This window comes from Pteropus medius, unplaced genomic scaffold, assembly GCF_902729225.1.
Source record: "Pteropus medius unplaced genomic scaffold, Ma_sr-lr_union100, whole genome shotgun sequence".
Taxonomy (NCBI): Eukaryota; Metazoa; Chordata; class Mammalia; order Chiroptera; family Pteropodidae; genus Pteropus; species Pteropus medius.
In genome coordinates this window covers 13,544,804-13,688,982 of record NW_024344240.1, presented here as the reverse complement: position 1 = coordinate 13,688,982, position 144,179 = coordinate 13,544,804, and the positions used below count along the sequence as shown (strand labels likewise).

Below are 144,179 nucleotides of genomic sequence, written 5' to 3'. Positions count from 1 at the left end.
AACAAAAGCGCTCACATTTGGAGAAAATAGATGTTTTTTTAATTCTCAAGATCCTCATTTTTTGGCATTAAATTAAAAAGCTGAATTAGGTTTTTCCACATGCAAATAAATGGGAATAGATAATAACTAAACTTTTCATTTTTAAAAAAGGTAAAAAAATTTACATACTTATAGTACAAATATAAAAATATGAAATAGAATTTTGTTGACATTTCATTATGGCAATTTAATGATTACAGTTTGCACAGAAAACAAACTTATTTAGAGAAAACAGCAAAAGAAATATTTATGCATAATGTAACAAACATATTTGAAAAGGCAATGTAAAAGTCTTCAAATAATTCTTCATTCAATTACTGATATTTATATGATAAAAAGATTAGAATGTATTGAAATGTTTTATTTGAGAAGTTGTATAATAAACATGTTAACACAAAATTGGAAATTACATATTCAGGAATATTATGTTCATTTTCTTCACCACCAAAAGATTATAGTGAAATATTGTTTAGCCATTATTCATATAAAATTTCAAATATGGAATCTCACTATCTAAAACTCAAATATGTTTTCAATGATGTAGTCTTACTGAGACATACAGGAATAGAACGATTAGGTCACAGGCTATAGAGTTAAACACATTTGAATTCAAATCCTGATTCTGTCACTTACACCCACTTCAAAACTGGGCAAGTCATTTATCTCCCCTGAGACTGAATTTTCTTATCTGTAAAATAGAATTAGTAATATCTACTTTTAAATAGTACTGTATATTTTCACATAACATTGTACTCTTTATATAATATTGTAAATATAAATTTACAATAACAACATACAAATAAAATCCCAGAAACATAATTGGACTTCTAATTTTGTAAAGTATAATGTAAACATTATTGATTTTAAAGTGGATATTTGAAACAGATATTTCATATGATATAACAATTCTCAATCTAATTTACAATAAAATCTATGCTTGAATAGAAACATTAAGAATCCAAATAAATGAAGGCTGAAGGTGTAAGGATTGGATTTACTATTATTTTCAGCTTTCTTGATCTAAAATTGACAAAATTAAAAGATAAAGTTACAAAATGATTTGATATGCATATACAATGTAAAAGGATTTTCCCCCATTGAGATAATTAACATGTCTATCACCTCACACATTCACATTTCTTTTCTTCCTTTTCCTTTCTTTTTTTTGTGTGTGTGAGACTTTTTAAGTTCCATCTTTTTAGCCAATTTTAATTATAAGGTACAGTGTTATAAACTATATTTACTATGTTACACATTAGCTCTTCAAACTTTATTCATCTTATAACTGAAAGTTTGTACCTTTTTCAGTGTCTCCCTATTTGCCCCATTCCCCATTCTCTGGCAACCACTCTTCTACTCTCTGTGTCTATGAGATCAAATTTTGCTTTTAGATTCCAAATATAGGTGATACTATTGTTGGGACCCAAGACAGGCCGCCCCGAAATATCCCATGATGGCATATAACTTAAGAAAGGCAGGAATGATTTATGCCCTGAAGTTTATGAATCTAATTATAATAGACTGAACTCTAGGTATGCACATGCACACTAGGCAAAGAGTTACGTAGCAGCCAAGTATCAATCCAAATGACCTCGCATGCCAATCATCTAGGAACGCATTTGAAACCACCCATCGTGTTCCCCAAATAAAACAGACTTTCCCACTTCTGCGTGGTTACAGCCCTCTTCATTGAGACCCTGATCTTCCCTTTTATCTTTTCACCTCCCAAATTCCACAGGACTGCAGCCTTCTTTAGCATGGCCCATCTCCTTCTAAAGTATACTTTAATAAATCTTACTTTTTATAAATCCCACTGACCTGTAACTCTTTGTTGCGTCAGCAAAGAAGAACCAAGGAAAAATACGAATTGCACTTCTGCATTGTTACCCTCTTCCCTCCCCGCCATGCTGCTGGGGCAACACTGGAGTTCAAATCTCACCTCACTAATAACAGTACTTTTTATTATAAGAGAGAAAGTTCTTCTGCTGTTAATTTATTTGTTTATGAAACAAATCCTTACCGACAATTACCAGGCCTCTTGTGCAACCTTGGGAATAAAACAATGAGTGAGAAAGATAAAATCCTTGTCCTTAAGAGCTAACACATTCTAGTGGAGGGTGATAGATTATAAACAATTAAACAAATAAATGTCTATGCAATTTCAGGTTATGCTCTGTGCTATGCTGATGCCCACCAGCCAAAGACCACCAGGAATATACTTACACAAAGTCAGGGTTAGTGGGACTGGAGATCTCATCTGTGGGAAGTCATGGGGCCTCTCAATAGTACAGTACAAGTAGAGGCTTAATACTGAATTTTGGCTTGTGTTAGATGATTTGGAGAATATTCCAGAAGTGTAGTTTTGCTCTGGCTTAGGTGTTTTAAGTCAGCGTGGGCAATTCTAAGATTGGATATTACAGTAAGTTTTTATCCAGGAGGTAGAAGAATGGATCAGAGTTAAAGCAATAGTTAGAAAAGAAGAAGCAGTCATTCAAGTTATGTGGGGAAGGAGTATGTTTGATCACCTTTCGTGTTTTGCAGTGTTCTTGCTTTTGTTTTGCTCAGAAATGGTTAAGTGATCTTATTTATTGTCTTTTGCCACCACGGTTAGAAAGACCCTGTCTGAAGTTTTAGGTCTATGAAATTGTTGATGTTTAACAGGAGAACATCATGGTTCAGCCATTGGTTCCAGGCCAGCTCCTAGATGATGGGTGTCAGTGACTGAATTTCTTTTTCAAATGTGAAGAAATATAAGTAAATTAAATAGAGATATAGATTCGGGAATAAATGTTATTTAAGATAGGATGTTAAGAAAAGTCCTCATTGTACATACATGTGCAGATACCTAAATGATGTGAAAAAATAAACCATGAAAAGGCCTAGAGAACATGGTAACAATTAAAATAATGGTTGAGATCTTATATCAATGAGACTGAAAAGTGCAGTGTCCTGAATAAGTTAGAAATGCATTTTTCTTTCAAGTAACAGTCTGGTTGGTCCAGGATGGTGAAGTGGCTTTGCTCCACAAAGTAGCTAAAAGCGTTAAGTTCCACTAATCACATCCTCAGAGAATGGTATCCATTTGTATGGTTAAAATAAATTCAAATTCAAGTCAAAAATTGAGGAAAAAGTCAAAATTCAGAGAATACGCTTTCTCTTTAGTTATAGAGGAGCCGCACATTGTACAGTTTTTCTCCTCAGTATCCTATTAGCTCCAACTTAGTCATTCCTAGTAACAGGAAAGGCTGGAAATGCAGTCTATAACTGGATGACCTGTATGCTGAGGAAAAAGGATTTTCTGCCAGAAGAGCTTTCCAGAAAAGAACTTTCAGCAACTGTAAAGCCTATGGAGCAAAAATAAGCTGCATATATGTTAAAGGAATATCAAAAAGCCCAGTGTAACTGGAGGAGAATGAGTAAAATTAAATTGAGAAATAGGCAAATGTCAGATCACCTTAAGGCCTTCTAAGACAGAATTTGGGTTTTATTTGAAGTGCAGTGGAAAAGACATTGTAGGATTTTGAGAAGGAATTTCTGGCATAATATAATTTAAAAAAATTTAAATTGTATTCTGCTATATGAATGTAGATGGATGAAAACAATATTACAAGGAACAGCTAGGAAGAAATTGCCATAGTTCCAGGAAGAGAACTTGTGGCTTAGGGAAATAGTGGTAGAAGTGGCAAGAAGTAGATGGACTTGAGGTGTATTTTGAATTTGAAGCCAGCAAGTGTTCTTAATTGATGAAATGGCAAATGAAAAGAGAGAAGTTAAGAATGACTATTGCATTTTTAGCCTGAGCAGGGTGTGGGACCATTTACTGAGATGGGGAAGTGAAGGAGTAAGCTTCAGAAGTGAAGAGACAATTTCTTTATTGAAACGAAAGAGTGGGGGATAACTGTAAGGGTGAGTGTTAGATTTGGAGGTAGGAAAAAGATATAATTTTCTTTTTATTTATTTATTTTTTAATTTTTAGTGAAGTAATTACAAAGTCACCTGATGGAAGTAAGGAGAATGACGAACATTGCAATTCAAAGAAGAGAAGGTATAAAACAGCCATTAGTGAAAATTAGAGGCAAATTTATTAGGCAAATGTAGTAAGAGTGCTGGACTATATGCTAAGAGCCCACTTGGGATTTCTGATAACAAATGTTAAGTGTGACTCTTCAGCAAGTTTGGGTGCTTTTCTCCAGCTATGTTGGCTTCTCAGCTGAGGTCAGAATCGGGAAGATTTCAGCTTAAAGATGTTTTCACGGGCTCACATAAGATAGGGCAGGGAGTTGAGGGTCACAAAGGAGTGATTTTATTTTTGAACCACAGACTCTAGGCCAAGTAAAAAGCAAAGCGAGGGCATGAGTAGAAAGTGAGGAGTAAAAAGAAGTGAGGACAATAGATTAGACAAGATGATAAATGTTGGAGTGAGAGTGCTAGATTATATGAACTGGAAAGAAAAGATAATGTTTAAAGAGTACCATGCTTAAAATTGAGATTTTTAAAGAGATTTAATTTATTGGTAGTGAAAAATTCTATGGTATGACCATGGAAGTGACTGGATGAGATGAAATAAATAAAATGTTCATAGTTGGAAGTGAAGCTTTCAGAAACTGAGAAGGAAGATTATCGAATGTATTTTGCACAGGTATGTGGAAGTCCTCAAGGATAATGAATGAAATAAGTAATTCGGAGATAAGTAGTTGTTCAAAACACAATGGGTTAATATGTGAAATCGTGTCACGCTCTGTAGTTTTTGAATGAGAAAGAAAAAATGGTATGAAAGTGTCCAGAACTATTAAATTTGTTATTAATATGTTCCAGACACCATTTTAAGCATTTTACATATTATTTTATTCTCCTCCAAACCTCATTATTTTCCACATTTTTGTGGTTGAGGAAATAGAGTTTACATAAGTTATCCAAGGTTACTAGTGATAGTGGAACTAAATCCGGGCATTCTGACCCTGGAGTATGTACTCCTAATCAATCCCTATAAAATAGTTTCCCTCATAGGATCACAGCTTTGGGCACTTTTTAATGTTGAAGTTCATGAGATACTGAAAGACAGTGGGGTGGTGGTTGTGGGAAGGGATAGTTTTACCAGAAAAACTCAGAGATCAGTGGGCCGCTCTTAAATGCTCCTGAGTGGGGTTTAGCCCAGGGGAGAACAATCTCATCAAAAGGACATGGAGTTCTGAAAGCTCCTTAATTCCAGAACAACTCATAACCTGATATTTTCTTTCACAGATGACTGTGGACTAGGCGGTAGCCCTGTGAGGAGAGGTCTTCTTAGACCCCTATAAGAATGAGAATCTAAGATGCCACTATTAACGGTGAGATGTACAGGCTGTGAGAGCTTATGAGACCACCCCACCATAAGTATGATCTTAAACAAAATATTTGAGGGATTATTTCAAGTATTCTTTTTGCTTCAAAAGTTTCCTCCCAATTGGGAAAAATATTAGTTGCACATATTCCTCAGTGAAGTTAAAACTAAAGTTATCATTTACTAAACAGAGTGTGAGGGGGACAAAAGTCAATAAAGGGTAACTCTTCTAATGGAAGTAAATTTGCAGAGAAACGTGGTTCTGATGGCTTGTCTTTTTATTAGCTATTAAGTTTATTTAACAGAAAAACAAATTCAGTCAAAAATCATTCATTAAGAGGCATTATTATCACTTGTTCATTAATCATTCTTTTAAGATAATTCTATTTTTACCTCCACATAGCTGAGATTAAGGAGTGAGTCTTGGAAAAGAGCATGCATTTCTTCCAATTAAAAAATGCCAGTCAAATAATAAAAGAAGTAATGTTACAGTGTTGCGTTAATGATATGCAGGCTAGATTTTGCCATAGGACTCTGTTATAGTCTCTTACAATTTAATTTAAAATGTCAAATATTTTGACTGTTTAAACAACCCATTAAGTTCCTTGTAAAATTACAAAACATTCTATATGTGACCTCATAAATATCTACTCCAATTATACACAACACATCATCCTCAAGATCTAGATTTATTTGAAAACATTTAGCCCAATTTATATTAATGCAGAAAAATCACATCCAATAAACCACAATGTAGCAGAGACAAAATAATTCTGTTTTGTCACATTTCCACACAAATATAATTTGATATTTAATTAAAGAATGATAAGTCACAATCACATGTAAACAAATATTCTCTCAGTAGTAGTAAGAACCTCTTTTGAGTATGTAAGGTCTTCTGGGTTTATTCTCATATAGCTGTCGTTTCAGAATGTAAGGAATTTTTCTCTTTATAACTTCTTCCTTTTCATTTTTGTCATTTCCATTTTCAAGAACATCTTCCTGAATTAACTGCAAGATAGACAGAATATGAATGAAATTTGCATGCATAAAGTCTTCCATTCCAGAGTATTTTTCTACATTTTATCTCATTTGCTATTTAGACAGTAAGACACGTGAATGAAATATATGAAGTTCAAAGCAATTAATTGTTTTGTCCTAGGACAGATGGCTATCAAGTGGCTGAGAAAGGATGAGAACATGGTTTTTCTGATTCTCTTTTCAGTGTTCTTCCTAGTTCATCAGTCTAGCCTTTTAAATTTTTTTCTTCATATGTCAAGACTGTAAACTAACGCCTCTAATTGAAGCAGCACACTTAATAGAACTGAGTATTTTTCAGGCTTTGATTTATGCTAGACTGAAATGTTGTAGAAATATAAATCACAACAAGTAAAAAGATTTGAATCTAATAATAATCTAATAAACCAAGTTTGTCCTCGAAGGTAAACAGGATTTTATACTAAATTAAGTTATTTACTGACTTGACTTGAAAGCCATTCCAGAGATCCATTCTCATTCACAGAGGGGTTGCCTGACTAATTTACTCAGTCATAGAAATAAACATATGTGAAAGCTCTGTTTTAATGGTAAAGATCTCTTTAGATTGTAGTGTTTAATAATTAAAAGCAAGTTCAGATTCAATAACTCAAGGGAGCTAATCTCCAGGTAGAATCTTGTCTAATATCCCATGGAGTATGCCCCATTCTAAAAGTAGTACCAAACACTTTTTCTGATAATACCATTCTTATTTAATAATTTCAGCTAGCATAAAACTCTTTCTTCAGTTTTATACATAATTTACATGAAATTTAAAACAAATAAATGCTTAAGATAAGAATAGTATTCTTATTTGTGATAGTCTTCTAAACATTGGGGCAACTGTAACTAATACTGATAGAAGACTTTTTAATTATAATTCGTATGCATTGAATCATGTCACAAACTATTATTTTATTTCAACCCACAGCTATTCAATTTCAGAGGAGAAAAAAAAAACTAATATCAGACAATCTAGCTTCTTAATCTTTTGTTTCTTTCTGTGTGCAGTCTGTAATTACTCGTACTATGCTCTGAATAATATTTTTATTTTAAATCATTCAGTAATATTTAAAACAGCAAAGTCTTAAGTACAACTGATTTAGTTGTGTAATACTTTATTGAGAGTTTTTCTTCTGAATAAATAGAATGTAATTGACATTTCCCTATGTTAAAGTTAGTATTTTTCAAGTGTTTATGACTTAAATAACATTTTAAAGACTAAATCATTTAGCTGAAATTGGAATTAAGGGATGAATAGCCAATCAAATAAAATTAAAACTAACTTTTTGATTTTTCATCTAGAAAACATCTTTTGTTTATGTTAGAATAAACTCTAGAAGTTGTTTTGCATTTGTTCTTTTCCATAAGGTATCTGTGATAGGCAGTTATAGGAATTGTTATTTAGAAGAGATGGTACCTTCAGATTTTTAATGTTGATGTAAGTCCAGAATATAAAATATTAGGCAAATTTCTCTTAGAGATTATCTGAAAAAGTTGTTTCCCTTCTCAGAATTTAAAAACTTTTTTTTTCATTTTTTTCTTTAAAGCATATTTCACTCTTCCAAAGGAATAAACGTTCCCAAACAAAAGGTGGCGAGTCATCAGCATAGTATTTAATACAACAGATTCATCCAGTACTTCATTATTGTTCAGTATAATGGAACTAGGATGTCTTGGCTGTGATGGCTCTGGTTTAGCTGCTAAGGATGCCTGAAATCCATGCATTCAATTGAAATAGAAATAAAATATATGCATATATGTATGGGGTATATATATATATATATAGCCAGCCATCGGCTTTTTAAATCTTGTGGCTATATATATATATATATAGAGAGAGAGAGAGAGAGAGAGAGAGAGAGAAAGATTCCTATTATTCTGGTTTTATTTGCCTACTATTTCAAATACAAATGGAACCTTTAGTGTTTTGTGTTTGTTTATAAACACACATAACTGTTTTTTTAAGAAGACATTTGAATTCTCTAAATTTCTTAGGCATGCTACTACCACTACCACCAAAAATTGCCTAAGCATGCCATCTATTTAAGCATAATAAAAGCATGTGGATCAAATCTGCCTCTTAAGATACATCCCCCTTTTAAGATTGAAGAAAAAATATTTTGCTAAACTCCAAATATTTGAAGGACACTTTGAAGATCTGAAGGAATGTTAACCTCAACACATGGCTTCTTCTTCTTGAATATTGTAAGTCTTCCTGTTATGATAATGATCAGGCTAAAAAATTCAGTACAAATGAGAGCTAACCATAATTATACTCATATTTTCTTTTTGTTTTACCTCCCAATGTTGAAAGGCCCTGCTGTGACAGATATTTCGGATCTGGTATACTGTCAACATTGCTTCCAAGCTAAAGCCATCTAAAGCAGTGGGGAATTTCTTTCTTGTAATAAGGTCCTCTTCACGAAACTCCTCTGTTTCCTCAGCTTGGCTGTTGAGGTTATTTATCAGACTGCAAATATTTAGCAGGGTCATTTTCCAAGATGGAACCCTTGCCTTACTGATCTGAAATATAAAAATAAATAAATAAATATTGCATTTTAATCTTATATTTATGAATAAAAAATAAGTAATAAGAGCAGAAAAGTCATGGAATCTCTCATCAAAGGAGAATTATGTAAAAGAAACATGTAGAATGATGTTCAGCTTGGCTACCATTAGATTGGAAGACTTTTAAAAATACAAGTACTCTCATTGGTGTACTCTTGGGGACATGAGACTCACACACCTTCCTAAATGTTCATCGCTCTGGATGTAGATCAGTGTAATTTCTTAAAGGGTGTTTTGGCAATATGTATTAAAATTGTAAAATGTACATTCCCTTTGATTTAAATTTTATCCAAAGGATAGGCAAAGCTGTGAGTATGAACATAGTCACTGAAATGTTTTCAACAGTCTGAAGATCCTATCGACTAGGTCCCTTGGATATGATTATTCAGCCATTGTTTCAATTTTTTTATTACGAAAACTTAGAGGAAACATGCTTCATTGTATGGCAGCAATATCGTACATCCTGCCGATTAATGAGATACTATAAGACATTTGAAAAGCTCTTTAGAGAGCTTTCTAATTGAGTATTTTCCAGTGTGTTCCTAAGAATACTAGTTCTGTACTTACTGGTTTTAAAAGAGGAGTTCCGCTATCAAATAAATTAAAAAACTTGAGTTTAAAAAAAAATTTAAAGGCTTCTTAAATTTAAGTAAGTATTCTCAGAACTTTTTACTTGCAAATCCACATTTTAACTTTTCATTGGTGCCAGTATAGTATCTGATCTTTCCCAAACTAATTTGACCACAGAAGGCTTTATTCATAAAGTATCTGACAAGCCTAGTATTGTCTGATTATTTTTTGGATGAGAAAACTAAGTTAATTACCTTGTTGCCTTCTGCCATGTAAAATAGGCACTATATCACTCAACACTACTATGTAATGTCACATATTAATCTCAGTCTTACCTAGGAAGCATAGCAGAGAAAGCACTCTTGACCAAAGGATGTCTAAGTGCTCATATATTTGAGAAATTTTGAATAAATTTTAAATTATTTCACTCAGGGGAATGACAGACTTTCTCCTTGACCAAATCTGAGTCAGGCTCCTCTGAGCCTTCTTCTTGACTATGTCTAGACCTTGGGTTCTGTCTTTGGTCCACTTATTCCAGTTTTAACAAAAAGCCAGCTGAGTCGGTGTAGCAAAAATGCCTCCCTCTTGGTATTTGATCACTTTAGATATATCTGATATTTGATCAAATTTCCACTCTCAACATGAGAATCCTATTGAGTCATCTAAAAAAATCTTCCTATCCTTAATGTTTCCTCTTAGGAATTTCCCATCCATTGACCCTCACCTTGCTCCACACTTGTCCTTGTTATATTTGGAGTTAAATCCAATTTCTGAAAAACCCCCATTGCGATAGCTCCTGTTGATTAAAGTTTTCCTTACTACCTTTAACAAGCATTACAAATAACTTTTCTTTAACAATAAGCAATCTTACTTATTAAATTATTTTATACAAATGTTTAGAATAGGCCTAAGCCTGTAGATAAGAAATTTAAAATATTATCTCATTGTTTTTTAAGATGAAGACAATAAGAATATCTGTGGTTCCTATTTACTATTATTTTTATTTTATTTTATTTTATTATTATTTTATTTCTTTTTATTATGGTGACATTGGTTAACAAAATCCAGTAAGTTTCAGATATACAATTCAACAGGAAAGCATATATATATATTGCATTGTTTGTTCACTGCTTATAAATTTCTTTCTGTCACCACATATTTGACTCCTTTCATCCTATCTAACTTCTCTTTTCTTCTCCTCCATACCATCTTCAGGGAATCCCAAAATATATAAAGCAATTACTAACAGAACTAAAGGGAGAAACAGACCAAAACACTATCATAGTAGGGGACCTAAATACCCCAATGTTGAATATGGAGGGATCATCCAAACAGAAAATCAATAAGGAAACAACAACCTTAAATGACACATTAGACCAATTGGATATTATTGACATATACAGAGTCTTCCATCCCAAAACAGCTGCTTATACATTCTTCTCTAGTGCACAAGGAACATTCTCAAGGATTGATAACATACTGGGACACAGAGATAGCCTACTTACCATTATTTGATTTAACTTCCTAATACTGAATAAGATCCTGGTCAAATTTCTGTTTTCTTCATTAAATGGACCTAATCGATATGACTAATACTCACCACCAAAGGTGAGGGTTAGTAATGAATCCTGGATTTCCATTAGTTCATAAATTAGTTAGTTCATTAATATTTATTAAACACTTATCATATACAAGGCATTGAGTCTGATCACAGAAAATTACAACATTCCAGCAGTTTTTTTTTTTGAGACTCTGAAGAAAACATACAGTACAAGGTTTTGTTTCTTAATAAAGCTATACCAGAATACTAGCAAACATAATTCTACTTATATAGTGAAGATAGTTGTACCTTAAACAATTAGGAAAGAGAAACCTGACACGATGAGACTTGATTAGGAGCATTGCTACAGAAATTAGCCAGGAGTTTGGAGAACTTACTTTCTTACCATAACATCTGTTGAGTCTTCAGCTTCAGTCTCCCAGTGTTGTAACAGTGATTGCACCAGGTGACTGCCTCATCTCAAAACTTGTTTTTTTCTTTGAGAAATATCTTTTGATTGGGAACCCTATTCTCTAACTCTACATTTAGATGCACACTGATTGATTCATTCGAGGTAAATCAATATTGTGTGGTAGCATGGTAATCAAGTATATCCTAATTTAATTTTTTGCCCTTAGGTACAGGTTGGGATCTAAGAACCTTGCTTTCAAAACCCAAAGAGAGGAATAATAAGGTTCGATATATCAAGTTTTACTTGATTCAATAAAAACAATGAGCAAGGACAGATAATACTTCTGTTATAGGAAGAATTTAAATCTAAGCATGGATTTAATGTAAATATCTAAGAGATTATGAACTCCAACCCGAGAATTTAAAAATAAGGAAATGAAGGCAAACAATGTCAATTGCCTGCTTGCTTAAGAGCAAAAGTTCTTAAGTTACAGCTGCTGGATTAGATCTCAAAGCTTCTGTTTGCTAGTCTACTACATTTATTCATGAATTGTCATGAACTTTCATTTTTAATTTAAGAATTTCATTTTACTTTCTTCACTATAATTAAAAAAGCAAAAATATCACTTATTTTTCATATATGTATTTAACTTGAGGTCAATATACCTTTCATCATACACAATGTGACAGGAATGGAAATGGGATTCTTTTAAATACATGTACATGTCCACATAAATAATATGTGACTATTTAATTAAAGTTACAATATATTGATTAAGAGTCACTATAATTTCTTTTCCTGTCACATCAACACCCTTAACTCCTTTGAACTCAAAGAAAAGTTTCAGAGAAAGGAAGTGCCTCCCAATGAACTTTTCTGTCTCGATGGGAAGTTATTACTATAGGAATAGGACATCATGTTTATAATGAGAGTTCAATCTTCGAGTGTTTTTCAATCCTTGGTTAAAGAAAAGAAAGTTACCTTTGATGTATGCATATTGGTCAATAAATCTGCTTCCAGTGCTTTCATTTCCTCTTCTGAATCTGAGTAAAATTAAAACCACATGTTTAATATATAATCACATATCATATAATTATATTGTAACCTATAGATTTTAGATTAATCTCAAAAAATTAGTCTTAGAGGTTTATTGTCTTTCTTCTGTTTTTATTCAACTTAAAATATTAATCAGAAAAAAGTATACGTATATATTTTTTGTTTGTTTGTTTGTTTTAGGTTAACAGACAGCTAGGATAACAGAAGCTCTTCTAAGAAAATAAACACCTGATTATATGCCAAGAGGGCTATTGATGATTAGAGTTGTTTAATCTCTAAATCTCAGAATTAAAAAAAAAAAAAAAGATTATATCTTATAATAGAAATGTCATCAAATATGCTGGTTAATTTCACCAGCAATAATTTACATATATAGACTACATGCATATTAATATTTAAAAACACAACATAATGAAAAGGTGTGCATAAAAGACTTTTTAAGACAACAACAAAAATACTAAAAAGCATTGCTTACTGATAATTTTAAAACAAGAAAGACATTCAAATTTAACTTGAGATGCTATTTTACAAAACACATTTTGAAAGATTTTTTTTTTTAATTTAAACAAGAATTTAGAATTATGTATACTTAGCAATCTTATCACAGTCTATTAAGGAAATTGTTTAAGCAGAAGGGAAGCTATCCATCAATACATGTACAACAGAGTTAAAAATGGATTTCTGATATTTTTTAAATATCCTTTCCAGTTTCCACTAATGAATACTCTACAGAGAAGAAAAATTAGGAACTATTATAAGGTAATAAAAATAAAGTTATAGGACACTGTAATAAGATGACTTAAATCAAACTCACTGATCTATAAGTCATAAAGCAGAAGTTAAAATTATTCTATCTTCCTTGCACTCTACACTATTATTAAGAAGTTTTGTCACACTTGGAGAAACTAAATTAAGAACTAAATTACACCAGAGATCTTTTTTTCCTCCTATTTTTAGGGGCCAAATCTGTTTTTCAAAAGGAGTGATTAATTCCTTTAGCCATTTATAAAAAAATGTATACCAAAATTCCCATAAAATTTGGCTTATTACAGCAAGAAGTTTCAAGATTTAATAAACAAAATATTTCATCAATAACCTAGTTTTTCTCACGTGCTCTAAGTACACTTCTAACCTCATGTAACTATTAGATAAAATCATAACTGTAAAAAAAATTAATATTTATCTCATAAAAAATTACAAAGTTAGAAGTTCCAAGTATTTTTTTGAAGATCAAAAGAAATTAAAATTTTTTCTAAATGACATTTATATTTTTTGATAGATTTAATTTTATAATTTAAATGAAATCATAGCAGGAGTTTGAATTAAACATTTCAATGTCATTTTTATAAGATAAAAATGTATAAAACAGGTTAAATAATTTTTCCTACATTTATTTCTTGTTTTTCTTTTAACTTTGATGTAGTTTTTTTAACATTAGTGAAGTATACTGTAATCATTATATTTCATGTCACTCTTCTAAATTTAAATCTTATTTTCAATAAGATTTAAATATTTAGATATTTAGTAATTATATTATATGCAAAACATCCTGCAGGTAAATAATTTTCCTTAACATAGGTACACCAATTTGCCAAATACATTTTGTATCTGCTTAAACAACATGTAAAAAAATAAAATAATTAAATTATAGGATGTCTATTTGTCACATAGAAAAACTATAAAATGTATTCACCAAAAGGACTTGGAATATTTTTGTATTTTTCTAGAAATAATTTTCTACAAATAATACTTTATTCATTTATTCATTAATCATCGATTTTCATATTGTTATCTTACCACACAGAGTCAGAGTTAAGAAAAATAATTTGGAAGTTGGAGAAGCCACTGCCTTTTAAGAGAATGACTGAGAACGAGATAGAGCATTTTGAATGAAATGGGCTTTAATTACGAGTTTGCACTTTGACAAAGCACCATCTCTGTACTTATTATTAAATAGTAACCAGCCTCATTTAGTTTCAGGTTTTTTGTTTGCTTTTTGTTTTCCCCTTCTGGTAATTACATTCAAAAGAAGGGCATAAAGTATTTCATTGAAATCCCTTTTATTGCCTTGCAGATTTAAAAACAGAAAAGAAAGTGTTCAGGTCTTATAATCATAAAGACAGAGAAAGAAAATATTCAGCTTCTATCACAAAAAAAAACAAAAAAAAACAAAAAAGAAATCCAGAATAAGGGAGAAACTCTTCTCCTTGGGTACATTAACATAAGAAGCAACAAACTGCAAAAAAGGGAAAAAGAAATCACTTCAAGGAGTTGTGAAATGCAGCTGAGCTTACCTGAGCACAGACTCCAGGAGCTGAAAGCCAGGAGTATCATGCATGCCAGCTGGATTTTCATTCCTGCCATCATCTCCTTGAGATTTCTAGCAAGCCAAGTCTATAAACCTCAGAGACCCGCTGAAGTAAGGGCTCTCTCTAGTGCTTCCTCTTGCCTTCAGCTGACTTGGAAAGTGACTGAACTGTGAGAGATGCTTTGGCCATTCCCTATATATATATAGGCAGGAGGATGATGTCATGAGACTACAGGGATTATCTTTTCAGGATGTGCCTTCCCTTCATCCCCATCCCACCCCACCTTTCCCCACTTTCTCCTCCCCTTTTCCTTTGTCCCTCTCTCTCCTCTTACACTTCTGAAGCACGACTGAAAGTGACATCCTCTCTAATTGTCGCTGCTACTCCAGACTTCTGACTCACAGAAGGAGTAATTCAAAAGCAATTCCATAGAGAGAGCATCCAGGACAAGAACTTCCAGTACCGTTCTCTATTTCCTCTCATTCACTGGCTCTAAGTTGTCATTCTGATTTTGTAAAGAATGAGATCTATTATTTCCAATGTAAGCAACATCTTCAGGATGAATGTATGAAATCAGTGATTCTTTAGGTTTGGAAGTTCTTAAAGAGTTAGGATTCTTTTCTGATAACGCACTTTTGAGTAAATATGTTGTGGTTTCGAGAGTAATATAGGTTTTAGATAATATATGCTTAAAGAAGGAAGTGAAAGATAATCAGATAATCAGTTATAATATTGGAGTTAAGCAAAATAAATTATATAAAGAGAAAAAGTCAATTAAAAATACTAGCAAGCACTAAGTCATAGGGCATTATTTTCTAAAAAATTAAAAGGCTTTTATTTTAAGTAACTCGGGGAATGATATACATATGCTTACTTTTGATTATATTTCTTAGGAAAACAATTTTATGTTTATAAAGTCCAACTATAAATTATTTATCTGTTACCAGGAGGAAAATGTATCACTGTATCACTGATTGCTGTTTTCTGATACTTTCCTCTTTTTCTGTCATTCTTGTTGATATTGATTGTACAATAAATAGGATATATTTATTGTACAATCCTCTTCTCACTGGTTATCACTATTTAATTATATTTCTTTCCCTGTTATAATCACAAAAATGAGGCAATTCTAAACAACTATCATTCACCGAAGTCACATTTCTAAGACAGTGTCTTTAAGTATTTTGTAACTTACAATGATGCTCATTCCCTCTGTAAATTCTCAAAAGAAAATTGCTTAAAACGCCTTATGGAGTGAAGCTTTTTCCTTGCATTAGCTATTTCAGGATAAATAGAGTGATCTGAAAGGGGTATGCTTTCAGGAATGTGACTGTTTAAAGATAAAATTGTCTGAGATTTGTACATTTCTTAAAGAATATCAATCATATAGTAACAATCAAGAAAAGATTTGGATTGAGTTCTATAGAGAGTTAATTTATATGGCATATAATCTATGAGATGAACTTCTCCATTTTGCCCTAAATTTAAGGAAAGGGATTAATTTAAAATATGTGATAATTATTTAAATTAGCAAAGAGTCATTTATATAATTTAATGTTCAGGAATTTAATAATAGATGATGTTTTATTACTTTTAGTTTGTTTTATAAACTAACATAAAAAATATTGAACTTGAATCATTTGAGGAACGTTTTGTATAAAGGATAAATTAACTGTCAAAGAAATGTGAAATACATGCATCTAAATTTTGCTTTCCTGCCACTAGGGGGCACAATAGAAGTTTAAAAGGCTTTATTTTCACTTAACTGATCACATTAGAATTCAGAGCACCTTTGTAAGAGAATCCTTTTAAAGCTACTTTTAAAGAAATTATATATTCTTTGCATGATATTTAAATTTGTTTTGTCTGTTTTTGAATTGCAAATATAATTAATCTTTTTAAATGTGTGATAGCCTAATAATGAAAAGGAAGTGTGATTCCTATTTTTTCAAGTTATTTATTATGAAGCTCAAAGAATTGTTGACAAAATTTTTTCCTAATTAATCATAAAAAAGTAGAATAAAGAAGAAAATGAATTTTGTTTAAAGAAATCACTTGGATATTAGCTGTCAATGTAAGTATTGTTTTAAATATGTGATAAATCTGAAAAAACTGGGGGAAATCGCAAATGATTCAAAATCAAATACATTCTATGCTCTATTTTCCTTTGAGGAAAAAGATGTGTAATTATTTGTGGTAAAATTATAATACATACAAATCTTATCTGTTCTCTAATTAGTATTTTTAAAAATCTGTTATTTCTTTTCGTTTTAGACCCAATGCCTTCAAGCTATAGAGGAAAAAACATTAAACAATTTGTTTTAAGAGGGTAGATTAGATGTGAATACTTGCCTTTAAAAAGTATTTTAAGAAGTACCCAAATGATGCCTTTAATGCAGGATTTTAGGACTTTCCTATGATGCATGGACTATTTTTACTCTAAAGTCTTTATGGCTAAAATCCTTCTAACTTTTACTTAGTTCTTGAAATAACTAATAAAGAGTATGAACATTATCTTTTAAAAATCTTCATGCGTTGGCCATCCAGTCTGAGGTCACCACGGAGTAGCTAATCTAGGTTTTACTTATTTATCTATCAAAATAGATTTATCTGGGTAATTGTAGATTGCAAGATCTCTACTGTATATAGATTTCTGAGCTCCTACTGTGACTTAATTAAGATAATTAATAGTTAATGACTTAAAATAATCAACAGAGATACCTAAACTATTGACAATTAGAAGGATTGGTCAGTGATTTCTTCAATTTGGAGATGGCAGAGCTCAAAAACTACTTGACGAATAGTGGTTCTTTAGTTCCACATTTCTCCCTTTACCTTCATAGGCTTCATCACTCTGTTAGGTAGTCAGGCGTGAGCAACAGAAGCCATGGCCCAGCTTTGTAACCACAGAAACTTTCCTTGAAGACCTTCCTTAAGGACCTCCCAGAAACACCTCCCTTTTAGGGTAATGAATTACCCCAAAACCTAGAGCACAAAGTCTATACAAGCTGCTGGCTAAACCAGCTACAGATGCATATGCAGAAACTACTACCTATAACTTTTGCCCCATTATACCATCATTTTAATCTCATGACTATGCCTGGAAGTTAATGAATCTAATTATAACAGACCGAATTCTGGATAAGCACATGCGTGATAGGCAAAACATTATATAGCAGCCAACTGTCAAGCAAGGTGACCTCCCAGATGGATCATCTAGGCCTTCCCATCAAGGCCCAAATATAAATAGATCTTCCCATCTCTGCATTGTTACTGGAAACCTGCTCCACTCTTTGAGACGTACTATCTTATCTCTTCACCTCCTAATTTCCACAGGGCTACAGCCTTCTTTAGTGTGGCTCATCTCCTTCTAAAATGTACTTTCAATACATTTTACTTTTTCTAAATCTCAGTGACCTGTAATTCTTTGCTGCATTGGCGGAGAAGAAACAAAGGACAACACAAAATGCCACTGTCCTCCTCCTTCTCCTCCCCCATGCCACCGGGGCGACATTGGATTTCACATCACCCCAGTGGTGACAATCCATTAACAGATACCTGGGCTCTCCAAGCTTTTTAAAATTTAATACCTAACACTGAACCTATTGTGTTTCTACTATCTGGAATCTGTCCTCGGTCTTCCCTTTGACTTTCCCGTCTCTTATTTTCTGACGTTCTCTCTCATTTTTTAAAAAATCGTATTATATGGCCTAATAAAAGTAAACTTTCTAAGTTTGAATTCTGAAGTAGTCTCATTTACTTCTGTTATTCCCAGTTTCTGCTAAATGCTCATTCGCTTGTGGTAATCTGTGAAGGAAAACAACTTGCCATCTCCAAATATGCCGCTTTGTCATATTGATTATCTTGAGCTGGTTATTTTTAAGAAACAGCAAACACAGGAAACCCTCTGAAAACCAAAGAGAAGTTATCTTTTTAAAAGAAACATTTACATCAATAAAGAAATCTCCATTCCTAAGGGTGTCCCTCTTTGTACTTGGAAGAGAAGAATGACTAGATCTTTAGAAACACTTATCAATGGAGAAGTGGGGGATTAAAATCTGCCTAATAACCATATCCCTGTTTACTGTCCTTTTCTTAGTAACCTTCTATAACTGGCTTCCCCCATCCCCTCAACATCTTCTTTTGTCTTTAGCTAGAGATGGTACTTAAGGTGGAGGCTTGAGCCATTTAGGAGAGTTACTCAGTTTTCCTGGGTATCTCTCATGTAAACAGGAGATACACATGGTATTAAACTTTCTATTTTATTTTCTCCTATTAATCTGTCTTTTTGTTACAGAGGGATCTCAGCCAAGAACCCAGAAAGGCAGAGGAAAAGCTGTTTTTCCTCCTCTACAACTAAATTTCTAGAAGGAAAGGACTCTCACTCATTATTGTATGACCTCTTGCAAGATTTATAATCCTTAAGTATTTAAAATGTGTTTACTAAATTAAATTGAAATCATAATTATTTTAAATTTTAACATGTTTTTCCGTGTTTCCATTTGTAACATTTCTTTCAGCCACATCTCTACTTTGATTTCAATTATTTAAAATTTCTTTTTTTTATTATTAATCTTAATATTTGTTGTGAGCCTTTATCTAAGTCAGTTTTCTCAGTCTTTTCTCTAGTCATTCTTTTCCTCCCTGACTGGGAAAGTCAGCCTTAAGAAGTTATTTAAGAACAAAGCCCTGGAATCATGTAAATTTGTCAGCTGAGTGCTAGGCAAACTCATTAGAAAAACTTACTGTCTAAATAAAACTTTTGATTCTGTTAGGTAGCTAGTCAGACATGAGCGATAGAAAGAAAAATGAATAGAGGCCCAGCCTAGAGACCTCCCAAACAACACTCCAATGGTAGTAGAATTCTAGGTATGCACATGAGCACTAGACAAAGAGTTATATAGCAGCCAAGTATCAATCAAAATGACCTCACTTCCATTCATCTAGGCATGACTTTGGAACCACCCATCAGGGCCCAGATATAATACAGACATTCTTATTTCTGGTTCCTTTTTGCCCTTTTTGCCCCTTTGTGGCCTTTTTGTGGTCCCTTTGTGTTGGTTATTGTGGTTATAGCGCTCTGTTTCAGGTCTTCACTGGGACCATGTGCTTCTTTGGGGTATGCTTTGTCTTTCTAAAATATACTTTTAATAAATCTTTTCTAAATCTCACTGACCAGTGATTCTTCACTGCCTCAATGAGGAAGAACTGAGGAAAAATGCTAACTACACTTCCTCGCTGTCATTATCCCTCTTCCTCCCCGCTGCCATTAGGGTGACACCGAACTCCCATCAGCCCCAATGGTGACATTTCCTCCAAATTTATGCTAGATAAATTGTGGGCTTACTCTGTTCATCTAAATGAGTCTCTGGTTTGGAACTGTAACTCTGATTCATCTGAACAAACAAGGATGTAAATCTCTTTGTAAACTCAATTGATTTTTCTGTTCAATTAAAGTCCATTTTCTAGACATACAGATAGTTATATGCACACACACATCCATACCCACATATACTTTCTTCCTCACAGAATGCCTATAACCCAGAACTTGGAGACTTAGGTAAATATATACCAAATATCCAATTTCCCAATCTATGTGTAATCATGATTTGCCCATAATATCTGTAAATTCCCTGATCATTTCCCTTTAGTTCTTCCTGACTCCGCTTGTGCATCTTTATAGGTAATTAACTTGAAAAAAAAAATGATGATAGATTTCTGTAATCAAAATATATTTTGCAACTTAAACTCCAATCATAACACAAGCTTTCCCTGGGATTTACATGGTAACTAGTTGCAATGTCTAAGGAAAGATGCTCCACTTTGTAGTTACTGCTAATCTTACTTATAATCTTATTTCTCGTATCTAAAAAAAAAAAATGAGATGTCCACAAGATTACTACATACTATGTGTAATGCTCAAGTAATTGTCTTTATAAGCCTCATTTTTGTAAGACCAAAATAAAAGCATTAAAGAGAGAAAAATGTCTGTTTCTTTTTATAAATTAGACTGTAATTATATAGAGTAAGAAATGAGATGAATTTTCAGAAAGAAATTTTCCTTTTTTTTTTTTATGTTACAAAATCTAAGAAAATTCTGTAGCACCTATAATACCTAAACAGAGCAAATACATTTGAGCTACTACTTACCAGGAGCAGATTCAGTGAAAAACTTTTTCTTTATCTTAAGAAGATATTTGATGTTGAATTTAGAATATCATAATTTATATTATTAGCTCTCCTAGGTCTTATTTTTTTGTTAACTTACATCCTTTCCCTATAGATTCTTATAATCTCAAGGCTTTGAACTTTATCTATTCCCTAATTACCTCCCAATTGGCATCTCCAGCTAACCAAACTATATAACCAATCACATCTTCAGCAGGTTTACTTGAAGGATCATCATTAGGCAAACTTATTGCCCAAAATAAAACTTTTGATTTCTCCTTTTCCAAAAATATTCTCTTCTTTTAGTGTTCTCCTTTTCAGTAATTAAAACCATCATTCTCTGAGTCGCATAAATCCAAAAACTAGAAGTCATTTCCGATTTTTTTTCTCTTCACCCACAGTTTCTAGTTTCTAAGCTCTGTCATGCAGATCTGCCACTAAAATATATTCCAAATCTAAGTACTTTTTCTCACTCCATTATCATTACCCAGGTCCAAGCCATCATTGCTCCCCTGAGCTGCATGCAGCAAGACTACTTTCATAGTGTCCCTACCAACAGTCTTGATCCATTTTGATACAGTTACTATGTAGCAGCTGGAGAAATTATTTTAAAATGTAATCTATTCTTGTTTCTTTCTGTTTAAAATCATCCAAGTTTTTCCTATCATACTTAGAACAAATTCCTGACCGTGGCCCTTATTATCTTGAGTAAATCTCTGCTTCTCTCTCCGCTGTCACATCCTGCCATTTTCCATTTCTGTCTCTATATTTTAAGCACTCTGGTCTTCGGGCTTTTTTTCCTCAAACATGTCAACCTTTTCCTCAGAGATCTTCAATAAACACTGAAAAATACTGTATATTCCACCTACTCTGCCTCAAAGAGTGGGAATACACCTTCTACTCTTTTGACAGTGACCTTGGCCACGAGGCTTGCCTTAGCCAATGGGATGATAGCAGACGTAAGGGAAACAAAGATGTGATATGTGTTTGCCACATGGGGCTTGCCTGCTTGCTCTTCTGCCACTGCCATAAGACCTTTTCTTGGATGGTCCCAAAATAAGGACAAACACAAATCAAGGCTGAACTAGCTGTCTCGCAAATCTGCAGTGTGAAGCAGAGCTTCCAGAGTTTAAATCAGGTTCACCCTGGCTCACTTACAGACATATAAAAATTAAATGATTTGCTTTAAGTAACTGAGTTTTAGAGTGGTATGTATTGCAGTATTTTTGTGGCAATAGTTGACTGGTAGAATCGACATTTTAAAACCCATCCTACTGCTAACGCATTCAAATTCTGTAGTCTTTATTTGTCCACTTATTTCTTTATCTTTTGCGAGTAAAAGCAACATTTTTTTTGTCTTGTTTCTTCTATCCTCAGAAAACACAAAATGATGCTTCTCTAAAGTAAGAATTCAGTAAATATTGTTAATTGGATAAATTAATGAACTAATGAAACTCTAAGCATCCTCTCTGATGGTTTTAGGGTAGCTATTTCTCCCTTACCTCTCACAAGGATATTTTTATTCTTCAGTCTGTGAACAATGAAATCCAGGAAGCAAATTTCTTTTGGAGAAATTCCTAGTCAAATGGTCCAAGAGAATGCTTTCCTTCAAAGGACTCTTGAATGTTATTTTAAATTGCATTTGACATTTTATAAGTTACCATTAAAGAGAAGTGGGAGTATGGTGGTCCTAAAAGCACATGTTGATGCTGCCAATTTGTGAGCCGATTTAGACAGAAAGTGTAGGTGGGGGCAAGTTGCTGGAGGCAGAGGGCTAAAATAAACATACAGCATTCTGAGTCCAGAAACAGCCACTGTAATTAATACCACAGTCCTCATAGTAATATAAAAATTAAACCTGAAATTTATTTATTGAAAACCTACTCTATGACAGGCACTGTGCCAGGTTAATTTGATTTCACATAACATAGTATACTGCAAAGTAGGGTTCACAGAACGATATTATTCCCATTGTGTAGACTAAAAAAATAGATAAAAAGAGCTGTAGAGAGTTTAAATAAGGGTAAAGTGACTTAATAAGTAGAGCTTGGATAGGACTAAACAATGCTCTCATTTCTAAAGCAACAGCTAATCTTTGTAATATTAATACCGGATCCAAGAACAAGTCCTAGAATATCTTGTATTAACAAGTTATAGAAAACATTATGGCAAATAATGGAGAGGTTAATACTTTTAACCTAAAAGTACATTTAGCAAAAGTCAGATTGGATTCTATTTTCAAATTGATTCTAATTCATCAGTTAACCTTGTTTTTTCTCCCTTTCCAAGCTTAAGTGTATTACATAATTAAAAAAATAAATAAGCTATTTATCTCAGAATCCTCCTTATTATAAAGATTGTGTAGAACTTAAATGGGCTCTACATGCATTGAATTCTTTTAGCTGTGGTGGAAGATTAGAAAATATGAGAGGAGAATCAGGAAGAAAGTGAGATTGTAGCCCAAGGAGAGTCAAGCCGAATGGCCTGGGAAAGAGATCATTTCCTACTTTGTACTCTAGGTAAAGGCACTAGTATGTGTAGAATGAAAATTCCAGACAGGCACTCTTGGGGGTAGTAGGCTACATTTTAATGTTATCCTGATTCATTAAGCCAAAGAATGCTGGCGCTGAAAGGGGTTGTATGGAACAACCCCATGGTCTTGTCCTTTAATTTTACAGAGAAGGAAACACAGACCTAGCTACTCTAAGTGTGTTTCAAATTTCCTCCACATTCCAACTCTTAATTGTATTGTTCTAATTGCTTTGAATTTAACCACACTTCTTATTCCAGAGAAAGGTTATTCTCTAACATCAGTCAAGCTATTTTGAGAAGTTGTCTTCTGTGAGTTTCTCGATTATTAGTACAGCATCCCCACAAGTTGGAATACATCCAAAGGGTATTAGTCACTATAAAAAGGACTTTCCTTTTAGACAGGTCTCTCTTTGTCTTTTTCTGTTACATAATATCTTGCTTTTGACATTATCAGTTTCCATCGTTGCCTTTTAATAAACACAAATCGTTTATAAACACAAATGAGTTATGGATTCTCTACTCATGATTTTTTATCCCCTTTCACTGTATAATATCATCACATTTTTTCTATGTCTTCTCTGGACCTGAACACAGTAGACGAACATGGTCATAAATCAGGAATATATACTCAAATGTCTACAAGGACCAGGCAGGTAACATGTCCTATTTAAGTCTCTTTTAAAGGGGCTACCTGCTTGCTACTGAGCTTCAGATGATTTTTCTCCATGTGGAAACACAGACACAAGATGGTAGATTTTCCAATTTTTTAGCATTTTCCAGAAATTCAGATTTTTATGGAAATGTTACTGTCTTTAAATACAAATATTAGTTCAATTTTTTTTTATTTTATCATGCTCAGCAGACAAATTGAAATGTTGAATTTAGCCTCAAAAGCCACCACTTGGCTAGTCCCTGGTTTAAATCCTATTCCTATAACTTTCTACCTTTGTGGCCTTAGATTTTAATTCTCTGGGCCTCTTTAATTATCTGTAAAAGAAAAATAATAATTACTGTCTAAACTATGGTAATGTGCATTATATTTGTTCCTATATGGTACGCATCTATCACAAGGTATCTGTATAACAGGCATTCAGTGTTAGCTTGTGCATCTGATTGTAAGCTGCTCATACTCCTATTTATTTTTCATTCATTTTTAATCTTTCAATTACAGTTGACATTTGTATAACTTACAAAGTGATCCCCCCAAATAAGTCTAATACCCCCTTGACACCATACATAGTTATTAAAATATTATTGACTATATCTCCTATGCTATACTTTACATTCTCATGACAATTTTATAACTGCCAATTTGTATTTCTTAATCTCTTCCAACCCCCCTTCCACCTGGCAACCATCAGTTTGTTCTCTGCACCTATGTCCTCCCATTCTTATTTCCCTTGTTTTCTAATTTACATTTATATTCCTTTCTTTTTAGTTTAAATACATTTTATTTTTAGACAAACTACACAAGTTTTCCTTAAAAACAATGCCTCTGCTCCAAATAAATCAAGGTAAAAATAAATGAAGAGTTCAAGATAACATTAGTCTCATTTGTCCAACTCCTGGTGTGTGGATGAAAAGCAACAGCCAGCTATGATGATGACAAGTGATAGATCCAAATGGCCAAATTTGTTAACATTTTTCCATTTCTAAATCTTCCTTAAAGAAAATTATATATGGGGTCACACCATCCTCACGGTAGTTCAGCAGAGCAACCTTGCCATCTGGATTCATGTTTTCACCAATAAAGAACTAGTAGTTTTTTGTTTTTTGGTTTTTTTAATTAGCAAGGATGTGCTTGATTTGTTCTGTAGCCCCACTCATAAAAGGTTTTACTCTTTCTGATTTCTGGTCTTCAAGTTGATTGACTTCATGTAATCTTTGGTGTAGATCTTGTAGGCTTCTTTTGTGAGGCTAGTTTCCCCCTTGATGGTTTCCGAAATGATGGTTCATGACAAAACAGACACCAGTGATTATCGTGCCTCGGTATCTTCGCCTTCCCAGCCTTCAGCGGAGGCATTTGCACAAATGAGCAAGTTATCAATGTTAACCTCTGTCCTGCTGACATCTTCCTCTCCAAATCTAGGCACAGCCGTCCAAGATCTCCCAGGTCTTGTAGATGTCGAGGAACATTTCATCATAGCTGATGAAGTTCCCGTGTTTGGTCGTGATTGCGATTGGAAGGAGACAGCGGTGGCGCTGGCTCAGCAGGAGCCTGGAGCTCAATGCAGCTGGAGTGGTGCTCAGGAATGTGGGCAGAAAAGCTATATTCCTTAATCTTTTTAAATCATTCCAGGATCTGTTCACAAAATCTTAAATTAGACTCCATCTCAGAGATGTATGTGAACGTTATTCGTCTCCCTTCTCTCCAAAGTTGAATGTTCTTTTGCTTCTTTGCTTTCCAATTTCAAGGTCTCTTAATGGTAGTACAACATATAAATTTTGTCCCTGCGTGGCTTGTTTTTTAATTGCGCTATAATTTACATGCAGTAAAGGGCATACACCCTAAATATAGATTGATGAGTTTCAACAAATGTTTAAATTTGTGTAATTCAAAACCCAATAAAGATAAAAATCATTTCCTTCACACTCCCAAATTTTCTCATTTTTTCAGGGGCACACTCCCTGTGAATTTCTCTGACATTACGAACAGTTAATTTTGCTATTATTGATCTTCATATAAATGGAATCAAACATTGGCTACTGTTTTGTGATGTCTGCAATTGTTTGACAGAATGTTTTGAGGATTTGACTTTTGTTATTACAGACATCAGCAGTTTGTATCTCTTCATTCTTATTATTCTAGTGTAGAAATATACTATAATTTGTTCATACGTTCTTCTGTGAAAACTCTTGTGAACATTTAGATATAAGTATTTTCCTGGGCATACATTTTCATTGTTTTTGTAAAAATACCTGGAATAAAAGTGCTGGATTATAGGGTAAGGTGTATGCTTAACATAAAAAGAAATTGCAGGTTTCCTATGTGATTGTATCATTTTAAAAATACCACCAGCAATATCCTTGCTAACATCAGGTACTGTCTTTCTTTTGAAGTTTAGTCAAGAAAACCAGGGTGAATGTGGAACTAGGCTCATGTGTTGTCCTTCTTTCAGGAATTATAGTTATATGCTGTGTTTTCCCCAAAGCCTGAAAAAAATCATTTCATATATTTTATCTTATTTTGTTGATTTCTATGGCAGGAAGATAAACCAGATATCCATTACTCTGCTGTGGCCAGAACTGGCAGTATATATATCATTATTGCAACTCCTCAAAAGCTAGTTGCTTTTCCTGTCTTCCAATTCTCATTTCCCACTCTTCAATTCCTGCAAAATGTTTAGTATTTGGAACTCAATCAAATGGAAATATCAATGAACCAGAAATAACTAAGCAATACTTTGATTGAAACGAGATAAATGGCAACAACCAATCTGATATAAAGGAATCCGTTTTTCAATTTTCATTCTTTTTTTATTAAACATTATTGGGGTGACACTAATACAATCAAATAAGTTTCAAGTGTACAATCCCATAGTATGTCATATATATTACATTGTGTATTCACCACCCAAAGTTAGATTTCCTTTCATCACCAAATATTTGACCTCTTTTACTCTTGTCTACCACATCCCGCTTCCTATGATAACCACTAATCCACTGTTCATGTCCACGATTCTGTTTGTCAGGTTTGTTTGTTGCTTTAAATTTTATATCCCACATATGAGTGACATCATATAGTTGTCAACTTTTTCTGTCTGACTTATTTTGCTTAGCATGGTTATCTCAAGATCTATCCATGTTGTAGCAAATGGCAGTATTTCATCTTTTCTTATGGCTGAGTAATATTCCATTGTGTGTGTGTGTATATATACACACACACACACACACACACACACATATATATATATACACACACACACACATAGATGATATATAGATGACATATATAGATGACATATATATAGAGAGATGATATATATATATATATAGATAGATAGAATATATATAGATGATATATATATCATCTTCTTTATCTAATCTGCTATCATAGGACACTTTGGTTGCTTCCATGTCCTGGCCACCATGAATAATGCTGCTATGAAACATTGGGGTGAATATATTTTTGTGGATAAAAGTTTTCAGATTTTTTGGGTAAATACCCAGAAGAGGGATTGCCGTAATTCTATTTTTATTTTTTTGAGGAAACTCCATACTGTTTTCCATAGTGGTTGTACCAATTTACATTCTCACCAGCAGATATAAAGGTTCCTTTTTGCCCACAATTTCTCCAACACTTGACATTACTTGCCCTCTTGACTATAGCCATTCTAACAGGTGTGAGATGGTATCTTATTGTGGTTTTGATTTGCATTTCTCTAATAGTTAGTGAAGTTGATTATCTTTTCATGTCTGTTGTCCACTCAAATGTCTTCTTGGGAGAAGTATCTGTTCAGGTCCTCTGCTCATTTTTTTAATTGGATTTTTTTTTACGAGTTATTTTTATATTTTGGATATTAGGCCCTTACCAAAAGCATTGTTTGCAAATATATTCTCCCATTTGAATGGTTGCCTCTTTGCCTTGTTGATGGTTTCTTTGCTGTGCAGAAGCTTTTTCGTTTGCTATAGTCTCATTTATTTATTTTTGCTTTTACTTCCCTTGACTTTGAGGTCAAATTCTTAAATCGTCTCTAAATCTAAAGTCCATGAATTTAGTACCCACATTTTCTATGCAATTTATTGTTTCAGGTCTTATATTCAGGTCCTAGATCCATTTTAAGTTAATCTTAGTGTGTGATGATAGACAACAGTTTAGTTTCATTCTTTTACACGTGGCTTTCCTGTTTTCCCAGCACCATTTATTAAAGAAGATTTCCTTTCTCTATTGTATGTTTTTGGCTCCTTTAAAAAAAATATTTGCCAATATATATGGGGTTTACTTCTGGACTCTCAATTCTGTTCCATTGGTCCGTGTGTCTGTTTTTCTGCCAATACCATTCTGGTTTGATTATTGTCACTTTGTAGTATAATTTGAAGTCAGGCAGAGTACTACCTCTGGCCTTGTTCTTTTTTCTTAAGATTGCTTTGGCTATTTAGGGTCTTTTGTGTTTCATTTATTTTTAATTCATCCATTCTATTTATATGTATTGAATACTTACTGTTTGTAAAACATAGAGATAAATATTGAGGGTTGCACAATGAATAAGAGAGACATAATTTTTTTATTATGATTTGTAGAGATAAATCCTGAAAAAAAGATCTCATTGTGAAAAAAAGAACATTACAATGGACTAGATGCCAAGACTTTTCTTTGGTTGACATCTATCTTGATGAATTCACCATGGTTTAGGATCCAGAAAACTGATCTTGTCTTAGTTCTAGATATAATCAAGTCCTCGGCAAGTAATTAATGGTAACTGAGCTCACTAGAGAGTAAAGTATCTTAATCAGATTAGCAATTTCTTAATTTATATGAAGCTCTCTACCATTGTGTCTGTTCTCACACCCTCAGGTCAAGGCATTCTTTTATTGTACACAAGACTACTATAATTAGAAAATGTTTCGTGAGAATGACATCAGCACAAAGACTGTTAAATGATAAGAATAGTTTCTGGCACCAGGCTCTGATAATCTAATGCTTCATCTCCACAGTGATAATAGCTAATATTTATTGAGCCATACTTTCTCACATTTCAATGTGGTACATAAGCTTATAATCCCTGTTTTACAAACTAAACATTGAGGCACAGAGAGTTTACGTAACTAGGAAGTGTCAGAGCTGGGATTCAAACACACAAAGTTTGGCTCGAGCCCAGTTCTCAACTGCTCTGAAAAATCCAGAACAGTAAGATCAGACATACTGATGCTTGGAATCAGTAGTATATGTGTTGAGTTTGCTTGAACATGCCACTTCTTTGTCTCTATTTTTCTGTTTCCGCGGCTGGTTAAAATATCTTTGACTAAGACATCATTTCTTTAGATATGATAATGAATTAAATCACCTTTCAGTGAAGTGTGTTAGGTGGCTTGGAATAACTTTTCTTAATTCATTATTATAAATCTATAGAGAGATACCAACCTGGAGCACTGTGGTTAGGGTTTGCATTTAGAAATATTACATTTGGCTTTAGCATTTTAAAAATTTTAATTTGTTGTTATACATTTAACATGGCGTGATTTCACATTTTAAACAATTCAGATTTTCATGGGTTCTCTTAAAAAAAAAATCAGGAAATTAGAAGTAATGGACTCACATTCCACATGGTGGCAATCTGCTGGAGTTCTGCAGGGGCTATATTCATGAGCAACACCTGCTTAATGACTTTAGGCATTTTCATTAGTAATCCTTGATATGCAATTTAACATGAAGGAAAATAATTACTAATACCATTTCATCAAATTGAATATGGATCTAACTTATTTTTAATATTCATAGAGGTGTCTATAATTAGAGTTCATTATTTGTTTAAATATTTTCCTATTAAAATACATTAAAAATTTATTTTTATGAGAAGCAGCCTATTGTAATTGTTAAGCGCATGGCTTTGAATTTCTGTTCTGCTGTTTAGTAGCTTTGGAACCTCAAGGAAGCTCTTTCACTTCTTTGCATCCCAGTTTCCCTTATCTATAAAATGCTGATTAAAAAATGGGCTTAGCTCATAGACTCTTATAAGGATTAAGGAAAGTGCCTGACATTTAGATCATTTATTTTTTAGATCATTTATTTTTTTAGATCATTTATTTTTCCCTATTGCACACAATGATATGAGGGTCATCTTTTTGAATATTTATAAATATTTCTTAGATTTTTTATTGAAGTAGAATCACTGTTTTAAAAATATATGTGCTTAAAATTGTATAAGTAGTATATTGAAAAATTACCCACCAAACAGAGTGTTTCAATTAAATACCTATCTGTGCTCTGATAAATACCAGGAATAACTATTTTAAAAAAATGGCAATATAATGTTTAAGAAGTGACTTGACTTTGTTATTTTATTTTCCATTTTTCTGAGTGAGTCTGATTGTAATATTTATTTAACTCTGTGTAATATTTTGGTTTATAATAAGAAATACATATTTAGTCTTTGTCACCATTTCTAGAACAGAGGTCCTAAAATTCTTGGAATTTCCTAAGTACAAGAGTAAGAAAAGTGTCTTTTGCTATATTAATGAGGTGGCTTTTGGACCCTACCTAAGGGTGAGGGACTGGTTGCTGGGAGAATCAACCACATGATTAGAGGGTTAGAATTTTCAGTCCCTGGGCCCACCCACCTCAGGGGTGGGGAGAGGAGCTGGAGATTGAGTTCACTTGCCAGTGGCTAATGACTGAATTAATTAGGCTTATGTAATAAAGCTTTCAGAAAACCACAAAACTTAGCATCTATAAACATTTATTAACTCATGCAGTTTGTAAGACTCAAAAATCTGGGAGCAACTTTGCTAGGTGGTTCTTTCTCAAGGTCTCTTAGGAGGTTTCAGTCAAGCTGTCAGCCAGGGCTACAATATCTGAAGAAACTGGGTGTCTGCTTCTAAACTCTTGTGGCCTCTGGCAGTAGGCTTCAGTTCCTCAGCATGTGGGACTCTCCATAGGACTGCTCATAACAGAGTGTTTCCCCCAGAGCATTATACAAGTTACAGTCTTTTTATAACCTAATATTTAAAAAACACAGTATCACTTCTGCCATTATTTGTTGAAAGCAAGTCACTAAGTATACTCTATTGTTATTCGTTGGAAGTGTGTCACTAAGACTTGTCTACACTCCAGGAGAGAGAAAATTAGCTTCACCTATAGAAGGGAGGAGCATCAAAGAATCTGTGGACATGGTTTGAACACCTCAGCACTGAACTTTTTGAATCCTTCATGAATTGCTTGTTCACAAGTGTAAACATTTTTTAAAGTACAGCTCATAGGGCACTAGTATATATGAAAATCTATAAGCTCCAAGCCATTATATTGGGGTAACAAAATAGTCGTTTTTAAAATATTTCTCCCATCAATCATAGAGTAAATGACTGAGTGGATGCCTGAAATGTGGATAGGACCAAATTCTACATATACTATGTTTATTTTTTTATATACACATACTTTTTCACTTAAAGGAAACACTTTATGGGTTCTATGGGGCATACATGAATTGCCAGCATTGCTGGTCTTGTGCTTTGGGCCATTATTAAATCAAATGAAAGTTAGCTGAACACAAGACTGTAATATCGCAATAGTCAATTTGTTAGCAGTGATGACTTCTAAGTGACTAAGTAGCAGGTAGTGTATACAGCATGGATACCATTGACAAAGGGAAGATTCAGACTCTGGGCAGGATGGAGAAGGACGGCATGAGATTTCATCAAACTTTTCAGAACAGTGCCAATTTGAAACATCCGAATTGTTTACTTCCAAAATTTTTTCATTAAATATTTTTAGACAATGGTTGACCGTGGTAAATGAAACTTGGGAAACAAAAACTATGAATAAGAGAGGCTACTATGTTCATCAGGAAATCTAATATGTCCTTTCCTTCTTTTCTTCATTCCCTTACTCCTTAACTATTAAACAAAGCAATCCTGCTTACAGAGAACATAGGGAAGAAAATTTTAAAAATATAAACAGCTTACTTGCAGTTGTAGCTTTTTAGCTGCCCTTTTTTCTATTGTTCTCACAAGGTTTTAGTCTCAAAAACTAGATCCACAAAGTCAGATCTGTGCCCACTGCTCTAAGAGCTCAAATCTCTGCGAGTGCAGAAGGCGGCAACTTTGAGGGTCATACATTTTTTCCTAACCTACGTTAACAAACTTCACTAAATTTTGAAAATCTATGGTGGCTATGTCTTGAAATTTTCCAGAGTGAATTCTTCCTCAGAAAGCTGTGGGTTTCTCTGTAGAATCCTACTGAGAAAGATACAACCTGCAAACTTCTTTTCAGTTTGATTTGAATCACCCTTACATCCGTGAAACCCTTTCAATTCAAAATGGCACTTATTCATTGAGAAATTCTATAACATTGAATCTCAAAGGAAATAGGTGGACTAAGATCTGTGAACTTCCCAAGAGGCTCCCAGATCCAGGTGTAAACTCACCCACCTCTTCTCCCAGAACACAAAGGGATAAAAGAGATAGCTTTTTCCCAAAGAGTAAAAGGTACTGTGTTGTTCCTCCCCACAGAAAATTAGCCCAAATTCATCAGCTTTATATTATTTACGTATCAGTTTGCTTGAGCTGTCATAACACAATATCACAGATTGGGTGGCTTAAGTGACAGAAATTTATTTTCTCAAAGTTCTGGGGCTAAAAGTCATTCATCAAGGTGCTGGCAAATTGTGTTTCTGATGAGGAGTCATTCTGGCTTGTAAACTGCTTCCTTTTCTCTGTGTTCATATTACCTTTCTTCTGCATGCCTGCAGTGAGAGAAGGCTCTGGTGTCCTCTCCTCTTCTTATAAGGATACCAGTCCTCCCAGATTAGGACCTTGCCCTTATGACCTCATTTAATCTCATCTAGATAACTCCCTAAATGCCTTATGTCCAAATACAGTAACATTGGTGTTTAGAGCTTCAACTTAGTAATTTTGGTGGGACACAATTCAGTTCATAACAATTGGTATTAGTGCTTCAATAGATATGAGGCTAATATGTTCTTTGAATTTTGAATTTTGGTGTTAATAATATTTAAAGTAAACCCAGCATCTTAAACAAATAAACAATTGTTCTTTGTAAACTTTGTAAATGCTCTGAATTAAAGAATAGTCTATTTATTTTCTGCTGTACAGACATTGACCTTTTTTAAATATTTACTGATTATATCTATAAACTAGTCAGGCATGAAGACTAACCAGCAACTTTAATTCTTTACAAGTAATAATTCTAGTAATTTCATGTGTGTGTAGTTGAGAAGATGGGAAAAGAAGAAGTGTTCTTAATTCTTCTAGGAACAATTCATTCCAGCATAATTTTTACCTGAATCATACATATCCTAAGAGGCAGGGACTGTTAGGACATGGAGCTAACATTTATTGACTATGTATTATGTATTTGGAACATTGTGTATCTTACCTATTGTACTTTTCAATCATATTAGGTATGGATCCTATCCATTTGAGTTTAGATAGGAAATTAAGGTTCAGAGAATTTAAAACACTCAATGTCTCCATGTCACAAAACTAGTAAATAACAGAGGCCAAATTCAAATTATATGTCTGATTCCAGAACTCATGGTCTAGGTCAGGAAGAATACATTATATAACAATGCTCCTCTAACTCTTTTAGAGAACTTGATCCTTTTCTAAGCAAAGGGAATATTGACTGGGATTTTTCTATCATCCCTATGAACCAAGTCCTGAACATTCGCTGTTAATTTTTTTTTTTTTTAATTTACATCAATCATAAGATAGGACATATTTAACAGCTTTGTCTTTGCTCAGCCTCTCTCCTTTGGCATTATGTGTAGTGTCAATGAATTCTAGCCTTCCCCTCCCACCCCAGATCCTGCCACTTAGGTTATACACAGAAGATATGTCTTTTGTCTCTATAATCTTCCAGGTAGCTATACATTGACAAACTACCTAGTATCAATTCGTGTATGATTTAATTGTTTTCAACTCCACATCCTTCTATATTTTCCACCATGCTGACAAGTTTAGAAGCCTGCAAACTGTATTTCTGAGACACTTTACCAAACTAGTAGCTTAAGTGCCAAGTTTCTCAAGTTCTGACATTGAGAAATATGGGCAGAAGTTTGGAAAGTGGGAGGAGTTGAAAGATTTGCAAATATTGACCCAGCATCCTTAGAGTACACACTTCAGGGTTTTTGTGAGGAGCAGCCCTGAAGTTCTAATAGGTGTGGTCAGTCAAAAATGTTTCTCCAGTAGCTGAGAAGCCATTGCTGGCTCATGGGTTCCAGCACAACTATGATAATAGCTTCCTAGTATTCTGCTTTTAAATCTCTGTTTTTTCCAGCACCTTTGTAACCAATTCTCTGTACCTTGCTTGGTTTGAACTACCTAAGTGTTGTTTAATATTAAGACTGGAAATATATGCCATCAGCTTTTCTTTCTCCATGCAGTATTTGTTAAAAACAGAGTTTTGAATTTTAAAAGTATTAGTCTCTGGCACATCAAAACTTGAAGACTAAATTTATAGTAAAAAGCACATAACATAGTCTGTAAGATTTACTATTGTTTCAAGAAAAAAATCTGCTAGTGCTTTATGAGTTTATAAAATTTCTTGTCACTAGATCTAAAGAATAAACTATAAAATAGATGTCACTTAGGCCTGTGAGATTTGAACCCAAATCACTTAAATGCATGTAAATAGATTGAGCATATACAGTTATGTAATTTAAAAAGAATACTGAATTTGGAGAATTGTGTTTAAAACCTACTACTCTGTAAAGTTTGGAAATTATCCTTTGCTGTCCTTACCGGTAAAATGAGTCCTTGCATGGATGAATCCGAAGGTCTGTTTCAGTCCCTAGATTTTCATTTTGTTCTATTGTAATTGAAAAGCTATATTTGAATCATTAATGTAGTCAATGAGGCCTGTTCTTGGCTCTATTTCATGCTAAGGGCATTTATCTCTGAGTCTCATATTCTTCATTTATATAATGAGAGATATGAAATAGAGGGTATCTATGTTTCTTACTTTCTCTAAAATTATCTTTGGTTCCACTTTGACTGTGTTTTGTTTTGAGTAATAGTTAAATCATCAGATGGCTCTAAACCTCAATTTTCTTATCCATAAAGTCGAAATAATATTGTCTTTTCTGCTGACCATATTGGAAATCAAATGAGATATCGGATATAAAAATGCCTTGTATAAAATTCTGCAATATAATATTACGATTCTATTATTTAGTATAACAGATGAATGTTTATTTGGGGGTGTTTATACATTCATATGCACACATTTAATTTTATTGAAGTATCTGTGTTTCACAACACTTTTCTTTGAAGCTGAGCGATTTATAGTAGTAGCCATCCTTACAGGGATTTGTCACTTTATCTCATTAGACTTAATTAAAGCCATGGCTACTTAGTGAAGAAATTGGCCTTTTATTTGGGACACAGGCATCTAGCCAGCACCCAACCAGTCAGCTCTTCAAATACTATTTAATTAATTAAAAGTCTATTGAAGCTGGATAAGTAGACATATGATTATATAAGTCCTACAAATTTTAGAAGTGCCATTCTCATTTTTTTTTTTGAAAATCTAAAGAACATTGCCACCATAGAATCCTAAAACTGAAATAGAATCTCTACTTTTGAGTTTTTTCTAATATTCAAGGTAGTTATTTCTTCCATGCTCAAACCTCTTAGAGAGGTTATTTTACAACCTCTGATACCTACATACATTTTTTAAAAGATCCTGTGAGCAAATTTTAGACAGGAAAAAAAAATTCAGAAGATAGATACTCACTGGAATAATAATAATAACAACAATAATAATTTAGTAATAATAATAGTAATATTAATTGCAATTCTGGAATTCAGTTTACCTTATATACTCCATTCACTTTTTTGAGGTTTATAATTCTATAAGCAGCTCTGTTCTGCCATTTCGCTATATATTGATTGTCCAAAGATTCTCATCTAAATTCTAATCCTATTCTTCTGGCCCATTCTATTTATTTCTGAGTTATTCTCTATTGTCCAAACAAAACAGATTCTGTATCTTGCTATTTTTCTCTTAATTGAGAATGGGATTTTGAGTAAATCAGATTGATTATAACAAGCTATGTAGTATGTTAATCCTTCACAGATTATAATTTAAGTAGTGACAGATTAGTTCAGAGTGAAGTAAGTGTGTGTAATCCAAAATCTAAAGTCTCAGATCTGCTGTTCTTTTCATTCAGGCCCTGGGGAAAACTGGCTCTTACCAGTATAGACAGGTATGATAATTATACCAGTAAGGCAATTTAATCATTAAAATATGAAGAGTAAATTTATAGTAATAAGAATATGATGTGTCTGTACAAAACAGCATTTTTTTCAAAAGGAAAAATCCTCAAGCTTACTTTTAATAGAAAATGAAAATGCATTATTATTATTTTCTTTATTTTGCAGATCAGAAAACCGAGGGTCTGACAGGTTAAGGAATTTATCGAAGATCTCTACTAGGAAGTGACAGAGTTGTGACATAGCTTCAAAGCTCATGCTCTTAACTTCTGTATTCTTTCTGCCACTTTTTAAATTGTCATATGTGCTAAAACTAAAAGTCAGAAAACTTCATATAAGAAAAAAAAACTTTGAATGTGGTTACCAGATGTGGGGAGTAGGGCGAAGGAGGAATTGAGAAAGGAGGTCAAGAGGTACACACTTCCAGGTACAAGATGAATAAGTGCTAGGGATGTAATGTATAGCATGATGGCAGTAGTTAACAGTGTCATATGATATATAGGAAAGTTAAGAGAGTAAATCCTAAAAGTTCTCATCACGAGGGAAAAATATTTAACTTTTTTTGCTATATGAGGTAATGGATGCTAACTAAACTTATTGTGTAATCATTTTGTAATATAAGCAAGTCAAACCATAATGGTGTACACCTTAAACTTATAGAGTGATGTATGTCAATTAGGTCTCAATAAAACTGGGGGAAAATTTTGACTTAAAAAAAAAAAGACTTCCTAATATAGAGGTTGGTTCTATGAATAAACTGGACCAAGAATTGATACATTTATTTTCTTTGTTTTTCCTCCTTCAAAAACAGGGTTTTCTAAGAGAATACATCTTTTAACACTATTTAGCTTTTGAGATCAACTGGATCACAGATTAAATTTTCATCTGATTCAGAAGAACATTCTTTCCTTCATTATCAAGTGTAACGTACCATCGCTACACTGATTTTTCACCTGTTAATCTAAATATGTAAGGAAATATACCTTTTCTACTTTGCTTGAGCTTTATAATCATAGATGAAAAAAAGGACGTTTTAACTATTTTTTCCTATCAAAACTTATTTTACACATTTTATCTTTTAAGAAAGATAGGGATTGCATAGATAAGTAATCATCTTTCTTCTATGAAGATTTCTTATTAGTTGAGAAAAGAACTGATGCATTCTCAGAGTTTTTCAAACTATAATTTTCCAAAAATTGAAATGTATGAATTTCATACAAATATATAGTGAGAAAGTATCAAATATTGGCTTAACTTATTAATGAGAGATTCAGTAGAATTATAAAGCTGGTCCAACAGAGGATAGGAAAAATAGCTATATCTAGTCAATAATTTTAAAAAATGTTGAAATTAAATTATATGAGATATAAAATTGGTTAATGTTCTACAGGGCAATTGAATCATATTTTTTTGTTATCTTTCTACCAGACAAAAATCATTCGTATTGCTCATGAGCAAAAATCATTTGCAACTTACCCTTTTTTCCCCCACAATTTAACATCAAATTGTTCAGAGTTAGGCCTACCCAATAGAAAAGAGTAAGTTTAAAAAATGGATTCTTCCAGAAAACTGGATAATCTTGGGAAGAACTATTATACAATGCTCCACTATATCATTGAAAAGACCTACAGTCATTAGTTTCCCTTATTTTTCAGTTGAGATAATTTTTCATACTACTCTCTACTCCATTAAAAAATAACAATTTGTCTAATACTTTTTGCCAACACTTTGCATGCAATATTTCATTTAGTTTACAAATGAATATCAATAAGCATAAACCTTTCATGATTATTTCCTTGGAAAAAAGTCTTACAAGAATAAACTTGGAAATGTGTTTAAATGTTTTTGAAGGTTATTGATGTACATAGCTAAATTCATTTCCACAAAGTGTATGCCAATCTATACTACTTATGTAGAATAATATACTCTGATCATCATACTGACAGAGTTGAGCATCATTATCTTAAAAATCAGGCCATTTGGTAGATACAAAATAAAATCTCATTTCAATTTACCTATACTATATGCAGTTACTAGTTAAGTTGGTTTTTTAAAACACATTTGTTATTTCCTTTTAAAATTGTTATTCGCTTATTTTTCTATTTAGATATTAGCGTCCACATTTTTTAGTCCTTTTAGCTTTTAATTTTTACATATTGAAGACTTTGTCATAAATAGTATTAATAGAATATTTTATGAGGACTAACAATACCATGAATGAGACTCATTTATGCTAACTTGAAACTCAACAGAAGATTATAATGATAAAAATGTAATGTTTCCTCTTGTTCCATTAAAACTCCTTTATTAAAAAAATGTTTTATATGAAAACTATATATACAATAATGTTAGTAAGGGTGGAGAACTGAAACTACAGAAAGCAGAGATATTTGTAAATGTATAATTCTTTGCAAATTGACGACATTCATTACATTAATAAATAAACAGTATAGCTTTAGGGGATTATATCTTGAACAATTTAGTTTCAATCATTTTTTGTGATGTATTTGTAAAATAAAATCAAGAATTGAAACTAAAGTATACCCAGGATTATTATTTACATTGCATGTAAAGTGTTATGTAATTATATGTATGTGTATGTATATATATATGTGTGTATATATATATATATATAAACATAAACACGTAAAGCAAAATATATCATTACTACTTTTCGTGTTTTAAAGGTTTTCTTTGTTACCACTATCGTAGGTCCCTTTAAAAGATCGTTATGTATTTTCTTAATTATCTTCCAGGACTAGAAAAAAAGATGACTGAATTAAAGCATTAACTATTGCAATGTTTTAAAATTTGTAACAATTATATATATATTGTATACATAATATTTAATCACAATTATAAACAATAAATAACATAACGAAATCGTTATATACAATGTACATATGTGTATATATATATATAGAGAGAGAAATATACAACATAGAGGACAAGAAAAGAATTAGGATAGTAAATATTGGAAAAAATGAATTTTTTTGAGCTCTGTAGAATCCTGAATAAATCAATGCATATACAATTATAGTAACTTTTGAGATCACTTTTTTTGTTTGATGTTGTTGAGGATGGTGGGGTGGGCTCCCAAAGAAAATATGAGTCTTTTATGTTCTCTGGCAAGGTCCTGAGACCCACTAGCCTGAAATGTGATTCATAGTGAACCCACCACAGTCCTTCGATTTCTTTTCCCTCCCTCCGTCCCTCCCTTTGCGGCGGAAACCTATGATTAGAAGCGTGGCGGTGGGAGGGGGAAGAGGAATAAGACCGAGAGGAGATAAGGGGGTGAAATCGCAGAAAACAGACGTCCTGGGAAAATTCTGCGTCCCTCGCCCCTGGACAGCGCTTTCCCACTACATTGCGGGCTTCGGGGAGCTTGTTCCGCGCTGCGTGGGCCGCCGGCACCCGAGTCCCTTCGCCCAGTTCTGCCTCGGCTGCTTGGGCTGTGGGTTCGCGGCTGTGGGTTCGAACTTGTGTGGGGGTGACCCGGTGATGCCCGCCCTCCCTTTGACCTCCACTGTACACTTCGAGTTCCCTGAAGCCCTCCAGGCGCGTACTCTCTCACTTTACTAGGTGAGTGAGGGGCGAGAGCAAACAGTTGGCTCTTCCCTCAAACTCTTACGCCCCCAAAGGCCCAGTAAATGCCAAAGATACTGCAGGGGTCGGTGTACACGCCGCGGGAGTAGGACCCCAAACCCCCGCTGGTTCCTATGCCAATGCTGCGATTAGGAGCCTTGCGGTCCTTCAGGTCCTTCAGCTTTTGCAAGATGAACTTGAAAATTGTGGAGAAATGGAGTTGGAGGAAGTTCTTAGGATCATAAACTGGGGGGCTCAGATTCCCAACTGGTCTGTGACCACCTGGATCCGGTCTTCAGCTTCGCTCCTCCTCCACGAATATTACAGCATTGACATCATGGACGGGGGTTTTTGTGTCGAATCACGGGCGGGAGATTTTTGTGTCGAATCCGTAGGCAATGTGTTCTGGGCCCTCACTCCTGCTTGCCATTATCAGATTACTTTTCACAGACCGGAGCTGCCTGGGATGTGGGAGTATTTACTTTTTAATCCTTTTATGTGTGTTCAGTTCACCTTGTGTGTTTGGGTGTGGAAAGAGGGCAACGGGGGTTTCCAAATCGAGAGAAATTCCCATTCCATGGGTATTACCATGCCTGCGGGGTTGGCAGTTCTGAAAGTTTAGCAAGTCTGCAAATAAGTACAGAAGACAATAGAGCCCCCCTCCCTTCCTCTCCTCTCTCTCTTTTTCTTTCCTGCTTCCAAACGCCTTCTTCAAGGCTGAAGCTGGGCAGGTCTCCAAAGGTGCAGCAGCCACTACAATCCCGCAGTTCAAAGTTAAGCAGCAGTTGCACAACTTCTAACAACTCTCTTAGCCGGCTACTAATGAGCTGAAAGCCAGGAACATCTGAGGAGGTGAAAAGGAAGCTTCCAGTCCTCCTCCCTTCACCCTAGAAATCCAGATAATCCCCACCCCCAACCTTCATAACTTTGAGATACGGTCCTTACTGCTTTGATTGCCTGTCCTACCATGGCTCCCTTTGGAAGAAACTTGCTGAAGACTCGGCATAAAAACAGGTAAAGTCCAGCGTGTGTGTGTGTAACTGGGAGCTTACGTGTGAAAGTATGTGTTTTGCTACAGTTATATTCTGATGAAAATTGTTCTTGGGGGACAAAGCCCTAGGGAGATAGGTCTTGTATTTATACTCAGTAGGCCAGGAAATTGTACCAGTAACAATGACTGCGGTGGCCAGAGCAAAGATTGCTGAAAATAATGATTATTTTGACTACTTTTTACCCACTTTGGCCAGTCCTTTATCCACGACTAGCATAACTAAAATCTTTCTTTGTGTTGAGTATTTGAGAGTAGTGAAATGGAAAGTTTCATTTTGCTTCAGACAGAATTTTAGTGTATTATATGAAGAATTAAAATGTCAATGAAGATATAAGTAAAATATGTTAGCCACTAATTAAAACGAAATACACAGCTACTGATACCATCCAAAGCAAATTTTTGGCTCCCCTTAGAGTGGGGCATTCCGGGAACTTGTAAAGTTCCCATAGTGCAAATACCCTGTAGAGAAATTTTTCGCGGACTGGTTCTTTCAAAAATCTTTGAGAACTTTAGATGGTTTTAGGCACTAAAGGAGGATTCAAGCAGCTGTCTTTCTTAATTCTTGTTATTAATATTTTACTTTGATTTGCTTTGCTTTGTTATTTCAAGACTTCAGCGCTCACAAGTGTAAATAAATGCCTCTCTCTCAGATATTTCTTGAGCTAGTATGTGTTTCAGTCCTATTAAATATTTTATTAACATCTCCAGTATTACATTTCTATGCAAAAAAAAAAAAAAAATGAGGATGATTTTAGACATGGGCTTTAGTTTTTTAATGTATTTATTTTGGCATAAGTGCTTTTCTACAACTCTTCTCTCAGTCATGCCTGTTTATACTCCTTGTAATTTACTTAGTATAAATTTAAAAGCCTACAATTACAAGGCAGGAAATGATACAATTATTTTAAAGTATCTTCATGACAATATAGAGTGATAAAATTTTAAAGCAAATATTCACACTTTATTTTGTGCTCAAATGTCTACTTGAAACTTTGTTTTTAATTCATTCTAAATATATTCATGATTTAGTTGACTAAGTTTGCTTAAAAAACTAAAACAAATCAATACTATAAAACTTTCTAAACTGGTTTTTATTTGCTAATTTGATAATATATCACAAATATAGTATTTCTGGTTCGAGTATTCTTAAAAATATATTAATGGTGGTTATTAAAATAGGTTTGTATCAGCGGTGTCAGTGCATTAAAAATATTCTAGAAGACTCTTCTCGCTAAAAAAATTCTTACTATTTTTTAAATAATTATTCAGTAACATTATTTTTGAGATTGTTTAATGCTATGAAACTATATTTTTAAATTACTTCAAGAAAGTTCATGGCTTTATAAAGCAACTTATATTTCTGACATACTGATTTTTCTGAATACTACCCTTGTAATTGGGAGTTATTGCATGCGTGTGTCTGTTTTTTGTTTCTTATTATTATAAATTCAAAACTTCTGTTATTGATATGCCAAATGGCAATGCAATAAAATTTGACGTGCTCCCCTGTGAGTTTCCCTCAGGGGAGTACATGTCCACTTTCATTACCTCAATTTTGCTGCTGCACCATCTACTCTGCCCATAAAACTGGCTTTCATTCCAGGAGGTGAGTACACAAATATTTTTTAAACCCTTTTCTATGCAAAATGGTGAAAAAGTGGGAAAATAAACAACAGGAAAAATGAAGAGTTTTGAAATATTTCAAATTTCTTTGAGAAAATGGAATGGTGTTCCCAAAGGTGCTGCATTATTATAAACATGTTTTGGCAAAGGGGTAATAGTGAGGATATGCTAAAGTTCCTCTAATAACCAAGTTCTGTCTTTTACACATTGGTATTTTCCCAATCCATAAGAAAAATTTAAAACACAGTGGTAGTCGAAGACATAAAAATATGGGTATTTCAAACTAAGCAGTAAATAAGCCATATGGTGTGTTGAAATAGAATTAATGTATGTGTACTTAGTGTTTAATATTGCTATAGATGAGTTATTTTTGTTTTATTCTGTTTTATTTTTTCACCTCAATTTACTTACATAATTAGGTTTATCCATTTTGTTTATCACATTGTACAATGATTTAAATAATCTTACTTAGCCATAGAAAAACCAAATATCTTTCCTTAAATGATGAATGATTCATCCTATGATAGAAAATATGATTGATGATAGAACAGTTATCTGATAATAGCCAATGTCTTCCTCAGACACATTGTATAAAATACCTTGTAGAGTGTGAAGGAAGCATTTGAGCACTATATTTGTATACCTTGTTATATATAATTTATACAACTAAATGAACCATTTGAACATAATTACATCTTTACCAGCAGGAAAAAATGTCAATTACTAGGAGGAATATTGAGAATTTGAGATGATAAAATTTTGAACTAGAAATGTAATAATTATTTTATTCTCTATTATATAATGTCAGCTGGTATTATATAAAAGTGAATATTTTATAAAGAATTGTTTGACATTCAATATAATTCAAAACTGAAGGAAATAGACAAATAATTATATGGATTTAGACACCAAGTTAATCTCATGCTAATCTTTTCTAAATTTTAGAAAGTATTTAATTCAAAAATTTGGGAAACAGTTCAGGAAATTTAAGAATAAGGCATGGTCACAAAATGATTGTATTTGGACACAAACTTTTTACGCTTTTCATTTCTAGCTTTCATATAAATAAATGGAGCCAATCTAAAAAACCTTTATACTTACAATGAGAATGAGTCTTTTAAAATTTTCTAATTGTAGTAGCGTTTTATAGAAAGAGTACAGTTTTCAGAAGCTCTTTTAATCTGAAGAGGTGAATTGTTTACTTTGGTTCCAGAATAATAGACTATTCTATGACTGAATCCCAAAGATCGATGAATATCTTCTTACACTTTTTGTTCAACATGAAGAATAAATATTTTGGAGAGTCTGGATATTTCCTTTTCAATAAACTATTTAAATTTCTGAAAATGTTTTCTAAAAGTCACTAGGTAGATGTTGTTTCTCATATGAAAGCCAAAGAAGCAAATAACAAAGCACAACTTTACTGTATTCATATGAACATTCAATAATTGGATTTAGGTTATCAACATATTCAAATATTTACAGAGGTTCCATTTGTGAATTTGATCATCTTTATATTTGGTTCTATTTTCAATATAATGATTATTTTAAAAACTAGTGTTACTGGATAGCAACCAGCAACTTTTTTAAAATTACAGAAAAATAGAATGTCACTGTAAAGCTTTTGGAGATACTTAATTGTGAGTCATGATTCCTTGATATTTTAATTAATGAAATTTGGGGGCAGAGAATTGGTTGGACATTGTACCAAACCTTGTTAGAAGCAGAAAATTGTCTTAGTATAAGCAGCAGTCCATATATTTGTCAGCAATATAAAATAGAATAGTTCATTTAGGTGATTTGTAAGAGAACAGAATATTAGCAATGAATATGAAAGGATCTAGTCTAATTAACAAGGCCTTTAGAATCATCGTTAAGTACTATTCAGTATGCTCTTGGATTTCCTTTGGCTTTTCCTATACCTGTGGATATACGTCTATCCGTTGCAGGTGATAACAAACTTTGTCATAATATTAACTTGAAATTAAAAGGCTCCAAAAATATATATTTGTAATAAATATATTAGAAGTAAAATACAGCTTTATTGTTTATAATTGATACATAAAATTTGCATCAAACTTTGTTTTTGAATTAATGAGAACATATCTAGCCAAGTTTTTTTTAAAACCAGGTGTTTTATATTGCTCCCATAAGTACATCAGGCCACGAATGCTTCATCAGATGGAAGAACTAAGTTTTGCGGTAAGAGTAAAAGTTGCTGGCAAGACGGATGTTTTCTCTTTGTCATTAGAAGCATGCCAATTTATAAATTCTGTGGAATAGAAAATTATTTTGTACTATTTTGTCTACTTTAATAAATATTTAAAATATTCCCCAAATTAGATTGAGAAATACCAGATATTTGAATATGTACATCTTTGTTCTCAGGAGTTCCTGAAAGAGATTTCCCTTGATGATACCTGGTAACTTAAGTAGTTTCTACCTGGCAGCAGACAGCCCATTAGAAACAATGACTGGAATGCTCTTTCCTGGCAAAAATAACCAGAGAGCAGTGGCAGTGGTGAAATTGAGCTCCAGGTTAAATCCTGAATTGTTACTCAAACAACTATAAGCCAACTTAAAACTCACTACATAAGATATTTTATTATCCACCATACTAACTCATGAAACATGTCAAGGTGAAAAGGTCTTAAGTGGATTTTTTTTGAAAAAAGTGTCTTAAGAAGTTTGTAGCTGGTTAACAATATTATTATTAACATAATGTCATTATTAACTGGACTGCGTAACTTAGCAACTTTTGATTGGTATGTAGTTCCAGGAGATTTGCTAGTAGTTTTAAGTCATTTACAAAAATGTAGCTCTCTTTATTTAATTCTGAAAGGGGAAGGAAGTTGAAATAGGGATATGAGTTTACCTATTTCAGGTGCATGTGGATACCAGCTCTTGAAAAGAAATCTCTTTGTCGTTAGCATATTGGTTTTCTAAAGTGAGGCAACATATTCTCTGCTATGTGTACATGTGAAAATTTCAGCATACTTCCGTGTTCTGATGTTCTTCAATTTATATTTGCTTAGGAGTATTTGTTGGCTAAACACAACACGCACAACAACATTGATTTTTTAAAGAATTATTTACTTTTTAAAAATAGATTTTGATTTCATTCCCATGGAGCCCATTCTAATACTACACTTTCTGAAGAAAGTTTGCATATTTGTTGATAGTAATTTAAAGTAAACACTAATGTGAAAGGTCACCCAAGGGTGAAGTAATTACTTTATGTGAATTGAATAGAGCCTTGGGAAGATGTTTAACACTGGCAGTGATAAGTTATTTCAAGGGTAAGACTAATAAGTAGGTATTAAATATGCTGATAAACAAAGGAAATTATCCTCAAAGGTTTATATCTGCAGGCTTAGAATGCCCCCCCTTTTAATATTTTTAATAAAATGTCTTAGGATAGCTATAACAAATTCTCACTGAGTATAGGCTTATTGACAACATAAACCTTACCTATCTTGTTCCTTTCTATGTAACCAGTAAGTAGATGCTCAATAAATATTTGATTGAATAAATCAAATAGTTGATTGAATAAATTAATTCAATACATATTCTCCAAATACAGCTGGTCCCCATATAGTACTTGGATCAGAGTAATAGACGAGTACACTTTTGTTGAATAGATGTATGGGTAACTTAAAAAATGAATCAAGGATCCTAGGCTCTTCTTATCTCTGATTTTAGGCTCAACTTATTACCTGTCGTCCAAGGCTCAACTCGTCCTTGCTTTCAAATGGTGAAGGGCCATATATCACAAATAGATACTGTAAACGACTACTGGGCTTCTCCTAGAAAACAAAGGTATCTCGTTCTAGCACTAGGGCTACTCTTAACTTTCCTTCATGCTCTTTGAACACAACCAAATATGTATATGAGTGAGGTTTGGCAGACAATGGTAGATGGCTACTACACATCCCATTGCTGAATGTAGAGTGTTTTCTCCTTTTGAGAGAATAGGGGAAATATGATTGTGAAATATTTGTTTTCTCGTGTGAAAGGAGGATTTATGCTCTTTGTATAAAATAATTACAGTTATAAGACAAAAAGAAAAGGCTAGAAATATGCAGAAAAAACATCTTGGTTAAGAATTCCATCTCTTTATCTAATCACCTTAGGTCACATCTCAGATATGCTTTGTTAGTTGTATGCCTTGGGGCAAACGCCTAATCTTTTTAATACAAAAACAATAATAGTAACATGCAAGGGTAAATCCAAGTTTCGCAATTGGAGGGAGATGCTCTTTAAGTAAAAGAATACACAGTTGTGAATAAAAATATTGCTAAGGTCATTCTGGGACCTTGGAAGGTGACTTGCAAATGAGGCAGCCTTTATGCTTAAGCTTCTTTAGCTTCAGGGTGAATCTACCTCTGCTGACACTTTCACAACACTTACTATGTGCCAAGCACTGTTTTAAGTAATTTACATGATACCTAAAATAATGCTCAGAAGAAGGTACTGTTATTTTTCCCTTTTCTACTTAATTCCCTATTTGAGGCAATTAAGATACAAAGGAGTGCAAAAATTATTAAATGGAAGAGATAAGATTTAAATCTATGCTCTTAATCATTAGTGTGTATGGCCTATTTAGAACTAAACTTTATTATCTCTGAAATAGACAATCCTAAACCATAAAGTAGTCTATTATATGTAAAAGACTTAACACAGTGCTAGGAGGTAATACCATCTCAATAAATAGTTACTCTTTGTTCAGACTTGTTGGATTAAAAATGCTATGAAGTATATCTAAGGTTTTTAATACTTAAACATGGTGTGATGGTTTGGTTTTCAAAATCTCAACCTCGACTCACTCGTACTTCTATATCATCACTGATCTCTTTTCCTCTTGAATGTAAAGAAGTAGATTTTAAATTACCTAATAAAATTACAAATGAGTCTATAAATATTATACAAAACTATCTTTGGATCATGATTTCAAGAATTAAAAAAAAATTGTCTTATCTTTTGATAACCATTTTATAGAAGTTACTTTTTATGGCATTTACTGAAACACTTGTAAGTAAAAGATTCCAATACTTCCAAATAAAATTTCTTCAAGTTCTTTATATGGAGAAAAAAATTATCTTTGGATCTTGATGAAATGTATTAATTCTGACAGCTTTTAGATTTAATTCTTATACTTCTTTTGAGCCAGATTATGAGACCATTAGTGATTTTGCAGTGCATAGCTTAGCATGGTTTAAGGGGATGTTTTCTTATGTATCTTTGTGGAGTTTTAATAAAAAGAAAGGCTACATAATTTAAATATTTTAATCTTTATCTAATAAAATGAGAGATTGAATTAGATATTTAGGGTCCGTTTCATGTCTAAGCTTCTATAATTCTAAAATAAGCACTGCAGAGTACAATTTATTTCTCTTATCCTGCCTAATAATTATTGAATGTTTACTATTTGCTAAGCATAATTTAATTTTTATTACAGATATATGAATGTTATGATTAGCTATCTTTTTATTTTATTTTTTAGGACTGGTAAATTCTGAATTTGGTATTATACCAAACATGCAAAGACACAACCCCGTTCCTAACAGATTAAACTCTTAATTGAGAAAACAGCATTATAGTTAAATATTTCATGCATGAACTCATCTTTAAATCACTCTTCCATAAGAAACTATCTTTGACAGGGTAGGTAAAAGTTCAATTTTTATAATACAATTAAAAAAAGAGAGAGAGCATAAGGTCTTAAAGTTGAAAAAAGCTGTCCCTCTGTTTAGTATGTGCTCAATAAATTTTTTGATTGACTCTTAAGTAGAAACACAGAAGAGAGAAATAAATGCATGTAAAGGAAAATAACAGGAGCATTAATGTAATTAGATAGCATTTATTAAACTCCCACATTTAGGTGATGGGCTTGGACAAGAGAACACAGTAAGTTGTATAAAAAGATGTAGGAGGGGGCTGAATCACACGAAGCTAAAACTGACTCAGGATAATCAAAAGTTAAGAATCTGGGAAGCAGGCAGAAATATGGACAGTTTGGTGACAATTCATAATCTTTGTTGGCTTGTTAGAAAATAGTATTTTACAAGTGAGGAAGTGTGTAGAAAAATGTTAAGGATGTGTTTATAGAATATTATTGTACTAACAGTCTGCTACAGTTGACTGCTCTTCGTTCTAATAATCATATTAAATTGGTCGGTTTATCATTTTATAGAATTGAATTATTATACTATTTTGTAGATCTTTTAATTTTTAATTCTATTAATGCAGAAAGTGGTCCAACTTAAGTAAATTTTTAGGCTCATTAATTATGATGTATAATTGATAGTAGTAATTTTGTGTCTGAGACTTATCGATATGCTGCACAGTGTGTGTTTGTTGTTCTCAACCAATGACTAGGGCATTTTATAGCCACTTCAAATACCTTTAGTTACTCTAATGTTTCTCATTTATCCTGACGTTTTTCAGTCCTTCCGGAATTTCCTGCAGTATAGTTTAACTGAGGGTACTTATGATTCAGTGTCAGGGCATTAGTTTGGGGAGACCACAGTCTTCCATAGTAGAGCCTGAAGATATTCATTTCTAGCTTTGCACATAAGACTTGACATTTGTCTGGAAGCTCTAAGAGATGCTATTTGTATGGAGTAGACATATAATAACTACATTCTCATATGAAGAAAAGATTTGTACACAATTTGAAAAGCACTTATGAAGCTATAGTGGACTTTTGAGACTCCATTTTTTTAATAGTACAGGAAGTCAGGCACTTTACAGCAGTGGACCAAAAAGTATTAGCCTTGGTTTCTTGACTGCCTGCTCTTCAACTCTAGTGTAGAAAGTCAGAGAGTTTCTTTCTAAAACCGTTAATAATAGACATGGACTTAGACTTAGTTACATTAAAAATACTGATCATTTTTAGTAGTTCCACATTTAGTTAGAAGAACTTGCTGTGATTACAGTTTAGAGAAGTAAGTAAAATGGCAGCTCGTGATACCTAATATGTGACAAAGTCTGGGCACATTATAGTATTGCTTTCTTATCTATCTTAGCATCTAAAAACAAAACATTCACAAACTATCTGACTACGTCAGATTGGGCATCTACTTGTAGATATTTGGCTTGTGATTCAAGATGATTATTTGATTTTTAAAAATCCAGAAATATTAAATGAACCCTACACATTGGGGGGAATTATGGGAGATTAAAGATAAATCAAATACAGATCATACTTTTAAGGAACTTGCTGTCTGGTAGACACAGACATACTTAAATAAAATGCATGGCAGGCACTTTAAAGTATAATAAATTCATGTATTCAGTGATAAGTATTTATTTACCTCCTATTATGTGCAACATGTTATCCTAGATGTTGAGGATAAAATAATGAGAAAGTTAGTCAAAGTCTGTAGTCTCAATGAGCTTATAGTGCTGTGGTGGACAGGCAGGTAATAAACAAATAATAAGTGAAACAATTTATTTTTTCAAATATTGTTTCAAACAAAAAATTTCAGATAGGGATTACTCTTATGAGTCACTATGAAGGCAGAATTTATAGAATTCAAATTGAGTGGAGGGGTCAGTAGAAACTATCAGGATGAAAAAAAATCGATAATTACAGTTTTGGGTCTGAGTAACTGGCACTATAGATTGTCATCATAAAAAACAACAACAAAAACCGGCAATGGTAATTTGGAGAGGGAGGGACATCAGGCTGAAGAGTAAAAAATTTCCAGGTGTCTTTTGAATGTTTCCAGGTGTTCCACCTTCAAACACCTGGTGTTTGGACATGCTGCACCTGAGATGGGACTGTGAAAGCAACCTTTCATTCCAACCTACTCTGATACCACCTGACATCCATTTGGAGATGATTAGTATGGAACACACTGCACCTAGAATGGGGCTTTAAAGGCAAAACACACTGGTTTTCCATCAGGGCCTTCAAGTTGACTAATCCTAGTTAAACCCACTCAATCTCTATTAGGAATTTAGCAACCATTCTTTTAGTCATCCTTTAATAATTACTTTTGGTTGAAATTACTTCTAAACAAAGCCATTCTTTCCATAAGATTGTAAATTTCTTCTGTTTAAAGACCATGTTTTTATTACCTTTTTATCCAGTAGATACTGGAATTCAAAGAATGTTTTCATATTTAAATAAAATGTAGATTTTTGGTGCAGGCAAATTATCTAGGTCAGGAATTGGCAATTATTTTGTGTATGTAAAAGGCCATTTAAAAAATATTGTAGTTTTTTCGGGCCATAATGTTACCTTCTCAACTACTCAACTCTGTCATTGTAGTGTGAAAAAAACCATAGATAATACATAATTAAATGGGCATGACTATATTACAATAAAACTCTACTTACAAAAATAGGTGATGGGATAGTTGTAACTACCAGGCCATAGTTGATTGAAAAATTCCCTTCGTTTACCTCCTTTGATTCCGCTCCACCTCTCCACCTCACCCTACTCCAAAATATAAAAGAAATTTTTAACGTTTACTATGTTAGGCACTTAGACTTTAAAGATAAAAGACTCAGTCCAGGACTTGACTGGAAAACTAGCAAAAAAAGACAGTAGAAATACTATTCCTGAATGTCATTGGGTTCTGTAGCAGCATCCAGAATAGGTACTCATTTCCATTTGGGGTTGGTAGAAGTTGGGTTATTCATAGAAGATAAGGGAATTTTCCTAGAGGAAGCAATATTTGAGGCAAAGTAAGAGTTAGAAAGAGGAAAAAGGGTGTTTCAGGCCAAGGAAACAGGTTATGGAAAAGCCCAGAGTGAAAACAAAAGCATGGCAGATATAGTTCAATCCAGTCCAGCATTCCATAGGGTGACATGTATGACAGTCAGATTGCCCTCATATTAGATCTGTCAGAGATCAGCAAGAAGTTGAAATATCTGGATAAATATGAATATTAAAGAGTGCTTGGCTATGAGTTGGTAGAATTAGGTCATGGAAAGAATCCTATATCCTAGGAGTAGGCAGGAGAGATGACAGAGAAAGAGGAGAAGGGGTGAAGTGAAAGGAAAAGAGAAAGATTTGAAATGGAAAACTTGGAAGCCATTTAAAGATTTTAGTCAAGGAAGGTACACAACTAGATTGTAGTTTAAAAGCGCAGTCTGGCAATCTTATGGAGCACCAATGTGAAGTGAGCAAGAGTTTATAATATGTAATAGCTTGCTATAGTAATCTATTGTAAAAAGAATTGACTGAGTTGTAATAGTGAATAAAATGGGAATGAGAAAGAGAAAAGAATTTAGGAAGACTCCCAGTTTTCAAGCTTGAGAGGAAGGGTTGAGGGGTGGTGATTACTTGCAGGAAGATGGGGAATCAGGAGATAGAATAGTTTGGGATATGAGAGGATTGAATGATGAATTAGTTTTGATGGGTCAAGTTTGAAGTGCCTGTGGATTATACAAATAAAAATATCAAGTAAATGCAAGGAAGGAAGTTGGGGATATGGATCTAAAGCTCAAGGGCAAAATAATTAGATTTGAGAAATATCATCATGGAATTGGTTAACAAATTATGGGCGATATTACAGTCACCCATAAAATGTGTATAGTGAGAAGAAATTAGTCATAGGAACCTGGAGATGCCAACTGAATCAGTTATCATTTACTGCATAATAAAACATCTTAATAATTAGTGGCTGAAAACTAAAATTTATTATTTGTCATGATTTTATGGGTAAACTGGGTGGTTCTTCTGTTCGTTTCATCTGGGCTCTCTCATGAGCAGTTCATTGGCTGAGTGCTAGGTTCAGATGGGACAACAGAGATGGTTGTCTCTCTCTCCATATGGTCTTTCTTCGTAGGCTTTTATCAGACAGCAGTCTCAGGACAGCATTGTAGGAGGAAGAACGCAGAAGTTGCAAGACTTCTTGAAGCCTGGACTCCAGAACTTACACATATGGTTTTCACCACATTCTGTAGGTCACATATAGCACGACTCAAGGTCTATTCATGGAGGTGGGGAAATACACGTCATCTTTTGTTGGAAGGAGCTGCAAAGACATTTGTGACCATCCCTCCATGAAACCTACATTTATGAAATACACAGAGGAAGCAAAGCTCATGCAGGAACTGAGAAGGAAAAGCCAGGAAGGTAAAGGAAGAACCATGGAGAGTGAAATCAAGAAGTCAAGCAATGGATTGCTGCAAGAATGGAAGGCAATGGTCACAATACATAATGTTATGAAGCGGTCGAGTCAGATCAGTGCCAAAAATGGCTATTGGATTTGGAAGTTAGGAGATATCAGTGTTTGTTGGGAGTAGATAGAAGTCACTTTATGGTGGGCTGCTGTTACTATAAAGTGATGAACTAGTGAAAGTGACTGTAGATTACTATTTGTGTTTGTGAAGGAAAGATAGTTGAGGTGAAATGTGGTCAAATGATTGTTATAATGTGACAGGATAATAGGAAGGACGAGAGAAAAATAGAACATTAGAGTTTAAGAAGGAATAAAAGATGGAGCAGAGTCCTAAGGGAGGTGGAGGCAGTGAAATTCAGAGCATATTAAAGAGTTTAAAATTTGGGAAAGGTAAGTGGAAATTAGACAATTTTATTATAGATAACCAGTGTTTTTCATTTTATCGATGGTGTTTTCAAGTGTATTTTTTTCCTTAACAAAATGACATCACAGGCCCTGCTATATTCTTTTTTCTACAAGTTATTTATTTGTTGTTGCCATTTTGGCAATTTATTTATGAGTAATGTGAAAAGCTGATTATTTTAGATGAAATTTCCAATTGGATGTTACATTTTATTACAGTTAATTATAGAGTATGTTCAGACAATGAAAATCAGGTATAAAGGAGCTCATCTTGTGTTTTCAGCTATCGTAAAGTAATTCAAATTCTTACATATTTCTAGTGCCATTCAAATATGTCGACATATTTCAGAATACATTTAGAGAGGGAAGAGTAGGTGGCTGAAGGCAGATACAAGCTGAAAATCACCATCATTAAGAAATATCTTCCACTAAGAAGGTAAAACCAATTACGACTTAGCTGCCAAAAGGAAAATGAATGCTAATCATTGACATAACTACAGTTATCATGAAACGAAATATTCAGACAAGATAACTTTCCTTTAATAAATATGCTTTGTTGTTATGAAATATTTCTCTACAAAATACAAATCGATAAGGAAACTTTAGGTATTTTCCAGGCACAGGTAACATTGGTAAGTAAGCAGTAGACTTTCCAATGAGATTAGATATTTTCTCAGCTTTTTATCTGGTAAAAACTACATGTTAAATATTTACATTTTGATTATAATCGATTTCCGGAATCTGAACTATGAGCTGAGTTTACTTAACCTCCAGTAGTCTTCAATACACATTCTTTACACATTCTCTTCCCTTTATTCTGCTTATGAGAATTAATGCAATATAGCGGTTATGTAGAGTCTAAGGTTTTTCTTATCCTCCATGACTGGCATATATTATTATATTATTACTTTCTAGAAAATTAAACTGCCATTAATAGAGGATAAAACTAGTGATTTTTTCCTACATAGGTACATATATTTGTATACATAATTTTAATTTTCAGGTTAATTTTAATTAATTTTTGACTGTCTCAAGTTTTCATAGGACAATTTTCTGAAGGACTTCGATTTTACAACTAATTTAATAAGATGTTAATGGTTTGTGTTTAGTGAAAACATATGTTATAATAATTCTGCTTCTGTTCCTTGCTAAGAAATTGAATTACATAGTGATATTAGGGTAAAATAAATTTGTCTTTTGAGGAATATAAATGTCTTTTGAGGTTCAATAAAAATTTTGAAGGGAATTAATTGCATTATGTGTTAATGTAATGAATGAGAAGTTTGACTGTGAAGGATTTATTTACTTTCAACTGTATGGAAAAAAACAAGACAATATCTTAGGTTGGCCAAAAGGCTAATAAAATGTGAAATATTAGTAGCCCTTGCTTGGTATTCAGCAATCAGAAAACACAAATAACCAGATTTTATGTATATGTCGATTCATTTAAATAATAGTGACTTAAAGACAGTATTAGAGCACAGGTCGTCTTCTGAATAACCCAAACACAATAATGCTATATTCAGCGTAGTTTTATTGATTAGGCATTTTTAAAGGCTATTTCTGACTTATTAAGGCATAGCTTAAATGCCTGCAATGTCCCCAGCTCTAAAAGTGATAGCAGAGATTTTTTTTCTCTCATTGTTCACAGTTTCTGAGAACTTTTATTTCATCCTGTAGACCAGGGGTCCTCAATCCCTGGGCCACAGTCCAGTCTGTGGCCTGTTAGGAATCAAGCCGCACAGCAGGAGGTGAACCATAGGCAAGGGAGCGAAGCTTCATCTGGATTTGCAGCCGCTCCCCAGCGTTAGCATCACCGCCTCAGCTCCACCTCAGATCATCAGGCATGAGATTCTCATAGGAGAACCCGTACCTGGTGCCAAAAAGTTTGGGGACCGCTGCTATAGACAGCAGGTGTTGTTTGAGCTTTCTCTTCCCTCAAACTAAGTGCCAAGTAACCACCATTTCTAATTCTGGTCTTTGTTTGTCCCTTCTGTCCAGGTCAGAATAGACTGTACAGAAGAAATAAGAGAGAAATACAATGAAAAGCCCTTCTACTGACTCTCAACCCCACTACGCCCCTGGCATGGCACTGGTCTCCTTGACCATTCCCATTATGTCATTTCTTCTACACATCTTTTTACCCCACAGTCCACTCCCTGTATTTGGTGGCCAGATGTTCGAATACTATTTCATAATGAAGAAGGAAGATAACTAGTCTGTGAATGTAAGTTTTTTTCCGGAACTAAAATTAACCCTATTGTAAATAGGATTTGTGGTTCTATAGCATCTAAATACGAATAGCCATATTCCTTAGGACCAGCTCTGGTGTTATCAGAGGGAAATCCAGTTGGGCAGGATCAATAATAAGCATAAAGATTGGTATGGGGTTAAAGGAAAGAAAAAAAAGTTCCATTTGTATTCTATTCCAGTAGAATGCCAACTTTCATCATTTATTTTAGGCTGCTTGAGATTGGAAATGTCTGCCTTGTTTATAATTTTTCCTTTCATATATTTTACTATTCATTTCTCCAGAATATGTAAGACCAAAAAATAAAAAGGTAAAGGTGAAGCTGCAATGAAAGTATATTTTGTTGTAAATCTGGAACAAGATTCCTCAACAGCACCTCTCTTGACATTTCAGGCTGGAGAATTTCTTGCTATGAGAGCGCTATTCTGTGCATTGTAGGACATTTATGTTCCTGCCTTCTTTCCACTAGATGCTAGTAGCACCCCCGGACTCTAATATGAGAACCAAAATTATCTCCATACATTGCAGAGTATCTCCTGAGGGACATCTCTGGTAGAGAACCTTAGAATGAGAGAATCTTCAGTTTAAATAAGTATTGGTAAGTAAAAGAAAATCGAACAGTCTTTAGGCAGTGAGGCAAGGCTCAGATAGTCCCCCAAAACTTCACAGTTCTTTATTCTTAAACCTGATGTGTCTTTCGATTAAATCTCCAGGCACAGGTGCCACCAATAGCTTGGAATTGAAAAAGTTCTAACTTTTGATTTCAAGCATAGAATATGATTCTGCAGAGAGTTAAGCAATAAAAACATTTCACTTCAAATCACTCCTCTACATGGCAGCTAGATTCTGTCAGTATCATACTTTCCAGGTTGGCCTAGGAAATAATTATATCCTAGATTCTATGGAAAAATACATTCAGAAGTCCAAATATTTTCCATAAATAGCTATAGCTTGCATTCTAGTGTTCATATACTTGGTTTTAGAAGCATTTCTTATAATGTAATTATTCTTAATAATTAATTATTTTAATGATTCTTATTGTTTTGAAAGTAGGGCTTAATATTGTCCTGATATGTTACACATCAAATTTCAATTGAACTTGAATGTTTACTATATATAGGAAGAAACATTACTCTTGATTTATTCTCCTGTGTTCCAACTTTGATGCCTTTTTCCTCTGGACAGCTGAATAAAGATGGCCAAATATCATCCATCTATCTGTGCCATAACACCAAATTCTTTTTCTGTAAATATATATTTTATGGGATCTTCAATTTGGAATTGAAATTCATTCAGTATGTTATGTTAAAACTTTCAGATTTAAGTAGCTTACTTTGTACATAACAGTTATTCAGTAGAAGTTTGTTGAAGAAATATTTGTATGAATGTTGCATTTGTACTTACAAGCCAACTCATCTTAATTCTCCATAATTGTTTTTGAGATATTAAAATTATTTATCAATGGGAAATGTTTTTTTCTGATTAACAATAGATTAAATGCAAAAAAGTCTCATATTTAATTTTCATTATTTCAGAGAGAATATAGAAAAGGACTTGTAAGTAAGGGTAACACATGTTAAAGTATTTTATTTAACATATAAACTTTCTTAATTTTCTTTGGTGAGGATATTATAAAAAGGAAAAACTGGATAATGAAATAGTCGTAGAGGAATAATTATATATATATTATGTATATATATATCTTTTTTGGTGTAATGAGCTTCATTAACACTATCTGAATCAAAATCAGAGTTATAAATCAAAGGAAGATTAAAAGCATTCTCAGCTCATCTGTGATTCAAAGATTATATTAATGATGTTTTTAAATGTCTTTTATTAGCTTAACAGTTGTGTTATATTGGAAGTATGTGCAAAAATATTGACTAGTTGAAACAGTTGAAAAAATATTGTGGGATAAGTTGGAAAATATTTGTAAAATAATATTGTTAACTACTATAAGAAGTTCAATGAAGTTACTGAATAACAACACTAAAAGCACTACATCCTGCTCTGCATCAAATAATAATAATATTTTTATTAATGTTAATACGCTATATTTACCCAGGTGTTTTTTATACTTACCAAAGCACTTTTACTCTTTCTCTTATTTGATATTTGCAGCAACCTTGTGAAAAATTGAATCAGATATGTACATTGCAGTATTATAATAAAGGGTATAGAGGATTAGAAAAATATGATTTATCAGAATTCATCATGACTGTTAGTGATAATTAAGATGAAATCATAAATTTAAAATTTCAAGTCCATTTGTTTCCACTATTCTTTTTTGGAAATCTTCATACATGAATTTATTAATGCTTCAAAGAATAAAATAATTAAAGCATTTGATACTATAGCATTATGAATGTTTTAAAAAAATTTCTTCTGTATATATAAATATTTTTCAAACATTTTGTGATTATAAAATAAATTTGAAAATAAATTAAACAAAAGTATGCTAAGGCAGGGGTCCCCAACCCCAATGGCCTGTTAGGAACTGGGCTGCTCAGTAGGAGGTGAGCAGTGGGCAAGCTAGCAAAGTTTCATCTGTATTTGCAGCTGCTCCCCAGTGCTAGCATCATCTCTCAGTTCCACCTCAGATCATCAGGTATTAGATTCTCATAGGAACACCGGTCTCTGCTGCCAAAAAGATTGGGGAACGCTGTGCCAAGCAACAAAATATTCCCATGAGAACCTTAGGATATATTAAATATAATCAAATTTAATAAAATATTAAAAATACATATATAAAAAAGTATGTGCATGAGAAATGTAATTATCTACTACATAATTATAGATGTAGTATAATATATATTTAGAATGTGTAGTATAATCTCTTGAATAATGTTTCAAATTATTTTTAATACAGCTTCCAATGAGTAAAGCATAGTAAAAGATGATTTCATGAAACAGTTATGTATTGATGGGAGTTATGGTTTATATATTAAGAACATTATTTTTTATGAACCATTCATGAAAGACAAACTGGTTCAAATCAAGTCAAAACACAACCATAATCTTAATCAATTCTTCAACACATATTTCATTGTAAAATTCCTTAAGTTTTATTGATTTTCATGTTTTAATTGGAAACAAAATTTGAAATACCCTACTTAACATTACATTATCATTTAAAAATGTTATTTTTCTTTTTTTTACCTCCCTAAAGTAGACACCTTAAAATAAATAACCTTGTTATATGTTCGTGATGTGGATAACCCATTCAAATCTTCCTAGTCATATAATTTATTCAAGAAATTTTGTGGATAATAAGATATTAGAGATGCTTAGTACCAAACTTTGAAACCAAAATATGACTAAATCCTGCCTAAATTTCATATCTGCTTGTAAATTATACATGAAGATTTATCAAATTAACCTAAAAATCCAAATTTAAACTGGTGTGAATTAAATGTGAATATAGTAATTACTTTAATTTATGAATGTATCATTTTTTAGTAATACTTTCACTCTATGATGTAATGTAAATTATAAATTTTATAATCCAAGCAATCTCCGTTTTATAACCAGGTAAATTATAATTAATCTATTCTTGCAAATAGCTATAGTATTTTTATATCCCATCAGGAAGTCCATTTATTGGTTACCCTCTCCCAGAGTATCTAGAGAGAACCACTCTTGCAAACACCGTCCATGTTAACATTACCATCTGTCATCAATCTCTTTGTCTCAACTTCCTTAATATTATAGACTTGGATACATAGGACTCCTTTAATACTTACCTTTATACTAGATGTTCAAATGAACAAATAATAGAGTTGAGGAAGGCAAACCAGGAATTTGATTAATTATATCAGGTGGAACATTAATTTTATAGGGAAAAATGCATTGAGTTTCAAGCAATTAATTTAAAAATAACTTGAAAGGTAATCAGTTCATAAATTGAGAAATATTTGTAAGTGGGTATTAATAATAGCTATAGTAATTTATTTTTAAAGAGTAGTCCTAGGACTAATCAACCTCTAAATTAATAACACTTAAAACCAGAGTTGGAAGGGACATCGCCACTTTCTAGCTTTGTGATTTTAGACATATTACTTTCCCTCTTTTTGTCTCAGTTTTCTCATCTGTAAAATGGAGATGACATTAGTAATTACCACATGCATGAGTTGTTAAAATCAAGGTTGCTGCAAACCAAGAAACATTTAAAATAAAAGCAACTTTGTTGGATTGGAAGTAGTAAATATCAATAAATGTATATTCAATAAGCAGGAAAAAAATTTAATTGCTCTATTAAGTAACATTGAGCAAAGGCAGAGTATAGGGCACTAAAAAAAGATTAATATCATTAATCAGATTGACAATGAGGATTATAAATGGAACTAAAACATTGGGATAAAATAAAAATAAAAGTGAATTATTGGGATATGTGATTTTATAAATTAAAGCTCTATGATTTTTTAGTTTGTATGTGGTTAATTATGTTCTCTGGGAAGTCTAAGGTCCAGTAAAATTTGTATCCCTTCTCCCCAATAAACATATACAAAAACAAAGCAAACCAAACCAAACAATACTCTTAGGCAGGCAATCTATGTACTTATTTTTATTTTGTTGCTTTAGAATTGGAGGTTATATGTCTCAATTACTAAATTTAAATCATTCTGTAAGAACTGTTTGTTACATTATATTACATTACAAACCAATTTATCTAGTTTAAGTTTTTGTATTTTTAACCTTTGTTGTGTATGTGTTTGTAGATGTCATTACTTCTACTAGATAGTAAATTTCTAAAAGTTGGGAAGGGAACATTTTATTTAGTTCCAGTTCTAATGTTAAATTTTGTATATCAGATGAGTAGGTCTGCATGGGTCTGTGACCAAATGAAAAGAAGTATTTCCAAAAAGTAGTGATTGGATTTTTAAACTGGTTTAATTTTGATGTATATTTACATCCTTTCTATATTTTTTATTTGAATCTTCTTCTTTTTTTTTTTAATGAAATGATACTGAGCATCATTAGTCTAGTTTCTGGGAACCACTGATGTAATAAGAAACTTATCATTAGAATTGATACTACAGTCATGATGGAAATATGATTGTAAAATTCTCCAATAAGTATAACCTGGAAATTACGAACTTCCTTGCTTCTTTTACTACCTGTGCCTCTTTTTTCCTCAGAAAACTATTTTTTCCCCCATTACTCTATACTATAAAGTAAATTACTGTCAAGTCCTTACTTTATATAAATGTTCCAACTCTAACTACTTCCTAGTATCTCTACTGCTAAAACCTTAGTCCAGATAATTCTCTTTCACAGATCTCTGCACTAGGCTTTCAACTAAGCCTTCCTGACTTTACTTTTTGCCTTTTTTTTTTTTTTACAGTCCATTCCATAAACAGAAACCAGATATATTTAAAGCATAAATTAGATCATATCCTTCCTCTGCTTAAAACTTTCCCATGGTTTCTCATTAAAACTGGAACAAAATTCAAATACTTTATTATGGCCCACAAGGCTATGCTTTTCTGCTATACCTCATCCCCTGTCATTTAACCTCTTTCCCTTACCAGCAACAATCTCCAAATCTGCTTATCTTCAGCTTCCAATTGCATTCATGTTCTTTCTGTTCCTTAAACATACTTCATGACCCTTGCACATTTGTTCATTCGTTTTGGAATTCTCCCCTTAGGCCTCTGATTGCCTCCTTATAATTTATGTCTCTATTCAAATGTTATCTTCTTAGAGAGTCTCTCCTAAATACTCTAAATAAAACAGACTTCTTTTTTTTCCAAGTCACTCTCTATCCCTTTATCCAATTTAATAGTCTTTCTAACATTTACCACTATCCAATATTATATTAATTACACTTTGTGTCTGTGACCTCATCTCCTTTGTTTATTGCTGGATCTTTAGCATCTTCAGCCATGTCTGGCACATGGTTGGCATACAATAAAATTTCTTGAATGAAAAAATGACAGTTTTCAATAATGAACTATTTTCTACTCTATGATTTTAATATCATTTCACCCTTCCTACCTATGCTTCTTTGGTCTTTTGCTAGTTACAAGGCTCCAGCAAAATTAGTCTTATTTTATCTTCTCTTATTAATCTTTGCTTAACTCTAGAAGTTTTAACTGTAGTCATATTGTTGCCGACTTCTAAAAATAAATGAAAATAGCCTTAGTTGTTTTTGATGACAATTTGGTCTTTCGGGAGACCACTAGGAAATAACAAGGAAATTCAGATATGTTCCACAGTTTTAAGATTTTTCTCTTTCAGTAAAACTTCTGATTCTATGTAGTCTCAACCTCAAAATGCATCTCTCCTTAAGGGTATTAAAGTTAAATCATCTATCAGAATTTACACGGGCGATGACAGAAACATAATGTACTTTGTTTTTGTTTCAGATCTCCAACTAAAGACATGGATTCAGAAGAGAAGGAAATTGTGGTTTGGGTTTGCCAAGAAGAAAAGATTGTCTGTGGCTTAACTAAACGCACCACCTCTGCTGATGTCATCCAGGCTTTGCTTGAAGAACACGAGACTACATTTGGAGAGAAACGATTTCTTCTGGGGAAGCCCAGTGATTACTGCATCATAGAAAAGTGGAGAGGCTCGGAACGGGTTCTTCCTCCATTAACTAGAATCTTGAAGCTCTGGAAAGCATGGGGGGATGAGCAGCCCAACATGCAATTTGTTCTGGTTAAAGCAGATGCTTTTCTACCAGTTCCCTTGTGGCGGACAGCTGAAGCCAAATTAGTGCAAAACACAGAAAAACTGTGGGAGCTCAGCCCAGCAAACTACATGAAGACCTTACCACCAGATAAGCAAAAAAGAATAGTCAGAAAAACTTTCCGGAAACTGGCTAAAATTAAGCAAGACACAGTTTCCTATGATCGAGATAGTATGGAGACCTTAGTTCATCTGATTATTTCCCAGGACCATACTATTCATCAGCAAGTCAAGAGAATGAAAGAGCTAGATCTGGAAATTGAAAAGTGCGAGGCTAAGTTCCACCTTGATCGGGTAGAAAATGATGGAGAAAATTATGTCCAGGATGCATATTTAATGCCCAGTTTCAGTGAAGTTGAGCAAAAGCTAGACTTGCAGTACGATGAAAACCAGATTCTGGAGGACCTGAGTGAAAGTGATGGAATCATACAGCTAGAGGAACGACTAACATATTACAGAATGCTCATTGATAAGCTCTCTGCTGAAATAGAAAAAGAGGTAAAAAGTGTTTGCACTGAGATAAATGAAGATGCAGAAGGTGCAGCTGCAAGTGAACTTGAAAGTTCTAATTTAGAAAGTGTTAAGTGTGATTTGGAGAAAAGCATGAAAGCTGGTTTGAAAATCCACTCTCATTTGAATGGCATCCAGAAAGAGATTAAATACAATGACTCATTGCTTCAGATGAAAGCCAAAGAATATGAGCTCCTGGCCAAGGAGTTCAGTTCACTTCATATTAGCAACAAAGATGGATGCCAGCTAAAGGAAAACAGAGGGAAAGAGTCTGAGGTCCCCAAGAGCAGTGAGGAGGTTCCTCTTTTTACTCAAAGAGTATTTAATATGTATACAAATGACACAGACTCGGACACTGGGATCAGCTCTAATCATAGTCAGGACTCAGAAACAACTGTAGGAGACGTGGTGCTGTTGTCAACATAATTCGAATGGCTTCTTTCTGACCTACTTTAGTATTGTTCATGCTTGTTTAATTTAATAGGAAATCTTATTTTAAATATTACATTCTGAAAAAAAGGTAAATCATGTTAAAGTATCCAGTAGTTAATAAAAACTAGAGAAATTTTCAAGTTTGTTTTTGATTTAAGATTTCCAATGTGACCTAATTATTACAAGTTCAAACAAACTGTTTTTAGGAATGCAGAACAAATAGCTTGGTGTATAACAGAAATAATTTGATGGGAATTATAGTTTCCCATAGTTTCTATAAGAAATATAGAAACTTAAAACTAATTATTAATATAAGACAGTCAATATATGGAAACAGTACACATGACCAAGTAAAATTAAAACAGTACACTAATTATTAATATAAGACGGTCAATATATGGAAACAGTACACATGAACAAGTAAAATTAAAATGTGCTATAATATTTTTTTCTGTGCTGTTTCATTGAATTTTTAAATCTGTAAAGTACATGACAGCTGCTCTATTGTAACTGTATTAATTCAAATCTTTTTTTTTTTTATTGATACTTAGAATGTACATCATCTCTGTCACTTCCTAAATCCCTCTATCTGTCTAGGCCTAGGCAATAGAAGGTAGGAAGGCTGCTGTTGAGATATGTACAAATACCAGCAGCGGGGGTATAAATGAGGAAGGGTCATGTGCTGCATACAACAGCAATTTTTCTGAAGAAGCCTAAAATTATTAAGAAATAGGTATGTGCTTTCTCTATCTGACAATGCAAATATTAGGATCAAACTAATGATTTGTGCAGCTTCATTCTTTGAATGAAGTATGGTGTGGGTTACAGAGAAAATGTCCGAATTATAGTCCTGTTGGTTTATGCCCTATCTACAAAAATTTAAGAGATAAAACTTGGGGTCCTTTGTGTGGGTAAAATAGAAGTGTATATGGCATAAGTATTAGCATTTTGTCTCTGAGCATACAGAGAGGAACTCACATGGACAAAAAACTTTTATTCTTCTATATTGTAATTCAGATTGTCTCTGTACTACTTTATCTAAGGTTCAAACTAAAAAGAGTACTAGCTCAGCTCCCTACTCCTAAGCATGCTAGTAAATATCCAAGAAATCAAATAGATTATTTATATCCTACCTTGGCTGACAATCATTATAGTGCCAGACTAGGATTAGTTTTGCTTGATTTTCAGTTCCCCTCCCTCTCTCCCTTCTCTCCTTCTCCTCTCTCTTGTTTTTTCACCTGTGATATAATCACACATGATATAATCATATTAAAAACAATTTAATTGTATGATTAAAAGAATACTGCTATAGCTTATTTTTTCTTTAGCTGACACCTTTCCTGTGTGTCAGTGCACATGTAAGTAGAAATATCATTTTACTTAGTTTTAATATGTGGATGTTGTTTAAGATTTCCAGTATTTCTCATTGCTTCCTTTTTATTCTTATGCTTTTTATAGCGCATGTTTTAATTCAGTTTCTTAATCTATTTTTTTATCCTCCCATCCTCAAGACTTTTCACCAATCTTTGGGAAGATTTTTATAATTTTTTTAGTATTTTACTTTGGGGAGGCATCTATTTTATCATTTTTTTTTTGCACCAAGATATTGCTGAAAGCCTTGTTTGAAGTTAGCTGGTAAAAAAAGTAGGGATTTCCATTCCAGGGCAGGCACAGTGATAAAGACTAAGTAATAATGCTAACATGGGTTTGATTTTTTTTAAAAAATAAGGAATTGAATAGTTATCTGAGAAAGAGAAGTTTATCTGCCTAATATTCTATTAAATCTTTTAGCAATATGGTAAGCTATGGACATGTTCATTGTTACTTCTGGAGATTAAATTCAGAAGATATCATCATTGACAGACCAATGGTAATTCTGTTTTCCTAAAGTGAAAGTAATCTCTTTGGATTACTCTTTAGTGACAAAATAGTGAAAAAAAAATTGTTTATCTGCTATATTATTTGCTTAATTATCTGAATTCAAACCAGACTTTGATAAGAAATAGGACCAGACAGATAATTTTATTCTAGAAACTTTGAATTAACTTCTGCTTTTATACAGTTAAGCACAGTGATGCATTCTAAAGGCCAATACTATATCTTTACAGGAAAGCAGGACCATTGATTATTAAAGTCACATTAAGATTTCTAATTGTTCTGTAGTTTTACAAATATATTTGAACTTTTGATTGATTACAATATTAAAGCATCAGTTACCATGGTGAGTCTCGAATTTAGAGTAATATATTAATACAAAAAATACTAAAATAATGCCTTCATCTTTGGAAATGGAACTAACCATTAATACATTAAGTGAGAATTGGAATTGTAAATATAGAACTTGATAGAAACTTTACTGTTCCAATTATTTATACAAGCTTTAAAGCATTTATTAATTCTTGAGTAACCTGCCAGGTTAACTATGCAGTTGCTACATGCAGCTAGAAATAGCAAACCAAAGCTGGCTAGTCTTTCTTCTAATAACAGGACAGATTTTCAGATTGTGCTTTGTTCATCATTCCAATTGGAATGTCTCTTTTGCTCCATCTGCCATACTGAAATTCTACCCATTTTCAGTCTTTAATGTGTTACCTTTTCTATGAAACATTTATCGTTTCATTCAACCAGTTCTAATATCTTAGCTCTGAACCCACAAATATTTTAGGTGTTCTTTTCATAGAGGAGCATTTATATTCTAGCTTAGCATATATTTATCTATGCACTTATCTAACTTCCCTTGTCCAGTGTATTTTTTTGATCGTCTTATATACTTTGTCTTCTATCTTGTTAACCCTTCTTCCTTCAATCAACCTCTCTGCCCCTTCTCAGCTTTTGAACTGAGTTGCTAAATTTTAGATGATTGTAAACTTTTAAAAAATATATTTTAATGTCTAGGAAATGATGCTTGTGCATTTTATACATAAATATGCATTTTAGCAGACTGAAAATATCAATAGTAATTCTACTTATAAATTCTGAGAGAGGCACTAAATCTTTGTTATAAAATTTTTTAACGTGGTATAAATTTTTTATTTTATTTTTAATTTGCAGAATTATCAGTTTAAATCAATGCAAATATTTTTAAAGCCCATTGATAGTTAAATATGGTATTCTCTGTATTGTATGCATGTAAGAAAAAAATATTTTATAAAGTTAGATTTTAAAGGGTAGACACACAAAATAACTTTGAAATATCCTAAATGAAATATCAATTTTATTTTCTCTTTTTATTGAAAAATAAATAAATAGCCCTTCATTAATGGGTCGAAACTATCCTAATCCATTAAAATTTATTTTTATATTTATTTAAACATCTGCTGTACATGACAAAATATATTGCTGTGACTGCATTTTATAATTTTCAAAGTAGGACTATTGTTTTATTTAAAATTATTTTTCTAGGGACAAAAAGAATACCTTTTAATCCAGATATAGATTTTTTTTAATATTAGACTATTTCTTTTTATATTTCCTGATTGGTTTAACAAACATGACATGATGAATATAAAGTATATATAATTTCTTCAAATGTAACTGATTCAGAATAAAACAGAATAGTTATGCCTTTTCATGTGACATTGTCTTTCTGGGTGTCTTACTTGGCTATATTAAAAATAAATTTTTATATCAGTTGGAATTATATAATTGCTGAGCTAACTCACACAATTTAAGATCAGATATTATTTCATGACATTATACATATATAGCAAATAAGATCTAATGAGACTTATTAGGTTTCATATATATTTATTTTAATTTATCAGCAAAGATAAAAAATAACCTTACTTTTATACAGTAGCCCTTCTTTATCCATGGGGGATACATTCTAAGACCCATAGTAAATACCTAAAACTGTAGATAGTACCAAACCTCATATATATATACACTGTTTTTTTGTAAACACATATTGATGATAAAGTTTAATTTATAAATTAGGTACGGTAAAAGGTTAACAATAATAACTAATAATAAAATAGAACAACTGTAACAATATACTGTAATAAAAGTTATCTGAATGGTTTTGGGGCCATTATTTAGTAAAATAAGGGTTACTTGTACACAAACACTTCAATACCAAGACAATTGATCTGATAACCAAGGTAGTTACTAAGTGACTAATAGGTGGGTAGCATATTCAGCCTGGATACACTGGACCAAGGGATGATTCAAGTCCAGGACAGAACAGGACAGAACAAGACAGCTAGAGATTTCATCACACTACTTAGAACTGTGTGTAACTTAAAATTTATGAATTATTTATTTCTGAATTTTTTCACTTAAAATTTTGGACCCCATTTGATTATGGGTAGCTGAAACCGTAGAAGGTGAAACCGTGGACAAAAGGATAGACACACAGATGGCTGGTTTTATGGCCTGGTATCTTGTTTTCTAAAATGAAATACATTTTCATGTAAAAATATTCAAGTGTAAATCTTCTCCGCTATTATTCAGTTTGTCACATTTATTTCTCAAAATAGGTCTTTAATTTTGACTGTCTTTAATAACTAAATCACTTGAAAAATAAGGAAACTTATTTGTTCATTCTATAAATGACTATAAAATGACTCTATTAAACAATCATAGATAAGGTCCAGTAACAACTCATAGGAATAGGTTAATACTATTTTCTCAGCCAATGTGTATCAATAGTGAAAGAAAACACATTTTTTAAATCTGGAATTTGTGTTTCCAACAACTGTTAGAATTGAGAATAACAATCAATTATGGAACTTTCCATAATTAATAGTTTCATATCAGAAAGTGAAAAACTGAATGATTACTTTGATATTAAAAAATCAATTTAAATATTATATTTTTAAAATAGAAATATCAGACACATTTTTACTGAAAGTTACTAAATCTTTCCCTACATATTATATGTATATATAATACCATTGAGTTTATTTATTTTCAAGTAAAACAAATGTGATATTCAAATTATATTATTACTATAACTCAAATTACTCAAAAAATATGCACCATGAAAATTAAGTCTCCCTTCCTAACTACCTAGATATATTCCTCAGAAATATCCACTGTTAAGTGTTATTTATGAGTAGTTCTAGAGATAATCTCTACATGTACATATGGTCCTATGTTATTAATATAGAATTTCTTTATTCTCTTTGAGGATAGCAGGGAATACCATTGCATTAATTATCACAATTTATTTCACCAATCCTTTCTGAATGGGCATTTAGGTGCTTTTCAATCATTTACTATTATAAACAATGTTATGTTATCAAAGCATTTCTGTGAAGTTAGATTGCTAGATGTAGAAAGGCTGTATCAAATGGAGTTTTTTTTAAAGTTTAATGAACATTGCTAATTATTCCTTATGGAAATTAACCCTTTATGACTTGAGTTGGAAATATAATCCTCTCTCCCACAATGTGTGCTGTTTCTCTTTTTAGCTTGTTTATTTTACTATAACATTTTATTTTTAATTTTTTGAATTGGAATTTGTGAATTTTTGTCATTAATAACTTATGAGTTTTTTTTGTTATTCTTAAAAAAGTCTGCTCACTGCATGATAATTAATTTTTGAAATAAATTTCTCCCATGCCTTCTTTATACTGCATTTGTTTTATGTTTTACCTTTAAATATTTGAACTCCCTGCAATTTATTTTGTTACGGTGTTCAAAAGTAAAAAGACAATTTGTCTTTGATAGTTATCAGTTATCAAACATCACTTAACCAAATAATTTTGTTCCATTGTTTTTAAATGCCTGTGTGTGTGTGTGTGTGTGTGTGTGTGTGAATCAAACTTTGGTATAGCTTTGGGATCTATTTCTGAACTTTCTATACCATTCCATTGATTTGACAGTATATTTTACCCTGGGAAAATACTTTCTGTGATCAAAAATATTAAGAACAAAGAAAAGTTGAATGTAAAGAAGTCTAACATTTCTACTCATTTGTGTGAGACAGAGTTTATGAAGTATAACTGATAATATTTATAAAGAACATGACTATAACATGAATAAAAACAGAATGCCCATTAATATTGGGTTATTGATCAAGTTAGAATATTATAAAATGGTAAGATTCTAGATAATGGCCAGACAGAAAGTAAAAAGACAGGAGAGGTTAAAGAACTATCAGTCATGGTTACTAAATATACCCACTACGACGCTTCCATCTCAAGCTTCTAGGTGGATTTTCTTATGTTTCAACATTATTAGAATTTGTGCTGGTACCATTTATCAGCCCCGTCATTCACATTTCTCAAGAATTTCTCAAGAATTTCTCATTTTGAAAATAAAATAAATGACCTACCCTGATAGTCACTTAGATTTACTTAAGGAGACTGATATAACATATTGAAAAGCAATTTGAAAGTAGTAATACTATCAACAGCCTCAGTTATTCACAGCTTTAGTCAATGTTCCTGTTGTTTGTAATAAAGGGCAAGAAAATATTCCAAGATTTGTGAAATCTCATAAGCATTTAGAAATTTATTATAGTTTTATGTACAATAGCAAATTGATAGCCCAATAATAGGGGAATTGTCGGGTACATTCTGATGTATTATTTGTGTGAAAATGTGTAAATATTAATATTGATGTTTATAAGACCATACAAGAGTGAAACTAGCTTAAAAGAAAGGAATTTAAAAATTTATATAGATCAACTATGTTCGAGAAAAACCATACATACCAAAAAGCAAATACATATTAAAATGTAAATGCATAATTTTTGCTGTTTTTGTATTAAAGTGATAATTTGAGGTATAATATATTTTTTCACTGTATATATATTTCAAAATATAGAATCTTTATCATTTTAAACACACTAAAAATGTTCTGGTATATGAGATCTCTTTGACGCTCTTATTTCTTTGCTGAGGTTCTCTAGAGACTTTCATGAATATCAAACAGCTGGAGAGATCATCTGGGAACTGGAAGCCTGAATGCTGTAAGCAAACTATTTGAATTGAGTAAGTCAGATTCCTATCTATAAAACAATTTTTTAAAAAAGAAAAAGTTAAAAAAAAATTAAATTAGAATAGGGCATAGAAGTATCAATTAACCTGGCAAGTAAATTAAGTAGAAGTTGGTTAAGAGAGCTTCTGTAATACTATTCTCTTTGTTTCTGCCATTGACCTAGTTACAGGGCTCACTTATTTCCTTAGCTGATTCCCTTGAAAAAAATTATCTTCCAGTCATGCTTGGTTTCTTTGTCTAGGTTTGTCCCTCAGCCAGTAAGGGACAGAGAAAGACAGGGACTCCCAGGGAATGAAGCCTGATAAGCTGGAGAAGATTTTAAAATATTCGGTTACTGAAAAGTTACTTTTGATTTCTAAGATTTTATTGTTCCTGATAAACTGAGACAGGAACTGAGATAGGGAGAAAAGTTCCACTTTTTCTATGCTGTCCTCTGACAGGCACAGCACTGTGACGAGGAAGAGGTCTGACTTTAGTCAGATCATCATCCTACTAAACTCCACTGAAACCAAAACATACCAGGCAGTCCCATATGTCATAAGAATTAAAAACATGGCTCCCATTTCCTAAGGATGCTTTTACAGAAAGCTTTCCACTGTAAAACTTTATGATTTGAATCTTCATAGCCAACAGCAGAGAACATGTTCACTGCCTCAATTATATATCATAACAATCACAATAGAAGCTGACCTTCTAGCCCTTTACAGTCAAGACAAGAGAGGGAATAGGCCTACAGAACAAATTGTCTGCTATTCCTCTGACCACCTGGCTCCTCCTGGGTTGTAGAGTCCTGGGAAAGTATTGAGACATGAGGAAAAATATACATCACAGCCCAAGAAGACCTAAAAACTAGAACATTTCAGTAAGGTCTAGAGACATGAGTATAGTCCTTGCCTAATCAGGGCAAAGTGAGTGCTGTCAAGAAGGATAAGAGTAAGAAAGAAAAAAATAGCAGGGATTTCCAGTATCCTAATTCCACTTTCTCACTCCACTAGTCAGATTACTCTTTTCCTTAACTTTGTTTGAGCATCCTCTATTGTTGGAGACTGGCGTGACAAAAAAAGGGGTAAAAGTAAAATGTCCCCTACCTCTCCTCAGTTAAATATAGCTAAAACATAAAGTATAAAGAAGAGAGTAATAGAAGAAATTGAGCTGACAGACTGAGGCCAGATCTCAAAGGGCCTTGTATGCCACAATAAGAAATTTTAATTTTATTATTCAGGCAGTAGGGAGAATCACAAATTTTCAGTATTGAAGTACCATGATGAGACCACTTTTTAAAAAGACTCTGCAACCAAAGAAGATAAATGGCCAAAAAAATGAAAAAAATGCTCAACATCATTAGTCATCAGAGAAATGAAAATCAAAACCACAATGAAATGCCAATTCACACCCATTAGAATGGCTATTAAAAACAAACCAATAAACCATAAAATAGCAAGTGTTGGCCACGATATGGAGAAACTAGAATTTTTATACACCGTTGAGAAATAGAGGTTGTAAGTTGTGAAGTCATTATGAATAATGTGTGGCAATTTCTCAAAATGTTAAATACAGAGTAATCATAAGACCCAACCATTCCACTCTTGGGTATATACCCAGGAGAAACAAAAACACGTTCTCACACACAAAAAAACCTGTACACTAATGTTTATAGCAACATTATTCATAGTAGCTAAAAAGTAGAAACAATCCAAATGTCCATCAACTGATGAATGGATAAACAGAATGTGGTATACCCATATGATAGAATATTATTCAGCCATAAAAAGGAACAAAGTACTGATATATGATACAATGAGGATGAACCTCAAAAACATTACGCTAAATGAAAAAAGCCAGACACAAAGACCCACATGTTGTATGATTCCATTTATGTGCCATGTTTAGAATAGGCAAATCCATAAAGACAGAAAGTCAACTAGTGGTTGGCAAGAGATGGTGTACAGGTAAGTTGAAAAGTACAAGATTTAGGGTGATGGAAAAGTTCTGTAATTAGATAGCGGTGATGATTGTAAAAAAAAAATAAATTAGATAATTCTTAAGGTCTTTTCAGCTTGGTTAAATTATGTAAGGTAATGCATTCAATGGATTTAGTACATGCACAACAAATATTAGATACTTATTGCAATATCTTGGCTCTATTCTCTTCATTTTATCTCTGGTAGAACGTACACAAGGTTAAATTAAAATAACCCACTAACTGACAAAAGAGGGAGTTAAAACTTAAAACACTACCTCTTTCAACATTTTCACTCTCGTCTCTCATTTTTTTTTTTTTTTTCAGATTAGGATAGGGCTATAGGGTTGTTAGTATGGGCCTTGATAGACAAAGGAGTCATGGTTATGTTAGCTAAACAATGTAAGGCCAGGAAAACCAAACCAAACAACAACAAAAAAACATCATTTGTGTTTCCATACAGAAAACCTATACTGGAAATAGAGGTGGGGAGGAAAGTAACTTGTATTCATCATTTTTATATTTCTCCAGTGTCTAACAGAGATTAGCACCTACTAGTTGCCAAAAAAATGTTAATAAAATCTGATATGTAACCAAAAGGCTAGAATAGCTCCTGGAACATTAAGAGCTGTTCTGTAAATGTTAACTATTATTATTGTAAGTCATGAAAGAAAAGTGAAGTTTCTATCCTTGAGTAAATTATGTTTACAGACCATATTCAAAATGAACACTACCCCTTTCCCTTATTGTAAATAATAATTTATAATGTAAGTATAATTATTATAATTATATATATTATAATGTAAGTATCTTTGAAGGTATATGTCATAACTGTCTATTGCTCAGCACAAATACATTGGCATTCATACAGCTCACATTCAAGATAAGATTTTTCCATTCTAAATTGTATATTTAAAGTTTTTTTCCCCCTCACTCAAAGTAACATTTGTCATACCCCAGATAAGAGAGTAAAGAAAGCTTTATACCTTTGCAGAACTGGAACTGAGATTTTAAAATGTTTCTTAGCATAACATTTCAGGTATATGAAATTTTCATGAGTCATTCTTCTCTAGTAAGGGCAGGTGTTTTTCATAGTGATTGTTAATGATTTTTCTGCTTTCCATGTATAGATCACTGAGCAAAAAACTAAATTACCTTAAGGGGAAAAAGCCAAAACATGGACAGGAAGCTATCTATCTTTTTATCATCATCCACCGACTCCTGAGGTCATCTTCCAAATGGTTATAAAGTGCACTAACGTCAAATACGGAGAGGAACGCAATTTCATTGGGGATGGGGGGATTGGGTAATGCTAACTGGGGTTTATCATTCTAAAAGTAGGACAGACTGCGAAAGGAAAATGTGCTGAGTTAGACATTTCACTTCAAATCATCCTGAGCCGTACGGCTTTCTGCAGTAATTCCCAAATCTTTCTCCACGACAGAATCACAAAGAGTACTTGTTAATATACAGATTCCTGAACTTCACCCTGGAGAATTTGATTGAAGAAGTCTGGATTGTGGCCCCAACCTTTGTGCTTTTAAACAGCTATCCAAATGTTTCTAAAGCAATGACATTCAAGTGTGGTTTACAAATTTTAGCAGAGCTGGTGAGTAACTGAAGACTTCACCAAGCAAACATGAAAGGGTGTGAAGAGCAAGCATTCTCAAGAGGTCATTGGCTTTGAAAAGACATAACAGTTCTGGAAACAGAAGCTTGTTCAAAAGCAACTCCAGAGATGCAGACTTCTGCCCAAGGACAAAAAGTTTATTGCCCCATTTCTAGATAGTACTAAATCTGAGGTGAAAATAATAGAAATTAGGCTATTACGAAGACCACTGTGGCCATATGAGTACTGCAGATATTTTTGTGGTCTTATGCTTTTTTTCTTAAATATACTATTAAGAAGACTTACATATTAAGAATAATAAACTGTCCAAAGTGTTGTTTTCTTGGTTCAAATTCAATGTGATTTCTTCTACAAAATAGCAAAGGCGGTTCTCACTCAAGAAGCCAGACAAATTCAGTTCGAATTTGGATTCCAGCCCTTGTTACCTCTGTGATTATAGTCAAATTATTCAACCATTTTCTGCTTGAATTTTCCCAACTGAAAAACTGAGATTATAATATCTGACTTTTTGAAATACTTTAAAGATAAGAGATATAGTATGAAAAATACCTAGTATTGCAGCTGGCATAGAACAGCCTTTTATTATTATAGCAACTATTTTTACTATAATACTTTCTTAATCATATTACTTTTAAATATGTTAATGATAATAAAAGGAGCTTGCATCATTCTATTTGTTTAAAAAAATTTAAGTGCTCACCAGATTGAAGAGTAAATGATGATGTAGTTTTTATTGTCAGTGTTTCGGGATTATTTACAGAGTATCTATGCATCCCATTGTCATTTCAGTTGGGTAGTTATACAATTTGCACTACATTATAAATACTCACTTAATATATTTTATTACAATCTAGCACTGAAATTAATTTTTTGTGTGTGTGGAAAAAAGAGGACACAGATATGAAATGAGATACAAGTTTTATAAGCAATGCATGCATTCTTCTTTGGAGGATGACTATGTGTTTACACTTAATTTGAGGCAACCAAAACATTTTATAAAACTTAATAAGTCGAGATAAAGTTGCATTATATTTGATTTTTGAAACTCATTATGAAGGGATTCCTTATTCAGAAAACAGACTATGCAATTAAAGGCAGTAAAAATGACAATCACCTCAGAATAGGCCACGGAATTTTCAAAGAGATGTCGGAGTGAATAACTTATGTAAAGTACTTTTCAGGCAACAAATGATAATTTGTCAAAAATATCTGACAGATTTTCAGGAAAAATTAATTTCCAGCAATATATAATTTAATTATGTTAAGGAATCAAGTTCTAGCAGGAGAGGTACTGATTGTTTATTTTCTACGATTTTCTTCAGGATATAGAGATCGAGTTCATAAATATTTGTTCTGAAAACCAGTATTTTACATAAATATAAACTAGACATAACTGCTAATTCTCAAGGGTGATGCAGAACAATTTATGAACTCTTAATGAGAAGACTTAAACTTCTGTTAGAAAAAGAAAGTGATGTAATTGTTACACCATGTAGAGTTTCTTTATTTCTCAAAAAGCTGTTATTGAGCAAATAAGTATTATTATATGTATAGTACATTTTATTTTGTAACAAATATTTTACAACACAACATCACATATGACAGAATCAAGATCCCATCTTCTAAAAGAAGCAAGAGACTGTTGACCATCTTCCTCTAATTTTACTTTACTTTAGTTGAGCTAGAGAGGAGGCAGTTTGTGACAGAACATGGCATATAACCAATTACATGATAGTCATGATACAATTGAGAAGAGATCAGGTCTTACCTTTCTCTTAATGTTACAATTGTAAAAAGATTGTTTCAACAATCAATATGTTGGAGATACAAGTGATAAAAACACCATAGGAAAAAAATCGCATGGCTATTATATTATATATCAATTACAATGATTGATAATAAAGTATTCCCAAATTGCTACAAAAAGATTAAATTATCTGCTTAAAGTGAACTTAATTTTTTAAAACTTTTTGAATATACACGAACAAATAAATAAGCAACTTTCCATATATAATGGAATTGGAGATGTAAAACGAGTTAAATGCTTGAAGCTTTGTTGCAGTGCTGTGTCATTCCAAATAGACTGGTATGGCATTTTGTGTAGGCCTCTGTCACCATGGAAGCTCAGCTGAAACTGGCTCTACAAGTCTCTGTCTCCACCTTATTGCATTTAATACCACTATTAGCTGGGATCATGGGTGGTCACCACTTTATGCTTTACCCCACTATCATAAAATCATAATTAGAGCCCGTGCTTAGTATTCATCATTCCTTATAGATACAAATTAAATGAGGCTTGAAGTGTGTATGCCGTCTCCACGCTAAGTGAGTAATGAGTTTTTATGCATAATGCCAGGGGAGTTTTTCCAGATGCGTAGAACAAGAATACACAAGTCAGGGGAAGAGGGGAAAAAAAGATAGGTTATAGCTTTCCCAGGCAATCAGCACTCAATTGTCGAATAAGTGAATCACTCTGGCTCCTACTTTCTTCTCATTTTGTCTGCATTTTTAGACATCAATTAGACATCAACTAGACATCAATTATCCAAATTAGAATCCTCAGAATCTCAGACTCCTTCTACCAAACCCTCATATTCAATACCTCCAACTCCCATTACTTTTGCCATCCATGTATTTTTTTTTTTTAATCCCATTTTTTTTTATCATGGTCTTTTTGTAGCTGGGGTCTGAGAGGACAGTAAGAGGTCATGTAGTCTAAATCTCTCATATTACCAAAGAGTAAAGAGAGTCTCACACAGTTGAACTTTTACAGATAGGTAGGCACTGGAAGAATTAGAATTGAGATTCAGGCCTTTGAATTCCCCTTAGAATGTTCTTTTCTCTCTTTCCACATGTTGCCTCTAGGAAAGTGAATTCCCCACAGCCTCTGTGTTAATGTAATACTTGCTGTTCTAATTCTAATAGTCTAATTATGCTGCAGCTTTCTTTAATGTCATTTACCTCTTGGGAAAAACAACAAAACTGATAGAAAAGTATCATTTAGTCCTGGAAGAGCTGACACTTAGGTTCAAATTCTTTTGTAACTCACCCCACATATCCATCGAAGCAATGAATTGACAGGTGCAGTATCTTGTTTATCTTTTCATCTTTAATCATTAGGAAAAATGCCTAGAGCTGACAAGTATTTAATGAATATTAGTTGAATTAAAATTACATCAGTCATTTGACAGCTAGTTGTACAATTAGAAGTCATCTACCTTCTCACCTTTCTCAACAAAAGTTTATAGTTTTCTGTATCTACTATAGGAAAACCAGCAGCAGTTTCCAAAGGAGCAGAAATGGGATTGTTTCTGAATGTCATAAACATCTGGCAATCTTTAAGGCAGCATTATTCTATATTTAGCATTGATTTTTAGATGCTTCAGTGTTGTTTGTTGCTTCATTGCGATATATTTTGAATATGTTTTATAGAACACCTGACAAATACGTCTCTCATCTAAGTATAGCTTCCTTAGTTAAGAGTTTTCAGTACCACGGTCTTTCTTCCGTGAATGCATTTATTTACTTTAAGCTTGTGATAGCTTGTGGAAAAAGAAAGCTTTCCTTTACTGAAGATGCACCAAGTAAATCCTCTCATTCATTCATTTACTCAGCAAATGGTTGTTGCTAGAGGCTCTCAGTTTTGTCAGTGTTTTTATCCTTGAGAGGAGAATGACACAGAGACATTCCAGAATTATCTGTGAGGTTGCTCTCTGGAGCTTTAGTCACTGTGAGGAGTTGACCTACCTGTTTCTCTCACTCTAGTCTTTCTGCCACTCCCGAGGGACAGCATGGGAGAATTCACTCAAAGTGACAAATCTCCAAACCAATTTGTTTACCCAGGCTCTCTCAGTAATCCATTATCATAGATAATTAAGAGTTTACTGTAGTCTCATTAAAATAAAGACATCTTGGGTGTTAGTCTGAAATTTGATGTACACACCCCTGGAGATGGGTGAAAAAGATGAATTTGAATAAGTCTGAACTTCAGATAGCACAACCAGCAAGATAGGCAGGGAGGAAGATAGTAGATTATATTATGTATAGTGAATGATACATAAACACAAAATCATGACTAATAAGAAATTGTGAGAATAAATCAAACATTTTAAATCTGGGAAGAAACACACCTGCACAATATTTACAGTATAGAGAATGATGATTTCACTTTAAATATGTAGCTTTTAAAACTTTACAGAAACCTCAAAATATTTTCATGTATGATATTGTCTGACCATCCTAACTCATAGACAAGAGTTAAAAGTCAACTTACCTATATTTTAGAGGTGTTGAAACTATGGCATATCAAAGTACTTTCCTCCCAGCAATACCTGTGGTTAACATTGTAGGCAGAGAATAAAAGTAGTTTTCTGATTTGTTCATATCGGTAACTCATCTTAAACTGTATACACATTTTGTTTTCAAAAATAAGATTTTAGGTTTTTCTTTCTTCCTCTCACTTTCCTTCCCTCTCTCTCTCTCTCCCTCCCTCGCTCACTCTTTCCATCCTTATTTTCCTTCTTTCCTTTCTTTCTTCCTTCCTTCCGTTCTCTTTTTCTCTTTCTTTCTTTCTTTCTTTCTTTCTTTCTTTCTTTCTTTCTTTCTTTCTTTTTTCTTTCTTTCTTTTCTTTCTTTCTTTCTTTCTTTCTTTCTTTCTTTCTTTCTTTCTTTCTTTTTCTTTTTAAATACCAAAGGTAGTTTTTTTTAAAGAAAAATCTACATATTAAGAGCTCCCATAAAATCCTTCACAATTTAAACTTGAAAGATTTTGGTTTATACTTCAATAGAAGATTTCATAACTTATTTAGCAAAATCCATTCAACAATGAATATAATAGATGTTAAGTACTGTGGTAAATACAAAAGAAGTATGATTCAAGATACTTAGGGGTGCAACCTCTAAGAGCTTAAGAAAGCTCTTAGGAAGTAGGAAATATAACTATAAAAGAATTGAGCAATGACTATAATAAAAAGTAACATGACAGAAATTTAAAGAAGGCCTAAATGGAAAGGAAAATCAGTTAGAAAATGAACCTAATATTTTTAAGAATCTATATTTAGCTAAGGACTTTGCAATCATTAATTTATTTCAGTTTCACAACTCTGAGAGATATTAATATTTCAACCATACAGATTTTAAAAACTGAGACAGAAAATGGATAAACAAATTTCCCATGATGATACAATCAGATTTGAAACTAAATGCATAATATTAAAGAACTTAGTTTGGACTCTGAATGACTTGGAAAGTTATAAATATAAAAAGACCATCGTAAATAAAGGAATAAAATAATGAATGAATAAGCAAAAGATCTGAGGAGTATAACCAGGCTAAAGGAAACAGATGAGAAAAGTGATAAACAAATGTTGCATTTGCTCGATTGAATTTGAATAGTCAATAAATTGTCAATAATGTGATCAAAATTTGTTGAGAATATTATTCTAGAAGGTTATAATGAATAGCTGCTATTGCAAAAGTCTGGGCAAAAGGCAATGAAGCACTAAAGAGAAACTGCAATTGGGATTATAGAGGGAAAGATATGGAAAGATATGAGAGATGCTCAGCAATATTACCTGCAGAAAATTATTTGAAAATTTGGGTTATAATTGAGGAAGAAGACAAAAATTAAATAAAATTGTAAATTAATTGGGGCTTAGTACAATCAAGTACAGATAAAATATAAAAGATTCTGATTTGCTGTTTTTGAGGCATTGCTATAATTAAAAAAAAAAAAATAGTTGCTATAACTAAGACAAAATCGAGAGCAGTGGCCTTAAGCCTTGGTTTGGCTGTTTGTCATAATGACTTTCAGATTATAAAGATTCCCAAAACCAGGTTGTACACAGACCAATTAAATCAAAATAATTGAGGGCGAATCTAGTCTTCAATGATTTCAAAAATTTTTCCATTTGCAGCTACAGTTGAGAAGTACTTCCACTGAGGGTGAGATTTGAAGTTGTGGATACGAATAAGATCACGGCATGTGAGTAAATACAGGAGAATGCTGAATAAACAAAGAAGACAGAAAAGAGGCCAGATAGGTAGGGAATAAGTGGATAGTACAAAATCCCAAAGGCCAAGTAAAGAAGTCACATAGAGGATAGTCAATGAGCCGACTGTTCAGATACGATTAGAATGAGGACTGAAAAGTTATAGGTTTGCTGATGAGGAAGTTATCTCTTGATTTGAGAATCAATTTCAGAAATTTAATGGTCATATTACAATTGAGCGAGAGAACAGATGCTAAAAAGGGGTTAGTTCAAGTAAACTAAGTCTTTGGAAACGAAGTGGTCTGGGAACTGAGGCAGAGGAAAATATGAATTGAAGGAATTTGGTAATTTGGTAGGCCTATGAACATTTTAAGCTGAAGGAAAAATGTAGGATTTTGAGAAAGACTGAAGATGTAAAAGACTGATGAAAGATGTATACAAAAGATTGGAGAAAGTTAGAAGCAGTGAGAAGCAAAATACATACAGAAGATTCATCCTGGCAAATAGATAACTGTTGTTCTTAGGAAATAAAATTGTATAGGAAGAAGGATGGGATTCTTTGAAAATTCAGAGATAAGATAATTTTCTTAAGATTTCAAGGTATGACAGCCACTTTCAGGAAAAGCAGGAAGACATGGATTATTGCACACACACACATTTTAGAGTAGCAGTGGAGGCCCAATGAGGACACATGACAGGAATTTGTGGTAAATCTTATTAGCATAGTCTTGAGACATCTTTCAATAAAGCTCTGTACTTAGAGAAGTTGGGTATAGGGTGATTGTGAAATAAGTTTGCTATTTACATGGTTCATGCATATTTAAAAATTGACAAGAAGAGATGAATAGAAGATAAATAGATTCTGAAAGATTTTATAGTACTAAGCATATTATAAAAACGGTTGAGCCTGGAGTCCCAATTAGTCACATTGATAAAGTCAAAATGTGGGAAAAAAGAAAGCGATTCTTTGAAATACTAGTCCATAAAGACCACTAAATAGAAGGTACAACAAGAAACAACATGTGAAGCATTCAAGAAAAATCATTTCTGATATTTTTACTCAAGTCTTTGTCAGAAATTATTCATTGAAATACTAGCCAGACTTTTTAAACAAGAGGATTGAGGCAGTTCAAAGGGAAAATGTTGGTAAATACTGTATCCTACTTTCTATTATGGATATTTGCAATGTACATTAGTATATTAAAAGATCTGAAAATGTCTGTGTTAAGAACAAACAGAAAATACACAATAATAACCAACAAAAACAACAAAAAATCTGCTTTACTTAAGTATGCCCAAACTTATTTGGTTATTAAACATTTTCTTTGTTATACCTAAAAACATCCACTAAAATAGCGTTTTATAAAACATTTTGGGAAGCATTGGCACACCAAATTCAAATTAAAATGGAATTTTAGCAATTATTTTTTTACATTCATTGAGAAGTAATTAAATTAGTCTGGAATCTTTTTTTTTTTTTCCAATTTTACTTTATTCATTGAATTAGATAGCCAGCTAATTTCTATTTTGGCTCTAATTCAATAAGCAAAGTTTTATTTTCATTACATTTGATTTTACATGAGTTCAAGCATATATTTGTGTATTGGCATTGAAAGAATATACAAATACTCATATTTCTAAAACAATATGAAAAAATTATTAATAGGTTAGTGTTTGCCTCAAAATGTTCATAGACGCAAAGTAATAAAGGATATTACAGTAATAAGAATCCAGAAAAACAAAATGTTAACAGGCCCATCAACCATATACTTTTTTCCTATGCAACTACACAAACACCACACATACTATATATATAATGCATATATTAATTTTTGTAAATATAATATAGGGGAAGAAAACTAGAAGAACATACATCAGAATAGTTATGGAGGTATTCCATGTAGAAATTGTTCTTTTATTTATTTGGCCTAATAATATATTCTAAGTTTTCTACATATGAATGTATATTTGACCACATGTTCCGTTGATCACGAGAATTTCAGTCCTGGCTTTAAAAGGCTGATTCATGTTCTATAGCAAATTAGAAACAGACAACTGAAACACAAATGTGAGCTTGGCCAGCTGCAAGTCCATACCTGGGTCAAGAGGTAATTTTGTTGGTGTTATAAATAACATTGTATTATCTCAAATCTGAACATATGCTGAAAAATATGATTATTATTGAATTTGGAAAAGATAAAATCTTCTCATATACAAAGATGTTCAATGGGTTTTAAAAACAATTTGGAAAACAAATATCCTTTTCAAGTGAACAATAATTCAAATGTAGGTAACCATTTCTTAAAAGAATATTTGGAAATCAGGTATTCTGCCAGGTTGAACAATACAAAATTACTGCTATTAAACCATTTTCACTTAATAAATTTGCAGTTTCATTTAGCTCAAACTAACACTTCAACTTGCATGAAACCAGAATGTTAACCATTTATGATAGAATGTATCTGTTGAACCAAAGACTAGTTCCTGTGTAGGAAATAACTTTAAACAAGAAAATATGTGCTTTTGTTGTTTGGGATTGAAAAGTCATTCTGTTGTTTTCCCTCTCTCATATTTTTATATCTGATGGCAAGGACTTCCAAGAACAAATAATTAATAGTTTGAGTTGTATTATATTGAAGACACATAATTAAGTTCCAAGTTGAAGCTATACACAGAGACATAAGTGATGGGGCTGGGGGGAAGGAAATACAGTAGTTTTCTTTCAGGATTCTAATGAGGTAAAGGGTTTAGGCCAGAGTACAGTAAATATTTAATTACATGTAGATGTAATGAAGCTCATTAATAGGAGAAAAGGACACAGTAATCATTTTCTTTCTAGGATGAAACTGTCTTAATAAGACTGTCTCTGTTACAGTTCTTACCTGTTGAAAACAGTATACTTTACCTGGTCCCATGATTCTCTTAGTAGAGAAACTGACCACTCATTTTTTTCAGAGAGGTTTAGAGACAGAAATTCTAGGTTAATGATGCTGATTTTGTGACTTCTACATTCAATTAGATTTAGATACAGTCAATTCTTTTCCCCGCAAGAACAGCTCCTCTTGAGGTTCTTGCTTTTATAAATGATCTACTTTTGTGTTCACAAATATGCTAAATTGATTTTGTTGAAGTATAATAGTTACCCTAATGCCTTGGTGATCTCTGGTATTGAGTTTTGGTTTTGTTTGTTTTGTTTTGGAATACAATGTCTTAATTATACAAAGCAAAAGAAGAAAAGTTGATATATGACTATGAGGGGAAAGAAATGCCAGTAAATCATAAAAAAAAACAACAGTGAGTCATGAAGAAAAAAAGAAGTCATAAAATTGAGAGATTATGTAGACAAAGAATAATCTCAAGGATGTGCCAAAAACAAAAGCAGAATAAACAATCAAAACGACTTTACAAGAGATAGAAAATGGAAAGTTCCACAGATAAACAACTTATTTTAGAAACAATAAAATATAGTATGTGGAAACCAAGCATATTTAACCTTTACATATAATATGTGATGGAATAATTTCTCTAACTTCTTATGTCAAAAAATTTTTAAAAGAGCTTTCAAAAAGTTTTGGTTATTCTTATATATGGTGATGATGTCTTTGAGGACTAAGAAAAATTTATTTTGGAAGAAATTATACTTTGCTAATGATAAATTACTACCCTGCAAAAAAAGAAAAAAAGAATAAGTGTCTTTAGGATTCACTAGAAATACTTATCTTTCAAGTTCTATGCACACATACATTCATGCAAAATTACCAAATCTATTTAGTCATCTATTGCTGCAAACAAATTACCCTAAAATTCAGCAACCTAAAAACAATATCATTTTTTTTCTAAATTTCACAATTTTTGTGTGTCAGAACTTGGAAACAGCTGATCTGGGTCCTCTCCTTCAGAAATTGTCACAAGACTAATCAAAGTTGTCTCATCTGAAGGCTCAAATTGGGACAGATACACTCTCAAGTTTAATAATCTGGAGGAAATACAACATATGTCATACAGTAGCCCCCCGCCCCATTCTTGGAGAATATGTTTCAAGACTCCAAGTGGATGCCTGAAACCATGAATAGTACTAAACCCTATATACACTCTGTATTTATTCCTATACATATATACATATGATAAAGTTTAATTTATGTTAGACACAGTGAGAGATTAACGGGAACAACTAATAATAAAATAGTACAATTACAACAAAATACTGTAATAAAAGTTAGGTTCATGTGGCATTATTAAGGAAAATAAGGGTTATTTGAATACAAACACTGTGATATCAACAGTAGATCTGATAATAAAGATGGCTACTAAGAGCTAACAAGGAGCTTATTCAGCATAAATCTGCTGGACAAAAGTATGATTCACATCCTGGGCAGGTGGGAATGTGATGGCAAGAAATTTCATCATGCTACTCAGAATGGCAGGCAATTTAAAATGTATGAATTGTTTATCTCTAAAATTTTCCATTTAGTATTTTTAGATCATGGTTGACTGTGGGAAACTGAAACCATGGAAAGCAAAACTGAGAATAAGGGAGAACTAATGTATTAACTTTAAAGTCACACATCTAACTTTAGTTGCAGAATTTGTCAAAATTATTTAGAGTAAAAACCACAAACTTTGAAATAAAAATTATTGAAGTAATGATAATAGTTATAAACAGTTATAAATATTCTTAATGCTTTAATATAGATTATTAAATGATGCTGCCATCCCATTCACTTTCTTTTAATTATTTATTCTTTCATCCAGTAAATATTTTTGAATCCTCATTTGTTTCTGCGGATATAGCTGCTAATAAAACAGCATTCCTGCTCATATGCACCTATATAATAGTGAATGGAAAAGGAAAAGAAACAAATAATAATTCAACATATTAGCTGGTGATATTTGTTATGAGAAAGAAAAGACTGTTACAGGAGTATGTGGCTAATTTTATATACAGTGGTTACTCAAGGTCTCTAAGCAGGTAACATTTGTGCAAATACTTTAAGGAAGTAAATAAGCAAGATACATAAAAAACAGGGTATTGAGCATTTCAGAGGGGAGAAAAAATGCACATCCTGAATTGTGGGTATGTGTCATGTGTTCACGGAACAGTAAGGATGAGAAGGCGGTTTGAAGTATGGTCAGGAGGACTCAGTACTTTGAATTCTGAGAAGTAACTGCTAGATTGTGTAGGCCTGGTAGGTGATCATACAGGCTACCTTTTCTCTGGGCAGGCTGGGAAGACATAGGAAGGACAAATCTAAGCTGCTTTTATAGGATCCCTATAGACATTGTATGTAGAACAGAAAGTGGTAGGTAGAGTATACGAACAGGAAAACACAGAGACTAGTTAAGAATGTACTGAAATAATTCAGGCGAGAAATGATGATGGCTTGAATGGTGACAGCAATGGAGGTGGTTCGGAGTGATTGAATTTGGAATATACTTTGGTGTTCTGGTGATATTTTACTGAAAAATTAGTTGTGGTGTATGAGTTAAACAAAAGAGGATTTTTTTTGTTTCTTTTTTTAGAGATACTAAATTATACAAACAAAATAATTTCCTACCTTTACTAATAGAATTTTTATATAAAGAGCTTAAACTAGATGTTTTTTAAATAATATTCTTCACTGAAAAAAATGAATGTTGCTTTTTTATATTTCACATACCATTTATCTGAGTTAGAATGCTTTATAACTTTAACTAAAACATTTATGCATATTTCTGAAAGATTTATTTCTTACTAAGTACTCTGAGAAGCCTATCTCAAAAATTTTTTTTCTAAGACTGATTAACTTCAATTTTTGCTATTTATTTATTTTTATTATTTAAAAAAATTTTGTTCTATATTACTTTCAGGTATATAGTACATTGGTTAGAGATTTATATAATTTATGGAGTGATCTCCCTCATTACTCTAACACCTAGCTGGCTCTACACATAGCCGTTACAATATTATTTATTTCTAATAAAGAAAAAACTCTTTAAAAAATCTTGATGGATGATGCTCACAGTACATAGGGCAAATGTCAAAAGCTAAAGAATCAATTATATACCTGGAGTGTCATATTAATGGACACTCTCTTATTTACTATTGATTTACTCTCTTTTGGACAAACATAAATGTATAAAAGAGAAAAAATCAATTTCTTGTAGTGACTAGAATTTAATTTTTCTGGGAAATTTATTATTACAAGCAGAAATAATAAATTTAACTAAAGGAAGCTATAAGTAAATGAAAGCAATGCCACTAATAAGATGACTAAGTCATTTTTTTCTAACTGAACTCATTAATTTATCTTTGCTTGAATGTTTTGTTTTTACCAATTATGTGAACTTGGGGTCTATAGCTTTCATCTGCAAAATGATAAGATTGAAATATATGACCAGTGCAGTCAAATATTAAAATTCTTAATTTTATTGTGAGAGAAGTTAAAATATTATTTATGAAATATCATTTCTAAGTTAATAATTGTTTATAATGTTTAAATTTGCTTTATTTTAAAAGTTTTGATAACAGTTAACATATTTATTTAACAAGTATGTATTACTTATAGTGTTAATGTTTTGCTGAATCAGACAAGAAGCACCACATTCTCCCTTGCACTCTTCTTTCAGTCTATTTGGGGAATAAAATAAAGACATAAAATACAATAGAAAAGGAGAGTGCTCATATATGTGGTTCAGGGTGAGTACTTTTATTAGTTAGGAATCCGTGGTTGTGAGTGACAGAAACCCAATTAATTTTCTTTTCAAAAAAAAATAAGAAAGAGAGAGAGAGAGATGATGGAAAGATATTAAAGCTGTTTCCACAATTAAAGGAAGTTCTGTAGTAACCTTGGCATGTCTAGGAAACTCGGAGTTTATAAGAAGAATTCAACTCTGTCTATTCTTCCTTTCTTTCTGTCTTTCCTCTCTAGTTGACAGCATTCTTTATCTGACAGATAGGCTTTTTTATGTGATGAAGAATATGGCCACTAGTTGACCTAGGATCACATTTCCTATTCCATGTGCAAGAGAGAATAGTTTCCTTGTTAGTACAGTAAGAAAAATATAAAAAGAGATTCTGATTGGACTGGCTTAATCAATCCCAGACTAATAACTATTGCCAATGGAGTGAGGTATTGTGACTGTCCAAATTGAGGTCATCTGTTCTCCTATTTCTTATGAGTGGTAAGGAAAGAAATCTGAGCAGATAAAAACAAAACAATAATTACCCCAATGGCTAACCCAGAATATGCAAATTTAGCAGAGAAAATATTTGAATCTCATCTTAAAGAATGAAGAGGAGGAGGAAGAAAGGGATTTAACAGCCCGGAAACATGAGAACATGTTAGCACTTCCGGAACACAGCAAAATCAGTTGTGTAGGGCTGCAATAAAGAAGTTGGAGTACTGGTGAGAAATAGTAAGAAATAGGGTTGAAAATATGAATTGGGTCATACAGGGCCTGTCTATTTCATGCTAAGGTTTTGGAATTCTCTTTGATGGAAGACAATTGAGAAAGGAGGCCAGGGGACAATTGAGGCAAAATTGGCGAGAGCTTGAAGTGAGGTAAAAATTGTGAAAGGAAAAGAACTAAAGAAGAAATGAAAAAGAGATTTTGAAGTATAATGATTAGGCTTTTTACAAAGAAGTAGGGGCAAGAGAGAGGATAAAGTCTGGAATGAATCCCCATATTGTCATTCACATTGAGAGAATGGTACCACTGACACAGAGAAATAGGACACCAGAGGAGCACATGTCACTGACTCAGGAAAGCATACTTTTTGATGATTTCACAATATGAAATATTATTAGACATTTAGATGACAAGTGTTGCCTTCTGATTTCAACTTGGATAGCATGATAGATTCTAATACCAATATATTTTATTTTTCTGTAGTTTGTACATTATTATTATTATTATTATTATTATTATTTATTTTTACTGAATTTACCCTTGATTCAGTAGTGGGATTCCAAATGAAAGTATTTCAATCTCTGAATTTTACTTTTCATCTTAGAACAGGGTACAGGGCATGAAATTAATATCAGGAGCCTTACTAGTTGATTCTAATATGGAATTAACTGTTATGATTAGTTGTGTGATCTAAGAAAGATCAATTAATTATTTCTAAGTTGAGTTATTTTTTATGTAAAATAATAACTAAAGTTACCTTCAAAATTCAAACATTTTCTGAGTATCTTCTTGGACCAGACTGAGATCTGATACTGTAAACAAAAACTATGTGGAAAGTAGATCCAGAGAATACTCTGAGATTAGTCTAGGAAAGAATAAAAATGGCTAGAAAGTAGGTCTGACCTAAGCTGTTTTCTTGAATGCTTCTGGGAGATTGGATTTTGATGGCATGCACCACGCTTAATGTAGTCCACTTCCTTGAGATCCTCAAATTGGTCATCAGTCACCCAAATTCTTTGTCTCTAGTCCAGGTTTATGCTTTAAACTTTACTTAAAGGTTTTCATCCCTAGAAAGATGACTTGGACACCTAGAACAGGGATAAAGAAAAATATGAATTCACACACTGTTTACACTTTGACCTAGGCACTGTATTAAAGTGTTTTCTACACATATCCGAACATTTAACCACTGCAGCAATGCTATGAAGTAGGTTTTTATTTCTTATATTTGTCCTTTGAAAGGTCAATACACAGAAGTAGATATTTTAGTCCACAGGCAGTGAGTGATAAAGTTAAGGTTTAAATCCAAGTTGCTCTCTCTAAAATCTATTTGTCCAATCAAAATTCTGTCTCTCAACAGGCAAGAGTTTAATGTTACTGAGTTTCTGCAGGATGGGGAAAGTTGCACTAAGATGTCCAGTGGCTTTGATACTTTAAAGTTATTTTTCAGGGTGAGGCAATTAATGTTACCTGCTGCATTTATTTCTGGGAGGCTCTCAGCTAGGAGAGAAGATAACATTTAAAGTTATTTTTACAAGAAATTAACCATTTGGTCACAAGCTTCCTGCTTTAGATAGTTTTTACTATACATTTTCAATTTAATGCAATGGCGGACAGTTGTGTTTGAGTAAACCTTAATTATTGGAATTACAAAAATGGCTTTCTATGCATTATGGGCACAATGACACTCTGCATTATATTAGTGTTTTCTTAAAATATATATTGACAAGAAAATATTGACAAGGTAAAACATTTATGCTTTGCAGATTTGTCCAATGTTGTGGGAAAAATGCCGTGACTGACACATTTTATTTTTTTTTGTTATTCTTATAACAGAAATTTTCTATTGTGGTTAGTGTTCTTATTATTTATACAAACATTCTATTTTCAAAACCAGTCTGACCTAAAAATGAGTGGGTCAAATGAACACATTGTGCATAGAAAGGTAGCTCTTATTTATTTTTTTATTTGTTTTAGCTTTTCCTTTCATGTTATTTTGTGGTGATGCCTGAGAACCTTTAAACATTGTTTAAACCTGTTTTTTCACCATGTTAATACATTTAAGTACCCAATAGATCAGACAGATTTTAATTACATTGTTAAATAAAGTAATCAGTAGTTTTAAATTAGGCTGATATATTTATTCCATATGTATTACCCTTATAACTAGTATAGAAGAATACCTACTGTACATTAATGAAGCATATTGTATGATGAACAGTGCTGCATTGATACATTATTAAAAAAATAAATTTCCAAAATGAATGTTATTTAACTTTCATACATTTTCAGGCATCCTATTATATGGTTTCTAGTGAATAGAACTACTGATACTATTTTTCACATAACATATTTTAGAGGTAACAGATTTCAAATGAATAAACATTAAATTAGTATATTAATTTATACTTTTAACTATAGTATTGTATGATATATATTATATTTATCTATTAAGCAACCCCAACATACTTTTTTACTATCAAATTATGTATTATATTAGAATACAGATCAAAGCTATTAAAGATATATTTATTTATTTTTATACTGACAAAATGTAAAAGAGGGTTTTTAACATTTGTTTTGTTTTGGTTAGGTTTTGAGTTTTGATCAAGTTGAAAAGGAATATTTTAAAAAGGAATCCACATAGCTAGATCTTATAAATAAATAGAGATTCATTAATAGAGTTCTATTTATATGCAGTCTAAACACTGTTACCCAAACATAAGTGAGAGGAGATGAGTCCATACTTAATAAGTGAAAATGGAATTGTAAGAAATTTTGAAAGACAAATAAATACTTTTCCACTGTGGCTTTTGCATGTTGTTATGTCCTACAGCGGTTTCTTCCCACCCTACTTATACAGGACCTTAGCCCCTAAATCTTCCTCCTCCGCCCTTCTAGTTAAATTTGAATTGACCAACAAATTACTGCTAATCAATAAAACAATTTTTCTCTCTTCCCAGAACTGATTTTGATCAACTATTCCCAAATTTAGCTTAATTTTACATAACTCATTCTGCTAAAACTCTGTAGAATTCCTCCTTTCTTCTTTAGGACAAAACATTCATAGTTAGCATTCTTGTTCCTAGTGTTTTGAATAAAGTCTTAGGCTAATGGTACTCTGTTGGTCTTACACAAAATGGAGAGAAAATCGAACATGGTCACATAAAAATGTTGTTGTAAGAATTAGGACGACTTTCTATTTCTACTGATACAAATTAGAAAGTTAATCAAGAACAAGGGAGTTTTATATAGTACAAATGGAGTCATTGTTTCTAATTCACCAAAAAGTAATTTATAAATGTTCTTTGAAATGAATGCAACATTTGGAATCCTACTTGCTTTATAGCATGATTGCTCTCAAAAGGCAGACTAATGATAGTACAGAAATTTAAATAAATAAATAAATAAATATGAATTGGTGAAATAGATAAAAATCTGGACCAGTTTTGTTTTCAATTTCATTCAAAATTTAAAAACAAACAAAACAAAACAAAACAAATACATTAGTTCTACTCTGAAATTCTAAAATAGAATACTTCTTATTCATCTCGAGTACTTGACAAACATCTCTAAATCTTTGTATTCTCATTTGGCATAATTATAATTATAATTAACTGAACTAAATGTGGAAAACTAAGTCCACTACAGCCTTGTGAATTAGGGATCTCAGCAGCAAGTGACAAAACCTATCCAAACTACCTGAGGCAAATATGATGATGTCTGTGAAAAAGCACTTTGTAAGCTGGAATTTATTACCTATGTTCATCAGCTATTCCTGTGTGGAAAAAACATTTAAAATTTTGCTTACTCTTGTGGAAAAGCTAAAGAATACCAGAAATCAAATCTGTGTACTTTGCTACACAGTGTAATGAAGATCACTTGATTTGTTCTGCTCTCTAAACCTTCTTCTTTGGGGAATATTTAAAATTTCCATTTTTTTTTTTTTTGTGTGTGGTAATAGCAAGGCTGTCAATCATATCATCTCAACTACTCCTAGATTTAGACTCTAATTTAGGCCTTCAGATTAATTCATACACTTCTGTCCAGAGTGATTTGTTTCAAGATATATATATATAATTTAAACTAGGCTAGGTCATACTATTTGCTTCTGGATTTCCAGTGCAGGAAACACTAAGTGCTATGATTGCCCATATTCTCCAGCATATATAGACAGGAGGAAGCCTGTCTATATTAACATGTCATATGGCCAAAACACAGAAAAGCAGAGTGAGCAGGTAAGAAAAGTTGTAGAGATAATATGTGAGCCCGAGATTCACTCTTACACCTCTGTCACCTCCACGCCTGTTCTCAGTTATTGTGAAATTGGCCTTTTTTTTTTTTTAACTTCTCTACTTTAAATTATGTTTTTGTCAAGTGAACATTTAATACCATGAGATTGGTTAGACTGAATTCCCCACTATTTGTTCAGTAGTTCAGTATATAATTCTTTAGAAGAACATTAGATAATATTAATACCAATAAGAAAAATACCTTTTGTGGTGTGTATTGGTAAAAATGAATGGAATCATATACTGAGACAATTACACACAAAAAAACTAGAATCAAAAAAAGATTATTTAATATGTACGTATACACAGCTAATAGAGTCTTATGACTACTTCATGTGTTCCTAAAAATATCTATTTCAGTCTTTCTGTTAATTTTAAAATTATTGACTAATATTGCAATTAATCCATTGGGACACCTTGAAGAGAATAACTTCTAGTGATCGATAATGTTGGATTATTTTGGAAAGAATGGTGACTGCATTCTTTCAGTGTTTCCTTGGTATATCTGTTTTTCTAAAGCTCATATTCTTAGCTGAGACCTTTTTTTCAAGCCTGTTATACGGTATGCCATATTATTTATATTGATTTGCAAAATACAAACTTTGTATGTCAGTTATCAATGACCTATAGGACTATTATCTTTGGAGTATGGATTTAGTTTGCAATTTGCCTTGAGGAATCCATAGAATTGCCACAAACAAAAGCAATTAGAAAATTATTTCTTCACTATTAACATATTGTGTTTATTAAGGATAGCTGACTCTATGCATCAGTCAAGGGCATCTTGCAAAACCAGGTTGCGTGAATGCCGCCAAACAATGCAGCTTGTCTTTGTAGGATTTTATAGGGCATCACTCTGTAGTACTCTTTGAGAGTTGACTCATTCTGACCTTCTACTTTATTAAAATCAATATTTTCCATTGTGATGATCTCAGCAACTCATGATCGGTATCCTAATATGGAAAATCATTTATATGACTCATTTTGTTCTAAAGCTATTCCACACCTTTCCTCTCTGTGGCCCATCCCATCCTTTGAAAATACCTGGACTCTTTATTTGAAGAAGAGTGAGTAAAACAATTTTAATGTAACCAAGAACTTTTAAGTAGAAACTAATTATTATATTGAAAAAAGTTTTTATTTTTATTTTATTAAGAAGGATTCTATTTTAGATCTTCAGACTTTAATTCATATTTTTCTTTTTCAAAAAATGTTGAATGAAATCAAAAACAAGATAGGTCCAGATGTTGATTGATTTCACCGTCTCATTCCTTCCTTCCTCTCTTCCTTCCTTCCTTCCTTCCTTTCCTTCCTTCCTTCCTTCCTTCCTTTCCTTCCCTTCCTTCCTTCCTTCCTTCCTTCCTTCCTTCCTCTCCTCCTCCTCCTCTCTCCCTTCAATTCTCCTTCTGAATTGAAGGTGAGAAATTGAAGGTGAGGAAAGATAGATACTTTTATAGGTAGTGATGGTCTAGTAAAAACAAAGTGCATCCAAAGTCTGAGTTGTAGCACTTGTTTAATTCTGTGGTGTAAAATATATCCACCAAGGACAATTTCAAACTACCAACCTGATGTCACTGAAAATAGATGCTAACAATTGACTTTAACTAACGGGCATGAACCTACTGTAGTATGTTACTGAAACCGAGCAAGGAAAGATGAAACTGTTCAGTAATTTATAACTACTAAGCCCTCTGCCTCCTTTAAGGAAGACTACATTCTAGTCAATAGATGGCTAAGATAGATATTTTCTAAAATCAGTACCAAAATCAAAGGGAGATATAGAAAAGGAATCTTCTTTCACCAGCAACTCTGAGGACTTGATGCTTATATACTCTCAAACTTGAAAATTTCTCAATGTGTTATCATCTTTAAATATAAGTCAGAAAATTTACTTTAATAATGAATCCAGAGCTTATTTCCAAAAGGAAATAAAATGCTTAGTTAACAGCTTCCAGACTGACTGTGACTTAGGAATCCATGAAGATAGAAAAATAAGTATTAAATTTACTTAATCATTATTGTTATTTTTAAAAATGACCATGTTTGCAAATGTCAAGAGTCACATAACCTCACATGTTAATGAGAGAGAGAGAGAAAGAGAGAGAGAGAAAACAGAGATAGAAAATATTAGAAGTAAATAATATTATCAGAAGTGGAAGCATAAAATTTAAGTTAAAACACCAATTATTTTTGAACTTTGATAACCATAATGGAGAAAACCTTCAATGAACTTTACTAGAGTTTGTCAGTATTTCTCAAAGAGTGGTCCATGAAGCGCCTGTGTCAGAATTATCAGTGATGGTAGTTTAAAATATAAAATTTTGGGCCCTGCTCTGCCCTCCTAAGAGTATCTCTTTTTTGCAGATTTGAACTCTACAACTTTGATAAACTTTCTAAATGAATGTTAGAATTCTGAAATTTGAAAACATCCCCAACATAATGTCAGATGTATTATTTTTTGACTAAGAGAGTCCTGCTTTTATTTGGTTACAACACACATTGAAAAATAATTGCACTAGGGGTTTCCGTGTTCTAGCCAAAGTTACAGAGGAGGTACTTTGGTAGGACAGACTGAACTGCTCTACTTATTGTCTTTCTTTCTGCCTGAAGTGTGGTCAAGTTTTCTGGAAGTAGAGAAGTGTCCAAAATTACATGCTAAGGATGTCAGATTGGGAGGCCAGTGTGAGTCTTGGTTCTTGATGATTTCTGTAAGCAGTTTCACTAACATCAGTTGCCTACTTTCTGACACTTGTTACTTGAAAAAAAAAAAAATCCTATTTGCTTTAGCCACTGTGGATAGGTCTCATACACAAACAGGCAAAATTCTAATTGATGTAGCCAATAATGTAATACTAAAATAATAGAGGCAAGCATAGCAAAGAATTGAATTTGGTGAAAAGTAGATCAATACCAAAATCTTCTCCAGAGAAAATCATTTAATATCAACATATGGATGTGGAAAAAAAAATCTAGAAAATCAATTTTTACATATTTTTTGTTCATTTAATTCTTTAGAAGTTAGCTGATCATTTTTTATTTTACTTTCATTATCTCCTTTATAGAACTTAAATTCCAGAGTGTGAAAATCATAACTATCTGATAGTCTTTTCTATTTAACTATGAACCTTGTGAACAGTTTATAACAAAATATGTGCAATTTTTATCTTCTTGTCTAATTGTGATACTCTTGATTGGTATGAAGTCATTTCAAAACACAAAAGGCAAATTATATTTTTTTAAAAATGAAAAGAAAGAAATCTAAGTTTATAAAGACAGAAACCAACTTTCTAAAGGAAAAATTTAAAAGACTATACGAAAAAAAGTAATAGTTACAAATTGTGAAGCTGATAAAGGACTAATTGTAGCAAAACATGGCAGGAGAAAATGTCTCAGATACATCTTGAAGTATTAATGGCCTATGCAATTTAATTTATCAGAGACTTTTGAGTATAATACTATGTTTGTAAACTGAAAAATAGTCAGTGTTGAATATTATATTAAAATTCAATAAATTTATTTTTCAAAATCTCTTTACAACATTTTTTTGTATGTAACAGATATTCTCTAATTTTTCTGATGCAACTTATCTAAACATAGTAGCTGAGAGGGCTCTGAAGGAACTCAAAGAAATAGATATGATAAATACCTCAAATACAGTGAGATGGAACCACCCAAAGTTCTAGTTAGAAAGAGACATATGCCAGCTAAAAGGCTACAGTGGTGTCTTGATCAAAAATTCAGAATTAAAAACAAACAAACAAACAAAAAAACATTCTTATAGAATAGGAAGTGAACATTTTTTTTTCTGGTGAGAGAATATTTTATAGATGTAAATACAAACAACTTAACTAAACCCTGGAAGTTTGATAAACAAGAAATCTCCAGCCCAGTTCTCCTCTGAAGCAGGCCCTCAGTAACCTACTTATACTCTACTTTCCCCTCTATTGAGAAAAGTTAATAATTTTCTTCAGACTTTGTGCCTAGAAGGTAATGAGGAAGAGAAAAATCCTCTTCCACTACCAGAGTGAAATGACTACAAGATGAAAAATTCTTTTGCTTATACTAAGCTTTTCTTTGGCATACTCCAGTGACTTATTAGGTAGCAAGATTTAGCTTCTTATTATCAAAATTCTAATTGCCTTAGTCTGTGCCTTAGCTCTTGTGTAGAAGATAGCATAAACCCCACTCTAGAACAGCACCAAAAAAGGAGGAATCTTTGTTAGGTCACATGTAGTTGCTCATATGGGATGGGGGCCCAAGAAGCTTTTAAAAGAAGAATGGAGAAATGATAGAATTTTCTCATTATCTTTGGCAGTAAATCTTTCTGGAAGAAGAACGGAGAAACTACAAGCCTCAAGTGTTCTGTTAGGGAAGAATGATTTGTGCTCAATCCTCATGTTTTCATGTGGCAGGACTTCCCTGGAGTTGTGCTATTTGACTTTCAGTTCTACCCGAGGAAGAAGTTACTAAGCTGAGTAGAGAACTTGAAAGGGGCTGAGCCTGAAGCCCTACACCCTTAGCTTAGTGTCTTCTCTTCTCCTTTTGGGCATGCCTGTGTTCTCCTGCTGCTTGTTTGTGACTGAGTAGTTAGGCCTGGTTTCTCACTTTCATAGGACTGTCAGCTGAAATGACTTAACTATATTTATCTCTGCCTTAAAGAGCCCTACTATAGACAGAACAGAAAATGTTGAGAACCATGTAGGGTTTTAGAGGCACTAGCGCTGGGTTGTTACTTTGCATTTGGATTAGAGATTTGTTTTTGTTTAGTTTTGTTTTGTTTTTAAATTAACTAAGCTCCTTAGGCAGAACTCAATTTCTCTTATAACTATTTTAATAATCTTTACTGTCTAAACTTATTTGATTGAGTTTCCTCTTTCTCAAGTCCATTCATTAGTTGAAATACTTGATTCCTGAATTCAAAATTTCTCATAGTTAGGCTGCTAGTAATTGTTGTAAGATATGCTTGTACTTGATGGTCTTAGTGGTCCATCAGAACATCTATGACTTTCTCCTCTTATATTCTTGGATAGAATTATTGAGCCTCAGACTCTGTTTACAAATTATAAATCATGTTTATATACTGCCTTTTCTTTTATTTATGGGTTAAACTTCTTATTTTGTGTCTTCCTTTAGGTTTATGCCTACTAATCTGACCTTAAAATAACTGACTCCTAATTTTATAGTCAGACTCCTGAGCCATTTTATTTTTCTTCCTCCCTTTTTTCTTTTTCTCTTTTTCTCTTCTCCTCTCTCTCTCTCTCTCTTCCTCCCTTCCTTCCTTCCTCTCTTATTTTGTAAGATTATCACAATAGATTTACTCCAAACCAATAGCTTCAAATACAGGTCTTACCAAATCTATTTCATCACTCTCCTTCTCGTTGCTACACCTGTATTTCCTGCTACCTATTAGTCATTACCACCTGATAGTACTGCACGCACCTGAAGCTTAATGATCCAATACACTCTCATTATTTTCATCTGTAAGCTATCACATACCTTGAAAATATTGTGTGTTCAGTTTCAGACCACTGCAAGAAAGCAAATATTTCAGTAAAGCAAGTCACACCATTTTTTTTTGTTTCCCAGTTTATATAAAAGTTATGTTTACAGTATACTGTTGTTTATTAAGTATGTAATAACATTATAGCTAAAAAAATAATGTACATGACTTAATTACAAAATACTTTAGTGCTAAAAAACCTAACCATCATCTGAACCTTCAGCGAATCATAATATTTTTGCTGGTGGAGGATCTTGCGTTCAATTTGTGAAAAACACAATATCTGGAAAGTACAATAAAATTAAGTACAACCAAATGAGATATGCCTGTATTTCTCCTATCTGTTTTCCCCCAACTCATCTACCTTTGTCCCTCCTCAATCTCTCAACTTAAGAGACTTAATTACCAAAGCTGTAAACCACAGTCATTCTTGACTCATTATTCTGCTCTTATCTCTAATTTCATTTTATTGGCCCAGGATCTTATCATATATAAAAACAAATGAAAATACTCTTAGTACTAATTTATAACTATATTTTTATTGAAAAATGCTAGGCAGATCTCAACCAGTAAGTATTGATATTGGACCTACATCTATATAAAAAAGTAATATAAAATGATATCAAATTATTTAATGTAGTTTGAGAAGCAGTATGTGAAATCATAAAAAAAGATAGTTAAGAAATGTTAAGCACTGTGCAAGAAAAGCATATGGAGAGCAAAATAGTTAAAGAGTAGAGAGTAGTGGGAAAGGAGTTAATACTATGAACCTTTGAATAAAGTTAGGAAGCTTACTAAAAGTTCTTTAGTTAAAATTTCTAGACAAAGGTGGTTTCCTCAAAGGAACTAGTATATATTTTTTTCTGTGACATAAATGGTTGTATGTGCTATCACTTCTAGTATACAGAGGTATTTAATTTTTTTTAGATGAAATTGCTAATGCTTTGCCTCCTATCTATAAATTTTGCATACCAGTACAATACACTCTATTAACTGCAAATTTGCTCTTCATAAATTTTATCAACTTTAGTATTTTCTCTATATGCAGTTTTTGTATTATAAAATAGCAACTTTTCACTAAAGGTACAATAATTATAATAAAAATATCTGATATACTTTAGTGAAGCTTTATAAAATACTATACTTTCAAAAAATGTTTTGTTCAAAATGGGCACAAAATATTAAGTTCAAGTTCATAATAATTCTCACAAAATTTTGCATGTGACTGGAAATCATTAAAAACAACCATTCGTGACATTTGAAAAATAAATAAAGTGGTTAGTAAGAAAAATAAATAATATTTAGAGGATTAAATAAATGTGGCAGAGAACACAAAGGCAACTATAAAAGTGGTAGTTAGGCAACATGTTGAGACAAAGAAATGATAAAATGAGGACTGGGTGTTAATGACAGAAGAAATATAGGGCAGGGTGAAGTAACAAAGAATAAATCATCTTTTAAGTCTTTGAACAAATGTAAGAGGAATATAGGTCATATTAGAATATAATTTTTTATTTTAACAATAGAATAAATTAAATAGAGACCATAGCAGTTTGCTTTATTTGGTCTGAAAAAACTTGTAAATTTAAACATAAATAAGATAGCAAACTAAAAAAAGAACTGGAGTATAATAAGAGAATTTTAAAACTTAAGTTCAGAAAACAATATAGATAAATAAAAGAGCAGATAGTAATGAAAGTGATTTATAAAAAAACAATTTAAATTAGATTCCAATAAAATTAATGAAATTTCTATTATGAATACATATATAATGTATTAAATGTCATAAATAATCTTTAAGATTTTTTGAATATTACTATTTAAAGTTTTTTTTAATTATAGAGTATTGTGTCTAAGTTCTTTATTGTTAGAATATCAAATAGTTTGACTTTTTTAAATAATATTTTTCTTTTTTCATTAAATTCATTGGCATAACATTGATTCATAAAATTATATAGGTTTCAAATACATAATTCAATAATATATCATATGTATATTGCATTTTGTGCTTATTGCCCAAAGTCAATTTTTTTTCTGTCACCATATATTTGACCCCCTTTACCCTTTTCTACCTTCTTCCACCTTTCCTCTGGTAACCACTAAGTTGTTGTCTGTGTCTATGAGTCTGTTTGTTTGTCTTGTTTATTTGTTGCCTTCCAGTTTTGTTTATTTTAATCAGGCAAGAAATGGAAAGCAGAAGAGAGATAAGAGTATTTATGAAGTTGATCCAAAAATAATTACCTATCAACTTTAGATTGCATAAATATAACAAAAAAGGGTTTTGTCCCTCTTCCTTTAAAATATATAATGAAATAAAAGATATATAAACAATGATATAATTAGCTAAGTCCATTTTTTCTTGCCATGACATAGTAAACTATACTAGTCTTGGATCGTGAGAAGTAGATTACAATTTTATCACTGCAAATAAATGTATAACTTTAATCAAATAATTAAATATCTCTTAATTATTGCTAAGTTTCCTTAAAATTCCTAGTGTATTCTAAGCAATGAATCAAAATTCCAATCTCTAGGCAAAGAAAGATGACTCTACTACTCTCCTGATTAACCAAAACAGGGGACACATCTAGAACAGATAGTGCATCTACACATACCTTGTAACTTGAAAGTCTATTTTACACATATCTAGTATGCATGTTGGAAAATTCTACAAAGTCAAGGCCCATGTCTTATTTTACCATTGTATCATCAGTATCTAACACAGTATGTATCTAACAATAAATGTATAATTGTGAAGTAAATAAACTAATGAATAAATAAGTTAAAATCATTTACAAGATTTTTCCTCTATTTTTGTTTTTCCTTACTCTACGATTAACATGTTTCCACCAGTTTCACTTCTGAATCCCTTCTTTCTTCTGTCTTAAACAAGAAATATTATCTATCTTATACTTTAGTGTGAGTGATGAAAAAAGGTTGAAAATTATTTCATAGGAAAGAAGATATTTTGGCGTCATCACGATAAATGAGAATATTTGCAAAAAGTGTCTTACCAATTATTTTTATACAAATTTTAATGAGATAAACATAAAACATTCAATAATGATTTATTGGCTTTTAAAAATATTTCCAAGAGCAAAAGAAGATTTTGTAAAATTTAATTTTCTAACCTGTAACTGAGATGCTTTTACTAAACCATTCTTAGTCATACTTCCTTTTTAAAAGACTGATGGTACACTTAACTGATCAAACTTAAAAAAATATTTTAACTTTGTAAAAGTAGATATTAAGAGCTATAACTTTGAGATGGTGGATAATTTTTTTAAATTTTATTTTAATTTGCAAAATGAAAGTGCCACTTTAAATCAGTCAGGCATTTCATTAACATAATACATATAACAATAATGAATGATAGTTCTTTTATCATCTTGATAATGAGAAAGTGATTCTTTTTATTAAGAAAATAATTTATGCAATTTAGCTATTTAAAATTTTAAGTATTCTTGAAAATAAACATTACGATAAAATTAGTCTTCATTTACTACAAGATAAATGTACTAAACTAACTTGATAAATGTAAAAATCTCTAGTAAACTACTTCATAATGTGATTGTCTTTTCCAAATTAGTATATTTTGAATGCTTAAGGAATAAATCTAAAGAACGAATATGTGTTACTACTATTTTCTATATTTATTTTTAAGAAATTAAAAATGGAGCATATATTTTTCTTATTGATTTCTTAATATCCAGGGATATAAAAAATGTAATATAAACACAAAGTAAAATATTACAAATCAATAACTTGTTTTTTACTCCAATGGAATTTATTATTGTTTGAATTAAAAAAAATGATTTCTTTGTCATTCCTTGTATATTTACAGTGATTATTTTTATTGGACTATAATTCATCTAAAAATATTTCACTTAAAGGAAGCACTTTACAGCTTCTTTTCATAATACTTAAATGCCAACATCGTTATCTTTTCTTGCACTTTATTACGTAAAACAAAGGTTCTCCAACATAAGCACTGCAAAATTGCAACTAAGTGACCATGTGTACATGGTGATGTGTACAGCTATATTCTGGACAAAGGACAAAGGAATGTTTCATGTCTTGGGTTGGACAGAACAGGGTTGCCCGAGATTTCATCATGCTACTGAGAACTGTGCACAATTTAAAACCTATGAATTAGTTCTAAATTTTTTTATTTAATATTTTTGGACTGCAGTTGACTACAAATAACTAAAACTACAGAAAGCAAAACTGACACATGGGCGGAGGGTACTACTGCACACCCCTGAAATCATCAACACAGTCAACATAATGTTCATATTCTACCCATATAAAAGTTCCTTTATGCTTCATTATAATTCCTCCTGCCTGCCCTGCCCATAGTATCTCCCCACCTCATCATCAGGAAATTAATGATCTATTTTCTGTCGCTATTGATTAATTAATATTGTTTAGAATTTTATATAAATAAAATATAAATAAAATCATATGATATTTACTCTTTTGGGGGTTGGTTTCTTTCCATCAGTATAAATATTTTCAAATTGAATCATATTCTTGGTGTATCAGTTCTTTATTTTTTTTGTAGAATAGTATTCATTGTATAAATATAATACAATGTGTTTATTGATTTACATGCCAAAGAACTTTTGGTGGTGTTCAGGTTTAGCTATTATAGATAAAGCTGCTATGAACACTTGTGTGTAAGATTTGTACAAACATGTTTCATCTGGATGAGGTTAGATACATATTTAACTTTTTAAGAGTTTCCATGTTGGGTAATTATAAGAAGCTTAAAATAGTATACTCTATTTCTCTACCTCCTGGACTTTGTCTATTGATTCACATGTGGTATAAAAACCCAGACTACACTCTGATAAAAGAGAAGCAGCTGAGTTTAAAAAATTACTTTATTGATCTTACCACAGATATAACTTAGAACTCTTGCTGAATTTATTTCTGTTAAATTTTCTATAGCCATACTCTCATAACTGAGTTCTGTAAAATTTATAACTCAAAAGGAGAAATTTTTGTGTTTGTATATATGTGTGCAGGTGAGGGTGGTGATGGGCCTCCCTGCAAACTCAATAGAACTACTGCATTTAGATCACATCATTTTGGCTATACTTGATCAATCAAGGTCACTGGTAAGATACTTAAAATTGTTTTTAATTCTATTGTTTTTATTATTTTGCTAAAATGTAAAGTATAATATGACAGATGTAATGAGCACTATCTCATAGCTTTAATTAAAGTGAACTGAGAAAGCATCCAAAGGTTGTTTAGCAACTCATGAATTCTCTTTTCCATAATTAAAACAACAGAATGAAAAATCTTTGATGAATACATATTAAGCAATTGTTTTCAAGATCCCCAAAGGAATCGTCTGTACATCAGAACTGTGCTAGGATCGCTTAACGTATACTGATTTTATTTAATCTTTAAAATAAATTATAAAAGTAAGCACTATTATTTCCATTTTTGAAGATGAGAAAATTGAAGTACTGAGACAGATATCAGTCTGTACATGGAGATGTAGCTAATAACATTGGACAAAAAAGAGTCCAAAGGTTTTATGGCTCTAATGGGGGTCGAAGCTTTGACTGCTTTTTAGTTTTGTTAGGGAATGCCTTAAAAGGAGGTAGCCAGGGAGCACCATGAAGAGAATGTTTATGTTGTGTTCTGGGATGGCAGTGGGATATCGTGGCTATCTGCTGACTGAGCAGCCCTTTACAACAAGGTTTCCTATGGGAAGTAAATAAAACCTTCCAAGAATATAGACTCAGGAACCCAAAATAAAATTTAAAAGCATATTTGAAGTGATCATTTAGCCTGAGGAAATAATGGTAGCACAAATAAGGCTGAGCAGAAAAATTGAAAGCTATCTGCAGAGAAAGAAGAGCCACAGTAATAAAAATAACAGGTCATGGGGGGCTCAGTCAACATGAAGTCGTGCAAAAATGGAAAAGAAAAAAGTGTAGTGATGCATTCAAAGATTAGAACTGAGGAAGTGAATAGCAAATTTGAATTATAGGATAAACGGATATCGATTAAGTCATGAATGGAATCTATAAGACTTCTGCAATTTACCTAAGAAAACTGCAGATTAAAAAAAAAAATGCTTGGTAAACACATAATCTTCCTAGATAAATGAACTATTACCATTGAGATATAATCAAACAGCCTGAGTAAACTCCCATAATTTATGTGTATAATTAGTTTATTTAAAAATTTAATTGTTTTTTGTTCTCTCGACACATTGGTTTAATATTCTTAAACGGTCTGTTTTAGAAACAAAGATCCTTTTGTAGAAGAGCAACTTCTGACTACAAGTGAGACCACCCTTATAAATCAGTACTGAGGTGAGTTTGCTTGTACTCCGCTACCCATTAGAGCTCATGAAAGGGAAACTTCATTTTGGATGCAGGTGCCTGAATAGACTGAGCACAACTTTCACAAAGACAGGTTCTAACTTGGGCATACATGCAAATATAAATGGGAACACATTGTGTTTTCAGAGTACTTTCCAATCTATTTCCCTAAATTTTCATATTTTATTTATGACAGTGAGTGCTTTAGTTACTCTATTTTATAGTCATGCATTATAAATCAAAATTAACCAAGTTCTAAATAGGTTTTAAAATTCTCTTATTCAGTAATTCACTGTATCACATTACCAGCCCTTGATTAATTTAATTACACACTGTGTAACTTTCTTAAAACTACATTTTTAAGACATTCACACAAAAAATCTTTTAAAATGCAGCAGAATAAATTATAAAAGAAAATTAGCTCAATTGATAGCATTATACTACATAATATTCTATGAATAATTATATAATGCAGCCCCCAAAAAAACAATTGTGTGGAAGGGTTAGAACAGAATCTTAAAGAAAGGTTTTAATAAACATTATCTGCTCTGACATACTTGAAAGAAGTAAGTCAAAATGTCTATTTGTAAACTTGAAGCAACTAGGTATTGCTTTAATAATAAACAGAAAACTCTTTAATACATAATAGATGTAAAATATAATGCATATATAGTGTAACAAAATTTAAAAAACAGCTATGTATTTTATTTTCAAATACGTGCATCTTATAAAGCATAATTATAAAATGTTAAGAATTAGATGTTTTTTCTGGATTTCTGTTATTCTAATTGTGCTCTTTTACAGTTCATAGGATATTTTAAATTAAACATTTAAATTTTAGATGATACATGCAAAAATAATTGTAATACATACGATGTTGAACAAAGTATACTATTTCTGATCAACCAATTCCATAGAGATTATTACTTTTAACAAGAAAACAGTTTCTGCTCTTGTTATTTTAATTGTTGCCTATATAATTGTAAATGTTATATTTTCATTTGTTTCCATTTTTATATCTATTGGCTGCACACTATGAAAACTGACTAATTTATACACTATCTTTCACCACTCTTCCCATCACAAATTCAGGTTATAATTATTTTTATATTTTGTTTTATTGTGGTAGCATTTGTGATTTTAAATACTGTACTTATACCCATATTCTATGATAAATCAATTTTAACCAGTGTATGTTAACTCTCTACTATAAAATTTGATGCTATTATTATGTTTATCTTTTCTAATGCTCCAATCTCCTTTTAGTATTCCGATTTTGCTTGCTTTAAAAATTTTAAGGTTATTGTTCCAAAACCAGCAACCAATTTTCTGATTTTTCTGATACCAACTAGGAATTAAACAATTCAATTCAGTTTTGAAACTACCTGAAGTTAGCACAAACCCCAAAATTTAAAGACTCAGTCCCACATCCTGCCTTGACCTTCAGATGTCAGTCACAAGTTCTGGCCCCCAAGTTCTGACTGAAGTACTGTTATCAATCTACTAAAATCAGAGGTTCTCACAATTCCGTCCTCAGTAAGGTTTGATAATTTGCAAGAATGGCTCACAGAAGTCAGGAAAACACTTTATTACATTTACTGGTTTATTATAAAGATACAAATGAACATCCAGATGAGGAGGAATATAGGACAAAGTCTAGAAGAGTCCTGAGCTCAGAAGTTTCTTTTCCCATGGAGTTGGAGTGTGCCACCCAGTCATCTTGTAAATGCCTTCATCAATTTGGAAGCTCAGCAAATCTCACTGTTCAAGAGATTTTATAGACCTTAATCTCCAGCTCCTCTCACATCACTTCCTAGAGGTTAGTAAGTGGGGTTGAAAGTTGCAGCCCTCCGATCATTTGGTCTGCTGACAAGAGCCATCTGAGGCTATCTAAGGACCTTATCCTAAATCACCCATTAGAATAAACTCAAGTGTTATCAAATGAGTCTTATGAATAACAAAAGACACCCCACCACTCTAGAAATTCCAAGGGTTTTAGGAGCTCTGTGCCAGAAATAGGGACAAAGAATAAATATATTTGTTATTATACTATGGTTATTAATGATTATATTTTATTTAACAATTTTATTAAAAATTTATGTCTTAGTTTGAATAAAGAACTCAAAAGCAATAAACAGATTATTTTATTTATAAAAATTTTCACTATGAAACCAGAATAAAAGGGAAATGTGATCTTAAAGTTTCCTCAGCAGTGATAATCTTTCAATAGCAAGGTTTACCAGGTTCTCTTTTAATTGTATCAGATTTTATTTACCATGTCTGTGTTGTACTCAAATGCAACTTTTTATAGCCTGTGCTCTATTTCTTGGATTTCTGCTTATAGCATGGCTTTGAGTCATGCTGGCATATAGTTTGCTTTGGTAGTAAATTATGGATACATATTTCAAAACATGCTTATTTTTCACATTTTATTGATTTTTCGATTGTGTATAAAATTCCAGGAGTGCTCAATTTTTTTCTTCAGAACTGTGACCTTATCTTTCAATTATATATAGCTATCTAGTTATTGACATTTCCCCAAAGGCAACCTAATTCTTATTCATCGATTCATTCACTCCGAAACATTTACTGAGTTTCTATTATGTGTTAGGAAATGTTCTACCAGGGAAGTTTTATTAAAAATACTGACTTCTGGGTCCTGCAAGGACCAATTGAATCGGAAATACTGGGGAGTACAGCCTGAGAATTAGTACTTTGTGAAGACTGTCTAAATCTAATCCTGATGTGCCACTATGCTTGAGAACTACTGTTAGGAGGAGACAGCCACATTGCTCTACCATCTATATCTCATAAATAGCATTTCAGATTCCATGGCAGTAAGGAGAAAAAAAATAACAATTGTTTAGTATGGAGTTCTTTAATAACACTTTATTAATTGTTGTTTCTGCTATTGGTATTTGTTGATACTGAACTTGGAGCTTTCTGGAATTCCCTAGGGTAAAATCCCTCACACTTCTGGTGTCTTCAGCTGCAGATTACTCTGTTCTGATTTAAGAATTTATCCAATTCCATTAGCTATTTCTTTGGAATTTTAAAAAAATTTTGTTCTGTTGATGGGACTTTTTTGTTTTCTAGTGTTATAATGGCCTCAAACTTTGTTTAATGGAACTTTTCATTGATTATTCTGCAGCAGCCAGTTCACTACTGAAGGGATTCAGAACAGGTCTTGCTATGATGTGCCACTTTGGTATATAGATTATTTTGAGTTAAAGGTAATTAAGACTTTGAGGGCTCAGTAGAAAACTTTATCACTCTGGTAATAAAGAGTTATTACCAGAAATAACTTTTTATGACATATCTGTATGTCAGGGCAAGCATCTAATTACTGAACATCTGCTTTTATTATCCTGTGAATAATCCTCCTCTCTGGAGCCTGAGGCACCCTATCTCATTCCTGGGTTCAGGATGTCCTATATGCTTCAATTTTCTATCTCAGAATCTCTCATGTATGTGGGATCTCTCACTCTCTCACATATATGAGGTTCCTGTATGTACATATGTAATTAAATTTGGTTATTTTCTCTTGTTAATCTTTCTTATGTTGATTTAATTTATTAGATCAGCCAAAAGCACCTAAATGTAGAATAAAATGTCTTTCTCTCTGAAACTATTTATCATATTTAATACATATCTAATAAATCAAATTAATCAGTAATAGTCTACCCTAGAGTTAAAAGAAAATTTGAAATGTATAGAAAGAATAATATTATCCTCTTTTTTCTCAAGAGATCTATATGAGTCATACCTTTCTCCAAAAGGTAACATACAATGAGGAGAAGAATACCAGAGTTATCTAACTGTTCTAGGGTCTTTAATTAAAAAAAAAAAAAAATTCTGTGAGAATCATTGAGAACTGTTAGGTCACAAAAATCCCTGTGTATTCTGAGATTTAGCATGAGATTCCAAGAGTAGATTATTCTGCCTGCTTCATTAAGCCATAGTAATATGTGTAAGTAAAGAGTTAAATGCTGTCCCTTCTTTCTCTTCTTACAAATATGTATTTAAATTGTCTGAAATTTTCCACATTCATACAAAAATTATGTACATTTTACATTAATACAGTGGAAATTCAAATAGTCTGTCAGCTTGACTGACCTATTCACTATTTCTACTAGCTGCCTTTCAATTCACTATGCTCATTCAAAAACTTGAATCTGTTTTTCATCTATTTCAATGTTAACATGCACTCCTGTGGTTTCTACTTTGAAGTCAATGGGAAAACCTTTCTGTGGAAGAGATGTCTTTGGGGAATAAAATAATTCAAGTCCTTTCTCAATTGGACATAAAAAATTGGGCACAGCCCAGGAGCTCGAGATATAGTCTGCCCTTTCTCCTCTTTTATAAAGAGAGGAAAAAAAACTTCAAACTTATATATTGTTTTTTTTAACATTTTTAGTCAATGCTGTGCACATGGTGTGGATGTCTTAGTGTTATGTTAAAAAAATAAAAGTTGACATTATTTTGCTACACAAAATGCTAATTTTAAACCATTATCTAGTTCTTAGCTAGAATTAAGTGTACTTTTCTCCTATTTCCTCCTTTGATTATCATCATTAGTATTTTAGTTAAGTAATTAGACACACTTTCAGCAGGAAACACTGATAGGAGAAAGTAGACACAATTTTATTCTGCTGCAGGTCTCACTGTAATTATCAGAAACACTATGTTATCACTGCAGCAAGTTTAAGCTTAATTTGCTCAATGACTAATAGAAATGAATATAATAATTATATCACTAAAATAAAAATTGGAAACAATAGATATAGAAGATATAAAAGTAATTTATACATAATAGAAATGTAAAATCTCATTTGCACTTAAGTGATAAAGCATTGTTCCTTTAAGTTTGATTTAAAATAATAATCACTTTTATATCTATCATTAATGTTTAGCATATTATCATTATTTTTATACTGGATCAGAATACTCCCTTTGCAAAAAGACATTAAATAAAGAAGAAATCTGGAATATTTAAAGCCAAAAGAATTCTAACTGAAAAAGAAATCTGCTCTTTCTGTTAAGTGCTAACTCTCCTTTAAGCATTTTAGTATGCCAAACACACCATCTGTGCTCGATTACTTGTTATTTTGTAATGTCAACATCTGCTTATAAGAAAATATATGCTTACATATATTAAAGACTTGCTGTCCGTACAAGAATGTGAAAGTTCTTTATGATAATCTGCATGTAACTTATTCTGCATTCTTTTTGTTCTCTCCTCAATGGTAAAAGTTAAAATCCCAGAACATCAGAAAAACAAAGACACTAAATCTATGTGACACACATCAAACAAGAATACAAAGAATTAAATTTATATAATCTTTATGCATGCCATTTTATATAGATTTAAATTTTTGTAAATACTCTGGAAATGTCAGAGATGATTGAATACAAAATTGTAATCACAACTCAGTTATATCCATAGTGCAATAAAATTACTTCTTTGAATGGTAGAGATCGGCCCAAATAATATTTTCTCTGCTCTATTGCTTTTCTTTCTCTTTTGCCATCAAGGAAATGCTGAATCTCATTATAGGTTCAAATCAAATATTATCTCAACTAAGAATAATTTTCTGACTTCACCTACTTGTATCAATCCTGCTTCTTCTATACTCACACACTATGTAGTTACATTTTTATTCATTTTATTAGAAATTATTTTTTATTTCTGCCAATCTCATAAATGTTCATAGTTGAAAAGCAAGTAAAACTAAAAGACTTTTAAGAAAACTAAGAGCATGCTCTTCAAGTTTTATTCAACCTAGACCTTTTTCCCAGAGACAATCATTTTCAAATGTTTCATGTCTTTTTTCTGGTGTTTAAAAACATTTTTAAAATGTTCTTGAAGTTTTTTTTTCTAATCTATCAAATTTAGACCTCACCTATTAATTTCCTGTTATTGCAGATGATTATTTAGTCCTCATATCAAGCATGTTTTCCCCTTAACCAAATTTAGTTACATCATAAGTATGTGTTAAATCAATATATAGTGCTTATTTTATTATGATATAAAAATATGACTTATTATCGAACCAAGCATTGTATTGCATTTATTTTTATCTTCATATGAAATAATGTCTTTCCTGACATTATTATTATATTTTTTTCATTTAGCTAGTTTTCTATCTACTGCTTTTTTTCCCTAAATACACAGATTAGTCAAAGCATAGGAATAATTATCTCAAGTCGTCCCATATATAGACAATATATAATTGTACTTTAAAATTTTTCCTGTTGCTCTTTCGGGATAGTTGCTCGCTGTGATTGATGCTTAGCTATCATGAAGTTTTCTTTTGCTCTCTTGCAGTAACAAAGCAATAGATTTGGATGAACCACCTATCCTCCAGAAATTTCATATTATTCTTACTGTCGCGTTGAATTTTCCCACAGCTTCCTAAGCGTTTAAGAACTTAAAAATGAGAAACCTCTCTTGTGTCAGGAAAAATGTCACGGATTTGAAAACAGACAAAAAGATTACCTATTGTCCTTTCAGTGGCATTCTGAGCATTATCTGGCAGACTCTTCGGGGACAGCCTGATCTATAAGAATGTGCTCCTTTTATAATCTTCCCATTGACTAAACTATTTTGTAATATTGTAAAGGTATAAGTCAAGATATAGAAAACCAATAGTCAATCAAGTGATCTTTTTCACAGTAATACAAATGAATTTTGTCTAGCAGTAGAGATATAATTGATTTTGCCTTGGAGGAAAGATGATCTCAAACATTACATCATATTAGTATTGTTATTAGCAATTTTTATAATTGCAAATTAATTTTTATCCTTCTATTAAATGTATATTTTCTAATTGTACATCAAGCCAGTTTTAACATCAATTAATGGTTATAATGAATTATTTGACTTATTTTATATATTAATAAAAGTCATATTTTTATCTTTTAAAAAATTTAACACATATCTGAAAATATCTTTGTTATAGTCTCCTACTAAGTTGTAGCTAGACCAGGTAGAAAATTTTAGGTTGTAAATCATAATCTTTCAGTATTTTGAAGGCATCATTTCACAGATTTCTAGCAGATCAGAAACCTTATATCTTTGCCATCCACACACCTTTGTATATCACCTTTTTAAATTCTTTCTCTCTCTTTGGAGCTTTTAGAGTCTTTTCTTTTACTCCAGGATAAAATTTTAGAGTCTATTGAGTACTCAGTAGTTCCTTTTAATGTGTAAATTTGGGTTTTTTGAACAATGTTTCTTTTTTTTCTTTGAGGTAGCATGGAGTAGTGGTTATTTGTGTAAGCAGTAACATTAGGCTATTATTGCTTAAAAATTTCTGTGAACATATACTTAATTTGCAAAAATTATTTCTTTTAATTTGATTTCCCTTTTTCATGGCCTAGTCTTTTCATGGTAGATATACACAACTGACAATTACAAAGACTCAAGAGAGTTGATACTTTGCAGGATGTGTAAAAATGCTCATTTTGACTAGAATATCTGGGAAGAGAAGTGATAAGAAATATAATGAAGAAATAAGATGTGGCCAGATATTGAGTGACTTACCTTCCCTCTTATGTTACTATCTTCTGAGGTGTCTCAGTTGACTTATCCTCTATTGTGTTTTGTTTCTTTATCATAAACTTGTTTCTTATTGTCTGTATATCCTTTCTTAAAACTTAATATAAAACATTTCTTTTTTCTGCTTTCTCAACTTAGATTTTTTTCCTAGTGTACTTATCCTACTCTACAAAAAATGTTTTCTATTTGCAAACAAACTTTCACTACTCCTTGTTTCCTCTAACCCCAGCATTCTTTTCTCTAACATTTACTCTAGAAACCAATTTTGGGCATCACTAATGATATAATCAAGCAAACAATCTTAATTTCCAAGACTTATTTTTGACATTTGTGAAATAAGGATAGTAATTCTCACATTATAAGATAGCAGATAGTATCATACAAGATAATGGACGTTGCATTAACATGTGATAAACATCACCATGATTTCTGAACACTGCACAGCAAAAGATAGGAATAGTCAATTGGATTTTCATAAACATCAGTTTAATAAAAATGTAGAGTTCAGAAGGAAGTTCTATTTTGAAATGGATTTAGAAAATTATGGTTCCTATAGCATGGGGTACTCAAACTACATAAGTCATTTCTTCCCCTTTAAATATCTATACACCAATGACAGGACCCCATCATTTAAGAATTGTCAAGACTTTTAGAAATCATCCTAGCTAAACTGTCCTTTTATTACAGTTGTATTCTATATCATGCAATTTGGCAAATTATATATAATTTTCATTTTTTTCTCTAGATGTAATTATACATCAATCTCATCCTTTCAAATCTTTAAAGACAGTATTCTAACTTCTACTTTGTATGCCTTAAAGTGTTTTGCTGAATATAAGCTGAGCACATTCATTTAAAATAGTATTTCTTAGTTAGTAGGTGATTACTATTCATTTGAAATTAATAATTTGAAATTAACAGTATGGAGATGCAAAATATTTCTATTGGTAAAGAAATTGCAGCCCGACTTTAGGATGAGATGCATCTGTAAGTCATTCAGTTTAAAGCAAGGTCCTTTTTTCTTTTTGGAACAGAACAAGAAGTATGTAAGCCAGAGTGAAGGTAGCATACGTTTAGTCATGTTGACTCTGTTGACTCTGCTGCAAATGATACTTATAAAGTCACCTCCGGGAAAGAGATATGTTTTGCAAATATTGATGTCTCCAGGAAAGACGTGACTTTATAAGTATCATTTGCAGCAGAGTCAACAGAGTCAATATGAGGACACTATGAAGCCTTGGGAAGAAGAGAGGAAACTGTTCTAAGCATTTCTCATTCTGAGAAACCCTCGGAAAAATGTTGAAAAACATTTGGAGAAGATAATTAATTATTTTGTTTGTTTGGTTTACTCATAAACATTCAGATCATTACAGAATTATTTTTTCAAGTTTGCTTTGTATTAAAGTTTAAAGTGTGAATTATGTAGAGTTGACATCGGCTTCTAAATATTGTCTTCTGATCAAGAAACAGAGTTTGTAACTGAATTTATTCAAGTCCTGTTGCATATATTAGTAAAGTATTCAATTGTCTATTCTCTAGTTGTGAAAATTATTTTTAACATATTTTTCAAATGTTTTCTTTCTAGACTATATATGAAAGTGTTCAATTTGTGTATTTTTTATGTCTCACATCTACTCAACATCATTATGAATTCAAATATTTTAGTTAATTGTTTTAACCAATCAAACAGATATGTTTTGCAAATATTGATGTCTTTTAATTTCTAGTTTTTAACAGTCGCTTTTTGGCCTTTGGTTTTGTTTTTATGACCAGAAATGGATCTTTACTTTGATCAAATAATTTTCAGGTCTATTTAGATAGTCATTTTAAAATGTGGTATATTAATGCTTTAGGATATTTCTGAATGTAAAAGGAAGCATCTGTGGTTGATCATTTTTATGGGTTGAATTGTGTCCCCTGAAAACATAAGTTGAAGTCCTAACCTCCTCAGATTGTGTACCTTAGATTGTGACTTTATTTGGAAATAGGGTTTTTTAAAGATGTAATTAGTTAATATGGGGTCACACTGGATTAGGCCAATAGTGTAATCAAATACTACTGGTGTCAGTATAAGAAAATGAAGAGGAGATAAAGGAGAACACTACCTGACCACAGAGGCAGAGATTGGAGTTACAGGACTGCAAATCAAGGAATGCCAATGATTACTGATGACCTCAGGAGCGAAGAGAAGACATGGAACAAATTCTCTCCTACAGCCTGGAAAGAGCACAGACTTCTGGTATCCAGAATGGTAAGACAATAAATTATTATTCTTTAAAGCCACTCATATTTGTGATACTTTTATTAAGGGAGCCCTAGAAAACTAATATATTATATTTAGATTAATTTAAAAATTTTATACCATAAAAGATATAATGTTATAAAATATTTCTTTCTTGCTTCTAGAATGTCAGAATAGCTTTCTTAAAGAAAATCTAAATACTGCTGAAACTTATTTCTAATATTATATACATGATTTAATTATTTGTTAACTTGTATTCCAATGTAAGTATATATAATTGTGTAATCTTAAAATTTTTAATCATTTTAGTATAGGCCCACCATACATTTGATTTTTCATCAACTTTTTTTTTTTTCCTCTAGTTATTTTACACCGGGGTAGAAGAGCTAAAACTCAGTTGATCTCTATGGTCCCTGGGTTGGCAACATAAAAAAATAGAAAGAAATAAGAAATATGATTAGATATCAAATAGTGGATGATATTGTATTTCTTTTAAGATTCTAATGATAAACTTAGAGAATCTAGTAATGAAATTTATATATGCACACAAATAAAATAAATCTGCTTATAATAAGAACTACACGAATGACACAAACTTCTAGAGATTTAAAATATCAAAATATAGCAATCAGTTTTGGTAATAATCAAGAAAACCTTTATGAAAGTGATGGCATTTAATCTCTATCTTACCAAATGGGTGGAATTTTTCTAAATAAAGGTAGGAAAAAAAGATATTTCAGATGAGTAAACATTTGGGAGAAGGATGTTTTGAAACACGTCAAAGAAAAGAGACAAACATTTTGGGAGGAAATATGGATGTGATGGTTAATTTAATTGATTTGGCCACAGTGCCAGATATTTGGTCAAACATTATTCTAGATATTTCTGTGAAGGTGTTTTTGGATGAAGCTAACATTTAAATCAGTGGGCTTTGAGTGACACATATTTCCTTCATAGTATGGGTGGGACTCAGCCAATCAGTCGAAGACCTCAGTAGAACAAAAGACTGACTTCCTCTAAGCAAGAAGAAATTCTGCCAGCAGATGGCCTTTAGACTTGAACTGACACATGATCTTTTCCCAAGTTCTACAAACTGAATTATGTTCCCTCAAAATTTGTAAGTTGAAGCTGTAACCCCCAATGTGACTGTATTTGAAGATAGGAATTTTAGGAGATAAGTAAACTAATTTGTGGAATTAAGGTAATTGGAGATAGGGGTTTTAAGAAGTAAGGAAGTCATAAGGATAGGCCCTAATCTGATAAGATTGGTGGCCTTATAGAAAGAGAGAGACAAAAAGTGTCTGTCTATCTCTGCATTTTTGTCTCTTCAGCTTACAACAACATAGCAAAAAGGTGGCCATCTGCAAGCCAGGAAGAGAACCCTCACTAGAAACCAAATGCTACCATACTTTGATCTTTGACTTTTCAGCATCCAAACTGTGAGGAAATAAATATTTGTTGTTTAAGACACCCAATTTTTGGTATTTTGTTATGGCTATCTCAGATGACTAATACACCAGGTCTTCAGCTTTATTGCCTTTGAACTATAACCCTGCTCTTTCCTGGGTCTCCATCCTGTGGCTAACTCTGTAGATTTTGGATTTGCCAAACTCCTCCATAATCATGTGAGCCAACTCCTTAGAAGAGAGAGCCAACTCTCTCTCTCTCTCTCTCTCTCTCTCTCTCTTTCTCTCTGTCCCTCTACTTCTCCCTCCTTCCCTTGCTCTCTCTTTCTCAGAGAAACAGGGAGTGATGTGTGTGTATACATGTGTGTGTATATATATACACACACATCTTATTGGTTCTATTTCTCTGGAAAACCTTAATTAATACAATGGGATATATAAAGAAGTAGGAAGAGAACTAAAAGCTCACTAAGACCATCACAAATATCTTTGATTTCAAGTTAAGAAGCTTAGTATTCACTTTAGGTGCTCTGAAAATTATTTCCAACCATTCAGATTTGCAAATAATTTTTCTGACATAAGCAGGTTATTCATCATCTCCAAATTTCTTATATATAAGATTTTATATATAAGATACTTATGTCTCTGTGATGTTTCATAGGTTTTTGTCTCTGTCTGGATTTAATTTTTCTTATACTTCCTTTTTCTTACTCAATCATCAAATTCCCTTCAAATGGCAGATCCTTTCTGCGACTTTTGCTGAACATTCTGAAAGAAACTTTTCCTTATCATTTTGCTGCATTATGCAGTCCTCTATTCTATATCGATCTCTCTGTATATCTGTCTGTCTGTGTCTGTCTAGCTATCTCTCATCAAATTATGTTATATTTGCAAAGTACCAAATTTTCTTTTTTTATCTTTTATTTTATAGAATAATTCAAATATACAATGATTGAATTGAAATAATGACAATGTTTAATTCAAACATGAAGACCAAGTTTGGTTTGTGTTTCTAGCATAAATAGTTATTTGACTTTGGTGTGTAAGGTGAGTTAGAATGAGAAGAAAGGAAAGGCTGGAAGATCAGTTAGCAATCCAAGAGATAAGTGCACGTAGAAGTCAGTGAAAGTCTAAACCAAGTATTGGCAAAGAAAATGGAAAAAGTGAGAGGAATGTTCTGAAGTCAGAGTAAAGGACTCTGACAAATTGATTATGAAAGGAAAAGGAAGTGTAGGAATTAAGTCAAGAATGTTTCATGTTCAAGTGACTTTATGTCTTAGTAAATGCTATTCCTTCTGACAGGGAAGCTCTTTCTTTTCCCATATCTCTTTTTGCTGACATACTAACAAACTTCAAACCCCAATTCAGTGGTCTCTTATCTAAGATCACCAGATTAAGTTTAGAGGCATCTTCTGACTCTTTACATTAATTTCCTATTAGGCATATGTACATTTGTTTAGCATGCTTTCCGTATCATAACCAGATGATGTATCATTTAGCATTACATGTCTAGTTAATCATCAAATTCTTTTTCCTTAAAGCAGTTTCAAATGTTACTACTACAGATTTAACAAAACAAAACAAAACAAAAAAAATCTCTGGAATTATAATTTAAGAGTCAGTGGTAACCTTTGAAAAGACTGCTTTTATTTTTGGTAGAGTGATAATGTACGTTTTTGTGAATTTTAAAAACAAAATGACTTTTTATTAGAAAAGTAACAATCACAAACAGAAAATATATGGTGCAAAATAATGGAAAAGTATCCTTAATTCTTATTTTCACAAATGTACTCATATTTTCAGCATCAACAGAATAATTAAAAGCCCTTGATATTTTCTAAGTCAATTTAAAACACATTTTTTCTATTAAAATTTAATAAAATTATTTAACAAAGATACAAAATTTCCCTTAATAACTGTTTTCTGATGATTAATTTACTATTTTTGCAAGCAATAGAGTCAATATTTATTATAGTAGAGGTAATACTATGTATTTACTACACATAATTTTATTTTTCTTCATGGAAACAGAAGAAGGCTATATTCATATGAGTGAGCTTAACTAGTAAAATGTGGATAGAATTGATGTTCATCATCTCTAGTCACAGTTTCTTAAACATCTTATGTCATCTTTCTTTCTTCTGTCCTCTGTCAACCAGATACAGAAAATCTCAATCTAATTCAATGGAGGATTCAATAACCCTGTCAAATGGTGGAGTCATTAGAAAAAAGAAGCCTGTGTCCTTGAATAGTTGTGCCAATCAGAGCTCCAATAATCACATGACTGAACTATAAACTGTTTTGTTAAAGCATCGGGGATTGCAATTGCTATGATAGAATTTAGGCTAAACTCCCTATTAAGTTCATTTCAAAAATTTTGGAAATGTATATTATAGATAGATAGATATGGAGATTATAGATTGATAGAGAAATGATAAATTATATTTATATTATATCATATTGGATATATATCTGGTGGATAATCTAAATCAATAGTTAAATTTACCCCATACTGCTATTTAATACAGAATCTCCTAAGTATAATTGCATTGTGCATATTAGAAATCATTTTATGAGAAAAGAAAGTATTTTCTAAGAAAAACTTAGTTTATAATCTTGTCTTTTGTTAGAAAAGTATAGATTAGCCTTAATGCAATTCACTGCGTCCATTATATCATCTATTGTTCTTTCTAATTTGACACCCTCATAAGAGTGGCTTCATGCTGCAGATTGTCAGTCCAAAGCTTTCTAGAAAGATATCTCACCTCGTTATAGTGAACATTGCTCTGAACTTTGGATGTTTCATGATTCTCTTGCTCTAAACCAGGTTTTTTTTCCCTAAATTCTAATTGTTTTTTAACTATTTTTTTTTTTTACCATTTTTAAACGTTGTTCCTTTAATTACTGCTGAATGATATACAAAATGAATCTAATGCAAGATCTTGTGGGTAACGATTACTTTTTATATTATGATTTACAGATCACTTTTTAAAAATTTATTAGGGTAACACTGGTTAATACAATTATATAATTTTCAGGTGTGAATTATAATTTGACATCTGTATATTCTATTGTGCGTTTACCACCCAAAGTACAGTTTCCTTCAGCTTCTAAATATGTGATCCCATTTACCCACTTCACCCTCCCCCTACTCCCCTATATTTGACCCTTATTACTCCATCTAGCTCTCTCCTCCTACCCCACCCCCTACCCTCTGGTAATCACTAGTTTATAGTCCATGTTCATGAGTCTCTGTTTGTTTGTCCTGTTCATTTGTTGCTTTTAGGTTCATATCCCACATATAAGTGATATCATGTGATTTTCAACTTTTTCTGTCTGGTTTATTTCGCTTAGTATGATTATTTCAAGGTCCATCCAGGTTGTCGCAAATTGCAATATTTCATTTCTTCTTATGGTTGAGTTATTATATTCCATTGGATATATGTACCACAGCTTCTTTAGTCAATCATCTATCATAGGACACTTTGGTTGCTTCCATGTCCTGAACACAGTGAATAATGAAGCTATGAACATTGGTGTGCAACTATCTGTATGGATATGAGTTTTCAAGTCTTTGGGGTAAAAACCCAGTAGAGGGATTGCTGGGTCATATGGTAGATCAATTCTTAGTTTTTTGAGGAAATTCCATAGTGTTTTCCATAGTGGCTGTACCAATTTGCAGTCCCACCAGCAGTGTATGAGGGTTCCTTTTTCTCTGCATCCTCTCCAACATTTGTTATTACTTGTCCTGTTGATTATAGCTGTTCTAACAGGTATGAGATGGAATCTCATTGTGGTTTTGATTTGCATTTCCTTAATAGCTAGCGATGTTGAGCACCTTTTCATATATTTGTTGGCCATTTGTATGTCCTCTAAGAACAAGTGTCTGTTCATGTCCTTTGCCCATTTCTTGATTGGATCTTTTGGGTTTTGTTGTTGTTGTTGTTATTGAGTCATATGAGTTCTTTGTATATTTTAGATATTAGGCCCTTATCGGAGGCATTTCCTGCTAATATATTTTTCCATTAGGATGGTTGTCTCTTTACCTAGTTGATGATTTCTTTTGCTGAGCAGAAGCTTTTTAGTTTGATGTAGTCCCATTCATTTATTATTGCTTTTACTTCCCTTATGATTTTGTCAAATTCATAAAATCCTCTTTAAATCCAAGGTCCTTGAGTTCAGTTCCTATGTTTTCTTCTATGCATTTTATTGTTTCAGGTCTTATATTCAGGACCTTAATCCATTTTGAGTTAATTTTGGTATGTGGTGATAGACAACAGTCTAGTTTCATTTTTTTTTGCATATGGCTTTCCAGGTTTTCCAGCAACATTTATTGAAGAGGCTTTCCTTTCTCCACTGTATGTTTTTGGCTTTTTTGTTGAAAATTATTTGCCCATATATATTTGGGTTTACTTCTGAACTCTTGATTCTGTTCCCCTGGTCCGTGTGTCTGTTTTTCTGAAGATACCATGCTGTTTTGATTATTGTTGCTTTATAGTATAATCTGAAGTCGGGCAGAGTGATGCCTCCAGCTTCACTCTTTTTTCTCAGGATGGTTTTGGCAATTCGGGGTCTTTTGTGCTTCCATACAAATTTGATGATTTTTTTGTTCTATTTCTTTAAAAAATGCAGATGAAATTCTGATGGGGATTGCATTAAATCTATATAATGCTTTAGGTAATATGGTCATTTAAATTATGTTGATTCTTCCAATCCAAGAACACAGAATATCTTTCTATTTCTTTGTATCTTCTTTGATTTCTTTTAATAGGGTCCTGTAGTTTTCATTATATAGTTCCTTCACACGTTTTGTTAAATTTATTCCAATTTTGTTGCAATTGCTAAAGGAATTATTTTTTACTTTTTCTGAAACTTCATTATTAAAGTACAGGAATGCTATGGATATTTGAATGTTGATTTTGTATCTAGAAACCTAATTGTATTTGCTTATCGTTTCTAGTAGTGTTCTCATGGAGTCTTTAGGATTTCCTATATAGAGAATCATGTCATCTACAATTAGTTTGACAGTTTGACATCTTTGTTTCCTATTTGATATCTTTCTCTTGTCTGATTGAATTCGCTAGGACCTCAAATATTATATTGAATAACAGTGGCGATAGTGGACAGCCTTGCCTTGTTCCTGATCTTAGAGGAAAGGTTTTTAGTTTTTCACCAGTAAGTATAATGTTGGCTGAGGGTTTGTCATAGATGGCCTTTATTATGTTAAGGAATTTTCCTTCTATACCGATTTTGTTAAGTGTTTTGATTATAAATGGATGCTGTATCTTGTTGAAGGCTCTGCATCTATTGATATGATCACATGATTCCTATTTTTTAATTTGTTTATGTGTCGTATCACATTAATCGATTTGAGTATGTTGAACCATTCCTGTGCCTCTGGGATGAAGCCCATTTGATCATGGTGTATAATCTTTTTAATATGTTGCCATATTTGATTTGCTAGTATCTTATTTAGATTTTTGCATCTGTGTTCATGAGAGATATCGGTCTGTAGTTTTCTTTTTCTGTGTTATCTTTACCAAGTTTTGATATCAGGGTAATATTGGCCTCATTAAATGAGTTGGCAAGTATTGCCTCCACTTTGATTTTTTTGGAAGAGTTTATGGAGAATGGATATTAAATCTTTGAATGTTTGGTAGAATTCACTGGTGAAGCCATCTGGTCCTGGACTTTTACTTTCGGTAGGTCATTGATGATTGTTTCAATTTCCATACTGCTGATCAGTCATTTAGATTTTCCAGTTCTTCTTGATTCATTCTTGGAAGGTTGTATTTTTCTAAATACTGGTCCATTTCTTCTAGGTTATCAAATTTGGTGTTACATACTTTTTCATAGTATTCTTGTATGATCCTTTGTATTTTTGTGATATTACTTGTAATTTCCTCTCTTTCATCCTTGATTTTGTTTATTTGTGTCCTTTCTCTTTTTTCTTTAATGAGTCTAGCCAGGGGGTTGTCAGTTTTATTAACCTCAAAGAACCAGCTCTTTGTTGCATTTGTTTTTTCTATTTTTTTCATTTTTAATTTCATTTATTTCTGCACTGATTTTGATTATGTCTTTCCTTCTGCCTACTTTAGGCTTTATTCGTTCTTCTTTTTCCAGTTTTTTAAGATGAAATGTTAGGTTGTTTATTTGGGCTTGTTCTTGTTTTTGGAGATAGGCTTGTAATGATATGAACTTTCCTCTAATGACCACTTTTGCCATATCCTCAAAGTTTTGATATGTTGTACTATCATTATCATTTGTTTCTATGTATCTCTTGATCTCTCTTTTTATTTCTTCTCTGACCCAGTTATTTTTCTGTGGTATGTTGTTTAATCTCCATGTATTTGTGGCTCTTCCTGATTTCTTTTTGCAGTTGATCTCTAGTTTCAAAGCATTATGATCAGCGAATATGGCTGGTATGATTTCAACCCTCTTATCTTTGTTGAGGCTATCTCTGTGTCCCAGTGTGTGGTCGATTCTTGAGAATGTTCCATGTGTTTTGGGATAGAAGGCTCTGTATATGTCAATTATGTCCAATAGGTCTAATGTGTCATTTAAGGATGTTATTTCCTTATTGATTTTCTGTTTGGATGATGTGTCCATATCTGACAGTGGGATATTTCGGTCCCCTACTACGATAGTGTTTTGGTCTGTTTCTCCCTTTAGTTCTGTTAGTAATTACTTTACATACATAGATATTAATAAGATATTAATATCTTAATTGCTTTAAAGATAAGTAATTGCTTTACATACATAGATATTAATATCTATGAGAGCATAGATATTAATAAGTGTTATGTCTTCTTGGTACATGATTCCCTTTATTCCCTTGGTACATGAGTCCCTCAGTATCTTTCTTTACCTTTTTTATTTTGAAGTCTGTTTCGTCCGATATTAGTACTGCTACTCCCTCTTTTCTCTGAATGCCATTTGCTTAAAATATCATTTTCCACCCTTTCACTTTGAGTTTATATTTGTCTTTGGAACCGAGATGTGTCTCCTGGAGACAGCATATGGTTGGGTTTTGTTTTTTTATTCATTCTGCAACTCTGTACCTTTCTATTGGTCAGTTAAGTCCATTATATTTAGGGCAATTATTGAATTATGAGGTCTTCTTATAGCCATTTTACCTTTTGCCTTTTGGTGCTTCCATTGCTTCTTTGTCCTTGTATTTTTGTTTTCTTTATTTTGGTTGGCTTTTGTGAGTTTTCTCTCTGGTTCTTCTTGTTTTATGTAATATATTTCAGTTCTGAATCTTCTGTGCTTAGTTACCATTATAAATATGTAAAGAATAGTTATATACATATACATATATATATGTATATATATATAATTGTTCATTTTCTTCTGTGTGTGTCTTATCTACATTCTCCTTTGTGAATATGGATCTTTGAATTCCCCCCTTTTCAATCATTGTTATCTCAATTTGTTTCTATGTATGCTGAACATTCATTACTATCTTGTTATAGAAATTCTCTTCTTATTGTTTAAGCTTATAATGTCCTGTTCTTAGTGAGGGTTGCACTCCTCTGCTTCTATTTGCCTGATAGTCACTTTACTCTTAATTATGATTTTTTTTTTTTTTTGGTCATTTTGTTTTAAGTGAGCTGACTCCTTTCAGTATTTCCTGTAGTGAAAGTCTTATAATGGAGAATTCCCACAATTTTTGTATGTCTGAAAAGGTCTTAATTTCTTCTTCATATCTAAAAGAGAGCTTAGGTGGATAAGTTATTCTAAGCTGGTAGTTTTTTTCACTTAATAGTTTAAATATTTAATTCCATTCCCTTCTGGCTTGTAAGGTTTGCACTGAGAAGTTCGATGATAATCTAATGGGTTTTTCTTTATAAGTTACCTTTTTCTTCTCCCTGCCTGCCCTTAGAATTCTATCTTTATCCTTGATTTTTAATAATTTTAATACAATTTGTCTTGGTGAAGGCCTTTTTGGGTTGAGATAATTAGGTAGGTGTTCTGTTGACTTCTTGAATTCCAAGCGCCAGCTCATTCCTTAGATTTGAGAAATTCTCGTCCACTATTTGTCTGAAAATGCTTTCTAATCCTGCTCCTTTTCCTCACCTTCGATAATGCCCATTATTCTTATATTTCTTCTCCTGATGGTATCACCTAGTTCTTGTATTTCTCTTTCATTATTTTTTTATTTTTCAGTTTCTCTCTTCTTCCTTCTGATTTATTTCTAAATTTCTGTCTTTGATATCACTGATCCTTTCCTCTATTTGGTTGACTCTATTTCCCAAGCTTTCTATTTCATTTTTCAACTCTTGCAGTGTTTTTTTGTTTGCTTGTTTGTTTTGTTTTGTTTTGTTTTTATCTCCAGAAGGTCTATTTGCTTCTTTTTGAGAGTTTCAATCTCCTTGCTCTTCTCATCTAGGTGTTTTTTTCAATTTATGAAGTTGATATGACTCTTTTTGGAATGCACCGAGTTTTTTCAGAAGTACCATCCTGAATTATCTGTCATTTAACTTGCATATTTCTATGTTTGCAAGCTTATTATCCGGAGATTTTTCTCTTTCTTTCTACCTTGTCATCTTGGTTGTTCATGGTGTTTGATGGATTATTTCTCCACCTGAGCATTAATGGAAGTATCTTCTGTTTTTTTTTTGTTTCGTTTTGTTTTGTTTTGTTTTCCCAGAAAGAAGATTTATTATATAAAGTTCTCTTTTTAGCCTGCTGCAAAGAAGGCACTTTTCTTTTGGTTTCCAATAGGTGGCTTTTAAGATTCTTGGATCACTGCTTTATATAAAGCTTTAAAAATGCCTTTTTATTTTCTTATACATATTTAATCATGCTCACTATCTTGTTTCTGTCCCTGTCAGTGTCAGCCATGGTCTTGGCAGCATTTGCTCAGATTCCCCTGGGGCTCCATGGTGATTGGTCTCAGAGCGTATGGGGGGGAGGGGCCCTCTGGGTTGGGAGTTTGGGGCTAAAGCTCAGCCTCAGTTCTGCAACCGCGGCTAGTAAAAATTAACTGTTGTTTCTCTACGGTCCCATCCCACTTCTCTGTCTTCTGTCCTGATAACTGAGCTCTGCCACCTGTAGGCCACAGGGAGCTCACAGCACTCCCAGGCAGGGCTGTTTAGGGAACTTGCAGCTCCTTTTCCCCTCCCCCTCCTCCTAAAGGGAGCTCTGGAGGCTGCGAGAGGAAGCTTCTTTATTTCTCCCAGTCCACCACTTGACACCTGTGGTTCTGACCTGTGGTAGCTCTTATGTGCAGATCCCATGCTCAGAGGTGCTAGTGTGCACTTTGGTTGTTTTTTGTTGAGTTTTAAATGTTTTTCCGACCTGTTGATTCACAGATCATTTTTATGTTTAAATTTTAACAAATACTTTTACTAACTTAAACTAAAAGGATATTTCAATGATTATGAGAAAAGTTCAGATGTTTTCTTAAGCTCCGGGGCTAAAGTATTTTGAGGAACAGTTCTCTCAGATCCTGTATCAATAATTTCCTACTTTATAAGTTACAAGTTTTGCCTTAATGTCAATTAGTCATTGCCTTGGTGTGGAACATGTGTAGCAGGATATTGAATTAAAAAAATATTGAGTGATGGACTAAGATATGTGCAATCCCAGATATCAGATTACAAGTCAGAACGAGAAGCACATTTCCAAATGGAAGGCCAAGGATTTGCATCACTACTCTTGATCTTTCATCCACATAAATATACCAACGAAAAAGCCAATAAATGGGAATTAGAAGAGGATCTATGAGGAGGAATTCTTTGGAGATATCTGTGCTGTGGTGGCTATCTCCTTTTACTGAGAGGCTGATAGTAGAACTTCTTACCTCTTTATATTAAATCAAGGGAGAAGAGTTTGAATATTAGAGTATTAGATACATGTATTTTGCAATTAAGAAGACACAGTGGACAACTGTCTAGCTCATGCCAGAAAGCAGAAATGGATTGTGACATTTTGGTAGAGCTTACTCACAGAGTGGTGAGGGAAACAAATGCATGAGTGTTTTTCATTGACCAAATATGAGCTATGTGAGAAAGCTGTTTCCTAGTCATTTAAAATTCTGCCCAAGAACATTAGTTGGAGAGTGATGGAATTCTGGCAGTAAGACTCTTTGTGATGTTGATATGGGGCATCCTTTAGGAAGAAATTTCATCGCTGCCCCACAGGAAATGCACTAAAATGTTTCCAATGACAGGAATAACAAAGGATTCAAGAACATGAATCATAGCCTGGAATATTGTTGAGTCACCTACACAGAGTATTTAGTACTAAAGAAGTAACAGTTAATACTTTTTGATTGTCTAATTTACAGACATTTTCTAGGTATGGGATAAAGGATGGAAGAATAGGAATGAATTCAAGCACTTCTACGTTAGTAAAAGATGAGTGTGCTTGTCCAAAAAGTAAGAGAACAAATACTTTTGAAAAAGCAAAAAGTTATACATGGAATATCTATTAAGAAATATATACAATTACATTACTTTGTTATTTTTAAATAAAATAAAAAATGAGCAAGAGGGAAAAAAATAATTTTCATGAAATGAATCACTTTAGAACATTTACCAGACTCTGAAAACATTAAGCCATCTTACAAACAGTAAAAGTACAGTAAGAACTTTTATCCTTATGCTTGTTTTTCAGCTTCCCTTTACTTGCTTTATCTACAGAAAATTCATACTTGACATGAACCAGATAGAAGAGGAAGGTTGGAAGATTAAGGAAAAATAACAGAAGTACCTTGTTTCCATTTCCTGTTTCCATTAGCAGAAGCTCCTTCTAGGTGAGAGATAAATTTTAACTTAATAACAAGTTTAAAGTTTGCATTGTGACATGGGACGGGGCTCCTTATTACCAAAACCAAAAATCATGGAACTGTCTGACTTTTTATCCAAGGCAAGGAAAAAAAGCTCCCTGATAGATAAATTCAAAAAGACTGTGAGATTTAAAAATAAACTGTTTTTTTATAACTCACCCAATGAGTATTATGAGTTTATCATCTACTTGTGTGCATCTATACATTATATTACAACTACATATCTTAATTTTATTTTGCATTAGTAGATTTTTCCAGGGCATTATTTCACAAATCATATGATTGCATTATGTAAAGGGAAGTTATATATATTTTTAAATTATCTCCTTTAATTTAATATGTTTCAAAATACTATGTTCTTTGTTTTTTTATTGAAAGCTAACTTATTATCCTACTGTAATTTAAAAGTTCATTGTGTTAGTTCACCTAATGTAAGTATTAATTTAAGACATTAGTGTCAGTATTTTTCATACGCTCTTAATATATTGATGAAAGAGACCAATGAAAGTAAAATATCTGAAAGAAGTTGTATTAAATTCAAGTTTTGTAGAGGATATGAAATTTCATGAAACTATTAGAAGTAAATTTTGAGAAGTATGAAAGGAGCAATAAATTTTGTTCATACATTCAAATATGATTAGTTATGTTAATATAAATAAAATTAGAAATCAATGTGAGAGAGGAAATACATGACAGCTCCTCCTACTGTAATAAAAAAAATTGAGAGGAAGGTGTTTGTCAGTAGCAACTGTGTTATTATGTAATGTCTTTCAGTTTGAAGACTGATTTTGAAGCATTTTTCAATATGACAAAGCTTTATTCTACTTCATATTTTTACTAAAATTATGCAGCTGTCACAAAGTCATGGTCTGTGGACTACAGTAATACGTGGTAAGAGTACATTTCATCTTCTTGCCATCAGCAATCATATGATGGCTTTTATTTTTTTCACAGATAACATTCATTTATTCAAGACTTTAAAAATTCATAACGCTATCTGAGAAGACTTATGTGATATTAATAATTCCAATGCCTAAGTATTTGTTTTTTTATCTATCTTAAAGAGTTAACTACAATACATACATAAACATACACAATGTTTGCTTTTGCTAAAAACTCTCTTAAGTACTAGATATTAGGTATGTCTAGTCTACCTACCAGATGTTTGGGCCTGGACTTCCTACTCAATCATCAAACAAAGCTAAATACCTTATCCTTTCTGGCTATTCTTTACTCACTTAATTCTCCAATCTTTCAAGTCATAGACATCCCACAACCTTAATTACTTCAGAAGACACTATCTTGTTCATCACTAACATTCATTCAAATTTATATCTGCATATCTTACAGCCATCTCTTCTTTATTGCAATATAATTATTTGTATAGATTACTGAAATAGTCTCCTAATAGTTCTCCTTGTTCCTGTTCTTTCCATGCCTCCTGACTCAGACCAGACCACCGAAGGTTGACTAATATTTAAGAATAGTAAGAATAAGAACTTGAATAGGTTTAAGTTATATTGACCGATAAGAGCTAAAATACAACAAAACGAAAACCATTTCCAGTGTCTACCTAGTTCCCAATTAAAGCAGGAACAAATTTCATTGGCTAATGTGTGAAGAGAAATATATCAGGTTGAAAGTTAGAATTGATAGCTGGGATGAATAATGAAAGCATAAAATAATAGGCCTAATTCAATATAATTACAGTAAATGTGAAGTATGACTCAAGAATTCTACTTCATTACATGAGAAATTATAACAAAAAAGTGACCAAATGTCCTGTATCTCTATAAAATATTAGGGCTAAGGAAATGCATGAAAAGAGTTAGAGATGAGAGAAAAAATGATAATGACTTTATAAGATAAAACATAATTTTCAAAATTATTGAGCTGAAATAATAATACATGCATACACTTTAATATGATCTCTTTTCTTTTTGTCTCTAACTGCTACTTTCAAATATTCTTTACAGTAAAGGGTATAAATTATTATTCTAAAACATATTATTTCATTTAATTCTAATAACAATTCTATAAGAAATGTATTATTTACATTTCAGAGGTTATAAAACTGAGGCCCAAGATCATAAAACTGTAAATAATGGATAATTTAGAATTTGAATCATAGTTCTATTTGTGAATTTTATCAAATCACTTAAGCATATGATAGATCAATGGTTCTCACCCAGAGTGATTTTGTTCTCCCAAGAAGATTTTGCGATGTTTTGAGATACTATTGAATGCCACAACTGAGAAAAAGGGGAGTTGCAAAATATCCTACAGTTCACAGGACAGTCTTCCACAACAAAGAATTATGTGATCCATAATGTCATTAGTGCTAGGCTGAGAAGCCCTGGGATTGTTGTAACGTTGGCCTTTTGCTACAATAAGAAATATAGTGTAACAGAGAGTACTACAGGCCTTATAACTTGAGGAATTAAAAGAAAAGTAGGAAAAGGAATATATTACTGAATTAGTACTAACAAGATAAAAATGAAATTCAATAAAAGTTAAGCTATGCCTTATCTGTGATAAAAGTTTTGCTATACAAATTAATAGATAAAACACAATCATACAAAAAAAATCTGCCTTTTCAAAATGGCAAATATGACTTTAATCATCTTAGAAAGAGTACTTACAAAAAAATTGTAATTTGGGCTGATAGTTTGTGTTGTGAAGTGTAAGTACCATATCTCCTCAATTCACAGAAACTATGAGTTGTAAGACACATCACCCATTTCCTGGAAACTCGATGTAAAAAAAAAAAAAGCACCACATTAAACATAAACATTTAAAGACAACTATAGTAGGTGCCTTGTTAGTGCAATAGGTAGCGTGTCAGTCTCACAAAGATAACTATAGTAGAGTGTTTGTTTCTATTAACTACAGATTGTTTTAATCTTTAATAATTAAGAAATTTAAATCTCTTCCTTATTCTGTCTAAATAGTCTTCTGATTCACTACTGTAAGTATGAACAGCAGATGACTGCTGCTTTGATAGCCCATGCTCATAATCTTGAAATTATCTGCAACAGTCAGCCTATAGCATATCAAAGAATTCCAAAATTTCATGTGTATTTCTTCTTTAGTATTCTCCACCTCCCCACTGCAGCTCAATATTTACATTTCAGAGGTTATGGCATTCAATGCTGAAAGTTAAACAGTTTCTCTTGAATATCATCTGGAAGCTTTTGATGGATACCTGTTCAGGGCCTGAGTGATAACTTTTTATGACACATTTATAAATCTTCAGTCTTTCTAAGCTTTGTAAATTCTTTTATGGTCTGAAGGGGCTTGACTATTTTTACTAACTTGCTGAGTTGGTATACACAATAATTTTTGATTTAAGAATGCACTATATTATAATCTGGAATAAATTTTCAGGGACAATCAGAGATTCAGACATAATTTAAATTTGCCTCCTTAGCAAATAATTCAAGTGAGGACAATTAGGTAAATATACGTCTTCTGCACTGTTCTCTTCTAATTCATCTATATACATACTTACACACACATGCACACACACACACACACACACAGATGGCTATGATAACAACTAGTCGCCATTGTCTTCTTAGCCTATAGACAGGCAGGTGTCATTGTACTCTGATTCTAGTTTCAAAAACATTTAAAATTTTAAAACAGTGTATCTAGAAATAGAACAAATAAGGTTTCTTACCTTTTAATTATGTTCAAATAATTTTCATTGAAATAATTTCTTACATGTTCTCAGAAATAAACTGCATGCTTTAAATCAGATATGTGTATTCTGAATTCATTATTTTATTACAAAATGACATATATTTCTACTACAAGGGAAGCACACATCACTTAAAGATAAAATAAACCATTAAAAGTTATGTAATCTTGTTTCAAATGATGCAAACAATGAAAATAATGAATCAACAACTACATTTCGACAAAAATTAAAACCTATTAATCATTCTGCTTCAAACAGTTTTTTTGAGATAATTAAAACTAGTCTTAGAACGATGTTAACAAATTGATACATGATTTGATTACTTCTAAGATGTTTTCTCTGCTTTTTCATAATATTGTTAGAAGTAATCTGATGATTTTTTTCCTTTTTTTTTCTATTGAGTCTACTTTTTATTGCTGAACTTTAAAATTGCTTTTCTTGGTTGCTATTAGTAACACCAACAGTTACTATAGCATTAACCTGATAATTACATATTTTTAACAAATACTGGAAAATGGAAAAGTGATTAAATTTATTTAAATGATACCTTTATAAGGTTATTAATGGTCATGTTTTTGGTATATGTGTTATTGAAATATTTAGCATATAGAAAGAGATGTAAATCTATTCAATAAATGATAAAATCTAAACATACATGCTTTGAAGATAAATTTATACATACCTAAGAACATATAAATAATTGAATGATTTATTTCAGTGTTATATGATCCTAAGAGCATACTATCAATAACAATTGATCCTGTGAAAACATACTCTAATTCTAGGCCAAATAAATTTAGAATATTAGATTCACATAAATATCTTAAAAGGAAAACTCTCTGCTTTATTTGTTTTATAAACACAATTATTTAAACTTTATCTTAAGTCATATTATCACCAGAAATTTTCTGTTAGTCATAACTTAACATTTTGTCTTTTTTTTTTACTACTCTTTTACAGTTTCTTATAGACAAAACATACAAAAGTATGAATTATCTGGGGACGGAAAGCATAATATAGTTAGGAAACACCTTCCACACTGTTGAAATACTTACTTCTGCACTAACCTGAGTAATCTGATGACTGATGATTTCAAGTATCTTTAGTCCACCTATGAGTTTGTAATGAATTAAGTACTCTTTGTATCAGACTTACCTAAAACGTTTTTACTGGAGAGAGATGGTCTATTTATTTATGTGGTAAACAAATAAAAAGCCAATGAGCTACTTATATCTTCTTTCATCATTAATTATAAGGAAGACTAAATTATCTGAACATATTTCTCTCTTGATAGATGAGGCCGATGGTAAATTTTGTGGTGATGCTTCTTCTTGAACTATGTCAAGGATGAATTGGACCCAGAGTAGATTTGTATGTCAGGTGTTATCCAGATATCAGAGATGTAATGTCAGCTACAGCAGTCAACAATTTTGCCTAAGACTCAGACCATTAAGGGCACCTTTTAGAGATATATAATGCATTTTATGGCTGGTGGTAGATTAAATTAAATCTAAAATTATCCTCTCTCCTACTTCCATGAACTCAGCTCTGTGACTTGCATCGTCCAATAGAATTTTAGTAGAATTGATATAAGCAGAGGTTTTTAAAGTGCTTACATCATTGATATCTCTCTCTTGTAAATATTCTATCACAATGAGAAGAAAATGTCTGACAAGCCAATTATTGCAGAAGAAGGAAGAAATCAAGAACAGTGAAGCCCTGTGTAAATCAGCCTATCTCCAGATTCATGAATATGACCAGCTAAGATCAGTGCAGTCTCCCACTTGAGTCCAGCCAAATCTGTTTATCTGCAGTTGCCCCCCAGACTGTGAGAAAATAAAATATAATTTAACCCATTGAGTTTTGGGGAGGTTTTTTCAGTAGTATTTTATATATTTATGTATGTGGTATGCATGAGTGTGTGTGTGTGACCATACTAACATAGGGTTAGAAGTGATTCGAGAACTTATAAAAAAAAAATAAGAGAAAAATATAGCAAAATTTACATGTTAATTACCATAAAATCATTAAATATATTTAACTCAGGTTGGTAGGTAAAAGATCATGATAGGAAAGGTAAAGTATACTTGAGAGGAAGAAACAAGAATCAATCGATGAGAACAGAGTTCCGAGTAATTCAGTACAAACTTAGTGACAATACGTAACTTGAAAACTATTTTTTTACATTTAAGAGCAACCTATAATGTCACTCCAACATCACCAGAGAGTATCTTTGTAACAGTTATTATTGTAATAAAAATATTTTTGGTTATATTTATATGGAGTGGCTATATAGTAAGATAGAAAGAACATGTATTTAGAATTAGAAAAATTCATATTAAAGCTGCTCAATTTTCTATCTGTGTAGCTTACTGAATATCAGTATTCTTACCCATAAAATAAGAATAATAATTCCATAATGAATTTGGTGTAAAGATTAATGAACTATGCACAATAAACAGTAGGCATTGCTATTATTATTCCTGAGAATGTCCTTAGCCCATAGAGACTCATCAGTGAATGGTAGCGATTATTATTGTTGTTGTAGAAGAGAAAATGTAGTATTTAATGGATCTATGAAATTAAAACTGGGAAAGAAATAGCTATAGCATTAACGATGCTGTAGATATAAATTTTGTATTTGAGTTTGAGTGATGAATGATGCAGAAGTCAAGTTGAATGATGGCAAGACTTTTCTACAGCAGTATACTTGCTCCAATATCAAACAAAAATATGATATAAATGGAAGGAAAAAATGTGCTGTATTAGAAAACAATTCAGATTTATCATGGGAACGTGAAACAAAAGCAACAAAACAACAAAATAATGAACAGAATTATTCAGCTTTTTATTTTAAACAACTCTGAATTGTTTTCTCCAATAACACATGGAAGCAGAAGTGATAGAACCATACTTCCATAATGCTAGCTTACTAATTGTATTATATACATTAACTATTGATCAAGTTGTAAGTGGGTTCACATTCACATGCAGACTAACTTATTTAAAATTCTATTATTATGAAAACTGCTGAGTTGGGAGAACTCTTTATTTACATGCACAGACATTTAATATGAACAATATACTAACCATAGCTATCAATTATTTAGCACTCATTAAAGCTAGAAACTCAGCTAAGAGCTTTTTTTTTAAATTTATTTCTTATAAACTCTACAGAGGGGAAAAGTGAGGTTTCCAAATAGTAAGTAACTTGATTAATGTCACAGAACTATTTAGTAGAGGAGGCAAGATTTTAATTTAAATTTGTGTATTTTTAAATTCTGTGCTCTTAGGTCCCAGCATTTGTAGTGTTTAATCAAATGAAGAGATTTGAACATAAACAGTGCCTATTCCATTTTTATTTCTTATGACTCCTGGATTTAGTTATTGTATACATTCACTTAAAACCTTATAAATGAGGATAATGCCTGTGTGTCCAGAAAAACTTGAACAGGTAAAAATCTCATGTAAAAATGTGTCCTTAGACAATTATGAAGTTTAAGTGCACCTCTCTCAGCAGTGTCTTGATATCATTTATCACCTGCTCTTTGTTGAAACACTTTGCTCTCTTTTTTATTACATTTTTATTTTAAAATTTTATTTTAATTAATGTATGTTCTCTCACTGGGGCCAATTTACTTTGATTACAAGTATATATATTACTCTCCTTTGGATATTATCATAGACCTAACAATTTTTCTCTTTTTGCTCAACTACATAAATAATGGTTTAATGTCTCAGAGATGGATCACGTCAAAATTTTTATAGATCACTGGACAGTTCTTTCTGTTCAAAGCAAAAGAAGATATAAAACTAAACTTACTATAATTTCTTAGTGTTAAGATAGTACTCTAAACGATTTATTCACTTAATAAAAGCATTTGCAAAATTGTCAAAATCAACTTTTTTTTTTTTTGGCACTCTGGAAGTTAATAAAAAGCTTGCAATAATATAGGAGAATTTATTTAAGATAAATGTCTAAATCTAGGTGAGTAGAGCAAACTGTGTGGCATTTGCAACTTGCCTCATTCCTCTTCTTTTCTTTCCAGCTCTGTAATAGCCTTGGACACTATAGCTACACAATCAGAGTAAAAACAGAAGCCTAGCATCAATTACAGAAGACAGAATAGGATTGGATTTCCTTCAAAGCCCTACTTCCAGGGATTTGTTATTAATTGACCTGCTTGTGGTTCCTTGAAAAATTGCATTCATATGAAATGTCTCTATCTGACCTGAATCAGACTTTACCCCAGGTAAACAACTTACCCCTTTGGGCATTCATGAAAAATAATTTAGCAGCAATTGTTTAACATTGCAGCTGCCTGTAACAGCAATAGCAGATGGAGTAAACAAGCTGATGAGCAAATTTAAAAGGAAAATGTTCACTGGGAGTTTTGAAAAGTGAATATATTTTCCTAGGAATCTAGAAGACAAACTAATGCATGGAACTGTGCAAGCACCCAGTTAAGACCTGAGAATGCCCCATGCTCTCACCTTTGGGTGACTATGAGGCCCTAGAAAAATATGAAGTAAAAATTGAGTTACTTGAACATCAAATGCATGTCCCAACTCATACTCAGCTCCTTGGCAAAGCTTAGGAGACATATTGGTACCTGGAATTTAAGAAAATCACTGTGCAATTACTAGCTGATAAACAAACTAATCGAGCAGAGATTTTAATGGTTACACATGACAATAACTACTAACTAAATACAATTAGTTCAGAAAAGTTACTAAGTAAATAAACAGCAGCAACGACAGTAATAGAAAATAAAAATAAAAATAAATTCTAAGAAAAGAAATCTGTTTTTTGGAAGTACAACACTGTATTATTCAAAATATCCAATTTTATACAAAATTTATGACATGCAAAGCAACATAAAAGTTAGGCACATATCCAGGAACAAAAAAGCAATCCATAAAAACTGTCCCTAAGACTCTGAGAAAGCACATTTATTTTCATGGCTACACAAACACTCACTAGACAAAAAATTTAACTATTTTAAATATAGTCAAAGTACTAAAAGAAACCATGTACAAAGATAAAGAGATAAAGGATGATTCCTATGTTTTGGCCCTGAGCACACTGTTGAATTGAGTAGAAAAATTTGGGTAAGGTTTCGTGGAGAACATTAAGTTTAAGATGTCTAGAATTATTCAGTGGAAATATCAATTCGGAGGTTATTTTAGTGGTCTGGACCAGCGGTCCCCGATCTTTCTGGCACCAGAGACTGGTGCTCCTATGGGAATCTAATGCCTGATGATCTGAGGTGGAGCTGAGGAAGTGATGCTAGCGTTGGTGAGCGGCTGCAAATACAGATGAACCTTCTCACGCTCACCTGCTGCTCACCTCCTGCTGCACGGCCCGGTACCTAATAGGTCACAGATTGGTACTGATCCATTGTCTAGAGGTTGGGTACTCCTGGTCTGGGCTACATATAATAATAGCTAAGTTTAGGACTTAGCTTGATGACACAGTTCTGAAAGTCAAAGAATCAGAGGAAGAAAAAAAATATTTTTAATGCTGACTGAATTCCTAGCTACAGAAAATTTATTTTTATAATTTATACCCAGAAAGCAAAGTGAACTGGTTAGTAGCCTTTCTGGATGGTTAAATCCTTGAGAGAAGGCACTGTGAGTGTTTAATTTTTGTGTCCAATATAGAACACAAGGAATAGTAAGTTTCAACAAGTCACTGTTGAATAATTTAAGTGAACACAATGGTACAAACCCACATTCTATTATGATTGCCAAAAGAAGAGCTTTCTTTACATATTTTAAAATATTTTTTGTGTAATTCAATGCAGTCAAATGCTTTTGATAATCTTTTAATTTTTTCTGCATTGAAATTTACTTTAATCTGGATTAATAAAAATAAGAAACTTCCAGTCTGTAAGTAGAAGATCAGAACATTCATATTCAAAGGCCAGATGCTAACACTCAAACATTTCACTCCCTCCTTGCTAGTGTCTGTTGAGAGTAATTGACCCCCATAAACTTTGAAGTGTAATGATCACGTGAATATTTTTTTCCATGCTGCTTAGGAGAAACGGGGCACAGAAAATTCACAGGATTCATAGCTATAAAAATAATAGTAAAATACTGCTTTCTGCTACAAAACCATATCTAATGAATTCTACTAAAAAGAATTAAAATATATGAAGGCAAATCTAATTTTAAGAGATAAAAAACAAACAAAAAAATAGTATAAGTATTAAGAACAAGGAAGTTCACCTGAGGCTGTAGCTTCTCCTTTTGGGGACATAATGATGAGACTGAAAATTCTTTTCAATTTTTTTATTTATTACATTGTCTTGATTTGTAAATAAAAGCTGAGAAGGAAACTTCAAGTCAAATCTGATTTTCTCAGAATAATCAGATACCATTCATTGTCTGAAAAATAACACCCATGTAAAACACAAAGCTGAGCTAAAGTAACTATTTTTGTTACCTTTTTAAATGCATGCTTAGATAAATGTAGGACATTATCAAAATAGGACCTATGAGTTCATTAGAACCCCTGGGAAAGGAAAAACTTGGAACAAATAAGTATTTCTTATCTCAAGATTTCTGTAATAGAGACGAACATTATGATTTTTTTTTAAGGTACATAACACTAAGCTAAATATCACCACTCAGAACTGAAACAATCAAATTTCAACTGGATTTTTTTCTTTTTGTCCTTCAGATGGGGTAACAGCTCACTTTATTATTTAGTGTATGCCAGGCAGCCCTACATGTTGTTGCATTTAATCCATGGATCCTTGATTGATGGACCTTATTATCTCCATTTCACAGCTGTAGAAAATGAGGCCAGAGAGGTGAAACATCCTGCCTATGGTCACACAGTTAGTAAAGTAAGGCCAGAATTCCTAAACAGGTCTGACTAAAAACAACAACAACAACAACAACAACAACAACAACAACAAAATTATTTTTATTACCTTAAAGTATGTTAAAATATTTTTCACCTTGATTGATGGCTTATCATGCTGTGGCTGTCCAAAATTCATCTACTCTTCTCAGATTCTCCACATCCTCCTTCACCTCATTCTAGGCAAAGGAGAAAGGCCCAAGCTCACTCTAGGTTCCAACCAAGATCAAATTGCTCTCTCAACTGCTCTATCACCTCAAACTACCTGACATCTCCAAGCACTCTCTTATTCTCAGTTTTTTTTTACCACTCACCTGTGAGGGCAAAGTGGTATTTTGCCTCACTCGGATTTCATTATCCTTGAAGTCAGCAATGACTTCTCTCTCTCTAAGACCAATATCTTTTGAGAAGACAGTAAATAAAGCTTTGTTGTCAAGGTAATTTCCTCTGAGAATAACTTAAAGTTAAATATACTTGAAAACTGGAATAGCCAGTGTAGTTGGGACTCAGAGTCATCCTGCTTAAGGTGCAGGGGGCTGGAGTACTTTTAATCTTAGATTACATCAATTGGTTTAGGGTTGCTAGGGTTGGGAGATATTTTCTAACACTACTAGCCTGTGATGTGAGCAAGCAGGTTCTGTTGACCAGAGAAAGCTCTCAGGCAAAGTAAGGTAGGTACTGGGAATTGAAATTTGAGCAGCCATGCATTAATCTGATTAGTTGAGGCAATATGGGCATGATATTGACCATCTACATCATAGGCTATTTAAAAATATTTACAGTATTTATGTCTAATAGCTACTTTTTTTATAAGAACCTTTTTTTTTCCATTTTTACTTCTCTACTCACTTTGTTTTGGTGTCTATATTCTTTTCCTATTCCCATCATTTAAACATAAAGATTTTCCAAGCATCTGTCCATGATTCTTCTCATTTTAGGTATTACTCTTGGCAATCACATGATTTCTGTTATAATATGCAAATGACTCCCACATCTTAATTGTAGCCCTTTTGCATGTCTCAAGATGCAATCTTATATTTTAAAACATCAGCTAGGGTCCTTTCTCTTCATTTGGCATCACAATATCCAATATTGACCTTATATCTTTCTTAGAAAAAACTTCATATTTAAAAAATTACTCATGTATTCTTTCAAGTTGAATTATCAGAAAATTTCTAGTCATTTTTTAATATATCTATTTTCTTTCCACAATATTCAGACAGTTACCCTGTCCTGTCAATTCTCTCCATAATATCTCTTCTCTATTTTTTACTCTTCAATTTCTAGGTGCCATTTTCATTCAGATACATGGATTTCATTATTCTTGACTTGGTCTACTTCAATAACTTCCAGATTCTCCTTTAAAACAAAAAAATCCATGTCAGCTACTGCTAAATTGATTTTTGAAAAGCACAGTTCTGATCATGTCATTTTCCACTTGAAAGACCAAGAGATTTTCTATTGCTTATCAAATATTGCTGTAATAGAAAGAAAATGAGTTTTAGGTCAAATGGAACTGGTCTAAATTTCTGCCACACTAGTTACCAACTATATGTCATTGATCAAACTATTACACTTTGTGGGCTTCAATTTTCTCATCTAAAAACTGAGCATAATGAAACCATGTTAATAATGATGTCATATTAAATAAGGTCATTTATGGCACAACCTGTAAACCACCCAGCATTACATCAGGCATGCTGTAGGCACTCAGTAAACTGTAGTTTACTGACAATCTAAAAATTCATTTAGACTATTATTTCTTTTTTTTCCTCAAGATTCACTAGCCTGGCGTTAAATGTTCTTCAGAATTTACAGATAGGATATTAAAAATTACTGCGCTAGTTAAAAACGAATTTATATATATGAGTATTTGATTTTTTCTTAATTATGGAGAATTGCTTATTAGACTTAGAAGCAAATAGAGAAACAATAACAAAGAATTAATGGTTTGGAGTACACATATTTTTGAGGAAAGCTCTATATCAAAAATAAAAATGAGATTTTAAAAATATAGTGATAATATATATATGATAACAGGCAAAAGTTAATGGCCTTCCTGTACAAAAGGATCTTACAAATTAATAAGAAAATTCAAATATCACAATAATAAAATTTACAAAGAATATGATCTAGTAATTCACAATATAAAATAATATATGATCAATAGATATTAAAAGTGTATAGCTTCAATAATAACTGAAGTAATAAGAATTATTATAGACCTTTACCTAATAATGGCCACTTCCTTCAATGACGACTTGCATTATTTTATTTGAAGTCCATTTATTATATCAGCATCCAGAAATGCTACAAGCTTTTAGAATGTTTTACTGTACTACTCAGGTTTGAAAATAAATACTCTTAGTATAATATAAGCAGAATAGGGCAGATGTATGTTTACATCAATGGTTCTCAATTAGAGTCAATTTTGTCCCTCAGGAGATGTGGCAATGTCAAGAGATATTTTTGATTGTCATGACTAGAGTAAGGGGACTTGCTACTAGAATCTAGTGACTAGTGACTAGAGATGCTGGTAAACATCTTGCAATGTACAGGAAAGCCTTCTCCCTCCACCAACAAAGAATTATCTAGTACGATATAGCAATAGTGGTATGGTTAAGAAACCCTGACTTAGATGATGATTTAAGTAATATTGTGTCCAAAGAAAAGAAACATATTTTTATTTTTTTAATTCTTGGTTAATTTTTCTCAGGAAGAGGGCCTCTCCACTTATGGATATTATCAGGCTTTGAAAAAAAGATTATTCTCTGAATAGCTAAACGGCCATTAAGAAATTTCCCACTGGAGATGTGCTGGTCTCAGCTATAATTTTCTTGTGCAAATCTCACTCTCTTCATGAATACATTTGCATTCAGTTAAAGAATATTTCATCTGCCTTATGATCTTGCTTATGGCATTTTTTTCTACTTATGTTTCCAGAGTACTTATGCAGACTTTGAAAGGAAATTGGTTTTACATCCAAGGGATCAATAAAGCAACAACTTGTAGTTAAATAGAGTTGAATGTCAGAGTTCTTGCCAAACATTCTCATAAAAATTATTCTACCTGAAAATTACTTTAATTGTTTGACTCTGAGGAAAGGATATAGAATGTAAGATGAAGGAAAATACACATATACACACCTTTGTGTGCAATTTACAGAAAGATTCAAAGGCACAACATTAATTTAACATGTTATGGATTCTATTTCCCTGGCTTTAGGCAAGAACTCATAATAATATGAAGAAATATGTGTAAATATTCTTTAAAAGAAAACGAACACAAAAACAAAATCTTACTTTAAACCAATGGACTTCTTGCTAAAACTTCAATGTAAAAAAAGCCCCTGTTGTCTTAATTCTAGAGGAATGGACACTGTGACTCACAGAAGCAGTGCCACCGGGCAGCAGGAAAAACCAGTGAGTCAGAAAACAAAATCATTAGTGAATTAGTGGTGCTCTTGCTTCTCGTTTTTCGTAATAGTAAATGGTTCACCCTCCTCCCCCTGCTTTTTTTTAAACAACACTAGCTCACCATATGGCAAAGTAATAATCAAAGGGAAAGATACCAGAAACAATTAATTCCAAGGAACTCGTGATAAACTATAACTTACTTGTTTTCCTTCAGGAAGAGAGGGAAATTTTCATGAGGGATAACTTGGAGTTTCAATAACGATGTTGTCAATTATTAGCTGCATTGTGACTTACCTTCAACTTTAACAGAGAAGTGAAGTGACCTGGAAGATAGTTGTATGTATTTATAAAACCATCATCAGATAAAGAATTCGAAAAATAAAGTGATTTAGTTGACATTTGAATTTGGGATCTTTAAATATTAAGAATTAATAAATTAATATTTTATTCATTGAAGATTTAATCATTACTTAGTATTATTTGCATATAATACATAATACATATAATTGAAAAATTGATGTTTGTTTAGACTGATTGTATCCCTCTCAAAATTCAGTATTGAAGTCCTAATTCCCAGTACCTCAAAATGTGACCGTATTGGCAGATACAGTATTTAAAGAGATAATTTTGTTAAAATGAGGTCATTAGGGGGGCTGTGATCCAATATCACTAGCGTCCTTATAAGAAGGGGAGATTTGGACACAGAAATGTACGGAGGAATGATGATGTGAAGATACAGGGAGAAAGTGGCTATTCAAGCCAAGGAGGATTGTGAAAAAGAAAAATTTTGTCATTTAGGCCACCAGTCTGCAGTACTTTGCTGTGGCAGCCCTGGCTGCCTAATATAATGTTCATATAAGATATCACTTCCAAATGGCGAATTCTTAAATGAATGTCATATTTTTTTTTTCAATTTACACAATGCATTTATTCTCAAAATTTAAAAACTTTTCAATTAATTATTATTTCTGATTTCAGAGGCTCAGTTTAGAGTTTTAAATTAAGGTGTAATCTACATGTAGTTCATCTGATTTTTTTCAGTGTACAGTTCTGCATGTTGTGAGAAACATGCATAGTCATGAGTGCGCCACTACAATAAAGGCAAAGTGCAGTTCCATTATCCTCCCACATTCCCCTGTGCCCCTTTGGAATCAGATGCAACCCTCTTCTCCCCTGCTTTTGTTGACCAATACACTGTTATCTCCCTTCAGTTTACCTTTCCCAGTGTGTCATATAAGTCTTTTTAAAGTCTGGCTTATTTCACCTAGCAAAATGCACTTGTGATTTACCCACGTTTTTGTGTGTATCAGCAGCCTGCTTCCTTCTTCTTGATAAGTACTATAATACCATATAATTAGGGCACAATTTATCTTTTCTTCAGTTAAGGAATATTTGGATTGTTTTCCATTCTTGATGAGGACAAATAAAGTCACTGTAAACATTTACATATTGACTTCTAAGTGAATAGACATTTACTTTTCACTTGGATAAATATTTATAACTAAGATCACTGGGTCGTATGGTACGTTTTTGCTCATCTTATTAAAAGGCAGCAAATTGTTTTCTAAAATGGCTGTTGTATTTACATTCACACCCGCAATGCATGAGAATTCCAGGAAATTTGCATCCTCTTCTGTATTTAGTCATGTCGATTTAAAAAAATCAGCTATTCTAAAAGTTATATAGCAGTATCTTATGTTTAATTTGTATTCTAATCACTAATGATATTGATCTTCTTTGCATGTGCTTATTTGCCATCTGTATATATTATCTGATTAATTGTTCAAATATTGTGCCCATTTCGTTATCAGATTTTTTCTTATAAGTATGTTTTGATTAATATATATATATATATTTTGTATAAATACTTTATTCAACATGTGATTTGAAATTTTTTTCCAGACAATGGCTTGTATGTTTATTCTCTAAGTCTTTCTAAGAGCAGAAATTCTTAAATTTGATGAAGTCTATTTCATCATCATTTTTTTTTTTATGGACCCATCTTTTGGTGTGTTATCTGAGAAATTTTTGCTCAACCCACAAACATGATTTCTTTTATACTTTTTCTTCTAGTTCTGTAGTTTTAGGTTTTCATTTAAGTTTCCCATCTATTTTTATTTAAAGTTTATATAAATCACAAGGTACGATCAAAGTTTTATTTTTCTCACATGGAGATCTGATTTAATATCCATTCATGACACAAAAGAAAAAAACTCTCAGGAAACTAGGAATAGATGGGAACTGACTCAGCCTGAAAAATGGCATCTACAGAAAAATCAAATATCTAAAGCCAACGTATTACTTAATGTTTAAAGACTGAAAGATCAGGGAAAACATATGGATGGATGTCATTTCTTACACTTCTATTTGACATCACAATAAAGATCCTAGCCAGTGAAATAAGGTGAGAAAAAGAAAATAAGGATATTAGAAGTGACAGGAAAGAAACAAAACTATATTTTCAGATGATATAATTGCTTACATAGAAAATCTCAAAGAATCTATAAAATGCTCTTAGAACTAATAAGTGATCATTTGGAGTTATATTAGAGGCTAGATATAATACAATCTCTCCTTCAGTAATGGGTTCTCTACGTGAACCCTGGCTCAACTCCGAAAACTGCGCAAGGAATTATGACTTTTATTGGGATGGTTGCCGTCTGCCTTCTGAGCATACAAGATAATTTCTTTGGATTTATACATTAAGTTCCACATTTGTTAGACTCGCATATATATCTTGCCCTTGGTATCATCGTGTTCTATTAACTCCCTGTACAATCTCTGTAGATCCTACTCTTTTGAGCTATTACTTGTCAGTGATAATGACAATTGCATCCATTTTGCTTCTGATAGTTAAAATCTGTCACCTAATTCTATTATTTTAGGTTACTATCATCTTCATTGCTGTCAAGGAGCCTAATATTACCATCAGTCCTGGCTGTGAGAGGAGAACCCCCTCAGTAATGAAGACAGTGCCCTTACCAGTGCATTCCTATCCTATCAATCAGTTTTCCCACAGAATATGGCTGGCTTCTGTGTGTTCTAGCTTCTTATAATGCTTACTTTTGTGAGTGTTTTATTCCATCTTCCACTATCTGCCATGGTAGTTCTGGTAAGTAAGCTTCATTTAACGTAAACCATTGATTTTTCATTTTTTCCAAGAGTCATATGAGATATCGCAACAACTGAGGGCTGTCCCTTCCATATGTATCTCATCCCAGTTCGTCATCAGTAACACTTTTAGCAATTGTATTATTATGGAGTGCTAGGAGCTCTCAGCTATCATCAGTGATGGCAATCTCACTTCTGACTGATGTTGCATCTCCCAAATTTCATTTTTGTGTCTGCTTTTTAGAAGCATTCCTAAAACAAGTCATCTCATGTCAGGTTTCCAAGGAATCAGATTCTGAGACGGATATTTGTGTGCAAAAGGGTTTTTGAGGAGTTCCCTCAAAAACATACAGTAAAGGAATGAAGGGAGTAGAATTAGCCAAAGGAAGAAGCTGAACCACAATGCACTTGCATCAGGGGCCTTATCTGATATCATGAGAAGCTCTGAAGCTGAGATGACCCTTCAGTGTTGTTTCAAATTGAGGAAAAAGAGTACCACTTTGTTGTATCTCAACATCGATAAGTTAATAGATAGAGATTATGTCCAAGAGGAGACATAAGTTTAGGCAAGGCAACTCCTTTGACTGAGCATAGGTCCTGAAGAGAGTTTCAACTTTTGAGCCATCTGCAGTGAACACTTCGGGGCTAACAGTGTCTCTGAACTGAAGAATGACGTGAGAGGCTCATCACAATATTCATCTGCTATATAGTTTAAATTTAAAATAATGTGAGCAGTTACCTCAGAATCCCTAAAGCTTTCAATGAAATAGAATACAGTTTTATCTTTTAATATAATTGATGCAAATGTGCTAATTCATTATTTGCATACTAATTACTATACCAGATGCTACAAATGTTTTTGCTTTGAGAATTAGATTTAGTGATTCATTTTCACAAAATTGAAAGTAATTGAGATGAATAATTTTTATTTTCTAAAAAAAGAGTTAAAATTATATCTAGATACAGAAATTATTTAATATTTTAAAAACTTTGTTGTTCAAAATGTTCAAAATTGTTTTTATTAACCATGAATATAAATGTTATAACTCTTTAATAAATGGGTATAAACATTAACAGTTTAAAACAAATCTAATAATGTAAAAGACATTTTTTAAGACCAGAGGGATTTGAGTTTGATCTTAAAATGTGATTTAACCAAAATGCTGAAATGATTAAATAACTTTTAAAAGTTGCACAGCTAATTAATCATGGATCAAAGAATCACTGTAGATTTAACTGGTACCAAACGTTGTGCCTTCTACATTGTTAGATTTCAGAGGTTTTACCATCCTTACAGTTTCTTCCTCTCTGATAGAATTGCTCTTCAAGTGGTCTCATTTCTGTGTGCTTCTGTGCATTATAGAACACAGAGACTCATTTAAAGTATGTTCTTTATCCACTACCACAGATTTGAAAAAAAATTAACCCCACCACTAAAAAGACAAAAGCAAAAACTATATAAAAGTATTAAAAGTCACAACTTTGCTAATTATTATCCACATATTACAGATAATTTTTATTACTCAATAGTGGTTAAATTATGGTCAATAATTGAATATTTGATAAAAATTTGTATTCTTTGATTTTGAATCTGTTAATTCCATGGCTAGCTAATTTACATTAAAACTATAAAAATTTCTTATGCTTATTTCAACTTATAACTTGGAACTAATGGTAGTTATTTATGAGTATTTACATGTTTGCCATATCTACCATGCAATAGGCAGTTTTTAATATACAATATGCTATGATATATAACATGGCATAGTATATATAATGTTACATGTTAATTATATAGAATATAGTAATAATTAGTAATAAATTATAAATATATTCATATATGATTAAATATTAAATTTAATATTCACAAAGCTATGTTGGTAGAT

General features: G+C 32.3%; 2 protein-coding genes and 1 pseudogene across 4 annotated transcripts; 1 reads left to right on the top strand and 2 right to left on the bottom strand.

Moving 5' to 3' along the window:
* Positions 1-6,145: 6,145 nt before the first annotated feature.
* On the bottom strand, positions 6,146-15,147 carry NTS (neurotensin). Its single transcript, XM_039869325.1, has 4 exons — positions 14,838-15,147; positions 12,469-12,530; positions 8,696-8,920; positions 6,146-6,370 (listed from the first exon to the last, which is right to left on the bottom strand). Exons 1-4 carry the CDS (start codon positions 14,908-14,910, stop codon positions 6,218-6,220), a joined length of 513 nt encoding a protein of 170 aa, XP_039725259.1. The 5' UTR covers positions 14,911-15,147; the 3' UTR covers positions 6,146-6,217.
* Positions 15,148-25,187: 10,040 nt separating this feature from the next.
* On the bottom strand, positions 25,188-25,697 carry LOC120607426 (translationally-controlled tumor protein-like; annotated as a pseudogene).
* A 15,065-nt stretch (positions 25,698-40,762) lies between these two features.
* RASSF9 (Ras association domain family member 9) lies at positions 40,763-64,691 on the top strand. 3 transcript variants are annotated; one of them, XM_039868985.1, is made up of 3 exons: positions 40,763-41,042; positions 55,245-55,470; positions 61,863-64,691. In XM_039868985.1, exon 3 carries the CDS (start codon positions 61,879-61,881, stop codon positions 63,121-63,123), a length of 1,245 nt encoding a protein of 414 aa, XP_039724919.1. In that variant the 5' UTR covers positions 40,763-41,042; positions 55,245-55,470; positions 61,863-61,878; the 3' UTR covers positions 63,124-64,691. The 3 variants fall into 3 exon arrangements, with proteins under 3 accessions (XP_039724919.1, XP_039724917.1, XP_039724918.1); XM_039868983.1 differs by lacking the exon at positions 55,245-55,470 and having other exon boundaries at positions 61,863-63,281; XM_039868984.1 differs by lacking the exon at positions 40,763-41,042 and having other exon boundaries at positions 55,116-55,470.
* The last annotated feature ends 79,488 nt before the right edge of the window (positions 64,692-144,179 follow it).

Excerpts from the sequence above, each read along its gene's own strand:
- NTS (XM_039869325.1), bottom strand. The coding sequence starts at position 14,910 with ATGATGGCAGGAATGAAAATCCAGCTGGCATGCATGATACTCCTGGCT. Across the intron at positions 12,531-14,837 it reads CTCCTGGAGTCTGTGCTCAG|ATTCAGAAGAGGAAATGAAA; the intron begins GTAAGCTCAGCT and ends AATTTTACTCAG. Across the intron at positions 6,371-8,695 it reads GGGCCTTTCAACATTGGGAG|TTAATTCAGGAAGATGTTCT; the intron begins GTAAAACAAAAA and ends TCTATCTTGCAG.
- RASSF9 (XM_039868983.1), top strand. The coding sequence starts at position 40,996 with ATGGCTCCCTTTGGAAGAAACTTGCTGAAGACTCGGCATAAAAACAG. Across the intron at positions 41,043-61,862 it reads AAGACTCGGCATAAAAACAG|ATCTCCAACTAAAGACATGG; the intron begins GTAAAGTCCAGC and ends TTTTTGTTTCAG.